We start from the raw sequence: 144,179 nt of genomic DNA, 5'->3' as shown, positions 1-144,179 counted from the left end.
CATTCTGTTTATTTACAAAGTACTCAGCAGCTACACATGTGTGTTTCTACACCAAACTCTATTTACATACTTCTACTGCTCACTTGCAGAATACTGACTTCCAACTAACTACTAATTAACTAGAGAGTTAGCCCACGCTACTCCACTATTGGTTAGACAAGATCATGTGATCTTCCTTTATAACATTCTTTTTAAAGGTATACTACACATCAGATAAAACCATAGTTACTACATAGTCGAACCAATGTTTTCCTCCTCTCTAGTTCATTTATGGTAATTATCAATGTAGCATCCTCACCCATGTCCCAATTTGGAGATCAACAACAATTTGCATTTATGTAGTACCTTTATAGTATTAAAACACCACAAAGTGTATTATAAAGCATTAGAAAGCAAAAAAAAAAACAATTAACACATAAGGTGATATTAGCTAGATGACCAAAAACTTAGTCAAAGAAGTAGGTGTTAAGGAGCATGTTAAAGGAGGAAAGAGAGGTGGAGAGGGTTAGGCAGGGAATTTCAATGCTTAGGGCCCAGGCAGCTGAAAGCATGACCACCAATGGTGCAGTAATTACAATTAAAATTGAAGTCAGAATTAGAGCAGCACAGATATCTCAGAGGGTTGTGGGGCTCGATAGGTTAGAGATATGAGAGTTGGGGACATGGAGAGATTTGAAAATAAGGTTGAAAATTTTAACATCAATGTGTTGCTTAATCAGGAGCCAATGTTGGTCAGCGAGCACAGTGGAGATGGATGAATCAGAGTATGAGTTAGGAACTGGGCAGAATAATGTTGGATGACCTCGCGTTTCTAAAGTGTAGAAAATGGCTGGCCCACCAGGAGTGCATTATAATAACCAAGTTTAGAGCCAACGCCAGATGGGTAAGTGTTTCAGCAGCTGATAAACTGAGGTAGAAATGGAGTCAGACAATGTTACCGAGGTGGAAATATGCGCCTGCTAGCTATACGGGGAATTGAACCCAACAGTTTTGTGCTTTGTTTGGTTTGGAGCCATACCACAACACTCAGAATTTATTATATATTGGGCCATGGGGGATATAATTTTGGAAAGGAAAATAATTAAATACATGTAAAGGCCATAAGGCAGAACACCAATTCATAATGTTTACCATGCATTTTTTTATTATTTATTCATTCATGGGATGTGGGCATCGCTGGCTAGGCCAGCATTTATTGCCCATGCCTGCTTGCCCTTGAGAGGCTGGTGGTGAGCTGCCTTCTTGAACTTCTGCAGCCCATGTGTTGTAGGTCCACCCACAGTGCTGTTAGGTGGTGATACTCTGGTGGTGATGTCCCAAAATAGCACCAACTTCATAATAATCCAGGGATATGGAAACTAAAAGCTGCGCTGCACTTAATGGAGAAGCAGCAGGTGGAGAAACATCCCCAAAAGGAACAACTGAAAGGAGAACAACAAACTTGCAGAAAGAGACATAAATATTCTACTTATTGAAACTAGGCAAACAAAAGATAAAAGAACAAGAGAACAAGAATGTAGCAAGAGAACAAGGGTGAAGCAGTGAGTGACAGCACTCTAATTTCCAGAAGCCCTTGGAAGTTGTTTAATGATCTTACAAGATCTGCAAAGCTGAGTGTTGTGGGAGAAATCTGACATTCATTTATATCTTAATAATTACAGGTCAGGGAGTGATATTAACCCTAAATGTGTAAGAACAAGCATAAGGCTATAATCCTGTGAATAAGTAAACTGCACAAAATCTTCACTCTAAAAGGCTACAGAGTCCTGAAGTGCACGCATCCCCTTAGACGATCCACGTTTTCTCTGGGAACTCAAGAAGAGAAATGATAAGGGTTCTCCAATAGCTGTCATAGAAACCTGTCTGTGCTTGAAAGTAGTAAGCATCCTATTCTCATACAGGGGAAAAAAAATATGCATAATTCATAGGAATGATAAGCTACAAGAGGAGAAAAGTTCTTTGATTAACCTGCAGGAAAAATTGCCCATGCAACATTTGTGTTCCACTTATGCAGAGCAACAGGGGAAGGAGGCGGAGGATTTGGTAGAAAGTGTATTCAGTCACAATGGGTAGAATTTTCATTTGTTGGATATATAAGATTGTGAAAAATGGCTTACATAGCTTCTCCAGGGCTTCTGTCATTCTTCCATTCAAATTACAGTGGGAAGCAGATGACCATGTGGAAATTTTACCTCACTATGTGATCGACACAGAAAGGTGAACATTTTTTCAAGTTCAACACCTGAAGCAGTAACAATAAAAATTATCTCCTTCTCAGATGAAAAAAAATCATTCACTTGTAACTCTTAGTCACACATACCAAGGATTCATGAATGCTATGGGCCCTGACAATATTCCGGCAATAGTACTGAAGATTTGTACTCCAGAACTTGCTGTGCCCCTAGCCAAACTGTTCCAGTATAGTTACATCACTGGAGTTTGCCAAGAAATGTGGAAAATTGTCCAGGTATGTCCTTCACACAAAAAGCAGGACAAATCCAACCCAGCCAATTTCCGTCCCATCAGTCTACTCTTGCGCATCAGTAAAGTGATGGAAGGAGTCATCAACAGTGCTATCAAGCAGCACTTGCTTAGCAATAACCTGCTCACTGAGGCTCAGTTTGGGTTTTGCCAGGGCCAATGAGCTCCTGACCTCATTACAGCTTTGGTTCAAACATGAAAAAAAGAGCTGAACTCCCGGGGTGAGGTGAGAGTGGCTGCCCTTGACCTCAAGGCAGCATTTGACCAAGTGTGGCATCAAGGAGCCCCAGCAAAACTGGAGTCAATGGGAATAAGGGCAAAACTCCTCACTGGTTGGAATCATATCTAGCACAAAGGAAGATGGTTGTAGTTGTTGAAGGTCAGTCATCTCAGTCCCAGGTCATCGCTGCAGGGGTTCTTCAGGGTAGTGCCCTAGGCCCAATCATCTTCAGCTGCTTCATCAATGACCAGTCAATGAACATCTCCAACAAGAGAGAATCTACCCATTACCCCATGACATTCAATGGCATTACCATCGCTGGATCCCCCACTATCAACATCCTGGAGGTTACCATTGACCAGAAAATGAACTGGACTAGCCATATAAACACTGGCTACAAGAGCAGGTCAGAGGCTAGGAATCCTGCAGTGACTAACTCACCTCCTGACTCCCCAAAGCCTGTCTACCATTTACAAGGCACAAGTCAGGAGCATGATAGAATACTCTCCACTTGCCTGGATGAGTGCAGCTCCATCAACACTCAAGAGGCTTGATACCATCCTCCAGGACAAAGCAGCACGCCTGATTGGCAACACATCCACAAGCATTCACTCCCTTCACCACTGACTCACAGTGGCAGCAGTGTGTACCATCTACAAGATACACTGCAGGAACTCACCAACACTCCTTACACAGCACCTTCCAAACACATGACCACTACCATCTAGAAGGACAAGGACTGCAGATAGATGGGGACACCACCACCTGGAAGTTCCCCTCCAAGTCACTCACCATCCTGACTTGGAAATATATCGCCGTTCCTTCACTGCTGCTGGGTCAAAATCCTGGAACTCCCTTCCGAACAGCACTCTGGGTGTACCTACACCACATGGACTGCAGCAGTTCAAGAAGGCAGCTTACCACCTTCTCAAGGGCATTTAGGGATGGGCAATAAATGCTGGCTGAGCCAGCAACACCCACATCCCACGAATGAATAATTTTTAAAAATGCCAGGAGCAGCAAAGGGCATACCTGAAAATGAGCTGCCAACCTTGTGAGGCTACAACACAGGAGTACAAACATAATAAACAGTGAATGCAGCAGGCTACAGACAAAGCTAAGTGATCCCAAAGCCAACAGATCAGATCAAAGATCTGCAGTCCTGACACATCCAGTCATGCATGGTGGTGCATGACTAAACAATTAGCTGGAGGAAACTCTTTCGAGTTACCAACAGTCACAGATTGCAACTTCTTTTGAGTACAATCACAGTTCTTGGTTTTCCAGGAGTGGGACATGAACCCACAACCCTCTGATTCAAAGGCGAGGGTGCTATGAACTGAGCCACAGCTGACACCTCCATTAGCTGGAGGAACAGGCACCATGAAGGGAGGGATATCGACGAGGTGGGGGGAGGGTCACAATATTGATCAAGGAATCAATTATAGCAGTGAGGAGGGATGATATCTTGGAAGGGTCATCAATGAGGCCATATGTGTAGAAGTAAAAAGCACAAAAGGGTCAAAGACGCTGTTGGGTGTGTACTATTGGCCCCAGTCTATATTAGAGGATCAAATATGTCATCAAATTTCAGAGAAGTGTAAGAATAATAAGGCAGTAATAATAGGGGATTTTAACTACCCAAATATTAACTGGGATAGTTTTGGTGTGCAATGTAGCGATGGAGCAAAATTCTTAAGTTGCACCCAGGAGAACTTTTTTAGTCAGTATGTAGAAAGCCCAAAAAGGGAGGAGGCAGTTCTTGACCTAATGCTCAGAAATGAACCCAGGCAGGTAGGAGGCGTATCAGTAGGGGAGCATTTTGGAGATAGTGACCATAACTCAGTTAGATTTAGGGTACTTATGGAAAAGGATAGGGTTGGGCTGGGAATAAAAGTTCTAAACTGGGGAAAGGTTAACTTTACTAAGATGAGATATGATTTGGTCCAAGTGGACTGGGAGCAGCTACTTGCAAATAAAACTGTGTCATGGCAGTGAGAGGCATTCAAGGACGAAATAGCGAGAGTACAGGGCAAATATGTTCCTGAAAAGACAAAGGGGCTGCCCAAGTCCAGAGAGCCCTGGATGTCAAGGGACATAAAGGTTAGGATTAAGAAAAAAGAGAAACTTATGGCAGATAACAAGGGCTCAATATGGCAGAGTCCCTAGAGGAGTATAAAAAGTGCAGAGGGGAACATAAAAAGGAAATTAGGAAAGCTAAGAGAGTGTGTGAGAAAGCCTTGGTGGGTAGAATAAAGGAAAACCCAAAGGGTTTTTTAAAAATATATAAAGAGCAAGATAATAACTAGGGAAAGAGTAGGGCCAATTAGGGACCATAGAGGTCATTTATGTGTGGACCTGGGAGACATGGGTATAGTCCACAATGAATAATTTGCATTGGTCTTCACAATGGAAAAGGATGATGTAGGAAAAGGCATCAGGGTGGAGGACTGTGAAATATTAGACTAAATTAACATAGAGAGAGAGGAGGTACTAGTGGGTTTAGCGGCCTTAATAGGAGATAAATCCACAGGCCTGGATGAGATGTATCCCAGGCTGTTGAGGGAGGTAAGGGAAGAGATGTCAGGGGCCCTGGCAGTAATTTTCAAATCCTCTCTGGCCACAGGTGAGGTGCAGGAGGACTGAAGGACTGCTAACATTGTCCCATTATTAAAAAAAGGGAGGAAGGGATAGACCAAGAAATTACAGGCCAGTCAGTCTAACCTCGGTGGTGGGGAAGTTACTAGAAAGAATTCTGATGAACAGAATATATCTGCACTTGGAGCGACACAGATTAATCAGGGATAGTCAGCATGGATTTGTCAAGGGAAGGTCGTGTTTGACAAATTTGATCGAATTTTTTGAGAAGGTAACCAGGGGTGTTGATGAGGGTAATGCATTTGATGTGTTCTACATGGACTTTAGCAAGGCTTTTGATAAGGTCCCTCATGGCAGACTGGTCAAGAAAGTAAGAGCCCATGGGATCCAAGGCAAAGTGGCACATTGGGTCCAAAATTGGCTGAAAGACAGGAAGCAGAGGGTGATGGTCGATGCTTTTGTGACTGGAAGTCTGTTTCCAGTGGGATTCAGCAGGGCTCGCTGCTGGGGCCCTTGCTGTTTGTGGTGTACATAAATGTAGGGGGTATGATCAAGAAGTTCGCAGATGACACGAAAATTGATAAGGTGGTAAATAGTGGGGAGGATAGCCGTAAACTGCAGGAGGATATCAATGGACGGGTCAGGTGGGCGGAGCAGTGGCAAATGGAATTTAACCCGGAAAAGTGTCAAGTAGTGCACTTGGAGAGGTATAACAGGGCGAGGGGTTAAACAATGAATGGTAGGACCCTGGAAAATACTGAAGATCAGAGAGGCCTTAGTGTGCATATCCACAGATCCCTGAAGATAGCAGGGAAGGTAGATAAGGTGGTTAAGGGGGCATATGGGATGCTTGACTTAATTAGCCGAGGCATAGAATACAATTGCATGGAGGTTATGCTGGAACTGGATAAAATGCTGGTTAGGCCACAAGAGTACTGAGTGCAGTTCGGATCTCCACATTATAGGAAGGATGTGATTGTACTGAAGAGGGTGCAGAGGAGATTTACTAGGATGCTGCCTGAGCTGGAGGGTCTGAGCTATGAAGAAAGATTGGATAGGCTGGTGTTGTTTTCCTTGGAGCAGCAAAGGTTGAGAGGGGACCTGATAGAGGTGTATAAGATTATGAGGGGCATAATGACGCTCAACCCGTCAAAGAAAGCCTCCTGAGAGACTTGACCTGTAAATAGTTATTGTGCAAATAGTTAATGTGTTTTAAGCTTGTTAGCTGTACTTTTAATTAAAGGGGAAAGGATGGGGTAAAATGAGGTGCCCTGTCCCTTTAAGAGAATGCATGTGTACTGATCATGTGACAGCACTGACGAATCACTGCACAGCGTGGGCAACTGGGAACTGTAAGTCTAGTTCTGGAGGTTTCTGAGTGAGCACTTATGATCTGGTGCTCTGCCCTATGTCTCAATAAACCATCACTGTTTATTCTTCCATCAGTCTCTCTCCATTATTAATTACAAGCAGCAATTGATGAGAACATAGGAAGGCATGCAGTTAGAGTTTGGTTGGCCAACAACCTCATTCACTCAAGACATAAACCCCTCATAAATAGATTGCCTGATCTTTTTGAGGTAACACATGCTGAAGTACCAGCCTGTGGAATACATCACTGCCATTGCTGCTTGATCAGCATTTATAGGACAGCACATAGAGCATTATGTTATATGAGGGACATGCAGCTAAGGCAGTAAACAGAGCTGAGGTACAGATCAGGCATAATCTAATTGAATGGAGGAAAAGAGGAGCTGAATGGCCTACTGTTTTTCCTATGTTAAATTATATAAAAATTCTGACTCAAATGTTGCCAGATAAGCAGAGCTTGAATTAATTTGGTTTCTAATATGGTTAGACCTTTATCTTAATGACATTAGACTACGTTATGTAATGTTAAAATATCCAGCAGATAAATACCATCAAGGCTACTAGCTTAGTTGCACTTGTGCCAGAATGCTCAGGGAATTACTTTCCACTTGCAGTGCTATTTTATTACAGTACATCTTTTCTCCTGGGGGTTAACAATTGCTTCTGCTGCAAGGAAAGTCAACCTTTGATGGTATCAACTATTGATCGAGATCCTTTCTACACGTTATGATTGAAATGGTGTAACATGTTATAAAAAATGTTATTTCTATGGATCTGAAACAATGAGATAATCATTTGGGAACCTTTACTCTTGAAAGTGCTTTTGCTGGTTGGAATGTGTAAGTAGAAATCAGAAATCAGAAAAGTGTCTTGCAAACTTAACTGCAAGTCAGATTGATGCTGTATTCTGTTGCTGGTTGCCTTCTGGTTGGTGTGCAACCCCACCCCACAGACCATGCCAAAACTTCACTTCAAATTCAAATGTAATGCAAATCGGCTGTAGATGTAGGAGCCAGCAGTGAAATTCCTGTCCTCCTGCACAACACATGCAACATGTGCGGTTTGTCAAAACAAACTTATTATGGGGCTGATAAACCTTGGCCTGTTTGATGCAATCATGCTGTACTTGTATGTTTACTTAAGGTAGAACTTGGGGCATGTCCATTTTTGTGCATGCACGTGGGCACTGGTGGAAGGTCTAATCAATATACTTGAATTTTGAGACCCGAGGTGTCTCCGTTATTGGACTTTGTATTCGTCAAGGCACCTTGGCGAGAGCAAACAACTGGTGAAGTGTCAGTGAAGGTTTGGCATGGTTGAGTATCATCACAACCCTCAGATAAGTAAATTCAGGCTTGGAGTGGAATGGGAGGAAAACAAAGCCAATTGGGAACCTTCATTTCAAGCAAAGTTATAGGCTTTTTGTGTAGTTTCAGCTATGTCAAATTGGAGGCATTTTAATCAAAATGATATCGCACATTCTTTATTTTAGTCATCTGACAAAAAGTTTTTATTGTTTATGTGATCCAGCGACTCATTGAGGTGAAAGATGCTAATGCAGTGGTGTAGAATGCTTTACATTTTTCTGGAACCCAGCATCAGCATCAAGTACTTTCAATCACATATAGTAAGATTACATGCGGAGTAAAGCTGTCTCTATTCTGTCCTAGTAAAGATTCTTAGCTGTAATCCTGACAGTGTCTTTTCCACGCAGTGTGTAAAATAGCTACTTCCCTAAAATCTTTATTTACATATCATGGCATTGGCCGTCAAAGGTAGAGGTGCTGGTGTAGTAATGTCAGTGAACTAGAAACCCAGAAGCCCAGGCTAATGCTGTGAGGACATGAGTTCAAATCCAATGACAGCAGCTGGTGAAGTTTAAATTCAATTAAAAAACCTTGAATTCAAAGCTAGGCTCTGTAATGGTGACCATGGAACTAACATTTATTGTTGTAAAAACCCATCTGGTTCACTCATGTCTCTTAGGGAAGGAAATTTGCCACCCTTACCTATGTGACTCCAGACACACGGCAATGTGGTTGACTCTTTAACAGTCTAGCAAACCACTCAATTGCATCAAATCACTACAGAAAAGTTAAAAGGGAATGAAAATGGATGGACCATCTAGCATTGACCTAGGCACTGGAAACAACAATGACACAATCAGTCCAGAAGGCCCTGCAAAGTCCACCTTACTAACATCTGGGAGCTTGTGCCAAAATTGGGAGAGCTGTCTCACAGACTAGTCAAACAACAGGCTGACATAGTCATACTCACTGAATTATACCTTATAGGCAATGTCCCATCTACTACCATCATCATCCCTGGGTATGTCCTGTCCCACCAACAGGAGGGACTCACCAGAGATGGAAGGACAGTGGTATCCAGTCAGGAGGGAGCTGTTCTCAGAGTCGTCAGCATTGACTCCAGACCCTATGAAGTCACATCGCATCAGGTCAAGCACAGGCAAGGAATCCTGCTGATTACCACACACATCACTTCCCATCCTCAGCTATAAATCAGTGCTTCCCCATGTTGTACACCACTTGGCAGAAACACTGAGAATGGCAAGGATGCAGAAGGCACTCTGGTTGGGGAACTTCAATGTCCATCACCAAGAATGGCTCAATAGCACCAGTACAGAACATGATGACCGAGTCCTAAAGAACATAGCTGCTAGACTGGGTCTGTGGCAGGCGGTGAAGGAACCAACAAGAGGGAAAACCCTACTTGAACTCGTATTCACAAATCTACCTGTTGCAGATGCATCTATCCATTACAGTATTGGTAGGAGTGGCAACTGCACAGTCCTTGTGGAGACAAAGCCCAGTCTTCACATTGAGGATACCCACCACCGTGCTAAATGGGATAGATTTTGAACAGATCTAGCAACTCAAAACTGAGCACCAATGAGGCACTGTGCGCTAATAGCAACAGCAGAATTGTATTCAGCCAGAACCTGTAACCTCATGGCCCACCCTACCATTACCACCAAGCCAGAGGATCAGCCCTGATTCAATGATGAGTGCAGGAGGGCATGTCAGGAGCAGCACTAGGCATACCTAAAAATAAGATGACAATCTGGTGAAGCCTACTTCGACAGCACAGCCCAAACCCGCAACCTCTACCATCTAGAAGGACAAGGACAGCAGATGCAAGGGAACACCACCTTATGCAAGTTCCTCTCCATCCTGACTTTGGAACTATATCGCCGTTCCTTCACTGTCACTGAGTCACAATCCTGGAACTCTCTCCCTAACAGCACTGCGGGTGCATCTACAACACATGGACTGCAGCGGTTCAAGAAGATGGCTCACGACCATCTTCTCAAGGGCAATTCAGGATGGCGATTAATTGTGGCTTTGCCAGCAGTGCCCAAATCCCATGAAAGACTTTTAAAAAATGAATATGGTAAGCCACAATGTACAAAGATATGTATCCAAAGATTTCCCGTTACATAAAAAAGAAAAAAAATTGCATGCACTATTGCTTGCAATTACTCCACATAAAGAAAATTAGCATGAGTGAACAAAAAACAGTTGATTCCAGATTGTTCCAATTCTGTCTGTCCTTTTTTAGGAATCCTGACTTACCTGATTCCTGAGTGGAGGCCAGGAACTACAATTTCCAGCACACCAGAGTTTTCGCGCATGTGCGAATTGGGAATAGGTGACACATGCACAGCCCAGTATTTTAGAGGTCTTTGAGCGGGGACAAGTGCCCAGCGTGCCTATGTGGGAGAGAAAGGGCGAAAGCCCAATCATGGGGCCCAGGAGTGGATGGCTATACACAGACAGGAGACCCGGCATGCGGGACAGGAAGCGGGGACAGGGAGAGGTCAAAAAGAGGGAACCCAGGGAAAGGGAACAGGCAGAGGTCTCAGAGAGCAAGAGAAAGAACCAGGGAAAGAGTCACTGGGAGTACGAGATCACCAGTAAGAACCACCAGGGAGAGGAGCAAGGAAACAGGCTCCAAGTAGTAAGGGTGCTGTGGTTGGCAGGCTCCAAGTAGTCAAGGCTCAGGAGAAAGCCTGGAGATCTGAGAAGGCAGCAGAAAGTTGCTGACTCCAACTTGTGGGCCATTGGGGCAAAGGTACCCTTTGGATTAGTGGTGTACTGCTTGGCGTGTGCCTGTGCCTGTGAGCTGCTGCTGGAGTGCAAACTCAGGAGTCCAGAGGAACATAGCCTTGGGAGTCGATATTGAAACCCCAGGAGGTGAGCACCCATTGAGGCAGTGTGAGTCAGAGCAAGTCTTGGAGGGAATTCAGAGGTTAGATCTTTGAAGGTAAAGACTGGAATCCCTTGTGAGAGAGACAGAGTTTAAACAAGATTGGTTGACTCACAGTGTTTACTGACATCTGGGTCTGTTGCTGAGAAATCAGTGGGATCCGTCTTGGTCACATTTGTTATTTAATGTATAGTGTGGGTGTTAGACCACAAGTTGCCTGTTAATTCACATTTACCTCATCTTATTCCTGAATGTTAAAGTATAAGATAGATATTGTAAATTGTTTACTTTTCTAATTTTCTATAATAAAGTTTATTTTGTTTGTTCAAAAACCGTGAAATTTTGTAGCTTTCTTCTCTTAGTAATTCCCTTGGGTCTCAAACCTTGTCTATTTTAGTTAGTCCCTAACTAGATCATACCAAAAATTTGGGGGTCTGGTCCAGGATCATAATACCTGACACAGGCACATAGGCCTGGATTTTTGCTCCCGGGTTAGCAAGCACAAGTCAGGAAATCTCCTGGTTCAATGCACCTACCTTGGGAGAAAATGTCCTGAATGGTATGATTTTTGCTCTCGGTTCCTGGTGTTGACAGGTGCAGGATGGAGTCAGGTCTACCACCCCTGGATACAGAGCAATGGCGGTCACAGTGGCTATTTAAATGGACCACCTTTGTTCTCCAGGACTTTGTCCTAGTTGTTATGTTGAATGTTAGGCCTGCTAGCCCTAACCTCTTACATTCTCACACTTCATCAAACTCCCACACATCGCTATGTCCCCCCATACCCTCCATGCCAACTCAGGCTCCCCATCTATCATCCATTGCCCTTACACCCGCCATGCCCATATACTTAGTATCCACCATGGGCAGACCTCAGGGGGCATGTTGAGATAAAATAAAATAAAGATATAAGTATCTATTGCAGCCTTTACTATAGTAAAATAAAACTCCCATTCATGACAGTCCATTCAAAACTTTAAAGGACCCTCAAGTACTTAACCCTTTATCAAAACAAACAGACTTGTATTCATAACCCCACATCAAAGACAGCTAATCCTTTAATAACCTGTTTTAGATATCAATAAAATTGTGAGCGTACAACACTTCTGCTGGAATAATTGCAGGTTGTGGGAAGCATCCAATATAATGATAGCCCTTGGGGCAATGTCAACAAACAGCTATTGTAACTGTGAGAACAGATTTTTTCAACTCTCAGGCACATGGGCAGGCTGTTTTATTTTTCAATTTTTAAAGGGCTGGTGATTTAGATAATTTTGCAGCTTTTTACCTCTCACTGACAAAGGCAGACTGTTTTATTTATTTTTTAAAGGGTTGGGGATTTAGATAGTTTTGCAATTTGACAGTTCTACAGACCTTATCCAACCTTCAACTGCATTTACAATTATTCTAAAAATTTGTAACTCCCAGACTTTGGGTTAAGGCCCTTCCTACAGTGAAAATGGGATCTGTTTGAACTCAGCCCTGAGTTCAAATGGTCCCCCTGAGTTTATGTTTCCAAAATATGTGGATCATACCCTGCCTCCTTGTCCCCCAATGGCAAAAATGGAATCTGTCGAATATCGGAGTGGAACTTCCAGATCCCTGGCTCACCTACCATTCTTAAAGGTCTGCAGAGTCTCCACAACTCCACATAACCTTTAAAGCATTCAGGGCTTTTCTCATACATGTGTGAATTGTGGTTGGCTGTTCATCTCTCTGGGATGTCATGAATTGTGAGCAGCTCTTTAGTTTGCTTAGCTTAATGTTCAACTTAATGTACAAGCACTGCACTGGCTAATGTGGTCCTTAATCTCATCTTTGACCAATAGAACACTTATGTTGCCTTCCTCAGACGAGACTCAATTCCTTGATAGCTTGTATAGATGTATTTCAGCATCTCTTTGCTCATCTCTTTAGGGATATCAACTTTATTTTTTTTTGTACAAGATGCCATCTTGGCAGTTACTTCCTCTCTGTATGCCCAATACTCTTATACAGCAATAAGTGTGTCCTGGATGGTTTCAGGCCATCCTTTCATTGCAATTGCCTATAACGCTTGAAGAGTTGCATTTTGTTGTGTAGTTTACTTGATCCGAGCAAGACCCTTGTCAATCAGATTCAATTGGCGGAGTCATCTGGTCTCATTGGTGACAGACATCATGGCAGGTATGAGCAGACAATATGATGAGACGGCCAAAAATCAGTTCTATGCCAACACAAAACCAGTTTGTGGTCATCTGCTCCAGCTGTCAATGGTGAGCTGCGTTTCCCACCACCGCACATTGGGAACCTCGTTTTAATGCTTTAGCATCTTATTATAAGCCCGGCTCGCCGGAACCATCCCCCCACACTGGATCATCCGTGCATGTTTCACACCTGTACAAGGGCCGTGCACCTGGTGAGCTACACTTTGCTCAACACTTTGAGGTTTGTTTGCCTACACTGCTTCAGGCAACACTCACAGTCATCAGTGCCAGGCTTTGCAGGCAGAACTACATCACTTTTAGGGGGGCTCACGGGCAGATCTCTACCAACCAGATCAGCCATATGGTGGGGGTGGCTTTTCAATGGTTGCAGGGCTGGGGCTTGCGTGGGGAAGGGGGAGAGGTGGCCTCAGGCAAGGGAAGAGGCTGCATGGTGAGGCCTGTACTGGGGAAAGGGAGCATCCCGGGTTATGTCTGGGGTCACATGTTGATCTGTGCAAGTGGCCTTAAGATGGTGAGGGTGGAGGAAGCAATCCCCAGAGGAGGAGGCCAGGTGGAGATATAAGAGTGTGTGTGTGAGAGTGTGGTGATGTCCCTTGACTGGCAGTGAGTGAGATGCCAGTGAATGTGTGAGTTTAGAGTGATGAGATGGATGCCTTACACTGGTGACACAGATGAGATCATTCGTCCTCTTTCTGCACTGTATGGCTAACCTCTTGTGGACAGCATTGGCATTGACCACCTCTGCCACTGCCTGCAAAGCCAGAGTGGTGAGACCAATGGACCTTCTGCGGCCGGAGCAGGGGTAGAGGACATTGTGGCAGGCCTCCACAGCATCCAGAAGGCATCCCAGGGATGCATCACTGAATCGGGGGCCTACACTCTTCTTGGCTTTTGGGGCCATGTCTTCATCGGAGCAGTCCTGGGCAGCAAACTTTGAGAACTGTGCACATGGCTGTAGCTTAAATATGGCGTCCGGCGTGAGGAAGCGGCGAGGTAACAGCATGGCGGGCAAATCGGAGACCATCACCAGCAATCCAGCATGTTTCCTGTGGCTGCATAATTAATGAGGTTGGATGGAGATGATACATGTAAAAACCCGCCATTGCGGCAAGCAGGCAAAACGTCTTTTTTCACACCCGCTTTCACACTTAGTGCAAATCTGGGACGATCCTGCCTAATGTCTCTCCTGGGTTAGTGACTTTCAGAGCAAGTTGTGCTGCTGCTTCTTGTTGAATCTGGAAGATTTTAAACTCTGTTCTGGCATCATTAACTTCCTTCAAAGTGAGTGCAACTCCCGATAGCATGTTGGTGATGTACATCCGCTTCCCTGGCTTGTACTTCACTTCCAAGTGATGTCTCTGCAAACAAAGTAACATCCTTTGCAAATGCTTTGGAGCAGATAGAAGTGGTTTGTGAAAGTTGCTTTGAAGTGGCTTGTGGTCAGACTCTAATATCACTTGCTCCCTCCCAAATAGGTATTGGTTGAAATGCTCACACGCAAAGACTATGTTCAGTCACTTTCTTGATCTGTGCGTAGCATCATTCAGTTTGTGTTAATGCTCTGAATACAAATATAACTGGTCGTCCTTGCTGCATGAAGGCTGTTTCAAGTCCTGTTTCACTGGCATGACACTGCATGCTGACTCTGTCACTGACATCATAGTACCTCAGTACTGGCATTGTCGTTACTAGTTGTTTGTTGAGTCTGAAAGTTGTTGTGTTCAATACTGAACATGCTTTTGCAGTGAGTGTGTGTTGAGGTTCACACTCTGATGACAGATTGGGCAAGATCTTGGCTGTGTAGTTCAAAAATCTAACAAATCGTTGAAATACCTTCACATCTGTCTTTTTTTTATACTACTGAACATAAGAGCAGAGGAGTGGGACTAATTTCATACCTCTTCAAGTGGGTCCAAGTCCAGGACCAATGCACAATGCTGAGTGTGGGCTGCACATTCAGAGGCACCATCAACATCACAATCAGCATAAAATAAAGATATTAACTGGTCATTATAACTTTGCTCTTTTTGGGATTTTGCTGTGCACAATCTGGTTGCTGCTTTTCCCACATTGCAAACTGCACTTCAAAAGTACTTCATTGACTGTAAAGTGCTTTGAGGCATCTAGAGGTCATGAAAGATATTACATAAATGCATATATTACTATTTTCCTTTTTCAAAGAGCTGACACAGACACCATGGAGCAACTGGTCTCTCTCTGTTCTGTATAATTTTATTATTCATTTTTATGTGACTTAAGTCTAGTCTGAAATGGAATAATTGCACAATGGCTGGTGAAAGAGGCAAATGTCACATTGCACTTTCTGATGTTCCTTTGACCAATTTACCCTTTAACATTTAATCTGGCTCTTGCATAGCGATAACAAAAATCTTTGACTCTCTCCTGCCATCTTCCATTCACCTCTTACTTCTTCCAAGATTCCTTTTGATCATTTTCAACTGGCTTTTATATGGTTGTCAGTCTTCATTATTTTTGGTTTGACTGTACATTTTAAAACAATTCTACTTGACCTTGAAGTTGTTTCCACCTGCGCATTCAGGCACTTAGGCCTAGACATTTTTACCTTGTTTTCTTAAGGATACACTTCCTTTCCACACTCTTTTCCTTTAGTTTTATTTTCTAATTCTGCCTCACAATGAATTTTCCTCAGAATTCTGCTTATAGCCTCAAGCATTACTGTTCTATGGTCATGCGGCACCAGAAATATTAGGCTGATTTTCCTCGACACAACTGTGGTGATTTTAATGGTGCAAAATAGAGGCTGGCTATGTGAAATATCCCATAGAGTTCTATTTCCCACATTCTCATTGCAGATTAGTTTGCAGGGCCTGTTTTGTACTGCTGCAAAGAGATATTGGGCTTTATTTCCCCTTAAAATAGAGTTCAGATGACTTCATAGTGACTTGCAATCAGTTTCCTTCCATTTCTGCTGTCACCATATGAAGTGGCCGCTGAATAGAACTCATACTGCATCTTAATTGTGTCAAATTCAAACAGCTATGCTGTAAATTGTTGACAAGTGCATTAATTATTTTTGCACCACTGCCTTTGCAAAATTAAAATCATTTGTTGCTGCACCAAGGTTGCTCTAATGGCCATTTTTTAGGGGAGGTGAGGAACTGTTTGAGTCAACACTCAAGTAGAATGGGATGCAAATTTGATTATGATACTTCATCACTAATTAAAATAAGGGTATTCCAAGGCAGAGGGCATAGAAAATTTGATGTAATGGTTGGCAGTTTGTAAATTGTGCATAAAGCAATTGTTGAGTGCAATGATGCCCTCAAGACGGTGACATTGACTGCCTCTGCATGCACCTTGGTTGTCCTGACATTCCTCCTGCAGAAGGTCGTAAAACACATGGACAACATTCTTGGTTAATCTGTTGGGACCCTGTTGAACGAATCTGGGCTTGCAGGACTTTTCTGAACGTAACAGAGAAGAAAGTCTTCTTCAGACTGCTGCAGTTGAGTTGGTACAAAGGCAGCTTGGCCCTATTGCTTTCTGGCTGATGTGTAAGAATAAAGGAACAGTGGTAGACTATTCACGCCCTCTAGCTTGTTCTGCCAGTCAATTAGATCATGTCAGATTTGCACTGCAATTCAATTATTCTGTTTTTTGCTCCATATCCCTTAATAGCCTTACCTAACTGTCAGGAAATACAGATAGTTTAAGTCAGTTATATTTGTATTTTTTGAGTGTTAGGAATGAGCTTTAGCTTTGGTGTTTGGGTTTGATTTGTATTTCTGTACCTGTGTGTTAGGAAATGTCAAATTGAGTTTTAGTTTCACTTTAAAAGGGTGCCTGCATTTCTAATGATTTTTTTATGACTGTAAGCTAAGGTAAACAAACAATGGTGGAAGAATTGAGTTGTTGCCTAGCAACAGGGGTCCAGAGAAGTAGGACCCTCTCACAGACACAGAAAAGGTAGAAACAGAAGTTTGTTTTGGAAGCTGTAGGAGTTCAGCTGGTTTTGAAGATAGCTTCCAGGCAGAAGCAGCCTAGAATTGGCAGATAGACAGCCCCGAGATAAGGAAAAGGCCCAAAAATCCAGGGGAGTGCAATAAGAGAAAATCACAAGCAAATCTTCTAGCCAAAGGAAGGACAGGAACCTGGAAAAGGTCCTGTTAAGTGAAGATAAGAGTGAAGGGCAGAGAGAAAGGGTCCAAGCTTCAGATTTAAAAAGATGAAAGCTGAAGAAAGCAGATTTAAAGCGAGAACAGCTTGCAAGAGGCAAGAAGGTCCAAAGAGACAACAGAAGGCCTGTAACTCTTTGCCATGAGCATGTGAAGCAGTGATATACTGTTGTCAGCTGGGTCAGTGAGAAAGAGTGCATGGAAGGCAGCTTGAATGCATGTGGTGACGCACAGAAGAGGGACATCGGAAGGAGAGTTTGAAAACCTGGAGGTGAATCCTTGTGGAAGGCGTCTAAGAGAAAGCACAGTTTGGGAGACGTTTCCAAGGCGAGGTCTTGGAGAGTGGAGATTGGAAACCCTCATGAGGAAGATTCAGTGAGACTGGTTGGTTCACGGTGTGACAAGCACCTAGGGGGAGTTGAGGAGAAATCTATAGCATCTGGTTGAGGTGGACCTGTCACTTGGTTTCAGAGTGTGGTGTGTCTGACCACAAGGTGCCTATTGGTACATGGACTGTGTACCTACTGTGAACCTTAAAGTATAGGATATAGTAAAATTTTTAGCTTGGCGGGTGGGTGCGCACCCGACCTGACCAAGCATAAAATGATGCGCGATGACGTTGGGTGAGCGTCAAGACATCATCGTGCACTCGTGCGATATTTTGGTCGGCGGGCATGCGCCAGAATCAGCAGCGTGCCCGTCAACATTTAAAAAGCCTATTAAGGCCATTAAAAAGTTAATTAAAGGATATTTTTTGCTGCTCGTACAAGCTTATGGTTGGCAGGCAGGTGAAAAGGCCAAGTAACCTTTGCATTTTTTTGGAAACCTCATCCACGAGTGGTGGGCTGAGGTTTCCAAAGCAAATAAAAATAAAAACTTTAGTTTTTCAGTAACATGTCCCTGCTCATGTGACTCATAGGGACATGTTTTACAACATTTATAAAATCTTTTTTAAAAAATGCATTCATCTCCCTGAGGCAGCTCTGTGCCTCAGGGAGATTTACAAATGGCACTTGCACGCATGAGTGAAGTTCGCGCTTGCCCTGCTTGCACTTCCCTCCCCTCCCTGCCCTCAAAGGCAGCGCCGAGCACTGCCGCTTGCGTTTCATGCTGGGTGGGCCTTAATTGGCCCGCTGGCGTGAAAGCGCCTTCCAGCACCGATCGCTGGCTGCAGTCGGCTTCCTGACAGCCCCTGCCCGCCTCTGCCAAGCCCACCCAACATGGGTGAAATTCTGCCCATAGTTTTTGTAACTTGTGTTATCTTTACAAATCTGTATGTATCTGTAAACGTATAGTTGTGTGTGAGGGAGTATTGTAATATCATTCATCTTTTCTTGTTAAATAAATGTTTTATTCTTTTGTTAAAAGTTCATTAGCTGACTCTGGTGACTCTGTTCAGTGGCCACTCTCCATGTATCTAAACAAACAAATTGAGATCTATCAAGCTGGGTTCCACTCTGGGATCAGGCTTGTCCAGGGATAACTTCAGCTGGGATCATAACATAACAAAGACCTATGTATCTCAGGAGTTTTTTTTAAGTTGCAAAGTCCTCTAAAGTCAGAAGGAGCAGCATTTTAAACTGATGTGGATCTATTCCCATTGCAAGCAGCAGTAACATCATCCACTATCTGTTCCAGACAACCCTTGCTGAAAGCCTTGATTTCACTGTGCCCACCTATCTGTGAATGAGCAGACCCCATCACCACAATGACTTTGTTTATACCAATCTCTCACTGCATTTGACCAAGCTATTCTGCCCAATGAGGAGGTACTATTGCAGTTTAAGGTGTCTATGGGTTAAATATTCAGAAAAGATGCAGAGAGTGAAATAACAATCTCACCATGAGGGACAACACCAATGCGGCAGCGCAGCTGCAAAACAACCTGAATGTTCTTGCACAGGCTGCACACAAATTGGCCCCTTTAAATGACTGTGCATGCTCAGCCACACAGACATTTAAATGGACTGAGCACTCCAACAAATTAACCATCCACTCTAAAAAGAAAAATTAGAGGGTATGTTGGACAGCACTGCAGATGGCTCTGCAGCTGCCACACATTACAAAGCCATCCTTGGCATGTGTTTGCTGAAAGAAAGCGCACTGGGTACGAAAGTTGATTGAAAGTCCATCTTGGAGTATAATGAGCACCCATCAGAAGGTGAGGAGAAAGTGAAGGCATTTATAAGTTGTAAAGACCTTGCCAGTTTTGGTTCAAACAACGATAATAGATTAGTATGCATTACACCTCCTTGTGAGGTTGGTATTTTTTCCCAGCGCTGTATCTACATTCTTTGGACTTTGTTGCAAGCATTGAGACTTATTGCCACTTGCCTTGATGCCCTGCACTGTGAGTGCCAGGATTATCCTAATCCTGTCATATTGGGCATCTCATGGTCATGGCAGGGGAAAATATGACTTGTTCCCTCTGCTCTCGTGGCTGGAGCAAGACCTTTTTATACCCTTATTGATGCAGGGGGTCCAATTTTTCCAGCAGTCCTGTCAATCATGACTGACAACTTCCACAAGAGAAAAGGTGCATCAAATTTAAGATTCCAAGACAAAGGTTTCAGAAAAAGAGAGTCATTCATTGCTCCTTAAGAAAGATTCACAAGCATGCAAGAAGTGTCCCAACACCTCAGCACTTTCAAGTTATTGTTTGCATTAAAGTATCTAAAAATACGACAAGCTTCTGCCCACAAGGTGCATGCAACCAACAGTAGGATGCCACATGTGCTGGGAACACACACCATGTGCAAAACACTTGAAGCCAGAGTCATGGCATGATTAGGGGAATTCTGGCACAGTGCTTTCTGTAGTAGCTGCATTTCGGTGTGGCACCAAAGAAAAATCAGCCCAAATGAGTCAGTTTCCCCTCTAAACAACACATTCTTCCAAGATAACAATTCATACAGACAATCCAAGAACCAGTCATTTTATAGAAATAGGAAGTCTCAATCTTTTTGCTCCATCTACTCCAATCCAAAGGATTCCTACCCTATAGGGAGAATTTTCCCCAAGTTGGGTGGGCACGAGCGGGCGTGGACCTGATCGCTGCCCCCGTTCGGGTTCACACCACCATTTTACGCAGACAGGCCAATTAAGGCCCGCCCAGCATATTTCTTGACTTCCGAGGATAGCGGGAGTGGGTGGGCAGCAGCGGGCGTGCACAGACCTCCGGGTCCAATGGTGACCCAGCGGCCTGTTTAAATGAAGGCCTGGCAGCCTTTGCAAGGCTGCTCACAATGGTCAGCAGAAGAGCACATCAGAGGGCTACTGTGCTTCACGCAAGACCAGAGGGTAGGCCAGCGGGGCAATCTGCCCTTCGTTTCTCCGACAAGTGCCTAGCTGCCCTCCTGGAGGAGGTGGCATCGCGGTGGGATGTCCTGAATCCGAAGAATGGGAGGCAGAGGCCCTCCCACCTGACCAAATGTGCCTGGGAGGAGGTGGCCGAGAGTGTGAGCTCCCATGGTGTGGTGCGGTGCACGTGGGTCCAGTGCCGCAAAAGATTCAACAACCTCCTGCATTCAGGAAGGATGTGTACCATGTTGGCTGAGGTCACTTAATGCAGCCGCCACCCTTTCCCCCCACCCCGGCAATTTTGAGTACAGCAACAGCATTGAATCCTTCATGGCATGTATCCCTCGCTGGGTGGGCCAGCAGATATTGCCCATGCCTAGTTCACCCTGAGAGGGTTGAGCTAGGATGGGTTCTGCACCCGCAGCATGTGTGCCACTGACACCCAGAGTATAGAATGGGGGTGAAAGTCAAGGATCTGCACCTAGGCAGAGCACTGGAACAGCGAAGCATGTCAAAGTCAGGGTGCTAACATGCTGGGAGGGGAGTTTCCAGGTGGCAGGGCACCAATCCATCTGTTGGTGTTTGCGCTCCACGTGCTTGTGCCTCCTTGCTTAGCAAAGTGACACCTTGTGGTGCCACATGTGAAGGAGGCAGCATTTGGGAAATGGGGGGTTGGGGGTGGGGGGTCAGCCCTGGCTTGTTTGTGAGTGTGTGGCAGCTGCGGGGTAACGAAGAACTGGAGTCCTGCAATGTCCCACTCTGGCTGAGTTGGCCGGGATGCGATGGGAATCCAGCTACTCACTGGATTAATGCTCTTCTCTCATTTTCAGGAGAAGATTCCACACAATTCTGCAGAGCAGATGTGGACTAGCGGAGGCCAGGTCCAGTTGGTAATCCTGGCACCTTTTGAGCAGCAGGCCATGGATCTGGAGAGGTGCCATGTGCCCACGTCCACCGGTGGCAGTGAGGCTGGGGTGCCACGGGGAGGTATATTTGGCGAGCACTGAGGTCACCATGTGTGTCCCAGCAGCCATGGCACTGTTGAATGCTCAGTGATTTAAGTTTGCAACATGGGTGGACCATTGATTATGGAAGGATGAGCACATAATGGTCCAGGGGAGTGGCATGCAAGTTGACATTGTCTGCACTTTAACTAAACAAATGTCCTTGTCCTTCCTTTTAGCATCACCGGAGCAGGACCGGGAGGAGAAGGCAGAGGGACTCCCCTCTCACACCTGAGGGCACAGAGGAAATCCACTCACTAGCGTCCCGCTATCTCTGCCAGGCAGACACCAGCGCAGATGCTAGCACCTCGGTGGGAGTTAGATCATTGGCTAGTGTCCTGGGGCATGGCGGTGAGGGCACTTCCCACTCGCTTGAGGTGCGGGCAGAGACAGAGATTGCCCAGGGCGTCGACAGTCAGAGGACTGCTGGGGACTAGGTACATGCTTGGTCGGTGGCTGATGATGTGCCTCTGGAGTCGTCCGTGAGGCAGCAAATGCTGGAAGTGCAGCAGGGTATGTGGGAGGATCTGGCAGAAATACATGAGGCTATGGAGGCATGTGCCTGTGCTTGAGGAATCCACGCGGAGCATCACCGATACATAGAGCCTCATAGCCGTGCGCCATGCTACCTCCCTGGAGAGAGTGGTGAGTCTCATGGAGAGGCTCGTCCAGGAGAACAATCAGGGCCTCTTGGGGTTGCGCTCGGACCTGCAAGCCCTCATAGCGGCATTGGCTTCATTGACCAAGTGGGAGATGGTTTGGGCACCAAGTATCCCGGCTTGGTGCCCATCCATCTACAGTGAGCAGGGAAGTCCAAACGACCTCACGTCAGTGCAGTAGCTGCCTGTCATCTCTGCGGGCTCCTCTCAGAGTGCTCCGGATGAGGGCAGCAGCTTCTCCGCCCTTCTGTCAGTGGTCGCAGCATCCACTGTAACTGCGGCGACTGGGGAGATGCCAGCTGTCCCAGGCGGGGCCATCAAAGGCTCCACGGGCCAGAGGACGTCCACCAAGGTCATCGAGGCCAACAGTACAGCAGAGTGAACAGGCTGTCTCAGGTGCCAGTGCCAGCGAGGGGGAGCATCTAGACATAGCACCTGTAAGCGTAAATTTAAGGCACTTTAGGCACACCATGGATTTCTCACTCGTGCTTTTGTGTTGGCTCATAGTAGTTTCTGAAAGACTTGGTGTGATGTCCAACACCTTTTTTTTGGTTTACGAAGTTACATTTGTTCGCTCAATAAATTTTGATATATTGCCATGCCTCAGGGCGATTCCTAACATCTGCAAGTGGACAGGAACCCTTGATGTTATGAGTGAGTTGTTTGACATTCAGCTTTATTGACAAGGACCTTAGTTAATGTTAGTGTCCAGGCTGATTTAGCACTCAGGTATCGAGTATGGAGCCTGCAGCCCTGACAGGTGTTGAAGGTCCATCTGTGGCCGGCTAGCTGAATGTTCTTTGGATTAAAGCCTCCCGGGTGCCCCTGCGTCCCTGGAGTATGCCCGAGTCAGCATCTAGCCGCTCAGCGTTCTCCTGTGCATGCTCATCCTCAGACTCACTGCTGGACTCATCGTGTGCAGACAGAGCAACTGTGAGTACGTCTTCCTCATCCACAGCGTTCCCCCTTTCCAGCGACAGATTGTGGAGAGCGCAGCATGCAACCACTATCAGCGACACAAGACCTGGGGGGTATTGGAGTGCGCCCCCTGAGCGGTCCAGGCATAGGAAGCGCATCTTGAGAAGACCGATGGCTCTCTCCACCACAGCCCTTGTGGTGCCCTGGCTCCTATTGTATCACTGCTCAGCCTCTATTCTTGGATGGCAGAGAGGCGTCATGAGCCACCTTCTGAGGGGATAGTCCTTGTCATCCAGCAGCCATCCATCCAGTCGGGTTGGAACATGGAAGACCCTCAGCACCTGGGAGTGTCTGAGTATGTAAGTGTCATGGGAGCTGCCTGGGTACCTGCATCCTGTGATCACACACTATCTGCACGTTCATGGTGTGGAAGCTCTTCTTGTTGATGAAGGCACCGAGCTCACCTGCTGGCGCCTTGATGGCCACATGTGTGCAGTCTATTGCACCCTGGACGTGGGGGAAGCCAGCAATTGCTGCAAAACCTCTGGCTCGCTGTGTCTGGCAGCTGGCATCATCCCAGTGGTGGTGGATGAAAGTCAATGCACGCCTGAACAGAGCATCAGTAACCTGTTTGACACAAGTGCGGACAGCTAAATGGGAGACTCCGCAGGGATCACCCACCGATCCCTGGAAAGAGCCGGACGCACAGAAGTTGAGGGCAGCTGTGACCTTTAGCGCCACTGGCATGAGGTGCCCACCCACACTGTTTGCAGAGATCTTAGGGCCTATCATCTGAAAAATGGAGGTGACCGTCTCCCTTGTGAGACAGAGCTTCCTTCAGCACTGCACCTCATACATATTGAGGCATCTGCTTCACTGCCTATATACCCTGGCAGCAGGATAGTGGCGTCTTCTGCGACCCCTTCCACCCTGAACTTCCTGTTGGCCCTGTGCCCCTTGTGCCTGCGCCTCTCCTCCCAAAGGTGGTTCCCCTGGAGGCTGAATGTGGACCCCTGGCCTCCTCCCCCTTCTGGCCCTCCCTCCCTCCTCAGAGGAGGTGCCTCCAGTGGAGAGCACAACTCCCATTCCCAGGCTAAGGGAAGGCTTCCTGAAAGCTGCTGGCCCCAAAAATGATCTTTACTGTAGCGTCCTGACCGAGGCTTTTACTCCTGTACAAGCAGCTGGTATGAGCTTTGAAGTACTCCTGCTCACATAGGCAAGTATCAGTAACTTTCACACTTAAATACCTGAAAGGTAACCTTCGCGACCCCACCTACCCCTCTTATCCCGCCTGTGGATGAGGTTTATACAAATGTCTCCTACCCGCCTGCCCATTGCGCCCATGCAACGACCTGAAGATCGCACGGGCCCCGAAAACTTGCAACTAATCGCTGCCTCTAGGGCGTTAACTGGGTGTTTAATTAGTGGCAGTTGCGCATCAGAGAACATCGTGCGCCTGCCCAACTAAATATCGTGATGGCGTGCGATGACATCAGGACACTCGCCCGACGTCACCGCGCATCATTTTACCGGAAAATTCTGGCCTATGAGTATGCAAATGTACACTAACTCTTAGACAGGATGAACACATGAATACATGAAAAAATAAATAAATTTTTCAAGTCACTGGGGCGTCTCCTTCAGGAATATATCTACCCACAATGTTTTTCCCACATGTCTACCCCAACAGTGGCTCAACCTAAACAATGGGTGGAATCATCCCAGATTTGCACTAAGTGCGATAGCGGGCGGAAAAAATGACTTTTACCCGCCGGCCACTAATGGCGGCTTTTCATCCCAAACCTGCCACATTAATTATGCATTCCCAGGAATACATGCCATTTCCACGGTCGGCGGACTCTCATTCGCCCGCCACACCGTCACCTCACTGCTTCATCACCGCCAGGCACCACATTTAAAGTAACTCAGCCGTGCTCAGTGCTTCCAGCCCAGAATTGCAGCAAAGAAGACATGGCCCCAAAAGGCAGGAAGGCTGCAGCCTTCAAGTGCCTTTTGGAAGCCATGATGGCCTCTACCCCCGCTCTGGCCGCAGGAGGGGCAGCAACATTACCATTCCAGCTTGGTAGGCGATGGCAGTGGCGATCAGTGCCAATGCTACACAGAAGAGGTTGGCCATACAGTGTAGATAGAGGGTGAATGATCATCCATGCCATCTCATCACTTTAAACACACACATTCACAAGCCCATCGCACATTCACTGGCATTTCACTCACTGCCAACTCAAGGAACATCACCACCCATTCCCACATACATACCCTCACATCTCTATCTGGCTTCATCTCGTCTGGAGACTGCCTCCTCAGCCCTCACCATCTTGAGGCCACTTGCACAGATCAACATGTGGCCCCACACACACCCTGGAATACCCTCCTTCCCCAGTACAGCTCTTGTCCTGTAGCCTCTTCCCTTGCCTTAGGCCGCTTCTCCCCCTTCCTCAAGTAAGCTCTTGCCCTGCATCCATTGAAAAGCCACTCACATATGCCTGATCTGGTAGGTAGAGACCTACCCACAAGCCCACCTAAAAGTGAAGTGGTACTGCCTGTGAAGCCTGGAGCTGATGACTGCGAGTGCTGACCGAAGCAAGTTGGCAAACAAACCTTGAAGTCCCGAGCGAAGTATAGCCCGCCAAGTGCATGCCTTATATATGCTGTTGTGAAACATGTTGGCGTGTTTTCCCGCTGATATGGGGTAGATGATCCATCGGGGGGAGGTGTGAATGATTCCGGCGTGCTGGCCTAATAATGATAAATGTATTACAATGAGATTCCTGACATCCGATGACAGGAAACGCGGCCTGCCATCGGCGGGCTGAGCAGACGGTCACAAACCCGTTTCACACGGTTGTGAAACTGATCTTTCCATATTGTCTGCTCACACCACCTAACACGCCCGATGCCAGCGGGCACGGAAAATCCCAGCCAATATGTTTATGCTAGGATTGACGCATTTGCCTTGAATTGTCTATTTACTCTCAGGATAAGTGAAACCTTGTCCTCTCTGCTACTGCAACAATCATAATTGTTCAGCTAATTGTACAGCTTTGGTTTCCTGGTTACAAAATGCAGCTTCGAGTTGACTAAGTATTCATAGTCAGTTTGGGAACTGCATCATATTAAAGATGGTGAAACACTAATTCTGCATGAACACTATCAGATCCGCATTCGGAAGGAAGCTACTTAGAAATCTTGAGAAAAAAATCTATAAAACAGATGAGATGGTATTAAGGCTAATATGAAATATTAAACATTAATCTTCCCAATCCACCCCATGCAAAAAAATACAAGCATCTGGTTTGCTTAATCAGATCTGCCTCCTAGTAATTTGTTTCATTGGTCTTTTGTCACGTTCTAATCCCATAATGTTAGAGAATGTTATCTATGTTGCATTGCATTCAGTGATAATGTAGTGCAAAGTGCAGTTAAGATTATCACAGAAAAGATGGTTTCAAGAATGTCACTTCATTTTCAATTGTCTTAATGGATTAATACCAAAAATGCACTGCCCTTCATGTGCTATTTAATCTAAGAAAGACTTGCATTTATAGAGGCTTGCCAATCATGAACACCATTCATTTCAAAGCACTTTACAGCAAGTTAAATAGTTTTGAAGTTTCGTCACTGTTGTAATGGTGGCATCAAATTTGTGCACAGCAAGCTCCCACAAACAGCAATGACCAGATAATCTTTTTTTTGTGATTTTGGTTGAGGAATATACATTGGACAGGAGACCAAGGATAATTATTGCCATGGGATCTTTTCTGTCTACCTGAGAGGGTAGACAGTGTTTTGGTTTAACTTCTCACCCAAAAGACAATGCCACTGACAGTGTAGCATTCCCTCAGTACTGCACTAGAGTGTCAGAATTGATTTTTATACTCAGATTCTGGAGTCGGATTTGAAACCACAATTGTCCGATTCAGAAGTGAGAATGCTATTAACTCTGTTGGAAATTTGAAGAGGCGTTTTACCATGTTAGCTGTTAAAAAAAAATACATGCCATTTCATGCTGCAAATTAGCGAACATGAAAACTTAAAGAGAAAAATTTAGCTTTTGGAAAAACAGGAGAGATGGCCAGCAGGGAAATGCACTCTGTGATTTAAGTTTGAGGCCCAGGGTACTTAAACTTCTGAGCCCCATTTACTGCTAGAATATTGTGTTCAGTTCTGGTCACCACGCTTTAGGAAGGATGTGCGGGTTCTCAAGAGGGTGCTGAGGAGACTTCTGTTCTCAGAATGGTTCCTGGGATGAGGGATTTTAGTTAAGAGGTTATTTTGGTGAAGCTGAGTTTGTTCTCCTTAGAGAAAAGAAGATTGAGTGGAAATTTGATGGCGGTGATCGGATTTGAGCACAAAAATTTAGGCTGACACTGCAGTGCAGTGCTAAGGGATGCTGTATTTTCAGAGGTGCCGTCTTTCAGATGTGACATTAAACCAAAGCCCCATCGACCTGCTCAAGTGGATGTGAAAGCTTCCATGGAGCTATTGTTAAGAAGAGCAGTGGAGCTATCCCCGGTATCTTGGCCAAATTGTAACTCTCGAACAAGATCATAAAAACAGAATATCTCGTCATTATCACATTGCTGTTCATGGAAGTTTGCTGTGTGCAAATTGGCTGTCAGTTTCCTTCTTACACCAATGATTACACTTCAAAAGTACTTCATTGCTGTAAAGAACCTTGAGATCTCTGGTTGTCATGAAAAAAGCTATATAAACGCAAGTCTTTCTTTTTCCGCTTTTTACAAAATTATGACAAGTGTAGATAAACTAGGCAAAGAACAGATATTCCCATCAGCGAATTGTACAAGGACTAGGAGACATATATTTAACATTTTGGGGATAAGATGCATGGCAGGATGTTGGGTAGAATGTTTTTTACACAGCAAGTGGTAATGGCCTGAAACTCACTGCCAATGAGATTGGTGGAAGTGGAAATGATTAATGATTTCAAAAGGAAATTGGATAGGCACTTGAGGAAAGCAAACTTGTAGGGCAATGGAAATGGAGGAAGGGCATAGGACTGATGTGTTTGCTCTACAGAGAGCCAGAATGGACACGCTGGGTAGAATGGGCTCCTTCTGTGCTGCAAAGACCGTATGACCCATAACTCTCTAAGTTATGATGTGGCAGATGATATGTGCCAGGTGGATCAAATCCACGAGAGAAACTTGGTCATGCGGTCACAATGGTTTTGCAATTTGTATTTTATTTTGAATTGTGTGCCCTGAATTCAGAAGCAATAAATACACTAAGACTTAAGAGATTTTTTAGAAAACTAAACATTTATTAACAAAAGAAAAGGTTTAAGCACACACATAGGTCTACAAATTACTATGATAATAACTCCTAAAACCCCTAATTAATCTGGCTTCCAGTTACACCCCTATTAAGCAACGGTAAAAAAATAGATTTTAAACAGATGCCAGCAAGTTACCATAATACCCTGGACAGTATAATTCAAAGTGGCTTTTCCCAGCTTCTGTAGACAGCAGGTTTCATGCACAAATAATGGAGGCTTTTCACACTTCTGGTAGATCTTACAATGTCTTCTCTAACACATCACTCATTCCCCTTTATTCATGTTTCTCCCTTTTAATGTAAATCCCATTGTTCCCATATGTCTTTGGAGCTTTACCTTTCTCATAATATCAATCCTTTCATGGTGTTAATATTATCAGTAACTTTTGAGAAAAATAAACACACTGCTTGGCCTTGCTTCTCTGGCTAGGTGTAATATCCTACTATCCCTTTGAAATTCAAACTACCCTGATTTATCTAAAAATACAAATTCTCCTCACCTCACATCCTAAGACTTCAGCCATGTTAACATATTTAACATTTCAAACCTAGCTTCTTTTGATGAGTCAAAGCCTCCAGACCACCAGTCCCCAATTCAATTAAATCCCACACACACACACACAGAAACTATCCAAACTCCACTATTAACCTACTTTTAGAATAAATCACAATGTTATTATAAGAATGATTATACTTTCATGACAGTTGATCTGCAAGCAAACGTAGGAGAATGGACATGCAGCATTCTGCATGTTCATTTGCTGAAGGAACTCAGATTCCAATAAGAAAAGACCACATCAACTCAATAAAGCCAGCTGAAGAGCAGAAGGTTTGATGGACATATTTGCACCATGTTTCTATTTGATAAAGAGACTCTGAGTTATTGAGATGCCAAGTTAGTATAGATGGCTGAACAGATGGGATGGCTAGTTTTCAAAATGCTCATTTAAAAAAAAAACACAGCTGGGAAACAATTTCAGACATAGTTCACCCAGAAGAGACAGCACCATTTTCTCATTGTTCATCTTAGTATGATTCCCAACATATTTTTTGGAAGTAATTTTAATGTATTGCTTGCTGATGTTGTATGAAACAATATGCTTAGGTATAAAACATTTCTATAAAGTTCTTCCATATATCTGAACAACTTATTACCTCTCTGTGAATATGATTCTGAGTACTGTCGTGCCGCTTCAATGATTCTGACAAAAAAAAAACATCAGGCACTCGGTGAGGTCCAAATCGCATGCCAACTGAAAAAGGAGCATGGCCTTAACTTGCAAGTCTTGCACCAATCGGTTGTTTGATCAATGTTTATCCAGTACAATACCTGTTGTTGCAGAGTTAGACGGGAATGAGGCATGGCCATAACAACTGAGGACAATTGTGACATTACAAACTGTAACTTTGGTGGTTAGAAGGTTTTGCAGAAAGGGTGGGGTGAAGTAGGTGGGAGGAGGAACTTGTGGAGCAAAAACACTGGCATAGATCACTTGACCTGAAATCCTGTCTCCATGCAGTAACAATGGACTGCAGCAGTTCAAGAAGGCCCACCGGCTTCTTCCCAAGGGCAACTAGGAATGTGGAATAAATGCTGGCATTGTTAGCAATGCCCATATCATCATCACAGAATCACAGACTGGCTACAGCCTGAAGGGGATCATTCAGTCCATCTTAACTATGCTAACTCTCCAAAGGAGCAAGTTACCTAGTGCCACTCCCCTGTCCCCTCCCTGTAGCCCTGCACATTCTCCTTTTTTAGATAATAATCCAATTCTCTCTTAAACCTCTGGGTTGAACTGCCTCCACCACACCCTAAGACAGTGCATTTCAGATCCCAACCACTTGCTGCATGAAGATTTCTTTTCATGTCTCCATTGCTTCTTTTGCCAATTACCTTAAACCTGAGCCCTCTTGTTCTCAATCCTTCCACCAATGGGAACAGTTCATCTCTTAACCACCTTGTCTAAACCCCCTCATGATTTGGGTTAGCTCTATCAAATTTCCTCTCAACCTTCTCTAAGGAAAACTATCCAAACCTCTCCAATCTTATAATTAACATTTAAAAACATTTTATTTTGTTGAATGTGCTGGCCTTCAGGAGAGACAGCAAACTGACACACCGTCTGTTTAGCCTAGTAATAATGATCCCATGCTTCTAATTGGAAAAGAGCAGAAAGCTTTCATGATATTCTAATGAAAAGAAAAGTCATCAACCTGAAACATTAGGCAGAATTTAATGCCCGCAACCCCCCCCACCCCCGGCAGCATGTTTGGAGGCTCAAGGCATTTAATTGGGTGGGACGGTCCAGGCCCCAGCATCAGGAAAGGGGAGCCTACTGATAGCCACCACCCTGCCCTTTCTTCTGTCCCCTCACCCTCCTCCCACCCTAGCCAGTGACTCCCTCCCCACAACCCACATCCTTCCGTCACTCAGCTGTGGCCTAGTTCCTCAGATGATCCTAGGCCTTTGGCTGGTGCATTACTGGCAGCCGCCATGGCTCCCTGTGGTGCTTATGGACAATGGGCAGCTGCCAGCCTCTGATTGGATGGCAGTTCGTGGAAACAGGGTTTCTGCCCCCAGGCTCTTAAATTCTGAGAAGATTGTCCTCTGGCTAGGGTAAGTGCCTGATGGGCACTTCATTTTGGAGGGCCTTCTCCAACAGAGGCCGCACGAGTCTCCCACCAATTCTCCAGCGATGAGCGAGACCCCCATTGCCAACATTAAATTCCACCCATTAACTCTGTCTCTTTCTCCACAAATGTTGCCTGATCTGTCAAGCATTTTCAACATTTTCTGTTTTTTATTTAAACTTTTATGGTACCCAAATCAGCATTCCTCTCTCAGCAACCAACACCATAAATGGCAGTTCCTGTAATTAGTCTTTCATCTCACTAATGTTTGTGGGAATGTAACAGCCAATATGGAAAAAAAAAAGTAGCTAAGTTTAGCTACCTAAAAGCCCTGAAATCCTCCTGGAATCTTCCAGTTTCTCACCCAGAACTTCAGCAAGATACTGTTGGAAACGCTGTGGAATTTCAGAGACAACACCACTTCATTTCAAGACAGTGCAGTGTATTTGCGATGCTTGGAAACATTTCTGTGAGACTTGAGCCATGACATGATTAAGTGCTGTGTGAATGGAAGTCTTTCTTTTAATTAAAACATTGACCTTTAAGGGAACATCTTTTAATGCTCAAGCTCAAACTGATCTATCACCCGAGCAAAGCTTGAATATATTAAAAATAAATATTATTTTGTCATACCAGTTGCATTAGTTATGCATTTTCTGAATTAAAATATCACATCAGCACAAAATCTACTTCCTAGGATACAGCATCATTGTGGTTTCAACCTCTACAATACCACTGATTAACCTGAAGAATCAGATATTAAGAAATTCACTGAACCACCCTTGCATACTTATTATTATCTTGACTCCTGCCTTGTGGTTGGATTTTGTAGTTCAGCTTGTGGGGGTAATTTTAACTGTCTGATTATGCAAAATGGGTACAGTCAATGGAATTGGCAGCCCTTTTACATCCAGTGGAAGTAAATATTAGGAGACATGTAAACGAGGCTGCTGATTTGCCAGCACCCATTTTGCAATATCACACAAACTTCAAATTACTTTCAGTGTTCTTTGTCACATTGCCAGCCATTGATTTTCTCCTTCCCCTTAGGCTGCAGAACTGATTACCATCACAGTGAGAACAGAAAAGAAATAGTTAACGAAGACAAACTATTGAAGAAGCATAAATCTGTCTTTCACTCCGCTAATGGAATGGTGTAAGGGGCAATTTTCTAACCTTGCACTGGGAGTGGAAAGCCATTTATTTAAACTGTCGGAAAATCATGCCCAAATGTCCAATATGAACTAGCGGCAGGTGAGAATGCCCATGCCAGTGGGTAGTAGGAAAATTACCCCTGTAAAACTGTTTTCAAAAGAGGTTGCCTTCAATTGATTCTTCAAAAGCAAAGAGGATACAAATCATTGATGCTGATTTTTTTTTGAGAAGTGCCTAATAAAATACATTGTTCAAGCTAACTAGAACTAAAAGGCATTAAGACTGTTCAAATGCATTTAGTATATCAAGAAATTGCATTATAATCTATCTGAAAAGAGCTAAGAAAAAGCAGGAGAAAGTTATTAAAAACTACAAACTATAACAGAAAAATATTAACAGATGGCATTTTGATCATTTCCCACTTCCAGCCAAAATTATTGACATTTGCTGGAATAAATTACTATATTAACATTTCTTCTTGGTAAGAGTAAGACTGAAAATATCCAAAGAAAAGTATATCAATTAGACACAAGTGCCTGCTGCTAAACAGCATACGCAGTAAGCGATAGACAGAGCTAAGCGAATCCACAACCAATGGATCAGATCTCAACTTTGCAGTCCTGCCACATCCAGTTGTAAATGGTGGTGGACAATTAAACAACTCATTGGAGGAGGAGGCCCCACAAATATCGCCATCTTCAATGATGGAGGAGCCCAGCACATCTGTGCAAAAAATAAGGTCATAGCACTTGCAACAATCTTCAGCCAGAAGTGCCAAGTGGATGATCCATCTTAGCCTCCTCCGGAGGTCCCCAGCATCACAGATGCCAGTCTTCAACCAATTTGAGTCAGTCCACGTGATATCAAGAAGCAGCTGAATGCACTGGATATTGCAAAGGCTATGGGCCCACTGGTTAGAGTCATACCTAGCACAAAGGATGATGGTTGTGGTTGTTGGAGGTCAAGCATCTCATTCCCAGGATATCACTGCAGGAGTTCCTCAGGGTAGTGTCCTAGGCCCAACTATCTTCAGCTGATTCAGCAATGACCTTCCTTCCATCATAAGATCAGAAGTGGGGATGTTCGCTGATGATTGCACAACGTTTAGCACCATTCATGGCTCTTCAGATACTGAAGCAGTCCATGTCCAAATGCAGCAAGGCCTGGACAATATTCAAGCTTCGGCTGACAAGTGGCAAGTAACATTCACGCTACCCAAGTGCCAGGCAATGATCACCTCCAACAAGAAAGAGTCTAACCACCTTTGATATATATTGCACTAAGACTAACACATGCTCAACTGCTGACAGCCATTATTGAACTGAGTTTATTTATACTTTGCCAACAGAGAGGGCAGCAGAGAGGGCAGTATAAAATGCTCAGATTGTGCAATATATTACAACCTCCTCCTGACATTAAAATTACCATTGCTGAATACCCCCACCATCAGCATCCACTGGCCAGAAACTCAACAAACAAGCTAAATACTGTGACTACAAGAGCAGGTCAGGGGCTGTGAGTTCTGTGATGAGTAGCTCACCTCCTGACACCCTGAAGTCTGCTCACCATCTTCAAGGGACAAGTCAGGAATGTGACAGAATACTCTCCAACAACACTCAAGAAGCTTGATACCATTCAGGAAAAAGCACCCTGCTTAATTGGCACCCCATTCAACAACTTAAGCCAGCACTTCTGCATTGCAGCTGCATGGTATACCATATACAAGATGCACTGCAGCAACTCACCAAGCCTCGTATGACATCACCTCCCAACCTAATGATTTCTACCACCTAAAAGGTCAAGGCTAGCTGGCCAGTGGGAACATCGCCCCCTTCCAGGGTCCCTCAAAATCACACGCCATCCAGACCTGGAAAGATATCAATGTTTCTTCATTGTCATTTGATCAAATCCCTAGAACTTCCCCAAATCCCCTGCAACTGCCCTGTTGGTGTACCTTCACTTCACAAACGCAGTGGTTCAAGAAACTGGTGAGCCACCACCTTCTCTCAGGCATTTAGTAATAGGTAATAAATGCTAGCCTTACCAGCGACACCCACAGCTTGTGAATGAATATAAAAATATTATGGCAACGCAGCAGCCACTTTGCACAGCCTCCTGGTTCCAACCCACATCCAAAGGCTTCCCATGTTGTCAACTCACCACACTAGGTGTCTCCAACCCCATCCCCCTTCAATAGAATGTAAGATCCAGAGAATTAAGGTTTCCAACACAGGGCCTTCTGAAACCAAGGTTGGAGTTAATGACCCTGACTAAACTTGAACTAGGGCCTAAACAGCTAAAGCCAGTGGCTTTACAACCTTCCTGAAGTGGGTCAGCAGCTGCTCTAAAGAGACCTGCAGAAGCAAGTGCAAACCTTCCCTTTCTCATCAGAATGAGCAGGAGTTCAGGACCCACAAGGAAAGCGTTGGCATCCCCTCTCTTCAGCTAATTCCCTGCTTCCTTCCTGTGGGCCCTTCCCGAAACCCCTGACTTGTAAGCGACAGCCAGCAAGGGGCCACCCAAACATCTCCTGCTGGCAGCCATTCTGAGTTCTTCTCCACTTAGAATGGGCAGGAAGTGGACTGGCAGCATTAATAAGGCCTAACAGCTATCACTATCATGGTGTAATGCTGGTGGCTGTGAAGTTAACACAATAGAATCCTACTTGAAGTTCAAATCAACCCCTTTATTATTAGTTACATTCATACAACAAAATGTTCCTTGAAACCCATATTTTTGCCTCACTACACACATTTTACAAAAATGGATATGAAATTTCATACAATTTGGAATGTATTTAAGTGAGATAAAATGTATTATTTATAAAGCTTTGGTGGGAGTAGTTTCACACACCAGTACTTTCCAATAACTACGTCGAATTGATTTTTGAAAAAATCTTTAATTATCACTCTGACCAGTAATAAAACTGTCAGGTCAATGTGGAAAACAATTAATGCAAAACCTACTCGACTCAGGATAGTAACCAGGATTTCCATTTTCATGACATCAAATCTGAGATGATAACATTTGTGTACCCAACAGCACACAGTGCGTATTTTGCCTACCCATACTGATATCTTGCAGAAATGCCAGGGGAATGGAGTATTCAGTCTCTGTCATTCCATGTAGAAATAAAGACAGTACAATGAAGCTTGTCAGTGCTTGGGGATAGTGCTGAAAAGCTGTCCTGCATGACTGCACTTGTTGTACAGCTTCCTCCCCATAGTCCCCAAACCTGAGAAGTGCTCTGTAGGAATCTCTAATGATCCATGGAATGAATAGAGGCATCTTACAGAAAACTGCACATGTGTGAAATAAAGCAAGTTGGCATCCTGTGTTATCAAACTAGCACTTAGGCTTGTGAATATATTGTATAAGCTGAGGATCTTTCAAGACAAATCAGTTGTCAAAAGGACACAAAAGGATATGGACCACTTCTTACACTTGAAGGCTTATGAAATAAAATTGTCAAAGGGTAACACAGAAATACAAAAATGCTTGAACATGTGCATAAACAGGCATCATGTTAACAATAAAGGGTTGGAGGTGAGCATTGTGGTATTGCATAGTGAAACATCAACACACACTGTGTCACACAGTGATAGGATTATGCTTGCAAAATGGACACAAATGAATTCCAATCTCAAATCCATTGTTGGGGGAGAGCAGTGGGAAATGAATCAGCAGCTGTATTGACACAACCCCTGTATGACGATGACCACGACAATGAGGACTGAGGACAGGTTGGTTGTCATTGATGCATGGGATGAAGAGAAAAGGAAAAATGACAGAAAGAATAAAGTATTTTGAAAATGAAGGTCTTAGAATTTCACAAAAGAAAATGGTCTTTTTTCAAGGAACATTAGAAATAGAAGCAGGAATTCGGCTTAAACAGCCCCTTGAGTCTGCTTCACAATTCATAAGAACACATGTGGTGGTGAATTTCGCAGGGAGCTGTATTGCCACCCCCACCCCATTACAAAAGTTGGGCATGAACTAACCGGCTTAAGATAAGCCCAGCAGCGATAACATGCTGTCGGCAGCCTAAGCAAGCAGAGAATGGGTCTTCTGCACCCCCAGGAGGAAGTCCAACCATTGAGAGCAGCTAGCCAATCTGATTGACCAGCATCTCTCACAGTCCCAGCAGTGCAGTAGTGGGTGCCACTGGGACTCCAAGCAGGCCCACAATGAAGAGAGCAATAGATCTGGGATTTTTGTATGGGCAGGAATTGGGAACCCTAGGGAGGGTGGCAAGGGATGGGGGGGCACAGGCTTTGGAGATGAGGTGGGGAGGCACAAAATGTGGGGTGGGGGCGGGGGGGGGGGGTGCAGCGGGTATCATCTTAAGGGGTGTTCCAGTGATGCACAAAGGGCACCACTCCAAATGGTGAAAAACAGAATCCCCATTCTCTCCCGCCTGTCCACATCAACCACATTATGGGTGGGCAGCTAATATTCAGGTCATTTGGATTGTTAACAAGCTCAATTGCTCATTAATGATTTTGTTTTAATCGCTGGGGGGGGCACCAATTTCAGTACCCGCCTACCTACCGAATTATGGGAAACATACAAACATATGAATTAAGAGCAAGAGTAGACCACACCGCCCCTCAAGCCTGCTCCGCCATTCAATAAGCTTATGACTGATCTGTTGTAACCCCAACTCTACATTGCCACCTACCTTGATAACCATTCACCCCCTTGCTTATCAAGAATCTATCCAGCACTGCCTTAAAAATATTCAAAGACCCTGCTTCCACCACCTTTTGAGGAAGAGAGTTCCAAGGACTCGCGACCCTCTGAGAAACATGATCTCTCCTCCCCTTTGTCTTAAATGAGTGACCCCTTAATTTTAAACAGTGACCCCAGTTCTACATTCTCCCATAAGAGAAAGCATCCTTTCCAGATCCACCCTGTCAAGACCCCTCAGGATCTTTTACGTATCAATCAAGTTGCCTCTTACTCTTCTAAACTCCTGCAGATACAAGCCTAGCCTGTCCAGCCTTTCCTCATAAGACAACTCACCCATTCCAAGTAATAGTCCAGTAAACCTTCTCTGAACTGCTTCCAACACATTTGCATCCTCTCTTTAATAGGAGACTAATACTGTACACAATACTCCAGATGTGGTCTCACCAATGCCCTGTATAACTGAAGCATAACCTCCCTATTTAGTACTAAGTAAAAATAGAAGAGAGGTGAAATATAAGCTGGTTTAAGGGGGGTGGGGGGGGTGGGACAAGTAGAGCTGGATAGAGGGCCAGTGATAGGTGGAGTTAACTAAAAGATGTCATAGACAAAAGGACAAAGAGGTGTTGAAGGTGATCTATCACAGGCCCTCTATCCAGCTCTACTTGTCCAATCCCTCCCCCCATAAAACCCGTTTATATTTCACCTCTCTTATATTTTTACTTATTTCTGTTGTAGAGTCATACGGACTTGAAATGTCAACTGTGTTCCTCTCCGCAGATGCTGCCAGACCTGCTGAGTTTTTCCAGGTATTTTTATTTTTGTTTTGGATTTCCAGCATCCGCAGTTTTTTGCTTTTATCTCCCTATTTTAGTATCCAATTCCTCTCGCAATAACTGATAACATTCTATTAACTTTCCTAATTGCTTGCTGTACCTGCATATTAACTTTTTATGCCTTTCGTGCCTTTTAGCTCGGCACGGAGGGGTTTCCTGTAAGGGCTGCTGCTGCACATCCTTCACTTCCTTGCCCTCGCCCACCGTCCGGACATGCCCTGGCGTGCCTTGTTGCCATCTGGTGGTAGAGGTCCCCAGTTGTCAGCTCTCTACACGGGAGTCTTCCCCCTTACCATCAGGGGCCTGGGGTGGAGAGTGTTGCGTGCAGCAGTCCCATACAACCATAAGATGTGTTGGTTCAGAGATTCCCAAGATCCCTGCGTGTTTTGCAGCCTTGTGGAGTCCATGAACCAAGCTTATGTTAGTTGTTGTAGGCTGCACCCTCTTTTTAGTTATTTGAAGAACCTTTAACTTATGTTTTGTTTGCACTTCAGTCCCATGCTCCTGATCTTTGGATACCCGGTGCAGAAAGGGACGAGAACCTCCTCGTGAACCTACTCCTGGCCCTGGCCAAGTTGGCCATTAACAGGTCCAGGCAGTGGGCGATCGAGGGGGTCATCTGGCCTGACTGTCTGATCCTCTTCCACAGCTACATTCGCAGCCGGGTGTCCCTGGAGAGGGAGTACATGATGTCCGTTGGCACCATCGAGGCCTTCCATGCTTGGTGGGCACTGTCGGGACTGGGGTGCTTTCTCAGCCATTTTAATCAAATTTTGATTTGATGTCTGCAAAGTTTCCTATAGGATTTTGGTTTTTGTTTAGCAGTATCTCTTTAAGGGGCTGCCTTTTAATTTGTCCCTTAATTTGTTAATTTAGTTGAATTGGTTTATACAAGAAGAGTCATACAAATTGTTTCTGATTCATGCATTAGGACACCCAGATCCCTCTGCATCTCAGAGCTCTGCAATCTCTCACCATTTAGATAATATGCTTCATTTTTTTTCTTCCTACCAAAATGGACATTTTCACACTTTCCCACATCATACTCCATTTGCCAAAATTGCCCACTCACTTAACCTATCTATATCCCTTTATAGTCTCATGTCCTCTTCATAACTTATTTTCCTACCTCTCTTTGTGTCATCAGCAAATTTAGCAACCATACCTTCAGTCCCTTCATCCAAGTCGTTTATATAAATTGTAAAAAAGTTGAGGACCCAGCACTGACCCCTACACCATGAGCTTTTATTTTCCACAATTATATTTGATGTGGCACCTTATCAAATGCATTCTGGAAATCTAAGTACAATATATCCACTGGATCCCCTTCATCCACAATACATGTTACTTGGTATATTGGTGTCACGTTCTTGGCTCAACATCATCATGCCAGATTTTATACACATGCAGGACGGCAGCAGTCCCAATTTGCAAACATAAAATCTCAACCATGATGTGATGCTGGCCATGACTACACTTGCTTGCATGTTCCCCATAACACTTGGCTCCTCCATAGTTCAAAAAAGTGTTTAGATCAGCCTTGGATATATTCAATGGCTCAGCCTCCACAGGTTTACTTTATTTTTTCTTGGGATGTGGACATTACTGACAAGGTATTGCCTATCCATAATTGCCCTTGAGAAGTTGGTGGTGAATCTCCTTCACAAACTGCCGTAGTTTATCTGATGCATGCACACCCTCAGTGCTGTTAGGAAAGGAATTCCAAGATTTTGGCCCAGCGACGGTAAAGGAATGGTGATATGGTTCCAAGTCAGGATGGTATGTGGCTTGGAGGGGAACTTGCCGGTAGTGGTGTTCCCATGTTCTTCTAGGTGGTAGAGGTCATGGGTGAGGAAGGTGCTGTCGAAGGAGCCTTGGTGAATTGCTGCAGTACATCTTGTATTTAGTACACACTGCTGCATCTGTGCCCTGGTGGTGGTGGAAGTGAATGCATGAGGTGGTGAATGGCACGCCGATCAAAGGGGCTTATTTGTCCTTGAGGTGTTGAGCAATGTTGGAGCGGCATTTATCCAGGCAAGTAGAGAGTGTTCCTTCACAGTCCTGAATTGTGCCTTATAGATGGTGGACAGGCTTTGGGGAGGCAGGAAGTGAGTTACTCTCCACAGAATTCCCAGCTTCCGATCTTTTCTTCTAGCCATAGTATTTACATGGCTGGTCCAGTTCAGTTTTTGGTCAATGGTAACCCCCAACATGTTGATTGTGGAGATTCAGCAACGGCAATGCCATTGAATGTCAAGGGGGGATTGTTAGAATCGCACTTGTTGGATATGACCATTGCCTGGCACATGTGTGGTGCACATGTTACTTTCGTTTATCAGCCCAAACCTGAATGTGGTCCATGTCTTGCTCCATATGGGCACAGGTTACTTCAGTAACTGAGGAGTCATGAATGGCACTGAACACTGTGAAATCATTAGCACACATCCCCACTTCTGATCTTATCTTGAGGAGAAGGTCATTGATGAAGCAACTAAAAATGGTTGGGCCTGGGACACTATCCTGAGGAACTTCTGCACTGATATCTTGGGACTGAGATGACCAACCTCTAACAACCACAACCATCTCCCTTTGCGCTAAGTATGATTCCAACTAGTGGAAACTTTTCCTCATGATTCCTATTGACTCCAGTTTGCTAAGGCTCCTAAATGGCACACTTAGGCAAATGTTGACTTGATGTCAAAGGCAGTCACCCTCACCGCTGAAGAAAAGCTACATGGACTCAAAAACATTGGGTAGAATTTTGCTGTCGGCGAGCAGGTAGTGGGGCCCGCTCGCCAACACGCAAAATGACGCGGGATGACGTCGGGCAGAACACCAGGCGTTATCCCGCCACGTTTAAATTTTCAGGAAGACAGGGGTGCAGCAAAATCAGCTGCGGGCCCACCAGCCTGTCAATGGCCAATTGAGACCATTGACAGGATCATTTAAACAATTAAAGCACCTTCCCGTCCAACCTTAAGGTTGGTGGGCAGGCCTGGCGGGCAGGCCAGGAGCCCCGGCGGCAACTAGAAAAAACATGAAACCTCATCCACTGGCGGGGTGAGGTTTCATGCAGGGTTTTTAAAATTTTCATAAAGTTTTTCTGTAAATTATGAACATGTCCCATCTCATGTGACATTGTCACATGAGGGGGACATGTTAGGGAATGTTTTTTTTTCTATTTTTAATATTTTTTAAAGTGGAAGCGATTTCCCTGAGGCAGCACTTTAATTGGCCCGCCTACGTTAAATGGCGATGTGGCCCGCTTCGCTGGCAGGGATCGGCTCCCCGCCCGTCGGAGATTAGGTCGGACCCGCCCGCCCAACAGGCAGAAAATTCTGCCCGTTAACTCTGTTTCTTTCTCCACTGGTGATGTCAGACCTGCTGAGATTTTCCAGCATTTTCTGTTTTTATTTCTGATTTCCAGCATAAGCAATATTTTGAGTTGCAGCAAGACTTTTATTCTCCAGTGATCCACCACCCTCGCCTCTGCCTTCGAATAAAGGCCAACATTCCATTTGCCTTTCTAATTACTTTCTGTATCTCCATGCTAATTGTATTTGCTTCAAATACAAGGACACCTAGGGCGCTCTGTACCACAGTATCCTGTAGTCTCTCCCCTTTTAAATCATATTCTGCTTTTCTATTCTTCCTGCCAAAGTGGACAATTTTGCACTGTACTCCAACTGCCAACTTTTTATCCACACAATTAACCTATCTACATCCATTTGCAGACACCTTGGGTGGAATTTAATGTGCCCCTCAGTGGTGAGTTTGGAGGTGGGTGGGAAATTAATCTGGTGAGAGAGTGCAGTGTGGGGACTCAATCACCTGCCTGCCTCCACCCGATTAAGCCCAGATGGGAAGGTTCATGGACATAGGCCTTTAAGTGGTCATTAATTGCCCACTTAAGGGCCTCATCCCTCCACTGCTGGCATTCAACCAACATTGGTTGGGTGAGATGTCGCACGGGAAGGTTGAAAAACAAACCCTGCTGGGTTTCTTGTGGGCTCCTGGTGGTGGGGTTGGGGGGGCGGGCGTGAATCACTCATTTAAAGGCGCTCAGTGCATGATTCAGAGACCCAGCATTGGGAAGGCTGGGGACTGCCTGCCAGGGAGCCACATCCCTGTTCTTTCATCCAACCCCACTCCCCACCCCAACCAGCCACCATCCCATCCCACTCTCACTCACCTGTGACCTGGGTCCCTCAGCGATCCTAGGCCTCTGGTCAGTGCATTGCCAGCAATTGCCACTCCCGGTGATACTGCTGGGCAACGGAGTGCCGCTGGCCTCTGATTAGCTGGTAGCTCTCAGGGGCAGGATTTTGTAGATTTTTTATTAATTGATGGGATGTGGATATCACTAACTAGGCCTGCATTTATTATTCATCCCTAATTGCCCTTGAGAAGGTATCAGTGAGCTATCTACTTCTGTGCAGGCCATGTGATGTAGGTACACCCACAGTGCTCTTAGGGAGCGAGTTCCAGGGTTTTGACCCAGCGACACTGAAGGAATGGTGATATAGTTCCAAGTCAGCATGGTGTGTGGCTTGGAGAGGCACTTCCAGGTGGTGGTGTTCCCATGTGTCTGTTGCCCTTGTCTTTCTAGATGGTAGTTGTCATGGGTTTGGAAGGTGCTGTCTATGGAGCCATTGGTGAGTTACTGCAGCGCATCTTGTAGATGGTACACACTGCTGCCATTGTGCATCGGTAGTGGAGGGAGTGAATGTTTGTGGATGGGGTGCCAATCAATTGGGCTGCTTTTTCCTGGATGGTGTCAAGCTTCTTGAGTGTTATTGGAGCTGCCACACCCAGGCAAGTGGGGAGTATTCCATCACACTCCTGACTTGTGCCTTGTAGATGGTGGACAGGCATTGGGGAATCAGGAGGTGAGTTACTCGCCACAGGATTCCTAGCCTCTGACCTGCTTTTGTGGCCATTGTACTTATATGGCTAGTCCAGTTCAGTTTCTGGTCAATAGTAGCACCCAGGATGTCAATAGTGCAATGTAATATTGGATATTTGGTTATTAATGGGTTAATTCTAATTGTTTAATATTCTAACCATATACTGTGTACATCACAGGAAATGATGCAATATCACATGATTTGGTCTCTCTTACAGCTTTGTGGAAGATATAAGCCACAGCAGTAAGGTGTGTTTCCATAAAGCTCCTGCATCATAGACCTCTGCAGGCACAGTAAGTATATTTATTAGTCTAACAATACCAAGCACATTGTAGATTTCTGCCCGTGGGGTCCTAATTTCTGGAGAAGACCCACAGCTGATCATTTAAGGACCCGATGGGCACTTAATACTGTGGGACCTCCCTGATGGAGGTGATGCTGGGTTCTCACTGGCTCTCTTGCCACTGGGTGAGTCCCCCATTTCCTGAATTAAATTCCACCCTTTGTGACCTCCTCCCAACTTGTTTTCCCACCTATCTTTGTATCATCAGCAAATTTAGCTAGAATACACTTGGGTCCCTTCTTCCAAGTCAATAGCATAGATTATAAATACTTGAGGCCCCAACACTCATACCTTTCACTCCAGTAGTTGCAGTTCACCAACCTGAAAATGACCCATTTATGCTGACTCAATTTTCTGTTAGTCAGCCAAACCTCTATCAATGCTAACATATTACCCCCAACACCATGAGCTTTTAGCATGTGCTGTACCTTTTATTGTGCATTTTATTGAATGCCTTGAATAGCGGCGTTACATTTGCAGTTTTCCAATCCGTTGGCCCCTTTCCAGGATCGAGGGAATTTGGAAGATTACAACCGACGCATCCATTATTTCTGCAGCCACTTTTTTAAATACCTTTGGATGCAGGCCATCTGTACCAAGGACTTGATAGTCTTTCATCCAATAAGCTTGTCGAGTATTTTTTCTCTCATGATAATGATTGTTTTAAGTTCCTCCTCCCCTTTTGCCCCCTGAATTTATTAATGCTACTGGGACATTTTCAGTGTTTTCATGAAAACAAACACAAAATATTTGTTCAATGTCTCTGCCATTTCCTTGTTTGCTATTATTAATTTCCTGGTCTCATCCTCTAAGGGATCAATGTTTACTTTAGCTACTCTTCCTTTTTATCTCCTTGAAGCTCTTGCAGTCTGTTGTATAATCTTCACTATCTTTTTCTCATAATCTATTTTCACCTTTGTTATTAGCTTTTAGTGTGTCAGTCAGCTGAGTTGGTTAGATGGCTAGTACATGGCCCAGCATAACACCAACAGTGTGGTTTCAGTTCCTGCTCTAGCCAAGGTTTACTTGGGACCTTTCTCCTTGCCCTGACTCTGAGAGTGAAAGGCAATGGAAAACCACCACCGCCAAGAAAATATTTTAGGATAAAGCATCAACAGCTAATGAGCCAAGAACCTGCCTTCAGGCAGAGTACACCAACCATGCCATTAGCTTAAGAAATCTGCTTTATGACTGGAGTTAAGCTTTCTGTTTATGATGAGTTATTCAAATTCAATTTAGCCACACATTAGTTAACATGGTTCAATCCATGGTAAACATTTTAGGGGCTATAATCTTGATTAGTATTTTTGTACATTTCAAGTGATGCATTAGATAATTAATAAATTGCATATTCAGATTGCTGACTGGGATGAGCTAAGATATCGTCATTCAGTACTGTTAACTTCTTCACAGCCGGCTGGTAGATCAGATTGCTTTCAATTATATAGTGGAATGTCAGAAAATTTGACTGAAAAACTATAGGGGTAAATGATATTATGAGACCCATCTTTCATTCATGACCAAGTAAACTAGTTTACAAGGCTATACTAAACTTTATAAATACATTTTAAATTGCAAGGAATTAGTATATATACAATATCTATTCCAATTAAGAGCTTGATATATATATATATATATTAGCCAATTTATTTGGTAATACTGAACACTTAATAGGATAATTTGTTTTGCATTTTATGGTATCTGTTTTGGTCACCATCCAGTTTCAATGGCACATGGTCATCCTGATACTTTACCTCTATAAGCTGCTTCATCATCATGTATTCATGATATATATTATCCACTAGATCATGGTGGAACTTCTCTCATACATTATGCATTTACTTAATATTTTTCTGTCAGTTTGTTTCTATATTTCTTTCTATACAGAAAAATGTAACACATCAATTGATGCGTACAAAGCTTGGAAGATGTCAGGCATTTTAACTTCCAAATCCTTTGAAATTCTGCACATTTAGCTAACAATTATAAACTGTAGCACCTTTTACCTGTAAACATTTACAACTTCTCATTTTGATCAACAATAGCCAGAATACAACTGTAATATTTATATTTCAGGAGATTAGCAGATTTGACAGAATTTCAGCTAAGTCTGCACATAGAAATAATGGCCTAGAATTTTCTCAAAATGACTTCTGCCAGCAGCTGCTAGAAGGAGTTACACATAGGTTTCCTCAGTTTGCTTACTTGCATTCGCATTGGTGCAGGCATTCGTGTAAAATTGGTGTAAGATGAACTATCTAGAAATTGTTGTGCACCTTTTTAAACAGACAACCTAGACTGCTCTATTTTGCAACTGACTGGAGGACAAACAGGTAAGAGAGCAAAACTGCTTGCTGCACTCAACTCAAATAATTTCACTTAGCAATATTGTTATTCTGACTACGTAGGCATCATGTGAACCCAAATGAGGGCATGGCACCAAAGCAAAGAAGAAGAATGCACAACTTCACCATTCTGACCTCAAAGTACTCCTGGAGGGTGCCAAAGTAAAGATGACCTGATTCCTGGATATGGATGCCAAAAAACACCCAGAATAGTCAGATGCTCCACTTGGAGGGAGGGTGCACAGGCAGGGCCTACCTATTTCCTCACCTCCAGGATTGCAGAATTGTTCTGTGATAGGTTCCATTTCTTCATCAAGGTTGGCAAGGTAACACATGGGGCATTCTCTCTTTTGATTTCTTTTGCACCCTGGACACCAGCAAACCCTTCACTCTACAAAAACAACACTTGCACAACTAACCATTGACAGTACTCAAAGGTAATAGGAGGCTGCAACACAACATTTTTCTCTCTGTCTACCCATCTCCCCTTACAGAACATCTGAGAACCCTAAAATCCTGACCTCTGCTGTTATCTCCTCGCACCCTACATCTCTTACTTTGCCCTCCTATGGCAATACACTCCTCAACTGTTACGATTACCCTGCTTCAACTTTGCTTCTTCAAAGACAATTGGCATTCAATGCCCGCCACAGGCAGGGCACACAAGAAGGGCATCCCCATCTTTAAACCCAGCACCCCAGGTTACTGGCTGAGAATCTATGGTGTCACCCTAGCATTCCTGTGAAAAACCGCATAGGCACACCCCATTCTCTGTCACTTTAATCCCGGGGATGATGCTCACCCATTTCTAGCTTCTACATAATGTCCTGCAAATCCATCAAAGCAATGGGTGATGGATAATGATGATGATGATGGTGAAGGGGATGATGTGGACCAAGCCACTCAAGAGTCAATGTTGCATGATGTTTCCATCTCTCAGAATAGCAGTAAATTCCAGACTTCCAGCTTTCCCCTCTCAGGATAAGACCAGCAAAATGTGGCAGGTGACACCAAGCTGTGAAGAGAGCAAATTGACACTTTCCTGAAGAAGCATGAGAATAGGAGCTCATAGTGAATGCCTCAGATGCTCCTGAGAAGCTCCAAGGATCAGCCAATAGTCTGACTCTGTGAGAAGTTGTCTAAAACAAGCCCAGGTGTTTGGAGGCTGAATGGCAAAAATACAGAGTGTAAAAAATAATCCTGCCTGGAGAAATCTGCATTTCATCATCTCCTCACATCTGTCTTGAACATTATTACTTAGACTTGCAATTGCATTTTGAACCTGTTTTGTCATTAAAGTTGCTAGAAGTGTGAGCTGATAAAAAGTACAGCAAGGGTGACATGGCACTTGAGACCTTGGTGAACAATGGAACAAACAGTCTACTACTTAATTAAATGTTCTGTTGAAGAGCCATGTGGACTCGAAACGTTAACTGTGCTCCCTTCCACAGATGCTGCCAGACCTGCTGAGTTTTTCCAGGTATTTTTGTTTTTGTTTTCGATTTCCAGCATCCGCAGTGTTTTGCTTTTAACTTAATTAAATGTGATTGAAGGGTTGAGAAAGAAACAGAAGTAGTACTGAGAAGGAGGGTGAATTAGAGTGAGTGAATTCAATATCAAAACAGGTACAGAAAAATAAATGGAGGACAGAAAAATTGGATTGATATAGAGAAAAAGAAAAGTAAGGAAAAAATGTAAATTTAAAATTTGACATTTTTAAATCACATTAAAAAAAATCATAACCTGAAGGAGTGAGACTTCACTCTTATAATTGTTCACTTCCTGAGCAGGAGAGGTTTATTGACAGTCATTAACAATTATCGCTGTTAAAATTATACTTAAAGTAATAATTGCTAGACTTAGCTTCCTGTGGTGAGTGTAATGGAAAATTTATGTGCATACAGCATCTTTATGAAAATCATGAGGAGGTTAAGAGCAAGATGACCTCTTCACAAAGCTAATGGTGGAGTGGCACAAATCGGCCAGCAACAGTTGATTCGCAACTCACTAGGAATCTCTCCCTTGCTAGAAGTTGCAGGTCAATTTGTATTTTAGCAATGGACAATTAAAGATGGGTAATGGCGTTCATATCCCTTAAAATAATTCAAAAAATGAGGAGAGCATGACATAGGAGCACGAGGACAGTCAAAGGCACACAGAAGACAGGCGCTAAAGGAATACACATAGGTGATTAGTTGATTTTGTCATGATTCAATTTATAAATTTGGATTCAAATGTACATTTTCTGGTGGAGTTTCTTTGTGTTGTGATGGTCACTGAGAGAGGAAATGTAAGGAACATTGAACTGTTGGTGAATGGGAAGGTTTGGTTAAAATCGCTCATTAATTATTTCATCACCTGAATCCTAAGGTGAAGAGGGCTGTTAACGTTGTAATCTCTCTTCCTCTTCCTTTTCCTCCGTTTTCTATTGTACTTCCTCCTCCTCTATTTTCTTCTCTTCCTCATGCTCCTGTTCTTTAAATTTGCACCTGATGAGTGCTGGCAGTTCCCTCATAATGGCCAGGTTGAGCAGCATGTGACAAACCATAACAAATCTTGATACCCACTCAACTGAGTACTGCATGGTTTCTCCAAACCAGTGCAAGCGTTACGATAGGATGCTAATTCCTTGTGCCATCATGGCTCTCATTGTATATCTGTTGTGCAGATGTATTTAAGTTCCTGGCTGGAATCAAGAGCCATATCATTAGTGGGTGATCCATGTCACCTGGTAGCCAGCCTTTGACCTGGCATGGTGTGTCAAATACAGGTGGCCCAGAGGTATGCTGCAGAATGAAGGAATCATGACGACTGCCAAGATAATGGGCATTTATCTGTGTGTTGCATTGCCTGTGGTCACACACCAGCTACACATCGAGGGAGTGAAATTTCTTTTGATTCAGTAAAATGGCCAAGCTCAGATGAGAGGCACGCAGAGCAATATGTGTGAATTCGATTGAGATGCCAGCAATTTGAACATAACCTCATGCTTGCTCTACCTGTTTGTCTCTAGCAGGAGGGAATGAGATGCAATGATAGCCTGGAAAGAGCAAGGGTGAAGAGCCATGGTCACCTTGACAGCCACAGGCAATGTGGTCCTTTTGAAGTTGCAGTTGTGGCTGAAGCATTCGGCATATTTTAGTCATGCTGTCTTCTTTAATAAAGGACCTCTCTAGCATTGATCATTGCTGAAAATAAGGTGAGAGAAATGCTCTCTGAAGATCCTCAACAGATGTTGCTTACTGTTGACAGTCCTTAATAAAATCACAGAAGAATCCTAGAAATTTATAGCAAAGATGGAGACCATTTGGCTCATTGTATCTGTTCTGACTGAAAAACATTGATCCAGCCTAATCTCACTTTCCAGCTCTTGGTCTGTAGCTTTGTAGATTATAGCACTTTGAGTGCAGAATCAAGTGCTTTTTAAATGTGATGAGGTTTTCTGCCTTTACTATGCTTTCAGACAGTGAGTTCCAGGCCCCCACCTCCCTCTAGGCCAAAGGATTTCTCCTCAACTCCCCTTTAGTCCTTTTGCCAGTAACTTGTCCTTACCCTCCTACTTCTAGCAGCTTGAACTGCTGTTTATGGCCTTTCTTCCTTCTCCCAGTCACACTCAGTGCCAAGAGGAAGACCACAAATGTCTGGAAGTGACTTGCTTCAACTCAATGTTTAAATAAACAAATGAAGTATGGGAAAACTTCAAAAACATGTACAATTAGATTAGCAACAAAAAGAAATAATCCAGCAACTAAACCCTAGGTAGCTTATCATTCTTTGAATTAGCGCTAAGTGGGGGGCTTTCCTCCATGTCATTTAACATTGTGTTCAGTTGTGCAAAGTTAAAACAGGGCGTAGGCTGGAGCATTGCCATTCAAAAATAGCAGTGCTGGTGTCAGTTAAGCATTGCACACTGATTGACATCATATTCTGCCTACTCTGCATGTTGCCAACTGTCATTAGGTGTGTGTACGCACACTCCTTTGCCAAGGTGGTGTCCACAAACTTCCTGTTAGAAGGTCATATTAGTATATTCAAAAAAAATCAGCCCTTGACCCTACCATCCTTGCAAACTATCACTCCATCTCCAACCTCCCTTTCTTCTCCAAAGTCCTTGAACGTTTTGATGTAAGGACACAGAACTGCAATGTTAACTCTGTTTCACACTCCATAGATGCTTCCTAACCTGCTGAATATTTCCAAGGTTTTTTGTTTTTATTTCAGATTTACAGCATCTGAAGCATTTTGCTTTGGTGCCCATGAACTTGTTCTCATCTCCTAAATCCCATCATACCCAGAACTTCAACTTGGAATACCTCCAATCAGGTTTCAGTCTGTGTCACAATGCTATAATGGCTCTTATAAAAGTCACAAAAGACATCCTATGTGACTGTGACAAAGGTAAACTTTCCCTCCTTGTCCTCCTCCAATGCCTCTCCACTGTTGTCCAGCTGGGTGGGAGTGCTCTCACCTGGTTCCATTCTTGTCTATCTAATCATAGCCAGAGAATCCACTGCAATGGATTCTTGCTGCTCCCGCACTATTACCTCTGGTCTCCCCCAAAGGTCTATGGTTGGCCCCCTCCTATTTCTCATCTACATACTGCCCCTTGGCAACATCTTCTGAAAGCATAGCATTAGCTTTCACATGCATATTGATGACACCCATTATCACCACCTCTCTCAACTCCTCCACTTCTGCTAAATTAACTGACTGCTTATCCAACGTCCGTACTGGATGAACAGGAATTTCCTTCAATGAAATATTGGGAAGACTGAAGCTATTGTTTTCAGTCCCCATTCCGAACTCTGTTCCCTAGCTACCAACTACCATCCCTCTCCATAGCAACAGTCTGAGATGAACTAGACTGTTCATAACCTTGCTGTCATATCTGACCCTGGGATGAGCTTCTGACCATATGTTCGTGTCATCACTAAGTCTACCTATTTCCACCTCCATACAATCTCCCCTGCCTCAGCTCATTTGCTGCTGAAACTTCATTCATGCCTATGTTACCTCGACATATCTGTATATCTGTAACCTCCTCCAGCCCCATCACCCTTGGAGGTATCTGCACTCATTTAATTCTGGCCTCTTATCCATCCCTGATTTTAATTGCTCCACCAATGGCCAGGCTTAACCTCTGGAAATTGCTCCCTACACATCTCTGCATCTCTATCTCACTTTCCCCCTTTAAGATGCTCCTTAAAATCTACCTCTTTGACCAAGATATTGTTTATCTGATCTAATATCTCCTTATGTAGCTTGGCATCTTCTTCTATCTTATAATGCTCCTGTGAAACAGCTTGGGGCATTTTATTATGTTAAAGGTGCTATATAAATATTAGTTTTGTTATTGTATTATTTTCAAGCACTAGGAGCCTGTTTCATGCCTAACAGAGAGCAGCAGAGCCCATTTGCTCCCATGGAATCCTATATCAATATGCAGTTACCAGTAATTATTGTGTTTTGTGCTTGCTAATTATTTTAGCAGTTCAAGGGGCCTCTGCGCAAGCATTCTTTCAAATGAAAAGTATCTTGGGAATGCTAATCCACAACTGTCATTTGTATCACATATCTAGTGAAAATCTGCTGATATTACCGATGTCAAGCAGCCAGTGTGGGTAAAGTGCTCAGGCTCCTTGCTGTCAGACAATTTATTTATTTCTAGAAACATTTCCTACTGAACCTTTGGCTTGATTTTAAATATACTTGTGTATGATTAATGTAGGTCGAAGCACAAGGCAAAAAGAGCAGTGTGTAATTCATCATAGAGATCCAGCTGCTTTTTAAAACATGCAAAATCAGCCTTCCTTTTAAGTACGATACAAGGGTAGAGGGTACAGAGAGAGAAAAATAGTTTTAACTGCTTCTCACATTTGCATTGCTAATTTGCATTGTATGCAGGAACATATTAAAGATCTGCAAGAAAAATGTGACTCAGTCTAACAGCATGAAATGTTCTGTACAAGAGATATTTGTCACCTCTTTCTAAGTTTTTACAAAGAATCTAATAAACCTTGACTAATAAACCTGCTTCCCTCTACAACTGTTTAAGATATTTGATCCATATTCTTTTTCTATTGCTCATTCTTCCACCTTTTGTTTTGGTTAGTCGTTTAAATAACGAATCAACTATTTTCCTTTCCCAAGGAATCTCTATCTGAGAAATTGATTTGAAATCCAATTTTAACTTTAGGCAGGTTTGGGTGATTGGTGATGATGTGAATTGGAAACACACTCCCTATAACTGTAATCAAGTCAAGACTGTTTTAACTAATAGTTTATTAACTTGCAGCTTATTCATTGCTCACCTCCTCCAGGCCGGAAGGGGAATCCAGTTCCTGGAAAGTAGGAGCTTTCAGGAGTTTCTTACAGGACTGAAGGGGAAGCCTGGGGCAGGGAGGAGGACTCTTTTTCCTCCTAGGCTCACTAGTGAAAGTAAAAGAATGTACCTGTTTATGATTGTTCAGTTTCACAATAGGTGTTCAGCCTGACAAGAAAGCCACAACAGCTTCCCCACTCAGGCCTGAGGTAAAATTGTGTTCACAATGTCATTGGAACTGATCTCTAGATTTAAAGCAGAGGACAGCTTAGTCAAAGTCACAGTTACCAGGATCCCCACAGTTTGAGGATAAGGTAAGTAGGCTGGATAATTTTAAGTGCCCACCTCCACAGTTCCCACCACGCAAGCAGCTTTAAAAGGGTTCCCTTTTAGTTTGCTTGTTAGATAGTGCTCAACCTGCAGTGCATTTCTCACTGATTTGTTTCTATTTTGGATTGTATAGGTCTTTTCATCTGAGCCTGTTTTTCTCCTTTAATCTTTGGCCAGCTTTGAAATTGCTTATGAGACATTTCCAATCAAATAAATGTTGCTACAACACTTCTAAACCAACAGATGGCAAAATATGCAGGAAACATCCCCCACTGATGACTTTTAATTTTCTTAATGGCTAATAGGGATGTTTGCTGCTTTATTTAATTCCTGTCATTGACATATTTATTTTGCTTCGTTATGGGCTATATTTTTACATCCAGTAGAACCTAAAGACGGGTACACTCCCTCAAGAGGATGAAATTGGTCCTGAACAGTGGCGCAAAACAGGCAAAATTAAACGTGCAACCTGTTTTACACCTTACCTGATTTTCCTATGGAAATACATATCAAGTGCAGTGTAAAATGGGTTGTTGATTCACTATTGCCTATTTTGTACTATTGCCTAAGTCCAATTTCACCCCCTTATATTTTCTGCCTTTTTCAGGATGGTAATAAATTGTCACATTTCAAATATATTATAGTTAATTAGATTACAGTTTAGGCAATGCCTTGCCTTAATATAATGGGCTTAAATTCAACTTTGGCAGTGGTGCAAAGCAGCTGGTAGTGGATCAGCAACCCATTTTATACCCCGCCCAATGGAAAGGAAAATTCAGATGGGTGTATAACCAGAGGCCAATCCACTAGCGCCTGTTTTGCACTGTTACATCATTCCTTTTTATTAGCAACACTTCCATGCCATGCCCATTATTGCCTCTGAGTGTCAACTCATGCTTTCTCTTGATGAATACATGACAGGACCCATTGGACGGATGTACAATAGGTGGATGAGTAGCTGATGGACAGCGCAAAGGAAGGTGGAATGAGGGTGAGAGGGCAGATGGCAGAATTTCATTTTGTTATGTTTCATCCTTTGCGTGATCTCTTTGCGATATTAGAGCATCCCTGGCAACCTGAGACACTATGTAAGCTGTTGTGCTGGCAATGATGTCCCACCATCATCTTCCTCCTCCTCTATCTTCTCCTCATTCAAAGATGAGTGATGAACTCCCTTCATCCTTCTCCATGTACAATGTTGTCCAACATGCAGCATAACACTGTCATTTTGGAGTTCCTTACTGATTAATACTGAAATTTGCCTCTAGATCTTTCTAGGTACCTGAAGTGTACACTCCAATGACCTTTTGATGACAGATTTGGTAACCATATGGCCCTTGTTGCAGCATGCTTGCACTTCATTGGCGAGGGTTTCTCATGGGTATCATAAGGGGTATACCTTGGCTCCTTTTGCCAGCCCCGGAATAAAGAGCTCTCGAATGTTGGGCTGCTGCAGTGTGAAAGCATCATGATAGCTCCCAAGGAATTTGACTCATACCAGTATGAATCACTTCTTCTGTTTGTAGACCAGTTGCACATTCATGGAATCCCCTTTGTGATTTATAAAACTCCTGGTTACAGTTCTGGTGCTCAGAATGCCACCTTGCACCTGTGGGAAACCAATCAGAGAGGCAAATCCAAATGCCTGCTCATTTGGCTATTGTCATCACAGGGGAAGTTTACATAAATCAAGGGCCTGGCAAACAAACACTCCAGCACCTGCCTTATACATTACCGGCTGTGAGATCCTCGAAGTGTCTCTGGTACTACCAAGGAAATCTCCAGAGATAAAAAAGTAGAAGGCAGCTGTACTTTCACAGCCACTGCTAACAAGTGTCTACCAGGCTCAACAGATAGCAAGCTTTCCTCTAGGAGGCTGTAGATATCTGCCACCACCTGACAGTCCGTGGAAACTCCCAGAAAGAAAAATCAGTTCAAAATTTTCAAATGTAATTAAAAATCAGTAATACTGGAGTTCCATTTTAAGGTATGCAAGACCCATTCAGACAAACTTTATTGGTACCCTTCATTTTCAAATTTTACTATTATTTTCCCTTTTGGGCACTGCTCTCCCAAGAGGTCAAAGAAGTTGAGCCTCTATTTGTAAATGCTGTGATGTGGGTAGTACCTCTTATGACCTCAGCCTCTCGTATGCACCTCCCTCTAGTGCACCTCTCTCCTGCACGCCTTCCTGTATACTGCTTTATTGTACACTTCACACCTGTGCTCCTCTCTGCTCTGCACCTCCTGCCTATGCATGTGCACGTTCTACCACAGTGTGTCTTTGCTGCTGTGGATGGGTGATGGCCATTTTTTTCGGATGTGTTATCAAACACATCCATCACCGTCTTATCCCAACCTTCTCATTTTGAAAGCCTCCAATATTGCAACAAGAAAATGTTGCATTCACACAAGCACTTTCTGCCAACAGGAACTGAGACACCATCTGTAATAAATGAGCTTTTATTCATGGGACAATAACAAGTTTTAAATACCCACCTGAACTGCTACAGAAGCTCATCTCTGTTTCCTTAGCTAGTTTCCTGAGTCCTGGAAACCTGTGCTACATAAGTTAAATTTGGAGCAAAATTATAAACAACTTTCAAACACCTCATTAACGTCTCGTGAAGATGCTAATTGCACCAATAATTAGCTGTCTGCCTGCAGTAATTAAATCCCCAATTTCACCAAGTAGGTTTCTCACTGTCATCCAAATGCACCTCAGTTAAAACCAGAAGTCCACGCTTTGGAACTGGGTTCTACTCCCATTTGATTTTTCTCTGATTTTAAGTATGTACACATCTGCAATCCACTTGTTCTTGCCTCTTAAAGTTTTCCCTTATATTCATGGCCAACTCACTTCCATATAGGTCTTTAATAAATAATAATCATTATTAATGTTAAAAATATTCAGTAAATTTGAATTTTAAACTAAACAGCTCTGCTTACAATTCTACACTTTGAAGGAATTTCTACATTACTTTTCTGAATAACTTTGTTGAATTTATTTTTAAAAATCTCTTTATAGTTGATAGAGACAACTATTTTTTGCTGTCATTTCCAAATGTTGCTTCCAATTACAGACAGATAACATTTAAAGTAAAGCTGTATGACCTTAGGTCTTTCTGCCATGTTCATTTTTATGTGAAGTGGAAAAATAAATCCTTTGTGAAATTGCTGGTAATTTGTGATTCTTTTCCCTCAACTAATTCAACATTCATACTTTTCTCTAAGACACCATCCCTAAGGCTGGAATTCCCATCTGAGGTCTGTCATACCCTGTATATGTCAATGAAGCAAATGAAAAGCCTTACAATATGCTCAAGGGAGAACTACTTAAAGAGAGTGGGAGGATCAGCAAAGAACATCTTGACTGACATTTCAAATATCATTCACACAGTCTTTGGATCTGTCCCCTTCATATCAGAGACACATAGGACAGGTACACATTGCTGTTTAATGAGACAACAATGGAAGGAGATTATTTTTCTTTAATAAACCTAAATTCCATATTACAGATAAGACATGACCTTTACAATTCATTATGAGGCTAAAGTTCCTTAAGCTTGTACATTGCAATAGTATAGAAACGTTAAGAGTGCAGTATCTATGACAGAAATGTAATATAGTAATTTAATCACTGTGAAACTATACAACAATTTGAAAGCGCTTTACGCATGTGGTAAAGTATAATTAAAGCTGCAATGCACTATTTGTTTTCCAACAATTTTTGTGAAGGTTAGTGAAACCTTATTTAAGTTTCTATCCTGCCATATATTATAAAGGTTTTCTGTGTGCATTTTATAAAGCCAACACATAGAGAGAAGTTATATTTGATAATCTCCGTTATTTAGTTGGTGAAACAGTTCCCCTCTCATAGCTGTTGTCTCTTAAAAAAATGAACCTGAAAACTGGTAAATGAATAGGACATGATCATAATTGTTGAGACAAGCCTACATGATATTTCTGGTACAAATAAGGAACACACTGACAGGGAAAAATATCTTTCAAAGTAAGAAATTATGTGTAAATGTGCATTGGTTATCTGCAGCCCAATAGTTTACAAATCCACTGTAAAGAATGTTCACACCCATGCAGGGAAATCCCATCAGGATTTGAATCCAACACCTTAATATCTTGGCCACTACAGCTGTCTGAAAATGTTAACTTCATGCCTCTAGCCTTGTATTGAGCCCAATTTTTTTTCATATTTTATGCAAATATGATGATCACTACACTACTGATCCTGACAAAGGTTTAGCAAAATTGAACTATCGCAGATGGTGTAAATCGAACATATAAATAGAGAATTCTGGAAATGCACAGCAGGTCTGACAGCAGCTGTAGGCTCTGGTCAAAGGTCATCGACCTTAAACATTAACTCTGTTTCTCTCACCTCAGATGCTGCCAGACCTGCTGAGCATTTCCAGTATTTTCTGCTTTTATTAAAGGTTTAGCAAATCTAATCAAGCTTCAAAGCTGAAATAATAGAGAACAATTTTGATCCATTGAACTTTGGGCTATTGTCCCAATACATTTCTTCTGAATCTTCAGGTAAGTTTTTGTCAATTATCATTTTTTGTAAGTTGAATGCTGAACATAACTGGATAAAGCAAAAAAGATTTATTGCAAACAAATTATGAATTAGTAAAGGCGCTTAGACACTCTCTTAGAAGTGCTTGACAATTAGATATGTTTCAGCGGATACTACTTATAGAAAAGCAATTTAACTGGTCAGTTTACTGTTTTTTTTATTTTTCTTTGATAGGATGTGGGTATTGCTGGCTAGCCCAGCATTTATTGCCCATCCCTAATTGCCCTTGAGAAGGAAATGATGAGCCGTCACCTTGAACTGCTGCAGTCCATGAGATGTAGGAACACCCACAGTGTGATAGGAAGGGAGTTCCAAGATTTTGACCCAGCAACAGTGAAGGGACAGTGATATAGTTCCAAGTCAGGATGGTGTGTGAATGTAAGTTGATTTTTTGATGAATGTAAGTTCATTTTAGCAGGCAAATAATTGTAATTAAATGTTGGTTTCTCTGTTCCACTTGTTATTCTGCTGTCTGTGCCTGAACTTCATTCCAGATGCTACTTAACCACTGATCTCAGTATCTAATACAAAGATCTGGCACAGCTTCTTCTCTTGACTGAGACGATCTGCTGTAGAAATATCAGCCTTGACTCAGTGGTAGTACTCTTACAACTGAATCAGAAGATTGTGGATCATGCTTCACTCCAGGATCTCAGCATATATTCTAGGCTGATGCTTCAGTGAAGTACTGAGGGAGTGCTGCAGTGTCATAGGTGCTATATTTCAGAGGTGACGTTAAACTAAGACTAGAAATACTAACTGACCAGTGTGTCCCAGTTTTGACTTTTATTTATATAAATTTGAACTTTCAACAGCTGCAGCATTTTACTTTTTATGTCAGTTTTTTCCCCTCTAACCACACCAAAGCAAATTGCACTAGGTGCTGATCTAACCTACCTGTATTGAATGTTTTTTTTTTGCAAAAATATACTTTATTCATAAAATATCTTCAACCACATTCCAAACCATTTCAAAAACACCATTACAAGGGTACAATCCGGTTCAACTATTGCAAAATGTATCACCAGGTGCATCAGTACAAACAATATTACAATCATTTACAGCCTTTCATTTTGAGCTGTACAGCCCGAGGGGATTTAAACAGTTCCCAGTCCCTCGGTGCACTGTGGCAGAAAGGTCTTAGACAGCAACCCTTCCCCATTGCACCTTTGCGGCAGCTGCCCCAAGCTTTAGTGCGTCCCTCAGCACGTAGTCCTGGACTTTGGATTGTGCCAGTCCGCAACACTCGGTCAGGGACCACTCTTTGTGCTGGAAGACCAACAAGTTTCGGACAGACCAAAGCGCGTCTTTCACCGAGTTGATGATCCTCCAGCTGCAGTTGATGTTTGTCTCGGTGTGTGTCCCTGGGAACAGCCCGTAGAGCACAGAGTCCTGTGTCACAGAACTACCTGTATTGAATGTGCAAGTAACAAAGCTCTGTTACAGTGTTAGTATGGTCAATAGAATTAATCACTGACTCTATGAATGATGGGGTAGTTCTGCCTCCTAATAGTCTTTGTATCCTTTTCTCAGAGTGTGAAAGGAACAGAAATGCTGAGTACTCATAACAGCATCTGACATTGGCATCCAGGCATTGAGGACAACGAAGCGAAGACAGAGGGGTAAACAGGTTCTATATACATATCAGTGCATTTTGCATGTAATTAACATGTGCATAAATTAGCAAATCAAATTACAGGTGATGTGATTGGCCTGGAATTTCAGCAACCTTGTTATGCAAATAAGCTTTGTCTGCAAAGGAGGTACATTCAAGAAATAATCATTGCTTCTGTCTTATGCACATAACTGAACATTACAGTTCTACACAATCAACATGCTTTTAGCACTTGGACGCAGCTAGAGATGGAATGTGAGTGAGTCAGTGGGTGAAGTAAACATAGAGCCCTTGAGAGTAGTATTTGGAGAGAGAGCTGGTGGTGTAGTGATACTGTCACTGGATAATTAAATACGGGCCCAGGGTAATCCTCTGTGGACATGGATTCAAATCCCACTGCAGCTGGTGGAATTTAACTTCAATTAATAAACCTGGAATTAAAATCTTATTTAGGGAAAAAAATCTGCCATTCTTACCTGATCTAGCCTATGTTTGACTCCAGACCCACAACAATGTGGTTGAATCTGAAATGGCCTAGCAAGCTGAAGGGCAATTAGAGATGGGTAACAAATACTGGCCTTACCAGCAATGCTTGCATCCCATGTAAGAAAAAGAGGTTTTACAGATCCAGTGATATTAAACTATACACCATATTGCTAGTCAAACTCTTATTAGAGTAACTTCTGCAAAAATAATTTCCTTCCATTTATCTCCTTCTCATAAGGTCTATCAAATTGGCAATGGAGAGGAAGTCATTCAGTACAGGTAGGTTAGTATCCAGACTTCAGGATACTGGCATTAAAGTGTTACCAATAATGAGCTATGATTCACTTTTAAGTCCTACTGTGAACCAATGGTTTGTTTACCTTGTTAATGGGGCATTTAACACCTGTATTCCTTCACATTTCATTTTCTGTATATTGGCTATTAAAAGCACAATAGTCTCACACTGAAAGCTCTTGTTCTCATTTCCTGACTATTAGCTTGAACATTTTTTATATATTTTGAAGAATTCTGTTTCTTAAGTCTTATCATTTGTTTTATATCAGAAAAATTACAAATAAGTAACTTTTATTCAATATAGCATAGGACAATAACCCTTTAATAGGTTAAATATTGATAAGCTTGAATTGTATTTTAGTACGATGATTAAATATGGACACAGTCAGTGTCTTTTAAGGGTTTGCAAAACTTGCTTTCTATCACGTGAAAATCCACTAAAGTTGCTGACACCGGTAGTTCCTAATGTCTTACATAATGATGCTTACTCAATATAGGGACCATGAGCAGGATATTCAACTCGATATGGATGGGTGCATAATTTTGCCAGCACCATCACATCCCTGAGCTGGTGGTGCCAGACTTTTGGGGCGGGTCAACAAACAGCATGCCTTTGAACCCCCACCCCGCCACACTCATGTCTACTTGGATACAGCTACAGCTGCAGGCTGCTCTGTGGAGAAGATCCCTCTCCACAATGGTGGCCCGGCAGTTGTGGGCATTTTTTCCAGGGAGGTTCAAAATGATCATAAAGACTGTTACAGTTGAAAATGCAATGGACCAGAACTTGCTGTAGTAATTACAGTCAGGCTGGCAATGCTTGCCATTATTATTGGGTAAAACTGGCAACACCATCTGTTGATCGCACGTGCACAGTTAAATGTGGAAACCCAGAAGCTGATGTCAGTGATATCCTGGTTCTCCTGTTGCAGTCTTTGTTGATGAATTCACCACTGGAATCACTATTAAGGTGTGAACTTAATACCCACTAGTATTGCACTAAAGACCAATGAAAAGCATAAGCTTTGTTCAATCAAGAGTAACTGAATTTTTAACAATGTAGCAAGTAATCATTCTGCTGAACAACCTCTCTGACCTTGAAAAAAATAATTTTACAAAGGAGTCTTATTCCCTCTGAAAACAAAGTTGTTGCAGACATTTTTTTTTAGATTTATGTTTAGCTATTTAAATGTCTGCATTAATTTCATGTCTGCATCTCAATCTCCCCACCAAATGATTCATTTGCTATTCTCCCAAATAGAAACAGGTATCTAAGCCCTCCAAGTCATCAGTTATTAGCCATGTTTTCTACTCCTAGGTGAAAAGAAAGATTGCTAATGACCTTTATTATTCAACAGAGACAGCCTTCTTCAGCCTGAGTATTTGTAACTTTATTGTGGAATCCAATCACCCAATATATGGTACAACCTTTAGTCTCCATCAGTGGTCGCCAATCTTGAGCAACCTTGCCACTGCCCTTCCAGACTCCCTTAGCATCACGTATTTGCCAAATTACACATTGCCTTCACAAATGTTCTTCAGACTTGATTCTCCTCTTCAATTGGACTTTTGATCTGTCCAGCTTCCTTCCTCTCTCCTCACTCATTGTTCCACCACCCTGAAAATTGTTCTGAGACATTTTTAAGGCAGTGTAAAGTACTATAGAAATTCAAGTTTTTACACTAGAATATTCTGAGGGTGACTGTTTTAAATTAGCTTTGAAGATAGGTACAGGCACTTGCTTCTCTGTCCAGATATTATGCTTTATTCAGGAGACAATGAGATATCAGATATCTATTATGAGAAAACACATTTGGCCTGACTGCTGAAATAATAATAATAATAGGGAAAATTAATCACTTCTACCTCTCAGTGTAGTCTTCCCTCCTGATCTGAAACCAGATAGCAGTAAAATGTCTTGTAAAGGTCCATAATATCAAGAATGAAGTTGTCAATATAATAATAGGATAGTATTTTTTAAGATGTAGACATTACCTCAGACATTTCTACACAGGTGCTGAAAGGCAATTTCAATAAAATAATAGAAAAAGAACAAAGGAGTCAAAAATAATCGTTCCTCAGTTATCAAGAAAACATTTCAAGAGGGATAGAGTGTCAACGCACATAATGAAGATAAACACTTCTGTTTCATTTTTAAAAAATTTTGAAACTGTTTCATTTTTGCTACCCCTAGAGAATATCAGTTCATCCTTTGTCTCTTCCATGCTTCAGTGTGTATCTGCTTTAACTTGCAGCATGTTTTTTTCAGCTACCAATGCTGAGTTCATTTCTGATTGAAACAGCTATTGAAAAGACACAATGACCGTTGTAGTTTTGCACCGCAGACTTGCCCTGCTGTCAAGTGAAAGTCTGAACAGAACTGCTAAGCAAAACGTGTTTCATTAGCCTGAATGGCTTTCATCTTGCTGATGGTTTGAAAAAGTGATACCTTTTAGATAAGTCTCTCCACTAATAGAACTGGCTTACATTTTCTGTGAGTGATATTGCAGCTGCAGGGACAAAGCTAACTCCTGGAAATCTGCCCCACCTCTGACCAATTTTATGCTCACAATGTCTCTCTTTTTATTAATGCTGGTTAATATGCCTTCAACATGAGTTTTTGGGTCACTGGAACCAGCAGTGCCACCTTTTATGTTACATTGCTGTCACAGAGGTCAAGGTTGCTTACAATAATCAAATGGAAATATAAATGGGAGAATCACTATTGTCCTCATCACCTATCCCTCTCTCCTTACTCCCTTTCACATGTAGACCTTTATCCCCAATACTTAAGTAATACACTGTTAGCACGTTATAGGCAAAAGGTTAAAAAAACTTACTTTTGTATGTTTTAATGACATCAATCAAAATGATGGCTGAATCTAATTTGGCTGCAGTTAACTTAATGAATCTTAGTGAAAGATTAATTTATTGCCAGGAATGATAGAAACAAAATGCACCTTTGAAATTACTTTTCAAAGTTCTCAGGTAGGAAATTTGCTATTTGATCAGGGTATCTCACAATATGTTTGGTAATCAAGCTGTGCACCGAAAATAAACCCAAAAATGAAGAAAACTGCAATTATTCCATGATGGCCTATCGTTGCAGTTTAGACTCATAGTTAGCCTGTCATAATGTATAATTGGCAATTGCCATTGAAGATGTTATTGGAGTAGTTCAATATTGTAATGCTAAACAAAATAAAAGCTAATTGAATTAACTTTAGAAGTATTTGCTCAGATAATAGAACAGGATGATGAAGTAATACCATCACCTGGGCCAATATTTTACACGCCCTCCCGCCCGGCAGGATATTACAGTCCCTCTGAACTGAATAGAAATTTAAATGGCTTGCTGCATCCACCAGGGGGAGATGTGCCGCAGCGGGTCCCTAAAATCTTGGCCCCGGTTTCTTACTCTTAGCCCCCAGCTCAAATAATTTCAGGTGCCATGTTGAGATGAAATAAAATAAAGGTCTAAATATCTATTACAGCTTTCACTATATTCAAAAAACCCTCCACCATTAAAGAACGCCCATCCAAATCTTTTAAATCTCCAAGTGTTTAATCCCTTATAAAAATAAACAAAACTCTATTCATAGCCCACCTCAAAGACAGCTAATCCTTTAATAACCTCTTTGAGCTGTCAATCAAACTGTAAACATAGGTAAATGGGATTAGGTAGGTAGGTCAGGTGTTTCTCACATGTTGGTGCAGACTCGATGGGCCAAAGGGCCTCTTCTGCACTGTGATTCTGTGATTCTGTGTGATTCTGTGACCCTCTGCTGAGATAATTATAGCTTGTGGAAAGCTGCCGAACATAGTGACATGATTATAGCCATTGGGGAAATGTAAACAAAAAGATATGACTGCTCGAACAGAGTTTTCAAACTCTCATTGACACAGGCAAACTATTTTTTTTAAGGCGGCTGGGAATTTAAATAACTTAACATCATGACAGCTCTACAGACATTGTCTGATCTTCAAGAGCATTTACATCTACCCTAAAAATTTATGACTCCCACATTAGGTTAAGGCCCTTGCTAGAGTAAAAATTGGGTCTAATTGGACTCAGCACTGAGTTCAAGTGGCCCTGCTGAGTTCAGGTTTCCCTCCTGTGTAAATCACACCCCGCTCACTTTCCCCTACCAGCTAAAATGGAATCTGTTGGAAATGGATGTGGGAATTACATAACCAGGTCCTGCTCAGCATTTCAAAGGTCTGCAGAGTCTCCACAACCCTGCAAAAATTCAGACCTGTGTGCACCCAAGAACGTAGCATGGAGACAGGATCTGCACATGTTGAGACCAGTGGTGCACTGCATCCAGGGTAGGAAGCAAAGATAGTGAAAGTATCAACTCACTGAGGGTGAGACCGCACACCAATTCTACTGCAGAAAACTTAGATGAGAATTTGATCAGCCAGGCTACAGAAAAATGCTGGTGAGTGTGCACAACAAAATTCTTGCAACACTCGGGAGGCTGCCAGAAAGTGTGCCTTCAATGTCAAGGAGCATTGACATTGCGGGGTAGGCTTGAGGTGCCGAATGGCCTGCCCTTGCTCCCATTTCTTATGTTCTAATGTAGGCTAGTTTGCAGCCACACTGCCTCTTCTTCCTTTTTCATCTTCTCTTGCTCATCTTTCTCCTTGTCCTCGTGCTCCTGCTCCTCAGCTTCTCACCTGATAGTTGGTGGCAAGGGCTGTTACTTCATGAGGGCAAGGTTGTGTAGCAAGCAGCAGACCAGCAAAAACCTTGAAACCCACTGATTTGAATGCTACAGGAATTCTATAGAATGGTCCAAGCAGCAAAATGTTTGCTTCAGCTTGACAGTAGTGGCCTCTATCAGATTGCTTGTGGCAGTATAATTCTCATTGAATGCATTCTGCACATGATGATATGGGTTCCAAGCCAGCATCATGAGCCACATCATCAGCGGACAGACCTGGATACCCATAAGCTATCCTTTGGTTTTCCATGGCGGCTGAAATACAGCTGGCAGAGCTCAAAGCCAAAGAATGAAGACTTCATGACTGCTGCCAGGATACTGGACATTGGCCTTTATGGTGTTCTGGCCATGGTCATACACCAGCTGCATGTTGAGTGAGCAGAACCCCTTTTGATACCAGTACATAGCAGAGTTGGCATGAGGAGCATGCAAAGCAATATGCAAGCAGTCAGCATCACCCTGCACAATGGGGAAGAACCTTATCCTCACTTTGTCTACTTCTGTCTGACAGGAAAGAATGAAATGAAATTATTGTTTGAATAGAAAGCTGAAGTGACTTCTCTTATGCAACAGTGCACTGCAGTTGGCAAAGATGTGGTTAATATCTCCAGCAACAGCTTGGAAGGAGACAGATGCATAAAACTTTATAGTCATGGTCACTATCACAACCACTGGCAATGCAGTCCTTGCCCTGCTCTAAGATTGGAGTTGTAGATGCAGCAAGTGGAAGATTTCAATGACAATCTTCCTAGTGAAGCACAGACATCTCAAACATTGGTCATCGCTGATGTTCAGGTACGGGAATTGCTCCCTGAACACCCTGGGCACATATGGCCTCCTTCTGAGAGCCCTTCTCCCATTCATGTCCTACTTCTTCTAGCAGCTTTGTCCTGCTCTATGTGGTTTCTGCTCATTCCCCCAGTAATGTTCAATTCCAAGAGGAAGAAGTACCAGTGCATGCATGCCTGGCAGCAATAATTTTGGGGTAGGCATCTGAAACTAGAAACAACTGTGGCAAGTGCCAAAAACATGCAAAAAATGGAACACCAGGCAGAAGCAAAAAACAGCAATAACCTGCAAGTTTTAAATAGCACTGGTGGTGGCAGGGTCGTTCATGCTGCTTACAACATGTTCAACATTAAGAAAACATGTTGGCTTGAACATGGAGTTCTAAAATGGCAGCAATGGCATCAAATCAGTGTTGCATGCAAATCAACATCATCTGCCTATTCTGCATTCTTCTGAAGGACAATAAGTGTTAACCCCTTTATCAAGCAAAACTCCAGTGTGCTTCATGTCAGGAGATGCACCAGAAGGTGGACATCATCTTGACACCCTTAGGACAGCCGTAAGCACCCAAAAATCAGGCACTGCTGAGCCTAATTGAGGGTGCGATGGTGCAGTGGTATTGTCGCTGGACTAATATCCAGAAACCCAGGGTAATGCTCGGGGGACCCGGGTACAAATCCTACCGCAGCAGATAATGGAATTGAATTCAATAAAAATCTGGAATTAAAAGTCTGGCGATAGCCATTGAACCATTGTTGATTGTTGTAAAAACCCATTAGGGTCACTAATACCTCATCCTCACCAACCTGCCTGCCACAGATGCACCTGTCCATGACAGTATTGGTAGGAGTGACCACACAGTCGTTCTGGAGACCAAGTCCCACCTTCACATTGAGAATACCCTCCATCGTGTTGTGTGGCACTATCATCATGATAAATGGGATAGATTTTGAACAGATCTAGCAACTTAAGACTAGGTATCCATGAGGCACTGCGGGCCATTAGCAGCAGCAGAATTGTACTCGAACACAATCTGTAACCTCATGGTCTGACATATCCCCCACTCTACCATTACCATCAAGCCAGGAGATCAACCCTGGTTCAATGAAGAGGGAAGGAGGGCATGCCAGGAGCAGCACCAGGCATATCTAAAAATGTGGTGTCAACCTGGTGAAGGTCTAACACAGGACTATTTGCATGCTAAACAGCGTAAGCAGCAAGTGATAGACAGAACTAAGCAATCCCTAACAAGGATCAGGAAAGAAGGGCCCTAGAGTAATTGATTTAAAAGGTTTAATTTAAAGGGATAAGTCATGGCAGGAGAGTTTAAATCCGTGGTGTGCTCCTCGTGCTCCATGTGGGAAGCCGGGAATATTTCCAATGCCCTAGACCAGCATGTGTGCAGGAAGTGTGTCCAGCTGCAGCTCCTGGAAGCTCGGGTTTCAGAGATGGAACGGTGGCTGGGGATACTGTGGAGCGTCCGCGAGCCTGAGAGCATCGTGGATAGCACATTCAGAGAGGTGGTCACACCGCAGCTGAAGGGACTTGAGGAAGGAAGGGAATGGTTGACCACCAGGCAGCCCAAGAGAAACAGGCAGGTAGTTCAGGAGTTCCCTGGGGTCCTGCTCGCAAATCGGTATTCCATTTTGGAGGCTAATGAGGGTGCTGGTTTCTCCAGGGAGTGCAGACAGAGCTAAGCTTCTGGCACCAAAAGCAGCCTGTCTGTACAGGAGGGGAGGAAGTGAGGAAGAGCAATAGTAATAGAGGATTCTATAGTCAGGGGAACAGATAGGCGCTACTGTGGCCGTCAACGTGACTCCAGGATGGTGTGTTGCCTCCCTAGTGTCAGGGTTCGGGATGTCACTGAACGGCTGCAGGGCATCCTGAAGAGGGAGGGTGATAAGGCAGAGGTCATGGTACATGTTGATACCAATGACATAGGTAGAAAGAGGGATGAGGTCTTGCATCAAGAATTCAGGGAGTTAGGCAGTAGACTAAAAAGCAAGACCTCTTGGATTGTAATCTCTGGAATACTCCCAGTGCCACGTGCTAGCGAGCTCTGAAATAGGAGAATCATGCAGATGAATACGTAGCTTAAGAGTTGGTGCAGGAGGGCGGGTTTTAGATTCCTGGATCATTGGGACCGTTTCTGGGGAAGGTGGGACCTGTAGAAGCGGGACGGTCTACATCTGAACCAGAGCGGGACTAACATCCTTGTGGGCGGGTTTGTTAGTGCTGTTGGGAGGAGTTTAAGCTAATTCGGCAGGGGGAGGGGACACAGAATGTTAGCAGAATAGGGACACATCATAATACAGCAAAACAATCAAATCAGAGGGAGCACAGCTGCATTAAGTTTCAGGGGAATAACGCAAGGCCGTGTGGCTCTACTTTAATACCAGGAGTATTACAGGTAAAATAGATGAGTTAAGGGTGAGGATTGACATGTGGAATTGTGATATAGTAGCCATCACTGAGACGTGGTTGAGGGAGGCGCAGGATTGGCAGCCCAACATTCCGGGATATAGAATCTTCAGGCGAGACAGGGGAGGGGGTAAAAGAGGAGGAGGCGTTGCATTATTAGTTAAGGAGTCAGTTACTGCCGTAAGGAGAGGTGATATCTTGGAGGGGGCTTTGAATGAAGCTTTGTGGGTAGAACTTAGTAATAACAAAGGGGCAGCCACATTGTTAGGTGTTTATTATAGACCCCCAGATAGTCAGCGGGAAATTGAGGAGAAATATGTGCACAATTTGTAGAGGTGTGTAAAAACAATAACAATAGGGTAATTATATTAGGTGATTTCAACTCTCCCAACATTATTTGGGATAGACACAGTGTTAAGGGCTTGGATGGAGTGGATTTCTTGAAATGTGTATAGGAGAGCCTTTTCGGTCAATATGTAGAGGGCTCAACAAGGGACGGCGCAGTGCTGGACCTAATTCTGGGGAATTAAGCCAGACAGGTGGCTGAAGTGGTGGTGGGGGTGCATTTTAGTGATAGCGACCACAACATGGTACAGTTTATGTTAGTTATGGACAAAGAAATAGACAAGTTGCAAAAAAATGTTGTGAATTGGGGGAGAGCTGATTTTATTAAAATAAGGCAGCACCTGGCCAAGGTAAACTGGGAAGAGCTACTTGTGGGGAAATCTACAGAGGAGCAGTGGGGGGCATTCGAAAAGGAAATGGGGAGTGTACAGGATCAACATGTTCCCTCTACGGTGATAGGAAGGAGTAACAAGCCCAGAGAACCATGGATGACCAGAGATATTCCTCAGCATAGTGTCCTTGGCCCAACCGTCTTCAGCTGCTTCATCAATGACCTTCCTTCCATCACAAGATCATAAGCGGGGATGTTCGCTGATGATTGCACAATGTTCAGCACCATTCGTGACTCCTCAGATACTGAAGCAATCCATATCCAAATGCGGCAAGTCCTGGACAATATCCAGGCTTGGGCTGACAAGTGGCAAGAAACATTTGCGCCACACAAGTGTCAGGCAATGACCATCACCAACAAGAAAGAATCCAACCATCACCCTTTCATGTTCAACGGCATTACCATCCTGGGGGTTACCATTGATGAGAAACTGAACTGGATTAGCCATATAAACACTGTGGCTACAAGTGCAGCTCAGGGGCTAGGAATAGTGCGATGAACAACTCACCTCCTGACACCCCAAAGCCTGTCCACCATCTACAAAGCGCAAGTAAAGAGTGTGACGGAATACTCCCCACTTGCCTGGATGAGCGCAGCTCCCACAACACTCAAGAAGCTTGACACCATCCAGGACTGCAGCAGTTCAAGGGCAACTAGGGATGGGCAGTAAATGCTGGCCCAGCCAGCGAAACCCTCATCACATGAATGAAAAATAATCATTCCCCCATAAAGAATTGCAAATGTTATTTTTATGAAAACATAAGATAGATCGCTGTACTGATTTTACAAAGAATTTCAATATATCTGTATGGATTAATAATATATTTGAGTCACTGCATTTTTCAAACATGTTGACACGGATTTTGCTTCTCTTCCTGTTCGCCTTCATTAACAATATTATTTATTTAAAGCTTTTGCGTAAGGGCAAAGTGTTTGAATATGTTATCACCTGTTGTTTGAATATAACTTCAACTCAGGAGTAAATATTTAGAAACAAAAATAGAAGCAGGAAAACAGATTAGTAGTTTGTACCTTTTTACAATTATAAGTGAGAACAAAACTATAATGTTGTAATATGGGTTCTTTGGATGTTTTAATGATGAGATTTTGAGATTTGTCTATTTAAACATGAACCCTTAATTTATAACCTTTAACTATTTGCAGGTCCAAAGTATGGTCATGCAGGGTGTTGTTACCTCCATGCATGCTGGTTCCAAAGTTTTCTTTCTAGACTGTTCTCTCTGAGTCTATTACCATGGCCAGGATTTCCCGGTTGACAGGCAGACTCGGCGGGCAGGCCCGGGACTGGTCGGGAAGCTGACCGCTGCCACCGATCGGGTTCTGACCACGATTTAACATTGCCTGGCCACTTAACGGCCAGCCAGCGTGAAATGCGCATGGCAGTGCTGCCAGGGTCGGGGTGGGAGGACCGTGGGCACTGAAGTTTGCGCATGAGCGTGGGTGCCTGCAGTAAAAGCTCCCTGAGGCACAGAGCTGCCTCAGGGAGCTGAAGATTTTAGAAAATAAAAAATAAATGCTTTAAAAATGTTAATAACATGCCCCCTAATGTGACTCTGTCAGATGAGCAGGGACAAGTTAGAAATTAGTTTGAATTTTTTTTTAAATCACAGAACAAAACCTCATCCCGCCTGTGGATGAGGTTTTGCAAAAAATCCAAAGGCCATTTGGCCTTTTCGCCTGCCTGCCAACTGTAAGGTTGGATGGGCAGCGAAAAATTTAATTTAATTATTACTTTAATGGCCTTAATAGGCCTGTTAATTGTCTCCTGCGTGCGCCCGCCAACTGAAATATCAAGTGAGTGCGCAATGTCGTCGGGACACTCACCCGGCATCATTGTGCGTCATTTTACGCTCATTCATGCCGGGCAGGCACCCGCTCAATGAGCACAATATTCTGCCCCATGTGACTCTATACATCATACAGTGGGTGGTGCTATTCTCCAGTCCCATGTTAATCCTTGCTCTGTGAGCACCTTTGCATTACAGTGGCTTGCAAGCACATCATACGACATATCGTGGATTGAAATTATTGAATAACATTTTTGTTTTTGTTCACTATTTTCTAGTTGAATCTTGGATGTTTGATTTTTGTGCAGTTATATATTACAAAAAAGTTCCCAATTGACAATATCATACTTGTGGTAGAAGATGCACTGTTAATCTGCCAAAACTGGAAAGTTGGACAGGCAGGGAAAAGTTCTATTTAATTGATCGATGAATGGGCTAAACAGCCCTCTGAAATTGTCAGCACGCTGCCAACACCTGTGCGCACCCGCCGACTGAAATATCACCAGTGAGCGATGGCAACGGGATGCTCGCCTGATGTCATTGCACACTATTTCGCGCTGGTGTGTGACAGGCGGTGCCCCTGCACGCTGAGGTAAACAGTCAGCCCAGGGCGTCGCTGTCAGCAGACTGCCTCCACCTCCGCTGTGGATGTCCGGCAAGCACCAAGGCATCGCGGCAGGGTTAGGACGGTTAAGAAGATGTAACTCTCTTGAGTCAAAACAATTAAACTAATTTAACAAAATCAGGGACAAAGTAAAAGCAGCCCCTTAAAGGGAAACTGCAAAAAAAAAGAGACAAAATGCAAAGGAAACTTACCAACAAATCAAAATGTAATTAGAGGGGCCTATAAAGCACCCCAGTCCCCGCGGTGCCCACTGAACATGGAAGGCCTCGATGGTGCCGGCAGACACCGCATGCTCCCTCTCCAGGGACACCCAGCCACGAACATAGTCGCGCAAGAGGGGCAGACAGTCAGGTTAAATGATCCCAATGATCGCCCGCTGCCTGGACCTCTTAATGGCCAACTTGGCAATGCCCAGGAGCAGGTTCACAAGGAGGTCCTCCTCCCTCCCGGCCCCCCTCTGCACTGGGTGCCTGTAGACCAGGAGCGTGGGACGTGCAAACAAAACAACAGTAAAAAGTTCTTTAAGGAACTAAAAAGGGACTGCAGCCTACAACAATTAACAAATACATGGTCCACGGATTCCACAAGCCCACAAACAACGCAGGTACCTTGTGAGTCTGTGAACAGACACAACCTATGATTGTATGGGACTGCTGCATGCAACACCCTCCACCACAGGGCACTGATGGAAAGCGGGAGGACACTCAGGTTGCGGGGCACCGGATCCCGAGGGAGGGTTTAGGGCTTGGGGCCAATGTGGAATTCTGTCCGAACAGGGGTACGCTTGGAACGGAAGATCACCGCGCACCTGCGCCACCTCGAGACTCAGTATGATGTCGGGGCTGAGCACGACCGTTCTAAGGACCTGAATGGCATCGGCTGCGAGCCGGATGTCCACAGACGTGCGATGCACCAACTCCTGTGGAAGCATGCAGCCCACTCCTCCGCCACCCAGCACGTCCCCGAACCTGGTCACTACAGCAGCCACTGAAACGGGCAGAAGGGCGGATTCCTCAGCAGAGGCTCTCTAACGATAGCTGTTACTCCTGATGGCGGAGAGCTGCGTCGTGAGGTGACCATGTTCCAGACTTTGATCAGGTCCTGGTGAAAGACGGGAAACACCTGCAAGGAGCCACTAAGGCCCCTCAGCTCTATAAACAGGAGCTGCACATCATAGTTCAGACCATGCACCTGGCTGAAGAAATACGTCGCCAGGGCACACCATCTCGGAGGGGGATCGACGTAAAGGTATCACTGCAGGGCCTGAAGGCGGAAAGTCGCCATCTGGGTGTGTAGGCACACCAGCGCCTGACCACCCTCCCTAAGCGGGAGACTCAGAACCTCAGCAGTGACCCAGTGCAGCCTTTCGTCCCAGAACAAGTCGATGAGCATTCTCTGGATTTTTGTGACAAAGTCCGGGGGAGGGGTCAAAGTGACCAGCCGGTACCACAACATGGCGGCGATCAGCTGGTTTATGACCAGAACTCGACCCCGGTAAGACAGCACTTGGAGCAGTCCTGTCCAGCGCCGCAGATGAGTGGTGACTTTTGCCTCCGGCTCCAACCAGTTCGTCAGCCAGGATTCCTCAGCAAGGCAGAGGTGGACCCCCGGGTAGAGGAGGCTGGCCCTGCTCCAGGTGAAAGGCCTGAGCTCCTTGAGTAGGGGATCCATTTGCCATGGACCGACCAGGAGTCCATTTGCCCCAGTTGATCCTGGCAGAGGATGCAGCAGAACAGACCTCCTGGCACTCACGCATCCTCCGCAGGTCAGCCGGGTCGGTGAACATGAGGAGCATGTCATCAGCGTAAGCCGAGAGGACCACCTGATGCCCGTCCCGTGCAGAACCAATCCCGACAACCTTCTCCGTAAGAGATGCAGGACAGGCACCGCGCAGATAGAAAACAATTGGCCAGACAGGGGGCAGCCCTGACGCACCCCCCCACCCCCACAAAGTGACAGGGCGCCGTCAGGGACCCGCTAACCTTAACTAGACACTCTGCAGCAGAATACAGAGTTGGATCCAGGTGACGAAATGCGTCCCAAACCCAAATGCTTGCAGAATCCCAAATAAATATTTGTGATCCACCCTGTCGAATGTCTTCTCCTGCTCAAGGGACAGGAAGGCGCTCGACAGACCAGTCCTCTGGGAAAAGCGGATGACAGCCCGAATCAGATGAATATTATTGAAGATGGCCCGTCCGGGGACTGTGTAGGACTGGTAAAGCGTGGATCATGTGGTCCAGCACGGTGCCAGGGCGAGAAGACATTGCCCTGGCAAAGCTCTTGTAATCCGTGCTGAGGAGGGAGACTGGGCGCAAGTTTTTAAGGTGCCGGAGATTCCCCTTCTTTGGCAGCAGGGCAATCACGACCCTGCGCCACGAAAGGGGCATCTCCCCAGTAGCGATACTCTCCCCCAGGAACCCCGCGAAGTCGCTCCCCAGGACGTCCCAGAATGCCCTGAAGAACTCCATGGTCAGCCCGTCCAGCCTGGGGGATTTACCCCCGGAGAGGCTGTCGAGGTCTCTGGTCAGCTCCCCCGGACTTATAGCGGATTCAAGCTTTCCGGCACCCTCTGGGCTGACCTGTGGCAGGTCCTTCCACAAAACTCTGCGAACATCCTCGCTGGATGGATCTAGAGAGAACAGGGCAGTGTAATAGTCCCGGGCAATGGCCCTGATGCTCTCCAGATCCGAGACAAGGGATCCGTCATCGGCCAGCAGCGTAAGGAGCTGCTGACGGACCCCGTGCCTTTTCTCCAGCGAGTAGGAAAAGGGGAGCCGTGGTCCAGGTCCTGGAGGAACTGGATCCGCGACCTCACGTAAGCGCAGTGGGACCCGACGAGTTGCAGGTCCCGCAGCGCGCCCTTCTTCTCATTGTAACTCAGCCACAGGGCCGGGTCTGCATCGGGCTGATGGAGACGTGCCTCCAGATTGAGCACCTCCTTCTCCAACTCCTCGACCCTGGATTTCCGCCTTTTTGTTGACCCCCTCGCGTACTCCTGACAGAAAACGCAGACGTGAGTCTTGCCCACGTCCCACCATAGCCTCAAGGGGGGGAAGCCTCTCCGCTTCCTTCTCCAGCCGGCCCAGAAACGATGGAACGAGTCCAGGAACCGCTCGTCCTCCAGCAGCCGGTTGTTAAAGTGCCAGTGCGCGGACCCCGTCCGAGCGCAGAACGGACCGAGCTCCACCCACACCAGACGGTGGTCCATGCACAGCACCCACTGCACAGAAGCCAATGGAATGCAGGACACAAATGCCCTGGAAATGTAAAGGTGGCCGAGTCTGGATGCTCCGACTCCAGGTGACACAGAAGTGAAAATGCTGGAGTCAGGATGGAGATGTCACCAGGCGTCCACCAAGTCGAAGCACCCGACCAGGTCCCTCAACCTACCCACACCTAGCGAGCAGTGCTGGGCACCGTGACGGTCTCGGGCCTTGAGGGTACAGTTGAAATCCCCCCCAAGGATGCTGTACTCGCCCGCGTCGATGGAGCTGAGATGAGTGGACACTTCCTCAAAGAAGCTCACTTGCTGCTGCGCCCAGGGGAGCGTACACATTCACAAAGTGAAGCGCCGCACCCCCCAGGTGCACAGTCAGGTGCAGCAACCGGCCTGGCACCAGCTCATTGACCCCCAAGATCTCTGGCTGAAAATGTGGGGCCAACAAGATAGCCACCCCGCCAGAATTGGAGGCCGGGTGACTCATATAGATCCCCCCTCGCCACTCCAGGAGCCAGGTAGCTTTGTCTCCCGGAATGGTATGGGTTTCCTGCAGGAAGCACACCGCATACTTCCTGTCCCTGAGGACCGAGAAGTTCTGGGACCTGCGCTGTGCGTCCCTGGTGCTGTTGATGTTGAGGCTGGCTGTGATAGTCTTCATTGTCAGAAGTATGTGCTACCCTCACCTAATGCAAAGTGCAAGGTGAAGAGGACTATTTTAATCCTTCCTCTCCTTCAGGAGCCCAGTGAGAAATGTGTGGACTCTCCTCTTAGCGTTCCAATCCAGCCCAGGGGCCTTGAAGGCCTCGTGGGTGGACCAGAACGTAAGAGGAAAAGAATGCCACTGGTCCAGGGCCGACTGGACCCTGTCTCAGCGATTGTGATTACTCACTAAAAAATCCTGGAATTCCCGTAAAGGGATGACGGGAGAATTGGTGGGGGCACCAGGGATCCACCACCTCACCTGACAACGACTTTAAGTCATCCCCGGTGCTCACCACCGAAACTCTGTCCTCCTCCAGGTCGTCACCTCCAGCTTCCAACCCCTCCCCCGCATTGAGCTGTCAGTCGGCTCCACCTCCACCTTGATCCCACCCCCAGCATCAAGGCCAGAGGGGTCCTCTCTAGTCTCTCCTTGGGGATATGGACCAAAGGGCAGCGGCGGCTCAGAGTCCTGCTCCCTCCCAAGGGACGGGGTCATCCAGCGTGTCTGGAGAAAGCTCCAGATCTAGAACAGGGGCGCCCGGCACTGAAGGTTGGGAGGGAGCTGGGAGAACTTCCTCGCCGCTGCCATCCGATGACCAAGTGGTTGGGGCCATGACGTTACTGTGGGCCAGATGGAACTTCAGGGGTACAGGTGGGTTGGGGTGGGGCACCGCTGCAAGGGCGATACCCTCACCGACACCCGAGGGGCCCTGTGAAGGGGACTGCACCAAAGGAACGGGGGTTTGGGCTCCCCCCAGGGGTCAGAGCGAGGACTTACTGGGGGAAGGGACACATCCGACCTTGCGAGTCGCGAGGTCCTCCCCCTCCGAGGGGTGGCATCTCTTCCGGGGTAGGCTGGGGACTGGGGAGACCTCAATCAGCAAGGCTCCCACTGCCTCATCCAGCCCCTCCGGATGCTCTGCCCTCTGGGGTTTGGGCAGGTCCACCCTGTTTAAAAGGATCACCGGCTCAAGGTCACGCGCCCCACCCCCACTGGACCCGGGACCCCAGGCGGGGACGACGCTGAGCCCAGCACATGGCACTGAGGCGCACACAGACCCGGGAACAGGCGTGGACACCACGCCAGGACCAGATGGTGTTTTTACTCCCAAGCAGGTGTTTCCAGGTGTCTGGGGATCAGGTCGGGTTTGGGTGTTCTGGGAGGCCGCCTCCAGGTGGTGGGTCTTTCTCCGCACCTTCTTACAGCGCGGAGTCTCTCCTCCCGCCTCACTGGCAGCCGACGTCACTGTGGGGTGGGTGTAGCACTTCACCCCAAGCTGACGTGTCAGCAATTTAAACGGTGACAGGTCCGCAGGGGAAGCAGGGACTAAAGAGGCCACTGCTCCCACGTAGGTGGCCTGAGCGTGCCCCGCCACCAGCGAAGATGTGGTTGCCACCATTGGGGAGTGCTACACCCAACCTGATACAGGGAACATATACACAACAGACAGAGCAAAGGGGGAATGGGAGTTGGGGAGAGCGAGGGGGGGAGGAGGAAACAGAGAGGACAAAGATGAAGGAGTTTCTTGAGGTGTGTGGGGTGGGGGGGGTTGGGGGGGAGGTTCCAATGTTCCACTGTAGGGGGAGGAGGAGTCTTCACCTGGGCAGCTAGCACTGCCCAGGCACATTTCAGGAATGGTGGTAAATGTCTGTAGATGCTGCAGTTGGCTCTGGGCAGTGCTAGCTAACCCAGGTGAGGCAAGGGAGGGCAGAGTAGGGTACAGGTCTCCCCCTCAAAGTTCAGTCTCTCACACCTCTCCCTGCTCAGATGTTCTATTCCTCCCCCTACAGACAGCCAGACAGACAAAACACAGTTGTTTTCTCCCCCCAGGCATCCACCTCTTGCAGCAAAAGTCCTCCCCCTCCAGCTGGAGTCGGGTCCTCTCCCCTCCAGCTCTCCCAAAACTCCTACTTCCAGGCTTTTCAGGCCTTGCTAGGCCTTACAAGGCCCCATCCTGCAGTAGCAGGTTGTAATAGCAGCAGCAGCAGCAGCCTAGTTGGCAGCAGTGTTCTTGCTCCAGTTGAAGACTAGAAGGAAATCCCACAGCAGCAGGAACAGCCACAGGAATTCCCACAGCAGCAGGAACAGCCACAGGAATTCCCACAGCAGCAGCAGGAACAGCCACAGGAAATCCCACAGCAGCAGGAACAGCCACAGGAAATCCCACAGCAGCAGGAACAACCACTGGAAATCCCACAGTAACAGGAACAACCACTAGAAATCCCACAACAACAGGAACAGCCACTGGAAATCCCACAGCAACAGGAACAGCCACTGGAAATCCCACAGCAACAGGAACAGCCACTGGAAATCCCACAGCAGCAGAACAGCAACAGGAAATCCCACAGCATCAGGAACGGCCACAGGAAATCCCACAGCAGCAGTAACAGCCACAGGAAATCCCACAGCAGCAGTAACAGCCACAGGAAATCCCACAGCAGCAGCAGTAACAGCCACAGGAAATCCCACAGCAGCAGGAACATCCACAGCCAGCACCAAGCACAGCCACAGCAACAACACACAGCTCAGCAGTAACAAGCTGCAGCTGAGACCAATCAGGAAGCACAGCCTGGGCACTGGGTGTTAGTCACTTGTACATACTGTTCACTATTGTCAATAAACTCCTCAGAATGTCTCCCTGCCTGTGGCTCCTTGTTCTGATGAGCAATGTTTGTGTCACTCAGATGTGAAACCTTTCTGCACAAGATAAAGGCAGGTGTCTCAGTCCAGGGCCTCTTCCCTGTGCTTTGTGCAGACTTCGGAACAAAGTGATGGGCCAGCCTCACACTCCCTGGACATGTTACTGATGCCTGCACCTCGATGGTGCTTGTCATTGCTGCCAGGATGTTGTGGGCAGGCGTCACAGAGTTCCGTCATTCTCTCTGTGTGCTCTCAGCACTTTTCGGATGGGGGTGTCCCCAGCTCTTCAGCATTTGTGACCAGTGACGCTGTGCTCCTGAAGGGTTTGGGTGCTAAATGTGGACAAAGGATCAGGTACTTTTAAAGTTTCATGGCTGCATTTCTATATGACCCTGATCACAGAGCACAAGCGAGCTGCTCTTGGCCAGACAGGAGTCAGACATTCACAGGGACTACGTGATGATCTATGGAGTGTCCTCACCACTTGTCGTTATCAATCTCCTGCGATCAAGTGACTATCAGGGCCTCCACTGCGTCTCCATGACAGGAGCATTATCATAGAGGGTATGTGTATTGTCATAAAATAGACTGGAGTCAAACATTCATAGATGCGATGCGCAGATCTATAGTATCTCTTCATAGCATGTCCACAAATCTAGCAGCTATGAGGTCCTCCCGAGCGCGCATGCCTTGTCTGGCACGTGCGAGGACCTGATCCACGCCATTGCCACCTTCGAGGACCTCCTCACACCCATCCCTGTCAGTGTCCACCTCATCGGAGGAGACCTCCAACTACCCCATCTCCTTCTCAGCTAGCTCCTCTCCCCATTGCAGCATGAGGTTGTAAAGGGTGCAGCAGGTGACGATGATGCGTGACAGCCTCTGTGGGCTCCGGTCACCGGAACCTCATTTTCAGTTCTTCCATGGTTTGCTCCACCAAGGTGCAAGTTGCAGCATGAGCCTTCACTCTGCTGTAGTCCGAGGCCGCCGCACGGTGTCATCAGCCATGCCCCCTGTGGGTAGCCCTTATCCCTGAGGAGCCATCCCTGCAGCCTGTGTGGAACCTGGAAGACTTCAGGGATCTGTGACCGAATGAGAATGTTGGATCATGCCGACTCACAACCGTGCACACACCTGCAGGTTGCGTTTGTAGTGGTCGCACACCAGCTGAACATCCAGCAAATGGAATCCCTTGTGGTTGAAGATCCCTTAACGCATCCCAGAGAGTGCTGGCCACCACTTGGATGGCCAGAAATTAGTGCGCTGCATGGCTGCCCGAAACCCCAGCCACCTCAGCCCCACTCCACCTGACCGATTGGCAGCAGCTTTGCCCATTGGACTGCATGTTGTGCTCTCAGCTCAGGCACAGGCATTCTCCTAACCCACACTGCAAGGCTGTGCTGTTAGCTTGAACCATGGGAGAGACTGGTCCAAAGCGGGATGATGACATTGCAAGGGGCTGTGAGCACCTACACCAGTGACTGCTCCATGGAGATTGTACAACGTGCCCAATCATCCAACTGTTCTACAGTCCACTAAAGTGCTCATTAGTTTGCAGTGTGTGCCCGAGGGGTGAAAAGCTCTGGAGCACTTGGTCACACTTTGATGCCTCTGCATTGCTTGAGTGGGCAGAGAAATTAGAGGCCCGACTCCAATCATATCAACGTGGCTGCGCCTCAACTGTCTCAGCTGCAGAAGAATGGTCACTTTGTACGAGGTGTCCCTAATACACAGCCACTTCCGTCACCCACCACCCCCCTCCACACCCCTCCCCCACCCCACATGTGCTTGTGCGCTACCTTCAATCACATGGCAGCCCTCGATTAGATTCTAGCCGGTAACTCACTCCCAGGTATCTGTTATTCTATATATAAGCTATCCTGAACACCTCGATTAGATTCCAGTCCATAACTCACTCCCACATATCTGTTATTCTATATATAACATCCCCCCGCACCCCCCCAAGTTGCCTCAACCACAAGTCAGCCCTTGAACTCCCCCCACCACCCCAAGTCACCTCAACCACAGGGCAGCCCTTGCCCCACTGCCCCCCGCCCCCAACCCGACTGAGATGTCTGGCCGCAAAGAGGGAGGAGCAGCACCCTCAGGAAGAAGGGTGGGCTGGGGCTCCTCCAAACGCCGCCAAAGAGCCACAGCAAGCTGGTGGTCCAACAGGTGATCCAGGCAAGCGCTCCACAACATTACTGTGCACTCACCTCTGGGTTCCCCTCAAAGTTCAGCCCGCCAAGTGCACGCCTTTTATACGATGTGGTGAAACACGTCGGCATGCAATCCCCCCGACATGGATGGTTGATCCAATGGGAGAGGGGTGATTCTGGCGGGCTGGCCGCGTAATGATATGCAGATGTATTACAATCATGATCCCGACATCCGACGGCGGTAATCGCGGCCTGCCATTGGCAGGCTGAGCGGACGATCACAAACTGGTTTCACAATGTTGTGAAACCGATTTTTGGCCTTCTCGCCACATTGTCCACTCATGCCACCGAGCACGCCCAGGCATGGAAAATCCCAGTCAATGATTATGGTGTATGAATTCAGCATTGTCACTGACTTACTCAAATACACCCAACAATTTTGATGAGTGTGATGCCAGTGCAAGTGACGCCAGAAAGGGGCCGGAGATAGCGCAGATTTGGAAAACTTAGTCCTCATCTAATTTAATGCTGGCATATCTGTCTTTACCAACTCAGCATTAAATGCCATCTAGGTGGGGAGTAGAAAAGAAAATCTAGCAGTGAGAATCACACGCCAGTAACAGACCATGTCTGATTCCTTCCCCTTGGTTTATGAATGACCCTATTAGACCTCTTCTGCTCAATTACTGCTCACTATCCACTCAATTAAATTGATAATCTACCTCTGTGTATCTTAAAAGTAAATGCCTATCTAAAATTGCTTCAACTTCACCATGATATCAGTTAGTTCTGTGCTAACAGTTAAGCAAAAAAGATTAAACTTAGCCTGAAGTGAAAATAGGCACTATTATTTCATTCCCAACCAACAACTCATTTGAAAATATGTCGCAACAAGTTCACCAGTTAGTGAAGCATCTGTGGCTACACTCCATATAACCAAAGTATCACGGAAAAACAGCATTTTGATTGGATTTAGTAGGAATTTTCAACCCTAAGTTTGCTTATGTTAAGTCTCCATGTGATTACTTCATCGATTCTTTCAATGTGCAGTTTATTAGTATGACATACTTAAAAACTTTCAAAATATTCAACCTTGACACAGGTATTGGAGTAAGCAAATGAAAGCAGGTGGTCACATCAGGAACTGAGAAAGGAAACAGTGGATGAAAAAAATACCCTGAAGGGCTCATCCTCATTATTATGCTTATGTAAAAAATGTTTCCTCGGAACTTGAATACTGATGCTTCATGTTGGTTGATACCTTTCAGAAAAGGGCTCTTAATACACCTGGACACTTGTCTGAGTTTGAATCATTCATCAGTGATTGATTACGAGAGCTGCTCAGGCAAAAAAAAAACATGTTTATTGTGTGAACGTTCTTCGTTCTCCACCAATGCAGCACTGGTGATTGAAGGTGACTTTCCAGTTTTTGTTTTTGATAATGTACAGCTTAAGTTCTTTCATGAGCACTAAAGTACACTTTTCTGATGGAAGCAATTCCTATTTTTTAATTGAAGAATATGACTTTCAAGATTCCATTAACTCTTTTCTATAAAATAACTTTTTTCAGGACGTCAATAAACTACCTGGTTACTGAAACATGCCCTACGTTTTCAAAGGCTAATTCATTTCGAATGTGCTCTTTGTTAATTTAAGCAATTGTAGATTGATGCTGGTAGTCCCTATTCTACTTGAAGATGATAAGCCTTGGCAGAGAGAGAATCTGTCTGGTGTCTGTGCTCTTGACTATTAAGGCCAGTACAATGAGGGAAAAATTTCTTTTGTGCATTTTTCAGATCCAAACATCCCATCTGGGGTCAGCACAATGTTGCTGCTCGTGTTTCTGTTATTACCATTCCTTCTTTGGGAGATCAACATACTCGCACCAACTGACACCGGCATTCATAGCTGTTCACCAGCTCAGGCAAGCAGCTATGAGATTTTCCCAGCTGTTGCCATTGGCATGACATAACTTGCAGTTTTGCTTGAGTGTGTCCTTATGTCTTTCTCATTGCCCACATTGTTTTCACATGGCCTGTTCCAAATCATTGTCAGGGAGCCTGGCATTTCAGAATCTACCATATGGACTTGTTCTTATTATCATAGTTTCATTGCCAGTACCGCTCAAGGAGAATCTCACAGTTGGTAATTTTGTCCCATTACTTTATGTGCATGATGAAGTCCAGGTTTTGGAGTTGGGACTTTTCACACTGAAAAAAGTAAGGGTAGTAACATGTCCAGGGAGTCAAATCCATATAGAAAGATGGCAATGGCAACAGTGAAAAGATATACTGCTAGGGTCAGATGAAGTATGGTGAGAGGAGGCTCATGTGGAGTAAATGTATGCTCTAAATTTGAAATGATTCTGTGATTGTAGCAAAGTACCAATTCAGTGCCAGAAGCTCCCTGGTTAAATTCAGATGAGGCCCAAAACTAGTGCTTCGTTCCAATTGGGTGTGAGGAACGGTGGTGTTGGGGGTGAGGTGGGGAGCAGCAGGGGAGGGGCGGTTGGGCGAAAGCACAGGGATGCTTTGAATGGTTAAAATGAAGTCTTTTGCATTTGGTGGAGGAATCTTGTACTGCTCCTGGGAGCAGGAAACATGGCGGGTGGAGAAACTTAATTGAGTGGAAGACCAAAAATTAGCTTCCGAGCGGCGAGATGAACTTTTGCAATTAAGTTTAGGGAAGTTTGAAGACGTGTCAAGCTTCCTGAATGCAAATGTCAGGAAATGTATTTGCATGCATCTGCATGTTATGCATGCTCATTAAAATGCCAGTTTGCCAGAATTAAGTTTTTCTTCATGATGATGTTATCTGTGGGTAAACAATATTCACCTTCAGATTTACAATTGCATATAAGTGGTGTGCAGCAGGCGAGGTCGTCAACTGCTGGAGCTGGATTGAGTAGCCACTGTTTTTTTTTCCTTTTTGGGCAAGGCAATGGTCTGTCAAATGTGTCTCAAGAGGGATGGAGGGAAGCCCAAAGACTTTGAGGGAGGGTGCGCGGAATTGGCTTTCAATGCTGTAGTCTCTGCATATGGACATATGAACGAGAAAATAACTCACCTGTGGCCCTCCAGGATGAGCTTCACCATGGTGGGGTGGGGGGGAGGTTGCGGCTAGATCAACTTTAGCTGCAGGGCTTCCCACTGGCTGAAATATTTAGCCGGAGGGACAGCTTCCAAAACTATGCTGACTAGATGGATCACTGCAATTTGTTCACAGATCACCTCAGGCATACATGATGCTGGCTCCAGGAAACTCAAGCACTTCTACTAGCTATGGTCCAGCAGAGGAGGAAGCAGCAGGGGCATGACATCTTGCCCATCCCCGCTCCAAGATTCACCATGCTCCTTGTGCATGCATTACTAAAGAGCTGACCAGCACAAGATGGCACGTGGCGAGCCATCCCAAATAGCATTCACTCTCACTTCCGCTCCTGCCTCCCAACTTCTAGTCCAGATTCCATTTCTGTGTCTCATTGGCTCCTGGGAGATCAAGGTTACTCTCTACGTTCATGTCTGACAACAGTTGTGCATTTTTTCCTGAACAGCAATTGTCCAGCATTATAATAAAATCCATTATGTCTGCAGATTCATCCTGGAATGTACTATTGGAATTAAAGAGGAATGCTTCAAACTCTTGAATCGTTCAGTAAATGCTCTTTACATTATAGCCTGCTGAGGGGCTCACGAGTAGTAGTAGTGTTGCAGCACAACTTTGCCATACAAAGAGATCTCTGCTTGAATGCCTGGAGGGGAAAGCTCCTTAAGGACAAATGATGGATCAGGCAGACACGAATCAGCAGCATGATGAAAACACAGAGCACAAACCCTTGCTGGATGCAAGGCATATTCATGACAATCTGGCAATCTTTCCCTTGACTACTACATCTGCTCACTGCATGAACATTTACATCTTTGCCCTTCCCACCATGAAGATTCAATTGTCTATGACAATTCTCTGGTGTGCATCAGTTCACATTCATGCCACCTTATGAAAGCTGCATCTAAACTTTATGAAAAAAATAACACACGCACTAATTTTATTGCAATTATAATTTTAATTATGAAATACTCCATATGTGCACTTATTAATTCTTCCTCTCCATGCTTCCTGTGGTGCAACTATGCAATGTATGCCTTCTTAGATCTAAGAGGGATGCATGAGTGTTTCACTACTGTATTCTATTAGGAGCTTCTTAGGACTGACCTGCCCCTCATCGCACAATAGTTAAGCCTTAAGATGCACCTAATATAGTTTGCACTTTTTGTGTTTCCTCATGATTATCACAGTTTAGGCTTTACTCTGCTACATGTGTAGGCATCTGAATGGGTTGGTGGGAGGCCACATATGTGCTGCTGGACCTGAGACACAGTGTCATCATGTTAGCATAATTTTACCACAACTAAGCATGGCAATGATCTGCAGAAAGCAGACCCTATGGGCTGAATTTAACCAGCCCTTCGGGGATGTGCTGAGAAGTGGTTGGGGGCGTGCAGGGGAAGTGGCGGGATTATGCCATGACATGGTGAGGTAAGGCGGTGGATGGGTGGCTAGAGTGCCTGTTGTCCCCTCGCTGCCATAGAATTTCACCAGAAGCAGGGAAGGTGGAGGATCTGCCAGTGGCCAATTGAGGCACTTCAGTGGCCAATTAAGGGCCTCTTCCCACCACCACTGGCATTTTACCAGGGGTGGGTGGATCCTTCACTGAGTGAGAAGACTGCCTGGTGAACTCTGTGGCCTTCCTGCATATTCAGGGTGGGCTCTCCTAATTTGGAACCCCGTGGCCTATGGTGGGGCCCCTGATGGCACTGGCCACCCCTACAGCAATTCTCTAGCTTCCCCCCACTCCCCCACCACCCAACCTCCCCCTCCCTGGACAGGGCCAGCTTGATTGGCCTGATGCCCCTAGGCCCCACTTACCTGGTTGGGAGGAAAGCATGTTCCCAAGGCATCCTCCCTGTTAGGTGCAGTCTGAGAAGTAGCCACCACTCCAGAGGGCACTGCTGAGAATGTTGAGCTTCCAGCCCTCCAATTGGCTGGCTGCATTCGGGGGTGAACGCCCATTCTTTAAAGGGATGGGAGCTTCAACGTTAACTAATTAGTTGCCGAGGAGCTGAAAACTGCAGCTGGGGTCGTGAATGATGGTAGACAATTGAACAACTCACTGGAGGAGGAGGCTCCACAAATACCCCCATCCTTAATGATGGAGGAGCCCAGCACATCAGTGAAAAAGATAAGGCTGAAGCATTTGCTACAATCTTCAGCCAGAAGTGCTGAGTAGATGATCCATCTCAGCCTTCTCCAGAGGTCCCCAACATTACAGATGCCAGTCTTCAGCCAATTCAATTCACTCCATGTGATATCAAGAAATGGATGAAGGCACTGAATACTGCAAAGGCTATGGGCCCTGACAATATTCCGGCAATAGTACTGAAGACTTGTGCTTTCAAACTTGCTGCACCCCTAGCCAAGCTTTTCCAGTACAGTTACCACACTGGCATCGGCCCAGCTATGTGGAAAATTGTCCAGGTATGTCCTGCACACAAAAAGCAGGACAAATCCAACACAGCCAATTACTGCCCCATCAGTCTACTCTCGCTCATCAGTAAAGTAATGGAAGGGGTCATCAACTTTCACTGCCTGAAAGGGTGGTAGAGGCAGAAACCCTCATAACATTTAAGAAGTATTTGGATGTTCACTTACAATGCCATGGCATACAAGGCTATGGGCCTAATGCTGGAAAATGAGATTAGAATAGTTAGGTACTTGTTTGACTGGTGCAGACTTGATGGGCTGAAGGGCCTTTTTCTGTGCTGTAGACTTCTATGACTCTATGGCTCTATGAACAGTGCTATCAAGCAGCACTTGCTTAGCAATAACCCGCTCACTGACGCCCAGCTTGGGTTCCGCCAGGGCCACTCAGCTCCTGACCTTATTACAGTCTTGGTTCAAACATGGACAAAAGAGCTGAACTCCTGAGGTGAAGTGAGAATGACTGCCCTTGACATCAAAGCAGCATTTGACTGAGTGTGGCATCGAGGAGCCCGAGCAAAACTGGAGTCAATGGGAATCAGGAGAAAAACTCTCTGTTGCTTGGAGTCATACCTAGCACAAAGGAAGATGATTGTGGTTCTTGGGGGTCAGTTATCTCAGCTTCAGGACATCACTGCAGGAGTTCCTCAGCATAGTGTCCTTGGCCCAACCGTCTTCAGCTGCTTCATCAATGACCTTCCTTCCATCACAAGATCAGAAGTGGGGATGTTCGCTGATGATTGCACAATGTTCTGCACCATTCACAACTCCTCAGGTACTGAAGCAGTCCATGTCCAAATGCAGGAAGACCTGGACAATGTCCAGACTTGGGCTGACAAGTGGCAAGTAACATTTGCGCCACACAAGTGTCAGGTAATGACCACCTCCAAGAAGAGAGAATCCAACCATCGCCCCTTGATGTTCAATGGCATTACCATCACTGAATCCTCCGCTATCAACATCCTGGGGGTTACCACTGACCAGAAACTGAACTGGACTAGCCATTTAAATACTGCGGCTGCAAGAGCAGGTCAGAGACTAGGAACCCTGCAACGCATAACTCACCTCCTGACTCAACAAAGCCTGTCCACCACCTACAAAGCACAAGTCAGGAGCAGATGGAATACTCCCCACTTCACTGGCTGGGTGCACCTCCCATGACACGCAAAAAGCTTGACACCATCCAGGACAAAGCAACCCGCTTGATTAGCACCATATCCACAAACATTCACACCCGCCACCACCGATGCACATTTGCAGCATTGTGTACCATACACAAGATGCACTGTAGGAATTCACCAAGACGCCTTAGACAACACCTTCCAAACCCATGACCACTACCGTTTAGAAGGACAAGGGCAGCAGTTAGATGGGAAAACCAGCACCTGGAAGTTCCCCTCCAAGTCACTCACCATCCTGACTTGGAAATATACCACCGTTATTTCACTGTTGCTGGGTCAAAATCTTGGAACTCCTTCCTAACAGCACTGTGGATGTACCTACACCTCATGGACTGCAGTGGTCCAAGAAGGCAGATCACCACCACCTTATCAAGGGCAACTAGGGATGGGAAATAAATGCCAGCCTGGCCAGTGAAACTCACTTTCCGTAAATGAATAAAACAAAATATTAGGTAGTTCAAAATTGGACTGTGATCAGGGACAGGAGGGTGTGACTGCAAGTGAAGCAGGTGTGGGAACCCGGGGGGGTAGCATCCGAGGAGCCTCAGCCCTGCAACTATCCAACAATTACAAGGTTCTTACAAGCTGTGTGGATGAGAGAGGGGACTGCATCGAGGATGAGCAAACTGACCACGGCACCATGGTACAGGAAACTATTCACACGTGGGGAGGAAATAGAAGCATAGTAGTGGTAGGGGACAGCATAATTAGGGGGATAGAGAGTGTTCTCTGCAGCCATGAGCGTGAGTCATGAAGGCCCAGTGCTAGGGTTAAGGATATCTCCTCAGGGCTGGAGAGGAACTTGGAGTGGGATGGGAGGGATCCAATTGTCGTTTTCCATGTTGGTAGCAACAACATTGATAGGATTAGAAAGGAAGATCTGCTGAAAAAATTTGAACAGTTAGGAGCTAAATTAAAAAGCAGAAACTCTAAGGTAATAATCTCGGGATTACTACCTGAGATACAGGCAAACTGACATACGGTAAATAAAGTCAATGAGTTAAATGTATGGCTCAAAGATTGGTGTGGGAGGAATGAGTTTCAGTTCATGGGGCACTGGCATCAGTATTGGGGTAGAAGGGAGCTGTTCTGATGGGACCGGCTTCACTTGAACCATGCTGGGAGCAGTATCCTGGTGAATCGAATAACTAGGACTGAGAGAGGGCTTTAAATTAAATAGTGGGGGTGGAGGGGGGGAGGTTCTGGAGAGGGGATATGTCAGCTAACAAAGCAAAAGAATATGGCAGCATTGCAGGACAGCTATTTAGGCATTGATTCCCAGAGAGGAACAGGAAGGGGCAGAGTGTACGAACATAAAAAGAAAGGCAGCAAATAGGATCAAAGCGGGGGGTGGGGGGGATAGTAAAAAGGCAAAATTAATGGCTCTTTACTTAAACGCACGTAGTAAACGGAACAAAATAAATGAATGAATGGCAAAATAGAGGTTAATGTATGTGATCTTATAGCCATTGCAGAGACATGGTAACAAGGAAATTAAAGTTGGGAACTAAATATTCAGGGGTATGTGACTTTTCAAAAGGGCAGGCAAGAAGGAAAGGTTGGTCGGGCAGTTTCATTAGTATGAGATGGAATAAGTACGATAGCAAGAAATGATCTTGGTTCGGAAGATGTAGAATCCAAATGGGTGGAGGTAAGAAATAACAAGGAGAAGAAGACACTGGCGGGAGTTGTCTATAGGCCCCCTAACAGTAGCTATACTGTAGGTCAGAGAATAAATCAGGAGATAATGGGGCCATGTAAAAAAGGCAGTACATTAATCGTGGGTGACTTTAATCTTCATGTAGATTGGGAAAATCAAATTGGCAGAGTTAACCATGAGCAAGAATTCATAGAGTGTATTCGGCACAGTTTCCTAGAACAATGTGTTATGGATCCAACCAGGGATCAGGCTATTTTTTATCTAGTAATGTGTAATGAGGCAGATTAAAATATGATCCCTGAGTAAAAGATCCCTTAGGAAACAGTGAACATAACATGGTGGAATTTAGCATTCAGTTTGAGAGTGAGAAACTTGGGTTGGAAACAACTGGGCTAAACCTAAGTAAGGGTAATTACCAAGGAATGAGGGCAGAGTTAGCTGTAGTGGACTGGGAAAGCAGTATAGCAGAAAAGATGGTTGATGAACAATGGAACACGTTTAATAAAATAGTTCATGACTCACGTCAAAGATATATCCCAGTGAGGAAGAGGGATTCAAGGAAGGGGATAAACCAACCATGTTTAACCAAGGAAGTTAAGGATAGTATCAAATTGAAAGAAAAAACATACAATGTGGCAAAGATTAGAGATAAGCCAGACGATTGGGAAAGTTTTAACAATCAACAAAAGACGACCAAAAAGAAAAATAAAGAGGGAGAAAATAAACTTTGAGGGTAAACTAGCAAGTAATAAAAAAAACAGACAGTAAGAGCTTCTTTAAATATATAAAAAAGGAAGATAGAGGCCACAGTGAACATAGATTCCTTAGAGAATGAGGCTGCGGAAATAATAATGGGGAGCCACAAAATGGCGGAGGAGTTGAATAAATACTTTGCATCAGTGTTCCCGGTAGAAGACATTAATAGCGTTCCAAAAATACTAAATAATCAAGGGGCAAAGCGGGGTAGGAAATAAATACAATAACTATCACTAGAGAAAAAGTACTAGGGAAACTAATAGGGCTAAAGGTCGATAAGCCCTCTGGACCTGATGGGTTGCATCCTAGGATATTAAAGGAAGTAGCTACACAAATAGTGGATGCACTGGTAGTAACCTTCCAAGAATTCTTAGTTTCCGGAAAAGTCCGGGAAGATTGGAAAACTGTCAATGTAATGCCCTTATTCAAAAAGTGAGGGGGGACAAAAAACAGGTAACTATAGGCCAGCTAGCTTAATATCCACCATTGGGAAAATCTTAGAGTCTATTATATACAATTTCGTAGCAGAGCATTTAGATATGCATAATATAATCAAGCAGAGTCAGCATGGTTTCATGAAGGAGAAACCATACCTGACAAATTTCTTAGAATTCTTTGAGGAGATAACAAGCAGGATAAATAAAGGGGAACCAGTAAATGTAATATATTTGGATTTCCAAAAGGCGTTCGATAAGGTACCACACAGAAGGCTACTTAATAAGGTAAGAGCCCACGGTGTTGGGAGTAGTATGTTAGCATGGATAGAGGATTGGCTAACTAATAGAAGACAGCGAGCTGAGGGGGGCATTTTCAGGATGGCAACCTGTGGAGTGCCACAGGGTGCAATGCTGGGGCCAGAATTAATTACAATATATATTAATGACTTGGGAGAGGGAAGTGAATGTGCTATAGCCAAGTTTGTGGATGACAAAAATAAGTGGGAAGGCAAGTGGCGAGGATGACACAAAAACTCAACAGAGGGATATAGGCGGGTTAAGTGAGTGGGCAAAAACTTGGCAGATGGAATACCCCCATCCATCATCTTAAAGATTTACTCGTCCACCACCGACGCAGTTACAACAGTTTGTACCATCTACACGATGTACTGCAGCAACTTGCTAAGCCTCCTTCAACAGAACCTTCCAAACCTGCAACCTCTACCACCTAGAAGTAAAAGGGAAGTGGGCGCATGGGGCCACCTCTACTGCAAGTGTCCTCCTAAACACACACCATTGTGACTTGGAACTATGTTGCTGTTCCCTCATTGCTACTGGGTCAAAAACTTGGAACTCCCTCTGTAACAGCACTGTGGGTGTTCCTACATGGACTACAGCAGTTCAAGAAGGCGGCTCACCACCACATTCACAAGGGCAATTTGGGATGAGCAACAAATGTTAACCTTGCCAGCAACACTCACATCCCATGAAATAATAAAAATACATTTTTTTTTTCACCTGAAAGACATGTCTCCTCCAGTCAACATCTGCTGCCTCAGCTTTCAGCCCCAGCTCTTCATAGCCACCGGAGTATAGTACAAGTGTTGACCCTGTGACTCACTATATCCTCAGGTGGATATCTCTAACCTGGAGATTTTCATGGAGAGGACAAATAGCATTAAGTGCAATGCAGTGCTGAGGGGTCAGATGCAGAGAGCGGGATTTTCCGCTCCATGGATTACATGTGGTGGCGGGCGAGAGAAGTGGCATTTTTCCCGCCGGCTACAATAGTGGGTTTTCACGCCCAACTGTATACTTCACGCCTCATTAAATATGTGTCAAAAGGAAACACATTGTATTGCAGGTGGGTGTCCTGTGATTCTCCTGCCCTGCCATGACCTAAGCAGGTCATCACAGCTGGCGCCATATTTAAAACATGTTCATGCTCAGCCCACTCAATGCCTGCAGCCTAAGACTGCTGCAACAGAGAGATGGCCCCCAAAGGGAAGAAGACTGCAGCCCCAAAGTTTAGCGATGCGTCACTGGTTCACCATTTGGACGCAGTCGAGGATTGTTGGCAAGTGCTCTACTCCCGTGATTGTAGATGGAGGTTCAAAAACCTATAAACTGCAGCTTGGGAGGACGTGGCCAAGGCGGTGAGTGCCAATGCGGCCCATAAGACATCAACCATCCAGTGCTGGAAGAGGATGAATGACCTCATCTGTTCTGCCAGGGTAAGCCAACCATCTCATCACTTTCAACACATACTTTCATAAGTCCGTCAGACATTCGCAGGATAACATTCCACAGGAATCTCACACTCTGCCAGCGCAACAGACATCACCCTCACTCTCCCACACACCTTGACATTTCCATCTGGGCTCACATCCTATGCAGCTCGCGTACTCATCCTGTGTACGACCCCACTCAACACGCACACAAGCCAGGCAGCCTTACCACCTGCCTTGGCATGCGGCCTGACCACACCCTCACCATCTGTCTTTATGCAGGGCAAGCTTGCCCACACTAAGAGGGAGAGGTCCCAGACCAGTGGTGGGATGCCTGTGCTCACTCCCTATGAGGAGTATGCTGCTGGGCTGGCCAGAGGGTGCCGGGATCGTGCCTGCTGCAATGGTCAGTGGCACAGACAAGTGAGGTCCCTTCACCAGTTGCTCCTTCAGGCAGTGACACTGTGAGAGCATTGTTAAGTTTTGGAGTCTGCTGTCATGCACTAATTATCTCTACTCACTTTAACAGGCACCACAGCCAAATGCCCCAGGGACACCAGGAGCAAGCCCCACATCTCCAGCCCCGAGGACACCTCAGATGAGGGTCCATGCTGCTGGAAAATCCATCACAGCACTTACCCACACCCTTCACCAGCTCAGAAACACACCTCGGTGGGACCTAGATCTAGAGCAGGCTCAGTGCCACAATCTGGTGAGCACAGCACAGATTTTGGTCCACAGCAGGCCCATTGAAGGTCACAAGCACTTGGAGGGCTGCAGGAGGCAAGGATTCTGCTGAGTCTCAGTCAAATGAGGAGCCTGTGGACTCGGTCCTATCTCAAATGTTGGAGCTGCAGTGACAGTCATGGGAATATCAGACAGATTTGTCAGATGCATTCTGCAGATTGCAAAGTACGATGGAGGAGTCTGTCCATGTTCAGTCTGAGGTCACTGTGCCAGCGCACCGACGTGAACACTGGTAGGATGGCAGCCACCATGGAGACCTTGGTTCAGGAAATAGCACCTGTGCTGCTGCTGGAGTTGCACTCCCATCACTGTAGGCATTGGCGGCATTCAGCAGTGGCTACACGAGAGGGGGCCAGGGCACTTCAATCTCACTCCGCGTTCTCCTTTTCCTCAAGGACTCAGCCAGTGGTCCCTGGCATCTATAGGGAGGAGGACTTCCCTAGACTCACCTCCCATTCTGGCCCCAAGGGTGTTCCCACCAGCCCCTCACCCAATCATAAGTCTGATTGCACCCTTTCACAGTATTCTCCACCCTGCCCCACCCCCCCAGGTCCAGCCCTTTCCCTTGCCCCTGTCCAGTCTTCCTGCACCCCCACCCCCCTCAGTGAAGCCTTGACCCACCAGCTCTTTTAAACACTCCCCCCACCTTACTGCTGGTCTGGTACATAGAGCCCTGGCTCTGAAAGCACCCTGAAATCATTGTGCTGTTGCCTGCACACCCTGACGCGGAATAGAAAGAGCTGCGAGCATGGAACAATAAAAGGTAGGCGAATATACCTCAAAGTCACGAGGCAAATGCAGTTCATCAGGTGCATGTCTCTTATATCCAATCGTGAATGACGCCGGTCTAATTAGATGCCGGCGTGGCCTTTTGATCCAGCATAGGGGCAGGGTTCCAGCAAGTTGCCTTCATAATGAGCATTCATGATATTTAGAACTATTTAAATACTGTTCCTGACATGGCACAGCAGGAAACACGCACTGCCATTGAAGTCTGGAGTGGATGGTCACAACTTGTTTTCACGTTGGCGTAAACCTGACTTTTGTGTTCCTGTGATATTTTCCCCCCCTGCCTACCATTATGCCCGCTGCTGACGGGAGTGGAAAATCCCACCTAGAGGAGCTACTAAATCATCTTCTTCCACTGATACTTTTTCTTCTGTGACATTTAGAGGAAGAAGATGAGAGGGTAGAACATGTTGCTGAGGAACTGAGCGTGCATGTCACTTTTAGTAGGCATAGTTACTGAGGATGTTATAATGTAGCTTACTGACCATTTATGTCTGGCCTAAGAATCATAAGGTTTAGATTGCAATGGAAAAGAACAAGGAGCAAGCTAGAGGAGGAATGGATCTGACCAGGCAAAATTGCTATCCAACATTGGCAAGCAAAAGCGTAATTTAATAATAGGCTGCCTTTAAAGAGGAAATGGTTCTGGTACAGTCAAGATATATTCCCATGAAGGGGAAAGATTGGGCCAACAAAGCCAAGGGCTCCCTGGCTGATGAAAAATATAGAAAAACAAGAAAGTGTGCTTCGGCTGAGGGGTCATGAGGACTCGAAGTGTTGGCTCTTTTCTTTTCCGCCGATGCTGCCAGACCTGCTGAGTTTTTCCAGGTAATTCTGTTTTTGTTTTGCATTTGACAGGTGTCAGGCTTATAATAAAAGTGAGAATCAGACTGAATATCGATAGTTCAAAGCTTAAGTGAAAATGGAAATAAAGGGAGCAAAGAAAGTATGGGAAAAGACTGGCAGCTAACATAAAAGGTAATCTAAAAGCATTGTCATGAACATGTGAAAGGCATTTCCTCAAAGTAGTCTGTGAGCTAAGAGTTTGTGTGTGTTTGTATGTAGCCCCCTTTTAACTTGTGAACCATTCAATTTAAAAATAATCAACAGCAAAGCTTTAAACAAGATAAAGATTAGTTTATTATAAAACACTGCTGTAAGTTACTTAAGTAAACGTGATAAAGTTACTGACTAAATACATACAAGGATAAAAGATAGTTATAAAGATGAAATTCAGTTCAATTCTTTAAGATATCGTTGCAGGCCCATAGCTTGCAACTGGAGTGTTGGTTGTCTGGAGTGAAGTTGAAGAGTTGTGTTCAGCAGCTGCGATGCTTCTGCAGTTGAATAGTCAGAGATTGCCTTCGTAGGTGGGCTCAGCCGGTCAGCAGATTTTTGGGAAAGAGTTTCATGTTCCTCTTTAGTTCTGCAGTTACGGCACTGAAGATTGCCTGGACTCTTTTGACTGAACAGCAGATGATTTCTGAATACCTTCCTCTTTGCCATTTCTTGGCCAAGAGCCCTCTCGGATGATGTCTTTCCGAGCTCTTCCTGGGGCTCTGCACAAAAGTGGCTTTCTCAACCACATTCTATACAGTTCAAAACGGCTGCTATCACAAACTGTCGAATCAGGCTTCCATATTAGGTGTTGGGTTAACCCAGGTCTGGGCATAGTCCTATCTGTTGACTTGTAGCTGAGGTAATTAACCTTTAAATGCCTCAGCTATTAAATTGAATGGCTCCCATTCTTCCAGGTTTGGTGAGATAATATTCACAATGCAAAGGAGTTTCTGTTTACCCTTGTGGAAATGTGTATTGAATTTCAAATGCCTTCACGTATTTGGGTATGTGTATCTGCAGACCACTTAGAGCCTTCTAGAAGCTTGACAAACACTGCAGTTGTAATAGTTCACATGACTTTGGCAGCCATTTTTAAAGCTCCTTGTGTCCATTTAAAAGAAAGATTAGCTTTTTTACAAAATCCATATAATAACTACATGTTCGTGGCAGCTTATAAATAGTAGATGGGTAGCAAGGGGAGGGGTGGGCCAATTAGTGGCCAGAAAGGTAGCAAAGAATATTGATGAGGTACTTAATTAGTACTTAGCATCTGCCTTTACCAAGGAGGAAGATACTTCCAAAGTCATAGTGAAAGAGGATGTAGTTGAGACACTGAATGGGCTAAAAATTATTAAAGAGGAACTACTGGAAAGGTCACCAGGTGTGATTAGATTGCATCCTTGGTTTCTGAGAGCAGTATGAGTAGAAATTGCAGAAATATTAGTAATAATCATCCAGTCTTCCATTGATACAGGGGTGGGGCCAGAGGACTGAGAATTACAAATTTGACACCCTTGTTCAAAACGATTCTGTGAATAAGTACAGCAACTGCAGGCCAAGGCGTTTAATCTCAGTGGTAGAGAAGCTTTTAGAAATGATAATCTGCAACAAAATTAAAGCTTGGACACTGGAACAAGTGTGGATTAATTAATGTAAGGCAGCATGGATGTTCTGAAAGTAAATCATGTTTAACTAACTTGATTGAGTTTTTTGATGGTTGGTGTAAAATAATGGGTTAATCGTTAAGCAGGTCTCACCTTAAACAAAAAATGTGAATTTGCAAATTTTTGGGACACATATTACTACAAAACCATAATGGTAGACCTCAAAAAACGAAAGCCATCAATGACTTTCCAAAACAAAAGTATGTCATTGATGTCCAGGGATTCTTCGGAATGGTCAATCAGGTTGGTAAATTCATTCCGAGCTTGGCTACGATCACTTAAACCCTGAGAGACCTTTTGTGCAAAGGCCACCCAGTGGTTTTGGGGTATCGAGCAACCCAGCGCATTTCAGAAAATAAAGGTAAGGTTCATCTCTTCAGACATGCTGGTGCATTATAATCCCATATTGCCCATGGTGGTGGCTGCTGATGCACCCTCAACAGGCCTTGGAACTGCATTTATTCAGATCCAGGAGGATGGTAACAGAAAGTCAGTCTATTTTGCGTCCAGGGCATTAACTGAAAAAGAACAACACTATGTGACTATAGAGAAAGAAGCATTGGCAGTAACCTGGGCATCTGAGAGGTTTCTGGATTATTTAATGGGATTGCAATTTCAAATCGAAAAAGACCACAAACCATTGGTCACCCTTCTGAATTCCACAGAGATTGTCAAAATGCCTCGACACATACAGCATTTCAGATTCAGGCTGATGCATTATCGTTATACAGCTGTGTATGTGCCAGTCAAAGCGCAGATCACAGCAAACACATTATGTAGAGCTACAGTTGATTCAGCAGTAACCCAAGACGTAGTGCCTATGTCAGAGGTGGATGCATTTTCATCAGTCATAAAATAAACTCTCTACGAGCCTGAGAAAAAACTACAAGAAATCAGCAAAGCACAAATAGAAGATGTGGAGTGTACCCAGGATAGAAAATTTTGCCAAGAAGGTTGGTCAAAATATAATCCAAACAATCAGTTCTCATGAAAGTGCCACGTACAGCGGAAATATCTATCGATAGTGGACTATCTACTAGTATTCAACCACAGATTGGTAATATCCAGGCTATGAGGGAGGAGATTCTTCATAGAATCCATGGTGGTCACTTGGGAATAGCTTGTGCACATCAACATGTGTGGCCCGGAATTTCAAAAGCAATTCAAGACCTCACATCATCATGTCAGACTTGTGCCATTGTTGGCCAAACACCCACAGAACCTTTCTTACTGTGTAGTTTTCCAGACAGACCTTGGAAGAGATTGGAACTAGATCTCTTCGACTTTAGAGGAAAAGTGTGCCTTTCACAGTGGATTATTATTCAAGGTGGTTAGCAGCTACCAGACTCCACACTACGATGGCTGAAACAGTGATAAGAACATTAAAGAATATCTTTTCAATGCATGGGTTTCTGGATGAAATTGTTTCGGACAATGGCCCACAGTTCATGAACAAATACTTCAATGAATTTGCAGCAGACCGTAGAATCAATCATGTTACAGTTCTCCTCTTCACCCACAGGCCAATGGGGAAGCTGAAAGAGCAATGAAAATCATTAAAATGCTAATGACTAAGAATAACGATTGGCATTTAGCCTTGCTGAATTATAGAGTGACACCCTTAAGTAATGGCTTTTCACCAGCAGAGCTGCTTATGGGCTGAAGGTTAAAAACACAAATTCCATCGTTGAAGCAGAGCTTAAAACAGAGTGTAACATCAGATGACCATGAGAGAGTAAGAAATATAAAGAACAACCAAACAGAAAAACACAAAAACTGGTATGACTCAAGGCATAGGCAGACGACTTTAGCAACATTAGTACCAGCTCAGAAAGTATGGATTAGAGATTGAAAGTCTGAAGGTACAGTCATTAAACAAACAGACCAACCACATTCCTATCTCATTCAAACTCTGTTTGGAACATTCAAGAGAAGTAGAAATGCTCTAATATTATTAGAGGCTGCAAGGAAATATAAGTTTGAATATCACAAGCTCTGGGATGATGAAACAAAGACTGCATCAATCACCTCACAAAATGGTGATCCAGTCAGTGAGCCGATTGAAGACTCTCACCCTCAATCAATGGTGACAAGAACAAGATCATGGAGAATTGTGAAGGCACTGCAAACACTTAACCTGTGAGGTTCAGAATTTGGGGGGAGATGGTGGTAATGTAAATAGTTTAAGAAAATCGTTTAAGATTGTTATTTTAAAAATTGAGTTTATACTTGGGGGGAGATGTAGAATAATGGGTTAATCGATATGGTAAAGAGATATTGATGTGTATCAGAATATAACAGTGACTTCAGCAGTCATGTGCAAGAGACTGAGAAGAGAAGATGGAATGGTCTGTAAAAGAGAGTGATGTACTTACCTAGAAGCTTAGAATGTATTACAGTGTAAGTAAAGGAGCTTTTCAAGAGACCTACTGAAATTAGATCTAAATCACTCACAAATAGTGGGAAACCTTCCCAGTCCAGAACAGGCCACAAGTTACCTGAAGAGAGATCCAAATAGTATTCAAAGTGAAAACCAAAGCACAAACCAGTTGCTGAGGGCAATACCATTGAAGTAGTGTACATGGGCATCTGCAAATTGTTTGATATGGTGCAACATAACAGGCTTGTCAGCAAAGCTGATGCCCATGGAATAAAATGGCCAGAGACAGTGGGATACAAAATAAATAAGTTAAAGGACAGGGTACAGAATGTAATGGTGAAAGGTTGTTTCTTCGACTGGAGGAGGTATATATAGTGAGGTGTCCCAGCAGTTGGTACAATATAAATGGCCTAGACCTGGGTGTGCAGCACACAATTTCAAAATTTGCAGATAATACAAGACTTGGAAATTTTGCAAACATTTAGGGGAAAGTCAAGAAGAATTAGACAGATTGGTGGAACAGGTGGACAAGTGGCAGATGCAATTTATTGCAGAGAAGTGCATAGTGATACATTTTGGTAGGAAGAATACAGAGAGGTAATGAAAATAAAGGATGCAAATCTAAGGAGAATGCAGGAACATAGACACCCAGGAGTATATGTACACAATTCATTGGAAGTAGTATATCAGGTTGAGAAAGTAATTAGAAAAGCACATGGGATCTTGGGCTTTGTAAGCAGGATATAAAAAGCAAGGAAATGATAATGAACCTTTACTGGAGTATTGTGTCAATTCAGGCATTGCACTTCAGAAAAAATATGAAGCCCCTGGAGAGAGTGCAGGCTAGAATGGTGCTTGGGACAAGGAACTTCAGTTACATGGATAGATTGGAGAAGCTCAGGTTGTTCTCCTTCGTGAAGAGTCGGCCAAGAGGAGATTTGACAGAAGCATTGAAAATCATAATGTGTCTAGACAGAGTAGATAAAGAGAAACTGTTCAATGGTCAACAACCAGTGGACACAGATTGCAAGTGATTGACAAATGAACCAAAGGCGACACAAGGAAAACATTTTCATACAGCAAGTGGTTAGGATATGGCTGAAAGGATGGTGGGGGAGGATTCAATCTTGGCTTTCAAATGGGTATAGATAAGTTCTTGAAGGAAAACAATTTGCAGGGCTGTGGGGAAACAATGAGGAATTTATAGCATTAAGGCTCCTCTTGCAGCATGAACTCCACGGGCTGAATGGCCTCCATCTGGGCTGTAATCATTCTATGGTTCTATTCTATCATTTGATGTCTGTTAAAGTAGTGCTCAAAGAACTTTCACATAATGTTTCATGTATTTATATCCTATTATTCTCACAGCTTTATTTCAGGGCCAAAGTGAGAAGTTCCTGCATAAAGGCCCAGTAAAAGCCATGCTGTATCCAAGTAAAAAGAGCCAAGTAAAACATAAATTAACAAAGATTTCATCATAGCAAGGCACATTAAGGTGTTCTACACCTCTAGTATTGTACCAGTTAAAGCTTTTGCTTTAGGTTGTGGGTAACTCCATTTATTACTTTTATCATGGCTTTGAAAGTAATGGTTTTGTTAAAACCATTTAAAGGAAATGACTTAATTAGGAAAACTAACCTTAGAAGATGTTATATTTGGATTTCTCAGCATAGGTCCTTAGTATATGGAAGGAGTTAAACATACAAAACAGATGTGATTAATGGTCTTAACATTTGAAATTAATTAAAACCACACAAGCTGTTGCAAACTTTATTCTGTGACATCTGCTCTGAAAATAGTTCCAGCCTCATGTAATAGCTAACAATTCAAAGAAGTGCACATAAGGGAAAATTTAGCCCCCTTTGCAAAACGGAAAGCAGGCGGAATGATAATAAAAGTCCAAGTGCTGTTCTTACCCTGCTTTCCTATACTCGATAACTAATCCACTGCTGTTATTTTCTTGGACAGCTAAGGTGCTTGTCTAACTCAGACAGCGCTTTCATGCATTTGATTTGATAATCCACCTGCTGCAGACACCCTGCTCAGAGAAACTTAGTGGAAAACCTGTGGGTTCCTCTGTAAAATAAATGTATACTTATCTTTTTGGAGTCCAGAGAAGCAGGAATGGTAAAACATTGATTTCCATTAACTTTCAGTGTGAAAGAGGGCAGAATATAGGGAAATGCAAACAGTTCACATTGACATCCACCTTTTTTTTCAATTTCCACCTTTTCATCTATCCTACCATGAAATTGCTGCCTCTGGCTGAGGCATTAACAGCAACGTCATGTGTTCTACTGCAAGCATGAAACTTCACTGTAAGGGAACAAAGATCAAAAGAATTGGCAAACTATCTTTGCTGGGATCAGTTCATGAAGAATCCAATTTCCTGATGGGTGAGTTGGGAACAAAATTTTGGCTGCACAACCGACATGCAAGGCTTTGGTTCAATATTTAACAACCTGTCATAATATGGCCCCTTCTCGGAAAACTAAAAACACGATGAATCAGAGAATAGCAGAAAGATTCCATTCGCCCATTGTGCCTGTGCTGTGCTGGCTCTTTGGTAGAGCTATCCAAATAATTTCAATCCCTTGCTCTTTCCACAGTACCCTGTAATTCTTTTCTGTTCAAGAATTTATTTTTTGAGTGTTTCTACTGAATCTGCTTGCACTACCCTTTCGGACAGTCCTTTACAGGAAGCAGAAATTGGTAGATGGGACGTTTTCAAGTTGGCAGATACTGAATAGTGGAGTACCACAAGGGACAGTGCTGGGGCCTCAGTTATTTACAATCTATATTGATGACGAGCCAGAGAGTAATGTATTTAGGTTTGCTGATGCTAAAATCTAGGTGGATAGGTAAGCTACGGGGAAGACACAGAGAGGCTGCAAAGAGACATAGGCAGGTTAAGTGAGTGGGCAACAAGATTGCAGATGAATTATAATGTAGGGAAGTGGGAAGCTACTCACTTTGGTCGAAAGAATAGAAAAGCTATTTTTAAAAATATTAATGTTAATATTTTTTAAAAGGTGAGAAATTTGTAAATGATGATATACTCATGCAAGGAATGCAAAAAGTTAGCGTACAGGTAGAGCAAACACTTAGGAAGGCAAATGGCATGTTGGCCTTTATTGCAAGGGGATTGAAGTGCAGGAATAAAGAAGCCTTACTACAGATGTAAAGAGATTTGGTGAGACCACATCTGAATACTGTGTGCAGTTTTGGACTCCGCATTTAAAATAAGATATACTTGCATTTGAGGCGATAGAGCGAAGGTTTACTAGATTGGTATTGAGGGGGTTGTCCTGTGAGGTAAAGCTGAGCAAATTGGGTCCATTTTCTCTGCAGTTTAGAAGAGAGGGGATCTCATTGAAACGTACAAGATTCTAAAGGGGCTTGACAGATACCGAGAAATTGGCCAGAATTTTACTTTGCGTGAGCGGGCACAGCATCATGGCTGCCGACCCGAACCAATGTGAAATAGCGCAAGATGACGTCGGGCAAGTGTCCTGACGTCATCCTGCATGCGAGCAATCTTCAGGTTCGCGGACGCGTGTGGATGTTGGAGCCACGCCCACCAACAATTAAAGGGCCACTTAAGATCATTAAAAAGGCAACTGATACCGATTTTAAATTGCCCACTTTTAATGAAACCTCATTAAAGGGCGGGATAAAAGGGTCAGCAGCTTTGCCATTGTGGGTAGTGAGGAGTTTAGGAGATAGTTTGCTGCTGGTGGCTTATTTGAACTTGACAGCTTCATCTGTTCTGAGCTTCAGCCTTAGCATTTCTAGCCATCATTTCAGGACTCATTGGTGTCTCCAAGGCCCCTGGAGGATTTTGACCGTGTGGACCCTTCCAGATTTCAGACAGCCTTCTGTTACTCTGGTAATGGGAATTGTGCTTTCTGCTGGTGGCACCTCCTCTGAGGAGGAAGGGAGGGGCAGAAGGAAGAGGAGGCCATGTGTCCCTTTGCTGCTTCCAGGGGAGGGACCTGTGGGAGGAGAGGCGCAGGCATAAGGGGCACAGGGCCAGCAGGTAGTCCAAGGTGGAAGGGGCTGCAGAAGAAGCGACTATCCTGCTGCCAGGGTTTACCTGGCGGTCTTCTGGCATCAGGGGTGGCTCTTCGGGATCCTGTGGTTGAGTGCGTGCTGGCAAATCTAAGGGAGAACAACAACATGTCATTATTTAAGTCATCACACTGTCACTGTGCATGCCAGGCATCCTACTGAGACAATGGAGATCTGCATCATGGTTCCATCGTCTGTCAATGATGAATTGGGGCTCCAATTTTATGGCTCCCATCAATGGTGAGATTACACAAGAATGTTTGCACCATCTGAAACTCCCACCTCTGTGCACTGCACTCTTACCTTTGTCTGACACGCCAGCCTCTCCATGGCCAGTTGACCAAGGTTCGTGGTGCTTCTCCAGCTCCAAGGCATCCTGCTCGAATCTGGATAGGATTAGGAAGGTGGGGGGCCTCTGCCTGTCAGCGACCTCTCAATGTTATTATGGGTTGTCTTCTCCTGAAAGACAGAGGAACATGGATTAGTCCACTCTCTACCTGCGGCCATTGCAGCCTGGCCAACCCCACCTGAGGAACACCTTGCAGGGCACATCCATGTCGTGGCCCTTGAGCCACAAAGCACTAAGTCCAAGCATCCAGGGCTCACCCCCTTGGCCAGCTCCAGTGTCATTGACAGTTGGCACTCAGCCTCTAACACCCCTGAGCTCCATGGCAGGGGAAAGCCGGACCTTAACACTTCAACGCACTGATCCTTGCCAACATGGTACTCACCCTTCCCGAGCACAGCAGGTTGTTAAACCTTTTGCGGCACTGCACTCATGTGCGGCGCACAACATTGTGGCTGCTGACATGGGCTGCCATCTCCTCCCAAGCTCTTTTTGTTAGGTGCAGTGGCATCTTCCTTCAACCTATGGGGACAAGGACGCCCCTCCTGGCAGCCACCTCCTCCAGGAGGGCTCATCTGAAAACCGGCGGGGGGGGGGGGGGCAGTGGCGAATGCCCAACCGACCTGCCCTCCCACTGGGCATCTCCAGCCGCACTTGAAGCTATAACCTCTGTGTTGAGAGATCTGCAACACGTTCTTCCCTGGTAGCCTTCAAGGAGCTGCCTGTGTCATTTGCAAACCATCTACTGGGTTGCCATTGGACCCAGTAGGATGCCTGTCCCTCCCCAACCATTGGGAAGATGCGTTTCACGCTGGGTGGACCTTAATTGGCCAGCCAACGTGAAATTGCAGTTGGGCGCCGATCGCGGGTGCCTGCCTGTTTTCCGACCGGTTGTGGGCCCGCCGATCGTGCCCGCCTACCAAGGGTAAAATACAGGCCTTAGAGATGGCAATACCTTACCCCCAGCCAAGTCATTTCCTAACAAGAAATCAACACCTTCAACGGGTGAAGTCAGAACGACATCCACAGTAACAGGACCATTTTAAATTAACCTTATAAATAGGAACAGGTAAACAATTTCCATCAATACCCTGAATCAATACTTATTATTCTGCAAACTTTTTGGAGAGAGTTTCATGCCATGTTTCAACATCAGTGACTGTGCTGAGCCTGTATCTCTAAGGATAACAATTAATTTACCTGCCTCACCCAATGCACATTTACTGTTGAATCAAGAACCTCTATAGCTTTCCATCCCCTCATTCACCTCCTCAGTGAATGTTAGGGAGACTCGCTGTTTGTTGGGAACTTTGCCAGTCAGGACATTATCATTGGGGGAACACCCCTTGATATCTAGAGACAGAGTGCGGTTTTAAACCTTCCAGTGGAACTTGTGACATGGTCTTTGTTGCCAGACAAATCCAAGAACAATATCAAGAACACCAGCAGGAACTCTTCATTGCATTCATTGACCTGACTAAAGCAAGTTGGCGCAGTAAATAGAGAGGTGCTGTGGATTGTCCTTCAGAGATTTGGATGTCCAAGAAGCTTCACCTCAATCCTGCAACTGCTTCATGATGATATGACTGCAACTGTCTTGGTGTGCGAGATCTGAGACAGCCCCCTCCAAGCATGGCTGTGTGATAGCCCCCAATAATATTTACAATCTACCTGACAGTGGCTATTCACTTCATCACAATTGCTGCTTTAACCTTGCCTTTGGCTTTCTATCCTGTTTAAATGTATTACACACACACAAACAGCTCCTTGTAAATGTATCTTCTCTGTTCTCCCCTCTACAGCAGCCGTCCTTTGTCTGAAGCCCTTCTTTGTGTCTGGCCACACAACTTCCATCTCAACTTTCTTCCTGTTGATACTGCTTCCAGGTCAAGGGTCACCAGGTCACATAGACTAGTATTTCTTATTATTCAAGAAAATTACAGTCAATCTTTTTATAATTGATGCAAAAGCATTTTCCAAACATTCTTAAAAGCAATTATAGATTCCCTAGACCTTTAAATGAAATTACAAAATTTCCCTATTATACTGCTTCCAGGTCAAAGCTTGTCACAACATAAAATATAACATTTTACATATAACAACTTGGAATGGAAGACTTAAATTACTGCTGTGCATCTTGTGGGAAATATGCCTAAAAATCCAAATGCTAACTAATAGAAAGAATAATTCAAACTTTAGGACAGGTAACACACTGCAGTGGATTTAACAATAGCACCTTAGATATAATCCAATTTCTGAGCACACAGCTCCCTTAAATAGTACAGTATTTTTTCAAATGGTTGCTCAGTTATACATGGCCATAAATGATTGCTCCAAGCAAATTTATTTCATATATATTTACATATAAATAAGTTCCCTTATACCCTGTAGCGGTCAAGCACCACCGCGTATAATCGTAGATTATAAGAAACTCAAGGTTGTCGTTTTGATTCCTGGTTAATGGTGAGATAGTTGAGCTAGGAGGCAGCAATTTGTGTACAATAAATGGCCTTAAACAGGCGAAAATCCAGTGAAGATCCCCATTTGTGAGCAATGACCAATGATCACTGCAGGAAGGCCAATCGACATTGAATTTGGTTATGATGCACCCTACAACAAATTAACATGATTGCATTCACTGGCTAGACTCAAAAATGAAGAATAACCACTTAGGTAAATTATTAGAGGAAATCTAGTTCCTTGGAATGTGCAACTAGTTAATTCATGGAGCAAAATATTTTTGAAACCCACCTCCCAAACAGAATTACCTGAAGCTCAAAGAAGACTAACTGACCAAGCCAGGATACAATTTGGAAGATAGAATGACAGGGAGACATCATGTTGTATGCACACACATCTTTGAATGTGGCAGGGCAAATTGAGAAGCTGTTAAAAAAGTGTATGTGATCCATGGCTTTATGAAAAGAGGAATGGTGTACAAAAGCAAGGAAGTTATGCTAAACCTTTAGTGGCTTTTTTTGCAAGAGGAATGGAGTATAAAAGTAGGGAAGTCTCATCACAACTGTACAGGGCATTGGTGAGACCACTCCTAAAGTACTACATGCAGCTTTGGTCTCCTTACTTAAGGGGGGCATACATGCATTGGAGCCAGTTCAGAGAAGGTTCACTAGGTTGATTCCTGGGATGAAGTGGTTGTCTTATGAGGAAAGTTTGAGCAGGTAGGGTCTGTACTCATTGGCGTTTAGAAGAATGAGAGGTGATCTTATTGAAACATATAAGATGCTGAGATGGCTTGACAGGGTAGATGCTGAGAGAATGTTTCCCCTCATTGGGGAATCTAGATCAAGAGGACCACAGTTTCAAAATAAGGGCTGTCCCATTTAAGATTGAGATGAGAAGGAATTTCTTCCCTCAGAGGATTGTTACTTTTTGAAATTCTTCACCCAGAGAACTTTGGAGGCTGGGTCATCAAATTTATTCAAGACAGATTTTTGACCTACAAGGATTATGGGAGGCAGTCAGGAAAGTGGAGTTATGCCCACAATCAGGTCTGCCATAATTTTATTGAATAGCGGAACAGGCTCAAGAGGGGCAAATAACCAGTCTTGTTCCTATTTTATGCTCTTAGGTTAAACACTGGTTAGGCCTCATGTGGGGTATTGTGGCCATTTCTGGCCACCACACTATAGGAAGGATATCACAGCGTTGGAGAGGGTGCAGATGAAATTTACTAGATTGGTACCAGCGATGAAGGACTTCTATTATGTGGAGAGACTGAAGGAACTGGGGTTGTTTGCCTCACAGCGTAGAAAGCTAGGGCGAGATACATTAGAGAAGTGTTTAAAATTATGGATTGTTTCTATGGAGTAAATAGAGAAATTGTTTCCGGTGCTGAAGGATCAGTAACCAGTGGACACAGGTTTAACATGTCAACCATGGCTCAGTTGGTAGTATTCTTGTCTCTGAGTCACAAGGTTCTGAGTTTGTAGTCCTGCTCCAGGACGTGAGCACAAAAAAAATCATGGCTGTCACTCCAGTGCAGTACTGAAGGAGTACTTCAATACTCCTGTGGGAGGTGCAATCTTTTGGATGAGATGTAAAACTGAGGCCCTATCTACCCTCTCAGGTGAATGTAGAAGATCCCATGACACAATTTTGAAGAAGAGCAAGGGAGTTATCTCTGGGGACTTGACCAATATTTATCCCTCAATCATCAACAAAGAAACAGATTATTTGATCATTATCACATTGTTGTTTGTGCGAGTTTGCTGTGTGCATATTGGCTGTTATGTTTCCTACATCACAACAGCAACTACACTTCAAAACTAATTTATTGGCTGATAAATGCTTCGGGACATCTGGGGGTCATGAAAAGTGCTATAAAAATGCAAGTTTTATTCGCAAAAGAACCAGAGGCCACATTGGAAGCTTTCTTTTACACAACTGTTCTGATCTGGAATATACTCAAGAACATACAAGAACACAAAGAGCAAGAGTACACCATCTGGCCTGTTGAGCCTGCTCCACCATTTGATATGACCATGGCTGCTCTTGGGCTTCAGCTCCATTTTCCTGCCCATTCCCCATACCCCTTAATTCCCTGAGAGTCCAAAACTCTGTCTATCCCAGCCTTAAATGTATTCAACAATGGAACACCCACAACCCTCTGGGGCAGACAATGCCCAAGATTCACAACCCTTTGAATGAAGTAATTTCTCTTAATCTCAGTTCTAAATGATCCACCCCTAATCCTGAGTCTGTGCCTCTGTGTTTTAGATTCCATGACCAGAGGAAACAATGGCCTGAATATCACGCTTGCAGTACGTGCCAAGTCGGTGGAAGCGGAAGCAGGTGTGAAATCCGCTCCCGGCCCGGGCCGCGTTGCAAACGCAGTTTCACGCTCGATGGTCAATTAAGGTCCATTCAGTGTGAAACACGTCCTCTCAATGGTTGGGAAGGGCCAGCCGCCGGGTCCAAGGGCACTTTAAAGTTGGCAGAGGGAACTCCCTGAAGGCTGCCAGGGGAGGATCTTTGGAATCTATCCAGGAAACCATTTCATTCGAACAATGGCCTTACCAGCGGCTGAAGGCATAAGGTGGGACGGCAAGTCACGTGGGCACTCGCGCCCCCTCCCCCCCCCCTCAGTTTCTCGGTTGAGTGCCTCGTGGTCTCTGTGGAGGAGGTCGGTGTCAGGCAGGACACTCTAGTACCCAGGGATGGCAGGAGGAGGCCGCCGCACCTGACCAATAAAACCTGGGAGGAGGTGGCAGCCGAGGTCAGTGGCCACGACGTTGTGCAGCGCGCACATTGGTGCAGTGCCACAAAAGGCTCAACGACCTGCTGCGCTCAGCAAGGGAGGGTATCAAGTTGGCATGGATCAATGTGGAGAAGTGTCAGGGGCTGGCCATTCACCTGTGGAGGTCAGGGGTGTTAGAGTCTGAGTTCCAGCTGTCATTGACACCGGTGCCATACAAGGGGGTGAGCCCTGGCTGCTCAACCTGAGTGCCTTGTGGGTCGAGGGCCACGACTCGGATGTGCCCTGCAAAGTGTCCCGGGGGCGGGGCTTGCCAGGCTGCAATGTTGCTGTGTGTAGAGAGTGCACAAATCAATGCTCTTCTCTTAAAATGACAGAGGAGAAGCCATAACACCAATGAAAGAACCAAGACAGCTGGAGGCTCCCCAAACCTCCTCATTCTGACGAGGTATGAGATGGCTGCCTTGGAACTGGCGAGCCACCAACCACCTCAGTCAGCCGCTCGTGGAGAGGCAGGGGTCTCTGACAAAGGTAAGAGTGCAGTGCACAGAGGTGAGAGTGTCGGATTGTGCAAACATTCTTGTGTAGTCTCATCATTAACGGGAGCCTCAAAACTGGAGTCCCCATCGATCATTGAAAGATGATGGCACCATGATGCAGATCTCCATTGTCTCACAGGGTGTCTGGCATGCACAGTGACAGTGTGATGACTTACACTAATGAAATATCATTGTTCTTCCCTAGAATTGCCAGCTCGCTCTTGAACCCTGGACCCCGAAGGGCTACCCTTGCCGCCAGAGGACCATTGGGCTTAAGATGCACCTGCATCACACCCCCTCACTGAACCATCCACCAGTGCAGATATCAACACTTCGGTGGGCATTAGAATGTCGGCTAGAGTGTTGGTGCATAGCGGTGAGGGCACTTCACACTTACTTAAGCAGCAGGCGGAGGCAGAGAGTGCCCAGGGCGCCGTCAGTGGAGGACTGCTGGAGATAAGGATGATGCTGAGTCGAAGGCAGATGATGCACCTCTGGAATTGCCCATTAGGCAGCAAATGCTGGATGTCCAGTGAGATGTACAGGAGGATCTGGCGGAGATCCATGAGGGTATGCGTACCATGGGCCTCTTTGTGGAGGAGTCCATGTGGAGCATGAGCACTGCATTGAGCCTCATGGCTGAACGCACTGCCTCCTCCACTGAGAGAGTGGCAACTTTCATGAGGAAGCAACTCCAGAGACAGAATCAGGGGTTCCTGTGGTTGCGCTCGGACCTGCAAGCCCTCACACAGGCACTGACCTCAGGTGGTCAGTGCCAGTGTGGGAGAAGGATGAGGCGCCCAGTACCCCAGCTAGGTGCCTGTCCTTCAATGGCGTACAAGGAGGTCCAGAATGACCTCACGTTGGCGCATGAGCTGCCTGTCGTCTCTGCGGGCTCTTCTCAGGGCGCTCCAGATGATAGCAGCAACTTCTCTGCCCCTCTGCCAGTGACCATGGCATCTGACGAGGCTGCAATGATTGGGGAGAGGTCATCTGCAGCATCGCCTGCTCCCTCCCAGGCAGGGCCAGCACAAGCTCCCCTGGCCAGAGGATGACCGCCAATGGTCATCAAGGCCAACAAGACAGCAGAGTCAGCAGGCTGTCTCCAATGCTGCTACCAATGAGGTTGCTGGGGATGGGAGGTGGGTGATGCAACAAGACATAACACTCGCAAACATAAGTTTAAGGCACCATGAGCACAAGAGGGACTGGTCACGGGTGAGCTTCTGTTCTGCCACATTTTGTTAATCTGTTTACTGATGTGACTATTAGCACCATATGGTACACCATTATGTTCATTTGATGTGAGTGTCAACATGAGTGTCACATGCTTTTGCCTTAATGGCCTGAGTATGCTTCACTTGTTTTGTAGGTGCAGGGCACACCAGTGTCTCATGCTGGACATGAGTGGCTCTAAACTTTATTGCACAGGCACTGAGTAGACTTTGGTTGCAAATGAAAGGGCCCTTTCAAACATCCGGCTTGGAGGCGGCAGCCCTGGCATGAGGTGGAAGCAGATCTTCGGCAGCCTTGCTGAAGGAGAGTTGGATCAAGGCATCCCTGGTGTTTCTGTCTCCCTGAAGGATACAGAGGTCTGCCTCCATGCCTTCAGCTTTCTCCTCACCGTGCCCCTCTTCTGACTCATTACTGGATTCATCCTCTGTGGCTTGTGGAGCTGCGTCAAGTTCCCCTTCCTCCAGTGGGTTCCCCCTTGCCAGTGCCAGATTGTGGAGAACGCTGCATGCAACCACTATCAGTGACACCCACGCTGGGCGGTACTGTAGTGCTCCTCCTGAACAGTTCAGGCATCGGGAGCGCATCTTCAGAAAGCCTATGGTCCTCTCTATCACTGCCCTTGGTAAGGTATGACTCCTATTATGACACTGCTCTGCCTCTGTTCTAGGATGGCGGAGAGGCTTCATAAACTACCTTTTCAATGGATAGCGCGTGTCACCCAGCAGCCATGCATCCTTGGGCTGGAGCACTGAATAGCCTGGCACCTGGGAGTGTGTGAGGATATAAGCATCATGGGAGCTCTCAGGGTACCTTGCACAGACTTGCAGAACCTACATTCTGTGGTCACACACTATCTGGATGTTCATGGAGTAGAAACGGTTCCTGTTGATGAAGGCAACCGGCTGACCCGCTGGCACCCTGATGGCCACATGCGTGTAGTCAGTTGCGCCCTCAATGCGGGGGAACCCAGCAATCGCTGCAAAGCCTCTGGCTTGCTCAGCCTGGCTGGCCTCGTCCATACGGAAATGAATAAATGTCATTACCTGCCTGAACAGAGCTTCTGTCACCAGCCTAATGCAACTGTGGGCAGCTGATTGGGACACTCCACAAAGATCTCCCACTGATTCCTGGGAAGCTCTGGAGGCATAGAATTTGAGTGACCTTCAGAGCCGCTGGCATGGGATGTCCACCTGCACAGTTGGGGGTGATCACAGGCCCAATCATATGACAAATGGAGGTCACGGTCTCCCTGGAGAGGCAAAGCCTCCTTCGGCATTGCACCTCGGACATATTGAGGTAGCTGCATCGCCGCCTGTAAACCCTGGTAGCAGAATAGTGGTGTCTTCTGCGGCCCCTTCCTCCTTGGACTACCTGCTGGCCCTGTGCCCCTGTGCCTGTGCCTCCCCTCCCACAGGTCCCTCCCCTGGAAGCTGCATTGGGGCACCTGGTCTCTTCTCCTCTTCAGAGGGGGAGATGCCTCCAGCAGCGACCACAATACCCATTACCAGGGTAACAGAAGGCTGTCTGATACCTGGAAGGGTCCACATTTTCAAAATCCTCCAGGGGCCTTGAAGACACCAATGAGTCCTGAAATGAAACCTATAAATGCTAAGGATGAAGCTCAGAACTCAGAAGAAGCTGTCAAGTTCAAATAAGCAACCAGCAGCAAACTATCTCCTAAACTCTTCACTACTCACATTGGCAATGCTGCTGACCCTTTTTATGCAGCCCTTGGGTGAGGCTTTGCAAAATGTGGGCCTGCCTGCCCGTTTTGCCCATGTGACAAGTGCAAAATCGCACGGGCAACATAAAATTGGGTTCAATTGGGTTTTTAATGTCCTTAAGTGACCTTTTAATTGAGGGCAGGCGGGACTCTGACTCCTGTGCACACCCACCGACCTGAAGATTGTGCGCGTGAGGGATGACGTCAGGATGCTCGCCCAACGTCTTCTCGCTCTATTTTACGCCCGATCGGGTCGGGGGTGCACCTGCCTGCGAGGCACAAAATTCTGCCCTAAGAGTTTCAGGAAAGTCCACTGAGCCCTATTGAAACCGAAATTGTAAAAGAAAAGCTGCGTGACATGAAAGATCCAACTACTTTTGTAAGTCCGATACAATAATTAACATTTCAATTAAAAATGCATCCACAGATTCAGAAACTCGACCTGTTAATTTAAAAATGATATTGGAGTATCAGGCAGAAAATGAAAAGTTAATGGCAGTTGGAAATGATGTTAAGCCCTCTGAATTAAAAATGCAGAACAAGCATGAGCGAGATGAGGCAAAGCTGATAGCAACAGTACTGTAGGCAAATGTTGAAAAAGGGGTAAAACATATTTTGAAGGAAAGTAGAAAAACTGTGTTTAGTGCTGACACTATAGAGCTGCAAGGGAGGATATGTGTTCTTGAATGTAAATTAAAATTGCAAAACAAAGAGGCAGTCATTCTGTCTAAAAGGGAATTAAACAAAGCTTGAATGCAGTGGGAGAACAGAAAGCAAAAAGAAATTAAGAAAATTCATGAACTAAATAAAAAGATGTATCAAGTTTTCTTAGCTGAACAGTGACACCTTAAAGATGTTCTTCAAGCAACAGGAAAGGATTTTCCTTGACAGAAAAATGAACTACTTGCACAAATGGAGGTTCCTGCATCTCATGGAAAAGAAAACTGAAGGGTTAAATCAGGGAGAAGAACTCAAGGTTAGGAATGAATTTAAACAGGATGAGCTGAATTTAATTCTTATGAAGGGTGCATGGTTGGTTAAAACTTTTTTCCAAAACCTGGACATTAAAAAAAACTGTAGGCACAGAAGAAAGTAGAGATCAATAGTTAAAAACTAAGCAGAGTGGTTCAGAGTCTGTTTCAATCAGTGGAAAACCTGATGACAATTTAGTGTCTAGCTTCAAATGAGAACAAAGGAGATTGCCTAATCCAGAGCGTAAGAAACGAGCTGACATCCTTGGATTCCAATTGACAGCCACCAGTGGCCAAATGGTTTGCCAGCAATTGGTAATGTTGTTCTTGATAAAGTTAACCAAACTAAACAAATTGTGAAACCTTTGGGCCCATCATGAATATTATCCCAGAACCAGACTGTGCACAATACAATACAGAGTTTGACAAAAGCAACATGATGAATGCAAAACGAAGGTACATCTTCTAACCAAGAACCAAAGGTTGATGGAGTTTGATGCTGCAAATATTTACACTAAAAATTGTACATGATAAAAGCCAAAACAATATGATTGTAGTTGCCCTGTTGACAGTTTAATGAACAAGTTACAGTAACAACGTCTTAAAGTCAGGTGAACATATTGGGCCGTAACTTCCAACTAGCATCGGAAAGCGCTGGCCCGCAGGAATTAGTAGAAATAAATGCACACTTACCTGCCCTTGAAAATTACACTGACCCTTCCATTTGCCACAGTTGCTTGGGGCCTGCATCGCAAGACTCCTCGCAGGCTACAGCGAAATGTAGCTGCAACGGATTCAAGGAGGTTACGCACCTTTTTTACGGCACTTGCTGCCGTTATGCAGGTACGTTTAAAGGGCCCGTGAAATCGACAGGCCAGGGAGAAGGTAAGTGGATAGAATTTGGGGGGTGGGGGTAGTGGGATGGGTCTGGGGTGTCTGAAGGTGGTCCGGGTGGACGGGGGTGTTGGTCGGAGGTCCGGTGTGGGGCAGGGTCGGAGATCTATGGGGAGTGGAGGGTGGTGGTTCGAGGTCTGTAGGGTGTTGGGGAGGGGCTGAGGTGGGGTGTCAGATGTCGGGGGGATTCTGAGGTCCGGGATGGGGGGCGTCGGAGGTCTGGGGTGGGGGGTCAGATGTCTGGGGCAGGATCCAAGGTCCAGGGTTGGTGAGGGGGTCCGGGGTCCAGGCGTGGGGTCGGATGTCCAGGCGACGGGGTTGGGGTTGTCAGAGGTCAGGGCGTGGACGTTCAAAGGTCGGAGGTTGGGGGTGTGGGGGTTGGGGGTCTGGGAGTTGGGCGGTTCGGGGGGTGGGAGGGATGTGTGGCGAGTACCGTGGAGCCAGTCTGGGCCTTTACAATAGTTACCTAGGGGTTAGAAGCGGTTTTAATTCTTCTAACTTTTTCTGAGTAACTATTGGTTACCTGTCAGAACCATCCGAAGTTTGTGATGTAAACCACATTTTTGGATGGTTCCCAGAGTAGCGCAATTGTCCATAGAAACTTTGCACTTCAGAGCAATTGCCATGCAAACCCTTACCTGGGAACTTCTGAGAGGGATTCCCAGCACATCTCTGGGGTACTCCCCAAACCTGACGCTGGGAAGCTCAGAAGCTACAGCCCATCGGGTTTTATAAGATTATAAAATAATAGAGTGATTTTAATTTAGCTTGTTTTGTAAATACAATGTATTATTGTTACCTGTGGAACATGTAATACGCCAGTTGTTAAACTGTTTATGATGTTAAGAACTTGCTGTATTTTTGAAAATCGTTCTAAGGAAAGCTTTGCTATAGTAAAGATTCCATTTTCAACAGAGGGAGTCTAACAACCTTTGAGCTGGAAGCAGTTTAGTAAGGAAAATCTACAATTTCTAAGGAATTTGTGACTTTTTTTTAAGAATGTTTGAAAAGGAATTTTAAGAGTTTGCATCAATTGTAAAGGCATCATTGTCATTTTCTTATATAATTATGAATAATGGTCCATGGGTGAGCTCGTGACCCTTGATCTGGAAGCAGTACCAATAAGAAGGAAGTTAAGACAAAAGCTGTGTGAGCAGACACAGAGAGCTGCAGCAACATGGTGAACAGATTAGACACATTTACAAAGAGCTGTGTGCATGTAATACTCTTAAATAGGACAGAAAGTCAAGGGTGGTTAGAGCAGAGATTACGGCCAGATTACGGCCACTCATGCGATACTTCGGTCCACGGGTATGCACCTGAGTTGGCAGCGCGCTCACCAACAATTAAAAGGCCTATTAAGGCCATTAATAAAGCAATTGAAACAAATTTTTCGCTACCCGTCCAACCTTGCGGTTGGCGGGCAAGCAAAAAGGCCAAGCGGCCTTTGCATTTTTAAGGAAACCTCATCCACGGTGGGATGAGGTTCCCAACAGCAAATAAAATTAAATAAAATGTTTTGAATTTCATTTATAACATGTCTGCTCATGTGACAAAGTCAGGGGACATGTTTTATAACATTTTAAAAATCTTTATTTTTGAGGTTTTAAACTGTTCATCTCCCTGAGGCAGCTCTGTGCCTCAGGGAGCTTTTCCAGTGTGCACCCATGCGCATGCGTGAAGTTCGCGCTCGCCCTCCTTCTAACCCCCACCCCCCACACACACAGGCAGCGCTGAGTGTTGCCGCTCGCAATTCATGCTGGGCACGCCTTAATTGGCTCGCCAGCATGAAATCGTGGTCTGGCTGACCGCCTCCGCCCACCCCTGCCGAGCCGCCCAATGAGGGAAAAATCTTCCCCTATGAATTGAATAATTTTAATGCTGCTGCTTCAGTTTTTCCAGCACCTACCAGACATTTTAACAGGGTTTATTAAAGGGGTGAAATAAAGGAGTCTCTCAGGAATCTGTGCCATTAAGACTGTTGTGAATCTAGCTATGAATAGCGTGCCATTCAAGTGCCAACTGTTTGCAGGGACCTCAGATGGAAAACAACTGCCAGTGAACAGACTCAAGAGCCAGATTGATTGAGTGGGAAAGTGAAAGATCCTATGTACTAAAGGCCAAGTTAGAGAACTTTAGAACTGCATGTGGTGCCATATGTCTGTGGGAGTGATGTGGTTGCTTACTATTGTGTACGGTGTATCTGCTGTATTGACTATTTAAAGTGAAATTTTTTTTTAATGAACCAAAATTTTTCTGTTGATGCATGTTTAATTTATATTGTTTCTAACTCACGTTAAAGTAAAAGTTACAAAAAGTGAAATCTTGTTGGTAATTTCTTCACTTGTTGGTCATTTGGCAAATTTGGTTATTTTGGTTTACAGCTTTTCCCCACAGGAATCATAACAGTGTGTGTATACTATATTCCGCCATGGTTTCCAAATGACAATCACAGTAATTTATTGCTGAGCGTCAGATGAGTTTACTTCGGCACCTTAATGCATTTAACCCGAATTGATCCAGTAACCTGCTGCAAATGCAATAAACGAGAAATAATAAACATGGTTGAGAACTAACAAGACCCAAAAAGGAGAACCTAGACTAATATAGCTAAGGAAGATCGAAGACTGATTATAATTATTCATCCAACTGACAATTGCAATGTTCTCAATCAGATCTCAAACAGGCTCTCAAGATTCCTGCTGGCAGCGTTCTTTACTTTGAAGTGAATTCTATTAGCCCAGAAACGAAGCTAATGTATAAAGTATACTTCACAAAATGCTCGTTCAATGTTTATTTATCTTCTCCTTGAAAAAGTCTGCCTTCAATACAAGGCACAGTATTCAGATGGGTGAGAGTCAAATCGTTTAGGCCCTTTGAAAATGTTATGATGGAAATTGTTGGCTGAGAAGCAGTATGTTAAATTGCTAGGGGCCTTTAATAATTTAGAGTTCCAAAAATTGCAATCAACTTGTCTAATTTTGGAAGAGCTGTATCTTGGTGGTAAGGAATACAGTGGCAGATGAGTTTTTTACTCCAGTTTGATAAGGTCAATTTATTTTTCGGTGGGATATATTGTTATGTCTTGGGGTTTCCAGAAGTTTGAAATAAAGACACTTTTAGACAGGAAATGAAGGAGTTTCTTTGAATGAGTTTCATAGATCTCACCATGTGCTGTGGACTAGTAGTATATTGTTGCTCAGCACATGACTGTAGTGTAGTAGTGATTGATGTGACGTTCTGGATATACATGTGCAAAACAATGTCGAGCTGGATTTTCATCTTAGAAGTGGGAAGCAGAAGTCGGGAAATTTTCTGGATGAACCCACCCGGCTCAGGAAAAAGTGCCTCGAATGGCAGGAATTTTGCTCCGGGGGGACGGGGCGGTGGGATAGAGCTGGATAGAGATCGGAGGCTGATGAGTGCTGAGGCGGGCTAGTTAAAAGGCCTACCTCGGTTCTCTGGAACTTTGTCCCGTTGTGTTATTAAATATTACATCCTTTAGCCTTCACCCCTCACAGCCCTTCAACCCCCACTCACTCCCCACACCCAATCCTTGATAACTCATGCCAATCCATGCCCCTCCAGCCACCCCAATGGCTCCTCATATCATCCATACCAACCCAGGACATTCCACCTTCCATCAATAGCTCCTCATACCATCCATGCCATCTCATTCCTCTCCACCCGCCAGCAATGGACCCTCATAGCCTCCATACCAACACATGCCCCTCCACTCAATCCATGGCTCCACATACCCTCCATGCCAACTCATTGCACGTCCATGCCCATTCACCCAGTACACACTCTGTAAAGAACACATGATCCCTATATTGACAATGGCATATGTGGAAAAGTTTTAAAAACATCCTTTCATAACTTTCTCTAAAAAACTGCTGTTTCTACAACCCTATAAATGTGTCAATCAAATAGAAATTTAAAGTATCAATAACAGAAACTATAAGCACTTGACATTTCCTTATCCTGTGTACATAAACATTGACAAAATAGATCTAAGAAGAAAAAGCTGTTAATAAAACATTGTATTCATTGTTTCAACAACTAATGGAAGTCTGGGCTCTCAGCCATATCTCATTATCCATGTGTGCTGCCAAGACGATGAGATTGCCCACATGCAACTTAAGCAAAGGTCATTATCAACTATACCTTTGATGTCATTGGAATTCCTTTGATTTCAAGACTACAAGTTTTCTTTCGAAAGTATGAACTGGTATTCTTTAATATCTTGTATGTTCTCTTGTGTGTTAACTTTGATAGTTTTGCAAGCTTCCGGGCTGTTCAAATTATAATAATGAAATAGCTTGTAGCGTTACCTTACAAGTCGATAGAATAAAAAATCTCTTCCGACAGCTCTAAGCTTCCTAAGTGAAATAAAATATGTGCAGAATTGAATAACCATCCCCAAGGCGAGTTTGGAGGTGGGAGAGGCATTTAATCAGGTGGGATGGTGCTGGCTGGGGACCCCACAGCTTTCTCATCTCTGCCAAGATCAAGTCCAGGCGTGAAGGCTAGTGGATGGCCTTCTCACCCTGCTATCTATTCAGTCCGTTAAGTGAGCAATTAATGCCCATTTAAGGCATTGCCAATGTCATCGGTATTCAACCAGCAGTGGGTGGGGCAGTCACCACATAGGAAACCCGAAAAACAAACGCTTTAGGAGCTGCTTACAGACTTTTGCAGCAGGGGTGGGGGGTGGGGTAGGTTGGTCCTTTGTTCAAAGGCACTCCATACCTGGTTGGGAAGGGGTGATGGCCTCTGAGAGTCAGCCCCTGCCCTTGCCGCACACCCCTTCCCTTTCTCGATCTTCCGCGACCTCCACCTCGTCATCCCCATCTTGCCTTCACTCACCTATGGCCTGGGTCCCTTGGTAATCCTAGGCCTCTCCCTGGGTGCATTGCCAGAAACTGCCACAGCTCCCCCGAGTGGTGCTGTTGCTGCAATGGATAGCTAACAGCTTCTGATTGACCAGAGGCTCTTGGGGGTGAAGGGATGAGATTTCCACCCCAGGCTCCTGGATCCTGGGAAAGGTCCCACCCTAGCCACTTAACTGCTTGAGAGACACTTAATTCCAGCAAGTCTTCCTCAAAGGAGGAAATGCAGGACTCTCTGGCTGGTTTTATTCATTCATGGGATGTGGGCATCACTGGCTAGGCTAGCATTTATTGCCCTTGCTCAGAGGGCATTTTAAGGTCTGGAGGCCAAACCAGATAAGGACATGGATGAAGGCAATCAATGATGGCTTCATGGTCATCATCAGATTTTTTTAAAATTCAATTCAAATTTCACCATCTGCCGTGGTGGGATTCGAGCCCGGGAGCCCAGAACATCACCCTGGGTATCTGGAAGTGACAATACCACTATCCCAAACTAAGTATATACCAAACTCTTTCTGTCTCAGTCATAATCTCAGTGAATACAACTCTACAACAAAAACGACCCATAATTTTATATTATCTAACAATATTACACAGTGAAACTCCCAAAGTATTCCTGCTTCACTGTTAACCTGCCAATGGGAGGAGAATTGGGCTGAATACATCCAGGAGAATGTGTGACTTGGAGGGGAACCTGAAGGCAACGGCATGCGTCTTGGTGATAGAGGTCACAGAGTTCACAGCATTAGTGTCAGAATGCTTCCACCCATTGTGACTGCTGCTGACCGAACTCAGGTTTACAGGGTCATGGTCATTTGAAATAGATCTTTTGAAGAATGGGACGACACCTCCGGGACATTTCCCAGTAGAAAGGGTCACATAGTGTCATTAACTGGCTGTTCCAGGAACAAAATAGGATAACAATTAACCTGGGCCCAGACTTGACACCACATGAGGAATATGTGCCCAGATTCAACCACATTGCAATGGGGCTGGAGTCACATGTAGGCCAGAACATATACGGATAACAGATTTCCTTCCCTAGAGGACATTAATGAAACAAACAGGATTTGATCCCATGTCCCCAGAGCCTGGGCCTCTGGATTATTAGCTCAGTGACAGTACCACTATACCACCATCTCCCATCTTTGAGGCCATTCCGAAATTGACCCTCGGGTCTCATCCAATTTTCGAGGTCAGCTACCCTAGGAAAGATCAGTTTTGGGCCACCAGCAATGGACCTCATGAGGGGAATCATACCAGGCGCAAGGAGGGCCAATTGTCAGGATTGTGGAATTGGGGAGCATTCCTGATGCCCTGGCTGTAATTTATTTTTGAACTGACCATTAGTTGATGGCCATGGAGGCTGCTGAAGAAAACTGTGTGAGGCAGATCCCATGCCTGGCCCATTCGTTGGTAACATTTTATTTAGATTTTCCTTATCATACTTAAGAGCCTAACACCTAACGTTTGCCACGGGACATCTGAAAATAGTTCCCATGAATTTAGCGCGAGGACCACTGCCTGGCAAGATTAGACACAGGGTATTCAACTACTAAATTGTTATATTCTGCTCCCATTTTATAGCCAAAAACTAGATGCAACACATTCCAATTTCTATTGCAATGGGCCAACAACATGATGAACAGGTGCTCTCCTTCCTACTCCTTAGGTTAGATCATGCTTATTTTTCTTTTCCACTTCTTAGTAACTGCTGCTAATCTTATACTATTATCACTTTGTAGATGTTATAGTTTGATTAGGATATATTTGTGCTTGTTCTCAATGATCTTATGTGTAAGGCCCCTTCTCAGGTGTAATTTCAAGAAGTCCTGTTGGAGATGCGCTATTAAGATCAGCAATGGGCCGCAATAAATCCAGTACGTCAGTTAACCTACCTCACGGTCTATAGAGAATTGTGTAATCATGCACTTACATAATTCACCTCCAGACTCTATATGAAGCCATTTTGGGTTTAAGACTGTCGTGCACCATTGTGTAATTTATACCACAAGATATCATAATTATGTAACAGTAAATAACTGCATCTCAAAGAGGCTTGTTACCATCTTAAAAAAACAAATTGTGAAGAAAAGCTGGTTGAATTTAATGCACTCTGATACAATTGATTTAATAAGAAAATTCATAAAGAATAGAACATTCCATCTCTGGCACTATAGGTTACGTGAAGCTCATTTTGACTGAAGAATGTTTCCTCTTTCTTGGGCTGTCTAAGGTTCTCAGCAAAATAATTTTAATTAGTTTCAACACTAAGAGAAGCGTTTGAACAATTTCACTTCCTCAAAGAACCTCTTTTAGGGAAGAATTTTCTGCCTGGTGGGTGGGCGGAGCTGGAGCGGGCGCGGACCTGATTGACACCCACAATCGGCGCCCGCGATTGTGTCCGCGCCGCCAGTTTATGCGGGCGGGCCAATTAAGGCCCACCCAGCGTATTTGCCGACTCCCATGGATAGAGGGAGTGGGCGAGCGTGCACAAACCACCGGGTCCAATGGCGACCCGGCAGTCTGTTTAAAAGGAGGCCTGGCAGCCTTTCGTAGGCTGCTTACAATGGCCAGTTCGAGGTCACACCATAGGGGGTCGGCTGAGCAGGCCAAGCTGGAGGGAAGGGCAGAGGAGCAGGGCAGGCTGCAGGGTCTGCCACAGGAGCAGGGCAGGCTGCAGGGTCGGCCAGCAGGGGGCCAATGTGCTCCTCGCTTTTCAGATGAATGCCTTGCTGCCCTCCTCCCGGAGATGGCAGCACGGCAGGAGGTGTTGGCTGCCAGGATGGGAGGAGGAGCACCCCACCCCCCCCCCACATGACCAAACGTGCCTGGGAGGAGGTGGCGGAGGTGGGGAGCTCCCGCGATGTGGTGCGGTGCACCTAGATCCAGTGCTGTAAGCACTTCAGCGATTTGTTACGCTCTGGAAGGGTGAGTACCATGTTGGCATTGGGCATTTAACCCAGCAGGTAGCCTCAGCAATTGAGGCTCCCCCAAGTCTTACTGTCGTGACTGCATTGAATCATGTTGGACATTTCTCGTATGCTGGGTGGGCAAGCAGATAGTGCCCATGCTTACATCAGCCTGAGTGGTTCATGAGGAGATGAGTTCTCCTTCACACCACGTGTTGCTCTTAGTCGCACATGACTAGTCTGCGGCAACCTGCAGGAGATGCAGCTAGGCACATACTCAGAACTCCAACACATGCCTTACTCAGGGTGATGAGATGGTGGAAGGGGAGCCTCAAGTACCATCGTGGCCAAGAACCATCTGCTGCCTTCAACATTGCACGTAGTTGTGCTTCCTTGCTATGGGAGCTCAGACCGTGTGGTTCCTAAAGTGATGTACGCAGCACGTGTCCAAGGTGGCCGTTGGTGGGGGGGGCGGGGAGATTGGGAACAGGCGTAGTATCTTTGTGTGAATGATCAGCAGTAGCAGGGAGAGGAGGCACTGGAGGCCTGATATGGCCCACTGTGGTTGGGGTGCGGCGTGCGCGTGCAGAGTCCATGTGCAAATTGCCGCAATTAATGGTGTTCTCTCTTTCTCAGGAGAAGAATGCTCATAATGCCTCAGAGCGTGCGAGGACTAGAGGCGGCCAGGCACACCTCCTCATGTTAAGCCGCTTTGAACAGGAGGCCCTTGAGCTTGAGAGGCACCATGCGCCCAGGTCAACTGGTGTCAGGGAGGCTGTGGTGGAATGACCAGATATTTGAGGCCAACAGTGAGATCCGCAATGTCCTCCCAATATCCATAGCACTGATGATTGTTTAATTTGTTATTGTTGTAATATTGCTCGATCACAGTGATAGAGTCAGAGGTGTGGAGCACAGAAAAAGACCATTCAGCCCTTCGAGGATGCGCAGGTTAAACACGTTCCTAAGTATTCTAATCCCATTTCCCAGCACTATGCCCATATCTAAGTGTACATCCAAATACTTATTACATGTTAGGAGGGTTTCTGCGTCTACCACCCTTTCAGGCAGTGCGCTCCACGTTCCCAACACCCTCTGTGTGCAAAAGTTGCTCATCACATCCCCTGTAAATCTCATGCCCCTTACCTTAAATCTATGCCACCTGGTACTGATCCCTCCTCCAAGGGGAAAAGTTTCTTTCTGTTGACCTTATCTATGCCCCTCACAAGTTTATACACCTCAATCATGTCACCCCTCAATCTCCTCTGCTCTATGGGAAATAACCCCAGTCTATGCTATGTCTCCTCATATGCATGTCAAACTCTCCAGGCCAGCCAGCATCCTGGTCAACGACCTCTGCACTCTCTCCACTCCAATCACATCCTTCCCGTGAAGTGCATTTCAGAACTGCGCACAGAACTATAGCTGTGGTCTAGACAGCATTTTCTGCACTTGGAACTTTACCTCCCTGCTCCTATATTCTATGCCTCGGCTAATGAAGGCAAGTATGGCATTTGCCTTCTTAAACGCCTTATGAAACCATCCCGCTACCTTAAGGGACCAGTTGACATGCACACCAAGGTCTCTCTGATCCTTGTTACTTCCCACGATCCTGCCATTCATCGTGTATCCCCGTGCCTTGTTTGTCCTGCCCAAGTGCATCACCTCACACTTCTTCACATTACATTCCATTTGGCATTCATCAGCCCATCTGACCAGCCCGTCTATATCCACCTGTAATGTAAGGCTATCCTCCTCACTATTTACCACCCCACCATGTTCGTGTCCATTGGTTCTGGAAGGGTGAGCGCATAATGATCCAGGGGGAAAGGGATGAAGTTTGTCACTGTCTGCACGCTAACTGACCCACTGTCCCTGTTGTTCATTTCAGCATCATCAGAGCATGGCCAGCAGGGGGAGCTGCAGATGCCCCTTCTCACACCTGAGGGCCCTCAAGTGTCACCTGCGTCACATCATTTCTGGGAGGCAGGCACCAGCGCAGATATTGGCACCTTGATGGGCATTGGAACATCGGCTAGTGTCCCGGGGCAAAGTGGAGAGGGCACCTCACATTTGCTGGAGGAGCTGGCAGAGACAGAGTGCCGATGGCACCAGCAGTTGGAGGACTGCAGGGGACCAGGCACATGCTCAGTCGGTGCCTGATGATGTGCCTCTGGAGTCGTCCGCGATGCAGCAGCTGCAGGAACTGCAGCTGGGTGTGTGGGAGCATCTTGGGGAGGTACATGTGCTTTGCTTGGTGTCCGTGGTGGAGGAGTCCAGGCGAAGCATCACTGATGCAATGAACCTCAAGGCAGAGCGCCATGCTTCCTCCATGGAGACAGTGGCGAGTCTCATGGAGAGTCGCCTCCAGGAGAACAATCAGGTCCTCCTGGGGTTACGCTTGGACCTGCAAGTCCTCACAGCGTCAGTGGCCACAGCTGATCAGTGCCAATGTGGGAGAAGGTGTGGGCTTTAAGCTTCCCAGCTCATAGCCCATCCATCCACGGTGAGCAGGGAGGTCCGAAGCGACCTCACGTCGGCGCAGCAGCTACCTGTCATATCTGCGGGCTCCTCTCACGGCACTCCGGATGAGGGCACCGGCTGCTCCGTGCCCTCTCCCAGTGACCGCTTCATCTGGTGAGGCTGCGACGACTGGGGAGATGCCAGCTGTAGGCCTGGCAGATCTCCCCCAGGCGGGGCCAGGCTCCACGGGCCAGAGGACGACCGCCAAGGTCATCGAGGCCAACAGGACAGCAGGGTCAGCAGGCTGTCTCAGATGCCACTCCAAGCGATGGGGCAGCACCAAGATGTAGCACCCATAACGAAAGCATAAGGCACCTTAGGCACACTATAGATTTCTCACTGGTGCTTTTGTGTTGGCCTGAGATTAGGTCCCTATAATTTTGTTTTGCTTGCTTAACGTTTTGTTTTGGAATTGTGAGAACATCTGATGTTTAAAATAAAAATCAGATGTGTGACTATGGCTAAGGGTGGCTTGTTTGTTCTGCATGTGTATGTTTAAGATAAATGTCATGAGTGTTTGGACATTCAAGTCCTAAGCCCATAGTTCCTGCTGATGACCTGGCAGATTTAGCACTTAGGTACCGAGTATGGAAACGCCAGGCAAGGCTGGTCCTGCTGATCCATTTGTGTCAAGATAGCTGAAGGTTTATTGGATTAAAGTCTCCTGGGTGCCCCTGCCTCCTTGGTGTAGTCCCGGGTCAGCGTCTACGCCCTCAGCATTCCCCTGTGCTTGCTCATCCTCAGAATCAACGCTGCACTCATCATGTGCAGCCGCATCCACTGCGTCAACATCTTCATCATCCACTGCATCCCCCCTTTCCAGCGCAAGATTGTGTAGAGCACAGCATGCAACCACTATCACCAACACACGATCTGGGGGGTACTGGAGTGGGTACTGAGCGGTCCAGGCATCTGAAGCGCATCTTGAGAAGACCGATGGCTCTCTCCACCCACAGCCCTTGTGGAGGTGTGGCTCCTATTGTACCGCTGCTCAGCTTCTGATGTTTGATGGCGGACAGGCGTCATAAGCCACCTTCTGAGGGGATAGCCCTAGTCACCCAGCAGCCAGCCATCAAGCTGAGCCAGAGCACTGAAAAGCCCCGGCACCTGGGAGTGTCTGAGGATGTAGGCGTTGTGGGAGCTGCCTGGGTACCTTGCACAGACTTGTAGAATCAGCATCCTGTGATCACACACTATCTGCACGTTCATGGAGTGGAAGCCCTTCCCGTTGACGAAGGCACTGGGCTCACCTGCTGGCGCCTTGATGGTCACATGTGTACAGTCTATAGCACCCTGGAAGCGGGAAAGCCAGCAATAGCCATGAAGCCTCTGGCTCGCTGTGTTTAGCTTGCTTGGTCCCAGCGGAAGTGGATGAAGGTCAATGCACGCCTGAACAGAGCGTCTGTAACCTGCTTGTCACAAGTGTGGACAGCTGATTGGGAGACACCACAAAGATCACCCACCGAGCCCTGGAAGAAGCCAGAGGCATAGAAGTTGAGGGCAACTGTGACCTTCAGAGCCATTGGCATGGGGTGTCTGTCCACACAGTTAGGGGAGATCTCAGGGCCAATCATCTGACAGGTGTAGCTGACTGTCTCCCTTGACAGTCAGAGCCTCTTTCGGCACTGTACCTCAGACATATTGAGGTAGCTGCTTCGCTGCCTACCCTGGCAGCAGGATAGTGGTATCTTCTGTGGCCCCTTCCGCCTTGGACTACCTCTTGGCCCTGCACCCCTTGTGCCTGCACCTGTCCTCCCAAAGATTGCTCCCCTGGAGGCTGAAAGTGCACTCCTGGCCTCCTCCTCATTCTAGCTCTCCCTTCCTCCTCAGAGGAGCTACCTCCAGTGGACATGTCAGAACCCATACCCAGGCTAAAGGGAGGCATCCGGAAAGCTGCAGGCCCGATAAAGATTACTGACTGCAGAGTGCTAACCTGAAGGTTCAAAGTACACAGAAAGCTGCTGGAATTCATTCTGAACTGCTGCAGGTCACCCAGGCAAGTTTAAAATACTTTCTCCAATAAATACTCCACAAAGCAGATTGACAACTCCACTGAGCCCTCTTATCCCGCCTGTGGATGAGGTTCATAGAAAAGTCCCTCACCTGCCTGCCCGTTGCGCCCATGCGCCGACCCGAAGATTGCACGGGTGCCTAAAAATTGCCGTCGCTTGACGAATTAAGGGCCTTAACTGGCCCCTTAATTAGTGGTGTGTGTGTGTCGAACTTCATTGCGCGCCCGTCCAGCAAAATATCGCGATGGCATGCGGTGACGTCAGGCACTCGTCTGATGTCACCGTGCATCATTTCTCCCCTTTTTCTTTCATTTCGGTCCCCTCCTCCGCTCTTAATGTCATTGGCTTCTTGCTGGGGCACAGCTACGCAACTGCCAAACACTCTTCCATACCTTACCAAGTCTGGAGAGTAATGCAGATATTCATTGTGCCCAGAATCAACATTGGCTGGGCAGCGCACACTCCATCACATGGGTGCAAGTAGGAAACTAAATTGGTGTGGGGGCCTCATTTAATGGGTGGGTCTACACTGGGAGCCGCACTGAACACTCGTGTGCAGGAGAATGGAAAAGATGAGTAGGGTGGCCCAGGCAGCAATTTATCAGAGGGAGAGTTTGCATACTAGTCCTGCTGAAGAGGACACAGGTGAAGAACTCGCAAACACAAAAAGCACCACCTTGAGCCCATGCCTGAAACCTATGCAAAGGGAGGGCCTATTACCTGTTAAATTGGACTGTGCTCAACACATCCATTGTCAGGTTGACAATAGTTACGAAGAAATTGAAAATAAATATGAGTGGCATGATCAACTATTCTAAGGAGTAGGGAGGAGAAGCAACTTTGATGCATTTTATTGGCTCATTGCGGTAGAATTTGATATCCATTGGACCTGTTTTTCAGACTTAAACAGACACAAAAGCCAAGATATTCACTCCTGGGTTAGGTGCGCAGAGACGGGAGAATTGCAAACTCTGCAAAACCGACCTCTAAAAATGGCTGCCTGAACTTCCTATATTTGGTCCAAGGGGGTGGGGGTGGGGTGGGCTAGAATAGGAGTCGGGGTGGACAATCCCAGAAGTAGTGAGTTCTCGGAGGCAGGCTTGGTGTGGGTTGGATGACTTGAGTCCAGATAAAAAGCGGGCCTTTTGAATGACCCATTTGAGAGGTAAATCTTCAATGGTGCAGTCCCTTCACCTCAGAGGAGATGTCATTGCCTTATCACGGAGATGGCCTGGAGATGGCCAACTCAAATACAAGCTCTTCAGAGGAATGTAGCACACGTTTAACACAGGGTGGAAGTCATTGCATCAGAGTGCAGGAGGAGGTGTTAGAGTCAGAGACATCTGTGCACAGTCCCTTCAGAGGAGGAAGGAAATTTCCGATGACCTTCCAATGGTAGGAATGTGGAGCCTCAGGAGTCACCTTTTGGGCACAGTATTTAGATAATTAACAGCAGACGTGTCGACATCTGGCAGAGTTCACTGAGACAGTGGGAGATCTTGGACTGTGAATGGAGGAGTCCACCGCCATTATGAACTCCACATTGTTCCGAGTGCTCAGCCACATGAACTCCGACCATGAGAAATTGGCCAATCTCATGGGGAGGCACATGCAGCAGCGCTCGGAGTGGATGTAAGAGCAGGGTCTCTGCCAGGAAAGGGTGCAGGGTTCCCTCAGTATCCTGGAGCAGTCCACTCAGAGTATGAGTGCTGATGTCTATGGAATTCATAAAGAGCTGCGTATCCTTAATAGGTCAGGCACACCATTGGCACAATGATTTCTGGAATGGACGACTGCTGAGCCCCACCAGATGGCCAGCCAAGGCTGTGGAGGTGACTGAAGAAGGTAAAAGTGCCATGACCTACTCAGCACCCTCATTTTCCTCCACCTCCCTATCCCCGCTGCCAGAGCCCTCGTCTGCTCCACATGTGCCAGTGATCACGGTGCCCATGCAGAGATACAGAGGCCACATCTGAAGGAGGATCTCCAACAGGTGCCTGCAAGATGAGGCAGGCCATCATGCTCCTCATTGTCATTTATACAGAGAAGTGAGCAGCCTGCCTCCATCTCCTCCAAGGAACATGACGGCGGCACTTTGTAGGAGTGTGTGAGAGCGAAGTGGGTCATCTCACCTAGAGCACTAACGGGTTCACTGTGGTTACACGTTTCTCATTGTATACATCACATTTGAACATTTCTTTAATATATTTACTTAAGCTTGTACATGATTCAGTGTTTGTTTGTCCTCTGGAGAGCTCAAAAAGAATGGTAAAATTATGAAGGCAGTTCTTCCCAGTAATAATGAAGACGGCATACTGAGGTCCATCTAGACAAGCCATCAGTAGGATCAAGGTTGTTGGCTGATTTATGATGTTTTAGAGAGCTTCTTCCTTCTCTGCTGTATCAAATAAGATTCCAGTGTTCAAAGGCTCAAGCACTAAGATGCTCCTTGGATCTTTCATTGTCCATCCAAGTTTAACTTTAAGGGAGGTTCAATGATCAGACTTCACAAAAGGATGCTGGGCAGCAGGCGCATCTCAAGCATGAGTGCTGGGTGCAAGGCATTCATCCACACTTCAGTGTTACACATTGGCCTAGGTGTGGGCATCACAGCTTGAGAGACCATGTATCATGCAGGTAATATTGGTTGACTGCTGTGCTCACTACTTTGGCTGCATTTGCATTCCAGGTGTCACAGGATGTGCTTTGTGCAATGAGCAGAGTTATGTGGAAGCCAGGAATGTTGCATTTGGTGCCCACGTCAGAAACTGGACAACATTGACCAGAATGAGTGGTTCACAAGTTCTTTCAAAGACCTGTTGTTGCATTGTTATGGGCTCCTCATGCATGAGATGCCTTTTCTGCATGTACACTACAACATACAGTCATATCAGCATGTATAGGGTTTAAATTCTGCTGTCATGGCATTGTAGGCATGGTTTGATTATGGATAATTTGGTGTCATGGGCTTATCATTTACAGGCATTGGCGCCCACATGTAGGGGCCAGGTTGTGAATGACTTATTACCATGCCTGTTTGCAATATGATGAGGCCCATGGTTATAATGGTGAGGGTTTCGGCTGTAGGAATGTGGCTGAGTCCAATTCATTGATGTTTATTCTCTCCCTTGTGGGAGATGGGCAGTCCCTTGAGTAACTGTAGACTCAATGTACAAGGTTCTTTAGGTGGAAGTATGTCAGCAGGGACTGGCTGATGGCAATTGTGATATTAGAAGAATTATGAGAATCTATTTTGCTCAGAGACCCGTCTGGCGATGATCCCTGCACAGAGTCAGCCCTGGCTACATGGTCAAGCCTCCCAGCTGCTCTGCCATTGGCAGCCTCCTCATCCTCATCCACTTCAGAATATTCCAAATGGACAGGGCTTCCTCCTCCTCATCATCTTCCTCATCTTCTTCCTCCTCAGAGGTTGGAGCTCTGTCCACAGTATCGTCATCATCAATCTGTATGCCCCTCTGCTACATGTTATTGTGCAGCATGCAGCCCGCCATTGCTAGTCCTGTCTGGCATGCATTGCAGAGCTCCACCTGAGCAATCGAGGCACCTGAAGTACATCTTTAAAATGCCAATGGCCTGCTTGATGGTACTCCTGGTGATGACATGGCTGCTGTTATATTGTGCTCTGCTTCCATTTCTGGGCTTCTAAAGGGGGTCATTATCTAAGTTCTTAATGGGTAGCCCTTGTCCCCTAGAAGCAAACCATGATTGTTGACTGAAATAGCTGAGGAAGTTGGGAATTCCTTAGTATGAAGGAGTCGAGGAAGCTGCCAGGGAACCTTGCACACACATGAAGGAAAAGCTTGTGGTGGTCGCAAACCACCTAGACATTGATCCAGTTGACAAAGCCGCCCGCATGTTGAGTTGGGTACTTTATGGTAACATGAGTGCAATCAATAACATCCTGCATCTGAGGGAAGCCTGTTAATTGGGCAAAAGCCGTGGGTCTCTGAATCGGAGATGCCAAATCTACAGGAGAATTCATGTGATCCCCCACATGAGCAAATAGAGCATTAGTTACAGCCTTAATGCAGCTGTATGCTGATGACTGGGATATACCAGACAGGCCCCCTGATGATCCCTGGAAAGACCCTGAGGCATAGAAGTTGAGAGCGATGGTTATCTTCACAGCCACTAGCAGGGCCGGGGGTTGATGGATTGTGGCTCAAGTTGCTGCTGGACCAAGTGGCATATGTCACCACCTCACGGCTTAGCTTCAGTTGTCTTTGGCACTCGTTCTCCATCAATTTGAGGTAGGCTGTCCTAGGACTATAGGTCCTTCCCACTGGGTAGTATCTGGTTGTCCTGCCTCTTCTCCTCCTCCTACCTGGTGCATGGCCAGCAGCCTCTTCCTCCTAGCCTTCTGCCCTCTCGCTGGCCTCCGGCTGCTCACATTGACCGGCTTCTAAGGCCTCGATGTGTGAGGGTGCCATGCCCATCATGTTCCTTTACACAAAGTGTTATATGCCCTTCTCCAGCACAAAATACTTCCTGGCATCTGGTTGCTGGGAGACATTAGAGGAAATAATAATTGCCCTGCAAGACCAGGAGCCCCACCCTCCTGTTCCCTTGGGTTAAGGAAAGGCAGTTGGAATTTGTTTTGTGCCACTCCTGTGGCAGTGAATAAAATTTTAGAGGAAATTCCAAAGGTGTACCTTACCTCTCCAAACCTCTCCTGGCTATCCAAAGATATATGCCAAGTTCAGATCTGCTCAGGTCTCCAAGGTCAGGTCTACTTCAGGTTCCAAACTCCTAAGCTACCAAAATCAGACTTGAGTAGAGGCAGCTGATGGTTTAAATGGCCAGCTACCTCCGTAAAATGCACATGTGCGAAATTCACCCTGCCCCGTTCCTGCCCCCACAAAAATGGGAAATGCAGGGCTTGGGGCGGGACTTATGATTTTCGGGCCGTTGTGCTATTTTTGCTATGAAGGAGAGTCTCTCCATCTTGGTGAAATCTGGGTTGAATTGTACAAAAGCATACGAACTTCCAGGTGTTGGTCCCACTGTTAAATTCAGGGGAAATATTTGTTCTGCGAGCAGAATTTAGCCCTTGTCAGGCGGGCTGGATGAGGGAGGGCGGGGGTGGTCGTGAAGCCGAGTGCCACCCACGATCGAGGCCAGAAGGCAATTTCACGCAGGCAGGCCAATTAAGGCATGCCCAGTGTGAAACGCAAATGGCAGCGCTCAGCACTGCCTACGAGGGTGGGGAGAGGAGGGCGAGCGGGGCAAGCCCGAACTTCGCGCATGCGCTTGAATGTCCTCAAAGTGCAAAGAACGCTTGGCCTTTTCGCCTGCCCGCCAACCGTAAGGTTGGACAGGCAGTGAAAAGTTTATTTTTATTAGCTTGTTAATGGCCTTAATAGGCCTTTTAATTGTTGGGGGGCGTGCTGCCAACTCCTACGCATGCCTGGCGACTGAAGTATCGCGCGAGTGCACGTCGATCAGGACACTCGCCCAACATTAACACATGTCATTTTACGCTTGAGCGGGTCGGGCGCGGGCCCGCCTGCCAAGCTAAAAGTTTTTGCCCTATGTAAAAGGTGGCAAACTGTGTTTAATGTTATTAATATTCTTGTTTAATTTACTATTTAATTTAAGCTGGTAACAATCCTCTTTCAGATGCACAGTTTTACACTTGTCCACTACAGATAAGTGACCCATTCATCTATTTTTAATTGATGAGGAATGCTGACCAGGACTTCAGAAGAAGTGCTAGCTATTCTTCAAATAGAGTCATGGAGTGTTTTAAACTCACAATATCTTGGTTTAATGCCTGATTTGAAAAACAGCGTTCCCAACTGTCCAGCACTTCCTCAATACTGAAAATTGTGGATCGTGTTCTCAAGTCTTGAAGTAGGGGTTGGAGTTTCCTGACAACTAAGCCAAATTCACATTTGAAATGACGGTAGCTTCCTCAGAGGCTGCTAAAGCAATGGTAACAAATAATTAATCCTCTTGCATTCTGCTGAACTGAGTCTTCTAGTGAATAGACTAAAAAAATCCTTCAACAGCAAGCAATAATTAAATATTTTTATGAAATAAATATTTTTAACTTAATTTGTGAAGCAAACCTCAGGATTTTTGAGAGTCAACATTTGTAATAATATAAAAACACCAATTCATTCAGAATGCAAGCACAACTGGATATCTATGCAAGTAAATCTCCTTCACACTACTTACTGCAATTTGTACAATTTACGTGGACATTATTAAATCACAGCAGGTTACTAATTTGATGGAAATTTTGTATAATGCTGGAATATCTGTGGATTATTGAGAAAGACAATCTATCTTTAATTTAAATGCCAGGTTTTGCTGTAAAAAGCAAACATTTATGTTGTTAGGAAGAATTTAATTAGTTTGTTCTTGTTTAATTAACTATATGACTAGATATAAAATTATTTGTTGCATTTTGTATTTAATTAGGTGAATAAATTATATACAATGTACAAAATGATCAGTGCTCTAAGCAAGAGGCATAACTTGTCTGCAGAATCAAAAGACAATGCCAGAAAGCCAACATGTGAAAGAAGATAGAGCAACATTTCGAATCATTCCCACAGGAGGTGCTGACAAGTCATTTTCTCTTAGCTACTGATTAACCTGTTGTAAATTTCCAGCAATTTCTGTTTTTGTTTCATGTTGAGCTTTTATTTTCCTTTATCTGGTGTCTTCATTCTGATTCTACTGTTGGTTTATGATGGCTTTATAAAACTCTCTGGTCTGGAATTGAATTGTAATCCAACTCTGGATTTCATGTAAAACATTAACATCGTTCAAATTTATCTCTTATTGATAAATAGATTTTAGTTTCGTTACATGTCGAGGTTTAATGGATGGAATTACTGGAAAACTATTACTTTGTTTTATAAATTCTAGTTTCAGCTGCTGGGATTTGACAAATGTCAATCGTAGCGTATAGATCCACCCAACATAGAAGATGGCCCAGTTTTTTCAGTCCCAAAAAAATTGCGGTTTTGCATATACAGTTTTTGGCATATAAATCCACCCCCTCACCCCCCCACCCCCACACCCCACACACACACACACACACCACCCCCCCACACCCCACCCCCACACACACACACACACACACCCACACTTTTCAGCTATGACATGCTACACTCACGTTAATAGTTAACCTCAATTTTTCTCCCCACAAATGCATGTTTTACTTACCGTTACCTTATAACTGGGCACAAGACATCAAGCAGGCAATACAGTCTTTGTTGTGAAGATGCGTGGGAGTTTACATGCCCGCTCTTTGTGCCGGATGCTGATGACATTTCAAAATGGCGACTGCCCACACTCATGTCAGCATTCTCGATGTATAAGTCGAGCCCCATTTTTGGAGGGATTTTTTGAGGCTTCCATGTTTGATTTGTATGCTAGCATCATACAGTGCCTTTCTGGCTGGTACTGAGCTCTAATATCATGTCCCATTTTCTTAACTGTTCATATTTTAATCAAAAGTTTCTACAATTTGGCTAAAGCTATATTTTGATTTCTCTAGCAATAACATTATCCCAATCTATTTGATAATTGACCAACAAAATCTTCTTATTCCCTGTGAAAAAACTCTATTCAGGCATCATTTAAGGTCTGTGTCGTAGCTACCCAGCTGTTTCTTCCTAAGCTGTGGTCTATAACATAAAGGTTTTAAAACTGTCTTAGAAAACAAATAACGAGTGTTCTTGCTCTGTTTAATCAATTGGCAAACAATATCTCATGAGATTTCAGTCTTACTGTTTTGACTTCTCAAATAATGCGTGCTTCAGATTGTGTAAACATCTTAAGGACTTTAACAAAGTGCTAATTCAACCAGGACCTTGGTGGCAGTCTTGCAAGTAGAATGTGTTTAATGGAGCATATATGTTTTCTTTTCGCTCATGAGAGTATAATGTCAGATCGAAGGAGGATAATGTTTCCCAATCTAGGATGCATGAAAGGAATGGCTGTTATGGACCTTTGTGTCTGTCATTAACGATATTCAAGAAAAGAGCAACTCCATTGGAGAAGCCGAGTGATAGATTTAAATGGAGACTATTAAAATAATTATACTTACTGGAAGCAAAGCGCTTGGGGTAATAGGGAAACACAGGGGCAGATCCATCCCAAAAGGGCAATGAGTGCTTCTGATTATATTAAAAGAAACATTAAAAAAATAGTAAAGTAGGAATTCATGTTAAAAAAGCACGCACTCTAATGCTGAATTTTACAGGGGGCCTGGGGGTGGGTAGGTGGAGAGGCATATTGCTCACCCACCCATTAGAAAAGTTGGTTGTAAGCCGTCCAACTTTAAAAAAGGCTGCCCCACAGCAAAAATATGCTTCAGGTGGCCTCAGCAGGCAAAGGGTGGGGCTTCTGCCCCTCCGTGGAAGGAAGTCCCACCCTCAAGAGCTGCCAACCAATCTAATTGGCTGGCAGCTCTTATAGTCCCAGCAGCACCAGAACTCAGTGGTGGGTATTGCTGGGACTGCAAAGAGGCACACAAAGAAGAACAATGGCAACTGGGTCCAGGTAAGTCCCAAGCTTTTTGGGAGAGGAGGGATTGGGCATCCTATGGAAGCGGGTGGGGTGGGAGGAGGTGTGGTGAGGAGCAGTCTTTGGAGGCAAGATGGGTAGGCACAAAGAGGTAGATTACAATTTTAGGGAGGGGGTACCCCTGACACACACGGTGTGCCCCCCAACGGATGTAACCCCTTCCTTCTTGCCCTTTCACCAACTTTAGTGAAAAACTGGCCTCCCACTTTCACCTGCCTTCCACTGCCCAGTGTATTATGGCAGCAAAAGCAGATCGAGGTTCCTAATTGGCTATTAATTAGCCACTAAGGGTATCAAATGGATGCGGGGTGGGAAGGTCAACAATGGGCCTTCCCGTCCAGAACTTACCACCGGTGGAGATGGGAAGGCATCAGGTATTGATGTCAGTGCCAATCCACCTAATTTTCAGGCCCTCCCGCCTCCCTCCTCACCTCCTGCAGGGGCAGAATATTCTGCCCAGACTAACAATTATGATCAGAATCCCTTGGCTTAATTGGCAATGCTTCTTTGTTCTGTGAGTTGTCTCACTTAGAGAGACTAAGTACTGTTGTACCTTTGGTTACAGTCCAGGGCAAAACTTCTTCTCTTTGTAGTCTTTTTGCTGCCTGGCTGTGCAATTTCTTATTGTCAAACAGCAGATAAATGTTTTGGTGATTTTGTTTCTCCTCATAACCCTCCCATGACAGACTAAGATCCAAGGATTTTCCATCATAATTGACACAGACATATGATCATAGACATTAGGAGCAAGAGTAGACCATTAGGCCCCTTGAGCCTGCTCTGCCATTTGATAAGATCATTGGTGATCTAATTGTGGCCTCTACTTCCCTGTCTATTCTCTATACCCTTTGACCCCTTGTCAGTCAAGAATCTATCCAACTCAGCCCTTAAAAATATTCAATGACCCAACCTTTGCTGCTCTTTGGGGAAGAGAATTCCACAGATTAACAACTCTCAGGCAGAATAATTCTTCTCATCTCCACCTTAAATGGGAGAACCCTTATTTTAAAGTGTGTCTCCTAGTTCTAGTCTCTCCCAAAAGGGGAAACATCCTTTCAGCACCCACTCTGTCAAGAACCCTCAGGATCTTATATGTTTCAATAAGATCACCTCTCATTCTGCTAAACTCCAATGGCTACAGGCCCTACCTGTTCAAGCTTTCCTCATAAGATAGCTCCTTCATTCCAAGAATCAGTTGAGTAAACCTTCTCTGCACTGCTTCTGATGCAATTATATCCTTTCTTAAATAAGGAGATCAAAACTGTACTGAGAAGTATTTTTCCAAATAAGTTAACACATCATTCATTGTTTGTCTCTATGGGAAAGAACTTCCATTTCTGATATAAGGCACCTTTCATCTGGATGCTCTTTCAACAAAAATGTGCAAAAATACACATTGCTTTTAAAAACTTACTATTAAAAGTAGTTCTTTCCCCCAAATACTTTCTTGGAAAACATGGGGAAAAAAATCAGAACCTTGACATTCATCTTCAAATCCTTCTATGACTTACTCCAACCTACCTCTTTAATATCCTTCAGTCTTTGCTTCTTAAATTCTACAACTACCTTTTCCTTTTACTCTACCATCTGTGGTACAGCCTTTAGTTGCTTTGGCCTTTCATCTCTAGAACTCCCTCCCTAAACTCCTTTTTTGCTTCCCCAATCTTAAATACTTCACCAAAAAAAAATCTGTTCTACATGTGGGATCGGCAGCTAGACTGTTAGGAAATCTTACCAGTTTCTCCCACCGACATGGGGCCTGAGGTCAAATGTAGTGTCATTTTGATCATCCTAGTTGAGATTAGTTAATTCTGTAAAGATTACAGATCAGACTTGAGTCCCTGTCAATCTTTATATAAGCATTAAGTATCAACTCAATGTGGTACATCAAACATGAATCACCAACACAGCAAAGCAAACATGTTGAAAGCAGGTGAATGATTTCATGTCAAAGGAATTTTTTTGAATTATTACGTTATTGAAACCTGATTACTTCTGGAAGCTCTGAGCTATTGTTATCCGAAATAATTCACTTTCAACAACCCCGAAGACAAGAAACTCTCTGAAATTATGGAGAATCCTCAGGGCACAGATTGACTCCCATATGCCCCATATATATCACCACAATGTTGACAGAATGCTACTGTTTATGAGTGCAAAGAAAACAAAAACCCATTTGTGCAGCAGATACCAGGGAGTAATGAAAAAAACGATGTGATCAGCATTTTTCCATTTTTATTGTCTGAGTTAAGTGAAAATTGTACAAGGGGAATTTTGATAACACTGATTTTTTATAATAGAATTTATCACCCATTGTATTGGGACAAATACTATTTCCTTCTCCCCATTACTATCATAAATTTGATGCTTTGAGGCTCTTTATAGCAAAGATTTAACACCACTGTTTGCTGTACAAATGAAAGCAACAAAGACAGCTTTTCACTTTATACAATGACCAGCATCAAATGTGAGTCACAATGGTAAATAGTTGTACTAATTCCCAATGGTTCACTCCAGGAAAAAATGGGGACAAAACACACCTTTAATTAATGTCAATTTGGGATTTTTACCTTTCATGAATTTCTTTCCAAGTACATTGAGGTAACTGATACTGGTTATTCCAGACTACCATACCAGGCAACTCTTAAGTCAGGTATAACATTCATCAACAAAGCAAAATTCTCTCTATTCTGCCTGAAGGAAGTGTCTCAGTTCCAATCTTAGAACAGCACTTCCTCTTTTCCACTTCCCACACCAGTAACCCTATGGCCCCTCTGAGTGATATTGCCAATTAGAAGGAAATGGGAACTTATTTGAAACAATCCTGCTTTGATATCTTCGAAGCTCATTTCTGTTCATATGTGGGCAATATTAATTTTTGTCAGGATTACCAAATTGGTGGTCAGTAGTCAACCACCCATTCATTAAGTAAGGGGCACAGTAGTGCAGATAGGAGCAGAAAGTGGCAGAGACATTAATATATTAAGGATGTGATTGCACTGGAGGGGGTGCAGAGGAGATTCACCAGGATGTTGCCTGGGATGATACATTTAAGTTATGAAGAGAGGTTGGATAGACTTGGGTTGTTTTCCTTGGAGCAGGGAAGACCGAGGGGCGACCTGATCGAGGTATACAAGATTATGAGGGGCATGGACAGGGTGGATAAGGAACAGCTGTTCTCCTTAGTTGAAGGGTCAGTCACGAGGGCACACAAGTTCAAGGTGAGGGGCAGGAGGTTTAGGGGAGATGTGAGGAAAAACTTTTTTACCCAGAGGGTGGTGACAGTCTGGAATGCGCTGCCTGGGAGGGTGGTGGAGGTGGATTGCCTCACATCCTTTAAAAAATACCTGGATGAGCACTTGGCATGTCATAACATTCAAGGCTATGGTCCAAGTGCTGGTAAATGGGATTAGGTAGGTAGGTCAGGTGTTTCTAACGTGTCGGTGCAGACTCGATGGGCCGAAGGGCCTCTTCTGCACTGTGTGATTCTGTGATTCTAGATTGTTGAAGATTTACAATATACGTGTTTTTACTTTTTCAGCCTGTCATTCTGAACTCTTACTTAAAATACTATCTTTTGTTCTCTCACTTTATTTCGCTTTCTGTACCTGTTTGGACGTTACATTAAATATTTTAATTGACCCTCCCTCATTTAAATTACGTGAGGGTCAATTGAATTCAATAACATCTGTTCTTTGGACACTATCTTATCTCTTATCATTCTAAAATGCTGCCTGCGGTATGCGCATACAATTCTGGTGCAAAGTGTGCCTCATGCCTTATTGGTAAAGAGGGCTGCGTGCGTAGCCCCCACCATCAGCAAAAGCATACAGGGTAGACAGTTTGGCCTCCTCCTGAGATTTCCACCATCACAGAAACTGGTCTTTAGCCAATTTGATTCACTCCTCGTGATAACAATAAATGGCTGATATAGCAAAGGCTCTGGGCCCTGATAACATCCCAAGTGTAGTGCTGAAGACTTATGCTCCAGAACTGGCTTTTGCCCAAGCTGTTCCAGTACAGCTACAACAGTGGTACCTACCTGACAATGTGGAAAATTGCCCAGATATGCCCTGGCTGAAAAAGGCAAGACAAATCCAAATCAGCCGATTAACACTCTGTCAGTCTACTCTCAATCATCAGCAAAGCGATGGAAAGCGTCATCAACAGTGCCACCTACCAAAAATTTGCTCACTGATGCCAGTTTGAATTTCACCAGGGCCACTCAACTCCAGACCTCTCTACAACCATGGACAAAAGAGCTGAATTCTAGAGGTGAGGTGAGCATGACTGCCCTTGATATCAAGGAAGCATTTGACTGATTGTGACAACAAGGAGCCCCTAGAAAAACTGAACTCAATGAGAATTAGAGAAAACTGGCTAATGAACATAAGAGCATAAGAAATAAGAGCAGGAGTAGACCATATAATTCCTCAAGCATACTTTACCATTCAATATGATCATGGCTGATCTTTTGCCTCAAATTTACTTTCCAGCCCACTCCCATTATCCCTTGATTCTTTGAAAGATCACAAATCTGTCGATCTCAGACTTGAGTACACTGCTATGACCACAACTGATGTTAATGCGAAGCAAGCCAGATCTCAGAGTGAAATCCATCTCGGTTGATCGTATTTTTTTTCTCTGTATTGTAGAAACAAGGATGGAAAGCTACTGAATACAAAAGCACAGGACTTCAATGGTAACATTTAAAATTTAAAAAATGTAAATGTTTATTAAAAGGAAAGGGAAAAAATAAAACTTAAACACACAAGATAAAAGCTGCACAATAAGAAAAAAATCTTACAAAATAACCCCAAAAATGCTTTACCAAAACTACGCAATAAAACTATCTTGCTGAAAACAGCCCTTATAGATTCTTAACTATAAAATCCAAGAAGTATTGCCCAAATAAAAAAATTGCTTTCACTTTAAACATAAGTACAATCCATGACTTCACAGAACAAATCCATACTTGTGCGGTTTTTTCCAAAGGGAGATTTAAAACAAACTTTTTCTCAAGATAAATATTCTCCTGGTCCAAAACTGAGCTGCTTGCTTCAATTAAAAGCTTTTCACAGCTTTTCAGCACATTCCAAACACCGGATTTGGCCTTCAGTGGACTCCCCCCACAGCAACGACTACAGCTCAAAATCTGTTTTCATAAATACTATTTTCACCCCTTTCATCTTAATTCTCCATTGTCTTTAAGTATCTCTTCAAAAACTCAGGTTCCCAAATATCAAAACCTCTCATATTCCTTTATTACCTCTATTTTGGGTCAATAAAATTTAAAATGCCTGCCCCTGTTTACTCACAAATCTCCTGTTAGATGCAAAAGTTCTTTTCTGCCTTTGAGACTCCTTTGAAATCCAACAGCTACAAATCAATTTCAAAATTTATCCCCAAATGCTAATTTCAAATCTATTCTGTTTTCTTGTAAGTTAACACCCACTATAAGGCATCATTACAAAATGCAAGAAGATAACACCTTTAGGCTTTCATCCCTTAGATTCTACAGACAATTGGACTCCAAAAACGTTACCTTTGATTGACCCTAGGCGCTCACAGACACAGCTTACCCTCACCTACACAGAGTGTATACATAAACACAGAAATATGAAAATATATACATATCACAACCTTGTGAATTCCAAAAGTTCCCAACCCTCTGAATGAAGACATTTCTCTTCATTTCAATCCTAAATAATTGGTTCCTTATCCTGAGACAGTGCTCCCATGTTCTTGATTCTCCAACCAGGGTAAACAACCTCTCAGTGTATACCCTATCAAGTCCCTCAGAACCTTGTATGTTTTACCTCTCATTCTTCTAAACTCCAGAGTGTATAGTTCCAATTTACTTAGCCTCTCATCATAGCACAACCGTCTCATCCCAAGAACCAATCTAGTGAACCTTTGCTATGCTGCATTGGCATTCACTAGAAAAATAGTGAGAACCAATTAAGTTCTGGAAAATTTTAATTAGGCCGCAAGTAAAATTTTTTAAAATACTTATAGACTAATTACAATTTATTTCTTCAGAAAGGTATCTTGATACGTAAAACATAGAAAATGATTATAAAATCATTTATATCATTTATAAGATTAGTAACTGCATACAGTACATCAAGTGCACAGTTCCTGGTGTGCTTAATAACGAACTAAATTGGAATTTGCTAACTTGTCTACTTACCTTCCACTTGCCGCCCCTCCTGCTTGCTGCCTCTCGCCTGCTCTCCGACCCTCCTTTTCACTGCCTCTCCTCTGCTCACCACCTTGCCCTCCCCCACCCACCCTCCCGCTAGCCACTTCTCTCCATGACCCTCCCACTCCCCTCTTGCTTGCTGCTTACCTTGCCTGATCCCTCGCTGGGAGCAGGCGGTGAGAGGGAGGAAGCGAGCAAAGGTGCACGAGCGCCTGCAAGTGGGAAGGAGGATGTGAGCAGGAAGATCGGAAAGTGAGAGAGAAGCGGCAGGTGGAAGGGTCAGCGAGCAGGAGAGAGGCGCCAATTGGGAGGGTTAATGAGTGGGAGAGAGGCAGTAAGTGGGAGGGTTGGCAGTGGGAGAGCGGTGGCAATTGGGAGGGTTGGCAGTGGGAGAGATGCAATGAGCAGGAGGGCTGACGAGTGAGAGAGGTGGTGGTTGGGAGGGTTGGCAGTGGGAGAGCAGTGGCAATTGGGAGGGTTGGCAAGTGAGAGAGATGCAATGAGCAGGAGAGCTGACGAGTGAGAGAGGTGGTGGTTGGGAGGGTTGGTGAACAGCAGGCTCAGAGAGAAGGAGGGTTGGTGAGTGGGAGAGAGGCAGTGAGTAGGATGGTCAGAGAGGGAAGTGGCGAATGGGAGGATCAGAGAGGAAAGCGGCAAACAGGAGACGAGGGAGGCAGTGAATGTGAGGATCAGCGAGTGGTAGAGAGGCAGTGGGCGAGAGAGAGGGACAGAGTGGGAGGGTTGGCAATTGGGAAAGAGACAATGAGCAGGAGAGAGACCATGATCTAGAGGGTCGGCAAGCAGGAGTATCGGAAAATGGGAGACAGGCAGCAGCCAGGAGGTCAGAGAGTGGGAGACAGGCAGCAGGCAGGGGGATCGGTGAGCAGGATCGTCGGTGAGTAGGCCACAGGAAAGACAAATGCTGGCCCCAAGCTTTTCGTGGGCTACATAGTGAATACCATTGCTCTACTGCCTCTAAGACAAATATATTCTCTCTTAGACATGGAGTCACAAAGGAAGATGGTTGTGGTTGTTGGGGGCCTAGATCCCACCATCTCCAGATAGCTCATCAATGATCTTCCCTCAAATGCAAGTTCAGAAGTGGGGGTGTTTGTTGATGATCAATGGATGAAAATCCTGGACCTCCCTACCTAAAAACACTGGGAATACATACACCACACAGACTGTAATGGTTCAAAAAGGCAGCTCACCAGCAGATTCAGTGTTGGATGATTAAATGCTGGATCATCAACTACTTACAGGTTAGTTTTGGTTGATGGCTTCTGGCTATTACAATTCAACGTGTTTTGGTATTTTCCATAATTGTTTTAGGACTTGAAATTCTACAGGGTGTAGTATAACAGGTGCTAAAATATTTATTGATGTTCCAAGGCTTCTGCAGAAACAGTTGCTCCAAGAATGTGCCAGTGCCTTGCAATATTCTTGAGTAATGTGGCTATCATGTTTTAATCCCTGGCAGTGTGTGCAAGCTGTGTGATGTGGACCGAAGGCATGCAACTGTACTACGTTTGTGAAGGTGAGACAAAGCAAGTTAATATTAGGTATGATTTATAAATGTTCCTTGTAGGCAACAGTTGGGAGTGTGCTGTTTTAAGCAGTGGATGAGGCTAGTGGTAGAGTTGGTAGAATGTGACATTTGAAGATGCATTCCCTGACCTTGACCATTCAGGTCTAGTCATTAAACTTCAAGCAGCACAGCATCCAGGTTCACAGGCCTAGAGTGCTGGTATTGACTGCCATGGCTATCTGTTCCCAGTGACACCTGTTTGGATATCTGGAAGGCCTCAAGCCCCCTGCCGTTATGGGACATTTCTCCTCCATTCCACATCCTGCAGCAAAATGTCTAGTGCAGTATAGAAAAGCCTGAGGGCCTGCTGTCTCCCTTGGTCACCCGTTCGTCATTCTTTCCCAGGGCAGATTCAGTTGCAGAATGATTTCCACTACCTGCTCTAGCACTGCCCCTTTAAGATGTACAAACTAACTTTAAGTAGTGTAGTTAGTAACAATATTGATGCTTTCCTGCCCCATTGATGTACGCAGCCAATAAACAACGCATTTTGTGCTGGCTACATGCTGAAATCATTATGATGAGCAGGCAGCATGGCATTAGTGTGTCACCTGCAATTCGCTTAATGTTCACAGGTTAATCACTCATTGCAACTCTCGCACCCATTTTCATGAGCTGTCCAATTTATACCCCACTCTCAGTAAGGACCCTTCAGTCTGATTGATTAAGGAGATATGCAATTACTTGTCCTGTTCACATAAACACCAAATTCCCTGGCACTGAGCTGTTTTACATCTGTAATCACAGGAATTTCCAGAAAAGCTCACAGCGCGTAAGTGTAAGATTGGCCCGTGCAATTTGTTCAATGATCTTCCCTCCATCATAAGGTCAAAAATGGGGATGTTCGCCGATGATTGCACAATTTTCAGCACCATTCGCGACTCCTCAGATACTGAAGCAGTGCATGTCCAAATGCAGCAAGACCTGGACAATATCCAGGCTTGGGCTGACAAGTAGAAAGTAACAAATGCACCACACAAGTGCCAGGCAATGACCATCTCCAACTAGAGAGAATCTAACCATCGCCCCTTCACATTCAATGGTGTTACCATCACTGAATCCCCCACTATCAACATCCTGGGGGATGACCATTGACTAGAAACTGAACTGGACTAGCCACATAAATACTGTGGCTACAGGAGAAGGTTGGAGGCTAGGAATCCTGCAGAGAGTAACTCACCTCCTGACTCCCCGAAGCCTGTCCACCATCTACAACGCACAAGTCAGGAGTGTGATGGAATACTCCCCACTTGCCTGGATGAGTGCAGCCCCAACAACACTCAAGAAGCTTGACACCGTCCAGGGCAAATCAGCCCGCTTGACTGGTACCACATCCACAAACATTAACTCCCTCCACCATTGACACACAGTAGCAGCAGTGTGTACCATCCACAAGATGCACTGCAGGAACTCACCAAGTATCCTTAGGCAGCATGTTCCAAACCGATGCCTGTTACCATCTAGAAGGACAAGGGCAGCAGATACATGGGAACACCACCACCTGGGAGTTCCCCTCCAAGTCACTTACCATCCAGATTTGGAAATATATCGCCACTCCTTCACTGTCGCTGGGTCAAGATCCTGGAACTCCCTCCCTAACAGCACTGTATGTATGTATGTATGTACATACACCACAGGGACTGCAGTGGTTCAAGAAGTCAGCTCACCACCACCTTCTCAAGGGCAATTAGGGATGGGCAATAAATGCTGATCTAGCCAACGAAGCCCACATCCCATAAATAAATAATAAAAAAACACTAGCCCAAAAAGCTGGGCCAAAGCATGCCATGTTAGATGGAAAATAAGTAGGATTGCAAGACCTGTGGAATTGTTTTATTGCAGTGACAGGAGATTAATGACTTGGTACAGAGCTATAACAAGATCTCAAGGTTTGCAGATAGTACCAAAACAGGTGGTAGAACAAATCATGAGAAATGATACAACAATATTTGGAAGGATTACAATCTTGTAGGTAAACAATACATAATACAAATCTCCCAATCTCTCCAGTATCATTTCACGGAATATTCCCAGAAGCAGAAACCACATGGTGCAATTGTCCACTGACTCCAGGGTAGGCGACCAATCAATTCAATTAAGTCACCACTTAAAGTCACATTTTGTCCCATTGGCATATTACAAGCTTCAGAATGGGCCCCGCTGCATGGGGAGACCATCAAGTCTATCAAAATGGTCTCCCATTGTCTTCCTGGGTTGGGAGGCCTTCTCTTCTGCCAACTCCTTGGCCTGTGGACTGGCTCTTGGTGTCAATGGCCACCAATGCGACTTCAATGCCAACACTGGAGGGTTCATTCCTCTGATCACTAGAACATGCCTGCCTGGCCTTGGCACATAAAGTGAGTTTTTCTGAAAAAAGAAAATCTGCTGTCGAAGCTTTTCATCTTGTACTCAGCAGGACAGACACAAGAATGCCAGTTGTAAAGGAACAACAATTTATACCGCAGGAGAAGAGAGTATTGATTTGTTCGCAAGTGGACTCTGATTGGTAGAGGTGTTGCCATGTAAAGTGCACGAGGGAAACAGTTAATTACTAAGCTTTTGTTTAAATTCAAACCATATTGGTTGACTCTGATTGGTCAAGGCATCACCATATGGAATGAACCAGGGAGTGACTGATCCCAAGCTTTTATTTAGTTGAAAAAGGCGCAATGCGTGGACATGATCCTTCTGTCTGCAAAGGACAGGGTCTTGTGTGTGAATATATGTAGCTTCTAACACACATAAGTGAGCCACACTATGAGCCTGACTGATAATCTTACATTGGATGTCAGTGTAATTCTTCGCACAATCCAAAATTTTTGCAAATGTTGTCCATCGCAAAATCACACCTAATGTTGGACACTATATTTTGAGTTGTGTAAGCATGGGCTGGCTGGGTACAGTCAGTACTTTGTTGCAAAAGGCTGAAGGGACATGCTATTTGATATGCTCTGCCCGTCATAACAAATAGCACGTCTTTTTGGCTGTTCACAACATGCAAAGTATTGACCGTACCCAAGCAGCTGTGCTTGCAAAACTCAAAACACAGTTTCCAACATTAGATGTGATTCTGCAATTGGACAGCACTTGCTAAACAATCCTGATTGTGTTTAGAACTGACAACTATCCAAAAATGAACCGTCATAATTCTAAAAGACGGCTTCATTTTTTGATAACTCATCTCACACTATCTCATATACTTATTAGCCCATTACATTACCAGATGCATGCATTATCGTAACAATATATATATATACACAAGCCCTTAATATCAACAGAGATCACTCCAGTTCAGTGTCCAGGTTTTTAAAAATGTCCAATTTTCCTTTAAGCTTCAAACTCTTGATAACGCATCTGCCAACAGATTTTCTCGTCCAGCAACATGTAAAACCCATAGATTAAATGGTTGTAATAATAGACACCATCTGAAAAGCCTTGCACTTTTGTCTCAAAATTTGTCCAAAAACTTCAAAAGATTATGGCCTATATAAACAATTGTTTCTGATGAATTGTTTGCAACATAAATTTCAAAATGCTGCAATGCTAACACCAAACCCAAAGTCTATTTTTTGATTGTTGAATATCCTTTTCTGTTGTACATTCAGCTTCTTTGAAAAATACCCTATCGGTTTTTCAACCCCAGTGTCATCTTCAACAGAACAGCTCCAATGCATTTATATCGCTCGCGTCAATGCCCAACTTGAGTTGCTTGGCATAACTGGATACTGCCAAAATTAGTGTCATAGTTAATACAGTTTAGTCACCCACTGCATTCACCACATCCACACACAGCCTTTGTGTTCCATTCAGTTTTGGTACCAGTACAATAGGTGAACTCCAGTTATTGCAACTAGACTCAATGATATCATTTTGAAGCATGAAATCAATTTCTTTTTGTACTTGTGATAACTTTGCCAGATTTAATC

Source organism: Cetorhinus maximus, chromosome 1, assembly GCF_964194155.1.
Source record: "Cetorhinus maximus chromosome 1, sCetMax3.hap1.1, whole genome shotgun sequence".
NCBI lineage: Eukaryota > Metazoa > Chordata > Chondrichthyes > Lamniformes > Cetorhinidae > Cetorhinus > Cetorhinus maximus.
This window is presented reverse-complemented; position numbering follows the sequence as displayed.